Source organism: Melopsittacus undulatus, chromosome Z (genome assembly GCF_012275295.1).
Source record: "Melopsittacus undulatus isolate bMelUnd1 chromosome Z, bMelUnd1.mat.Z, whole genome shotgun sequence".
In the NCBI taxonomy this organism is placed as follows: Eukaryota; Metazoa; Chordata; class Aves; order Psittaciformes; family Psittaculidae; genus Melopsittacus; species Melopsittacus undulatus.
The window spans coordinates 46,795,251-46,905,003 of NC_047557.1; the positions used below are offsets into that span (position 1 = coordinate 46,795,251).

The 109,753-nt window shown below is 39.1% G+C and overlaps 2 protein-coding genes across 4 annotated transcripts; one reads left to right on the plus strand and one right to left on the minus strand.

Moving 5' to 3' along the window:
* The first annotated feature begins 24,751 nt into the window (after positions 1-24,751).
* On the plus strand, positions 24,752-34,622 carry S1PR3 (sphingosine-1-phosphate receptor 3). 3 transcript variants are annotated; one of them, XM_034073052.1, is made up of 2 exons: positions 24,752-25,146; positions 30,155-34,622. In XM_034073052.1, the coding sequence occupies exon 2, from the start codon at positions 30,316-30,318 to the stop codon at positions 31,471-31,473; it is 1,158 nt and encodes a 385-aa protein (XP_033928943.1). In that variant the 5' UTR covers positions 24,752-25,146; positions 30,155-30,315; the 3' UTR covers positions 31,474-34,622. The 3 variants fall into 3 exon arrangements, with proteins under 3 accessions (XP_033928943.1, XP_033928945.1, XP_030910186.1); XM_034073054.1 differs by having other exon boundaries at positions 24,752-25,129; XM_031054326.2 differs by having other exon boundaries at positions 24,758-24,867.
* A 7,206-nt stretch (positions 34,623-41,828) lies between these two features.
* SHC3 (SHC adaptor protein 3) lies at positions 41,829-95,044 on the minus strand. The gene is made up of 12 exons (XM_005154914.3): positions 94,505-95,044; positions 75,999-76,069; positions 64,132-64,195; positions 61,725-61,844; positions 58,578-58,631; positions 54,293-54,344; positions 50,378-50,504; positions 49,088-49,244; positions 47,984-48,080; positions 46,861-47,046; positions 44,341-44,636; positions 41,829-41,957 (listed from the first exon to the last, which is right to left on the minus strand). The coding sequence occupies exons 1-12, from the start codon at positions 95,042-95,044 to the stop codon at positions 41,829-41,831; spliced, it is 1,893 nt and encodes a 630-aa protein (XP_005154971.2).
* Between the last annotated feature and the right edge of the window lie 14,709 nt (positions 95,045-109,753).

Sequence of the window (109,753 nt, forward strand, 5' to 3'; positions counted from 1 at the left end):
GCAGCTGATTTGCCTGGGGCAGCCATAAAATAACTGGCATCCCAGCCATTTGTGGTTCAGAGTAATGGGGCTTTGGGTTTAGCCACTCCAGCCAAACCAGTCCTTTTCTAAATTTCCCATGTTTTTGTATTTAAACAAGGTCCAACTCTCCCAGGCTCCATGAGGAGCAGCAAACCCGGTGGTCCTCATTTTCTGTTTTCTTTTAAAAGCTGGGACATATTGCTGTATTTCTCCCCCTACCACCTATGCTTTCCCTGTACTTACTTTTCTGTCCTGGCCACCTCAGGTTTTAATTCCAGGGAAACTTCCTCTGCTAATACTCCCAGGAATAGAAGGCATTTGTAGCCGAACTGGTAGTAATATTGTGGTTGCATGCATGTTTGTAAAGTTTGTTTTGTATAGATTTAATCTGAGACGAAGTAACTGGATGGAAGTTTCTCTTACTTCAGGCTGCGTGCAGATGCTTTGTCTGAGGTCTTATATTTGCCAGCAAATCCCAGCTCCTATAACCTTCCATTCTGAATCAACACAATATTCACAAGTTTAATATTCAAATGAAAAAATAAATGTTTAATTACTTTTCATACTTTTAAAACATTTCAGACTCTGTAAATCTTCATGGGAGAAACAAAAAAAGCTTATGTGTGGCTAAAAGAGAAAAGAGCTTGTTCTCCCACCCCGCTCTTCTCTCCCACCAGCTGCCATAGAGGAGAGGACCTCTCCATCCACATCTGGCAGAGAGACATGATTGAAACAGCCAGACCCAAAGCTTGTTTATTTTACAGAAGCTGCTGAGCTGAGGTCAGGAGGCACTTCTAGCAAAGAAAAAGCAGGGAGGCACATTACAAAGCAGTGGGAAGCTTACAGCCACCATGGTCAGAAACCTGGGCCACCAGTGGATGCACAGGTGTCCCACACATCGAAGGCTCCCCTCTCCAAGGAAGAGCTCCTTGCCTTGAGGCCCACAAGCTAAAACCTAAAAGAAAAAAGAAACAAACAAACCCAAAATCCATTCAGGAGTCTTCAGAGGGCCAGAAAGAGAAAGAGGCTTAGTACTTGGGGAGGTGGAAGGGATGTGTGTGGAAGAGCTGAAACAGTTGGCCAAAAAGAGATGCTGCTAAAGCACCTGAACAGGCCAGACGAGAGGGGAGATCAGCTCCATGTGGGGCAGGGCGCTGCGGACTGGCCACCAGCACTCAGTGGGGTGCAGAGGCTGCTTCTCTGACTGCAGCCAGCCCAATGCCCCAAGAGCACAGGGGAGAGCAGGACTAGGAATAGTTACAGGTGTTCTTTGGTTGAGGAATAATCCAGTGTTGCTGTATTCACTCTTTCAGCTTCCTGTAAGTTTGGCCTCGTAATTTTTACGAAAATATTATCTGGCAAAGCAATTGAGTCTTCTTTGCAAATAGGAAAAATTAATAAACTAGGCAGCAAGAAGTTTAATTAACTTTTCCTTGAGAGACTTTCACTCACACCTTGAACTAGTCTTTTACCAGGGATCCTTTAAATCTGATCCCTGACCTTGGAAATGGTACAATCAAGTCATGACACAGGGTTATTGTATATCTCTGAAGATGCAGCTACTGTCCGTGAACTGTGAGCAGAGTTTCCAGCTGAGCACTGTTTGGTTAACATGTCCTCCATTTGTATACTTTGTGATGCAGCACTCTGGTACTTCAAGAAACTTTTCCCACAGCAGATGATAACACATTATCTTCTCCACCCCCCCATCTTTTTTGTGCCGATTTAAGTAAGGCTTCCATTGCCAGCATATAATACATGTTTAAGGGAGTTCTGCTGCTTTCCAATGTGCACAAGGAAGCTACCAACTTCTTGTTTGGACACAATCCACTCAGAGAACAATTTCCTCTCATATTTGATGTATTATGATGGTGCCTTCTATTGCTCCAGTTGCAAAGCTGTTTTAACCTTTCTTTACCTCTTTTGTGCAAATACCCTTTTCTATGCTTCCTAAGAAATGAGACTATTTAAATGGTATGGCATGCATCCATTAGAGAGTAAGATCATAGTCAATTTCAGACACATAACCCACTCAACTTTGCTCCTCCTTCTTATCTAGTATTCCCTGCATTTCTATAGATTTCTCTCTTTGTCCTTGAACCTCATCCTGCTCTTTTATAACAGTGTCAGTTCCTTTGACGTCAGTCTTACCATAAAATGGAGACCCATTTCATGTTACATAGTTTTCACTGGGAAAAAAAAGCCAATAACATGCATTTAAATACCTCTTAGTTTCTTTCTCCTCCTAGGTATGTGCTCATTACATACTTGTAGCAATATCTGGGCATTTATGTTAATTCTATAGGTGCAGAGAAAATTCTTTTAGATCTTTTTGGACTACCCCACAGCTGAGGAGCAATGCTTAACATAGTCCATTGTAACTGTGAGGTCTTGGCTTACAAGCTGTCCAAACTGCTTGCATTTGTCATTAACACTGAAGCCGATCTCTCAAAGTTCTACTTTTCTATAAAATGGAAAAAAGGCAGACAAAAACTGGTTCACCAGCCCTTCGAGCCAGAGGCTGGGCCTCTTTTTTCGCTAGTGCAGTGGCATGCTCAGTTTGCTTGTAGACCTTGGGCATCACTGCAATATAAACATTGAATAACAATAATAATACAATAGGAGAATAAAAACACAACCACATACAAGAAGTTCTTCTCTCCACAACAAAAGCAGTTAATATCCTTGAAACACTATGAGAAAGACATTTTCCCACTGATAGATTACACAGGAAATAAGAAAAATCATCAACATTTTGACATGATTGTCTAACTGAACTCTTTCTTTTTGTATCGGAATTTAATGATTATTAAAAACATTTCAGTTGGTTAGTGTACAACAGATGAAAGCAAAGACCTTGGTGACCAGCCCTCAGAGCAAACATTTGCAAATGTTAAGGCAACAAATGAGGTGTTACTTAAATGAAGGCACTCTAAAAGGTGTCTTTAAGCCACCCAACTTTCCAAACCCACAGAGTGAAGATTAGCTTGAATTAATTATAAACTTCTCCCTTACTTTTTTCTTCCTTGTGTTAGATTTCCAGGAAGACTAAGGTGTCTCACATCCATTCCCACTAACTCCAGATCCTTCTTTCCCCTGTGCACACTGGAAATCAGACACAATATGTAGATATACACTCAGACCATGAGACCTTGGCAGAGTAGATGGGAAGAACACGGTCTAATCGTAGAGCCATGGAAGCCCTTTGGCTTTGGCCACTCTTCCCTGTGTCCTGCTGTTGGTCAGAGTGCTCCTGGCTAACACTAGTTACCCTAAGAAACTGAGAAGCAGGCAGATGGCACAAGTCAATTTTTAAAACATGGGAATGAATCAATAATAGCATTATCACTTAGAAACCATCATTAACACAAACCCCATATGCAGTGAAAAACACTAAATATACTTACAACATCAAAATACAGACAAGTTACCAAAGCTTTAAAGGTTAGTAAAAAGAAATGAAAACACAATTATATCTGTACTTCAGTTCACCCCCAGGAGACTTGCCCCTCTGTCTCTCAAGGCATTTACCTGAATTTGGTGCTTTTTAAAATGCATATTCTTATTCCCCATGCCTTTAAAGAGAGAAATCATATACAGGGAGCCTTTAACAGTTATGCAAACTTCCCTGGTGCATTCCTTTTTAAATCTGTCCTTCCTACCCCCAAATGATTCCTACAAACATAATTCAGTCAAGGTTTTAAAGTTAACCTTTGCTTCTGGATAAATACCCTTCACATCTTTCCATCTGTGAGGTTTATTCAAATACCTTGGGCACAGCTGTGCAATGCCATATCAGAAGGCCAAACAAAGGCCTTTTGCTTCATGACAAAACTGATTCAAAGCAGTTCAGCTCTCAGGGCTCTGTCTCAAGAAAATTACTGCAGTAAAAATAACTCTGCTTTTCTTTTTACCTAAATTATTTACATAGCAGGGTTAACCTCCCAGCTACCCAAATGTGTGCACTGGCATGGCTGATAGGCCATGATGTGGAGGGAGGGAGCAGGAAAAAAACAGCAAGGAGGGGCAGCAGGAAGGAGCTGCCCAACCCAGCACTACAGCCTGCAGAAAAGCCCATGGACATGCGGCCACTGAATGCAAATCCTTGAAACATTGCTGCTCCCATAGGCCTCCTTACACTCCATGAACACAGCAAAAGGAGCAATATTTGCAAATCACCATTAGCTCTCAGATGAAAGGCCATGGCAGTGCACTGACACTCTCATCTAGTTCCTGCACATTCCCTCCTCCAGGCTATGAGGGCACTGGGACATTGCACTTTTCCCCAGCAGAGACCCCAGTGCCATGGATGTTGTGTGAGCTCAGTCCTGCAGTGAAACCTGTGTGTGGCCTCTCTGTTCACAGATTATGATGTGTTTACTTTTAGTCATAAAAAAATACTGACAATCAAGGCATGACATTGCTAGAAATAATTCTGGTTTAGGTATGGACTATCTTTGGCCAGTCATTTATCAGTTTAGAGTCCCACTCTTTCAGCAAAAAATTTTTTATTAAGAGAACAAGCGTACAGTCATAACTGAAGACAAAAAACAGCTCCCATGCAAGCACCAGAGCCAGATATGTCAACATCAGTAGAATTATAAGCTCCTATGTATGGGTCATAATGTATATTGATGGCCATGTGCAAATTACCTAGCCGAAAATATGATAATGAAAGCAAAGAGATGGATAGATATAAGGATGGTTGAAAGCCTGAGGCCAGCAGATTTAGGTGAGCTGTTACCCGATCCTTCTCATGCAGCAGGGTACTCACACACAGAAATGTTACAGGAAGTATTGTCTTGGCTTGGATGTGCACAGATTTTCACGGCTGACTTCACTGTCACCCGGTTACACCTTCAGTGAAGCAATGAAGCCAAAGAACTGCATTTTGAAAATAACCATAGTACAGTGTCGCAAACTGAAACCTCAGAAAACCTATCCAAAAAGGATGTGGTAAACATCTGTCAGACTGCATGCTTTTAAAAAAATACCCAGGGGAAGTACATTTCATTACTGACTATGCATATTTACCACAGGCTTAACCTTTTCATTGAATAATTGAGTATCCTTCATATTCTGAACCAGATGAATGGATTGGGAGAGCTGTTAGGGAGATTAGACTGCTTGTAAATAATCCTGTCATCCATCCATTCTGTTCTCCTCTCTAGAAAAAAAAAGGCCATCAGTGAAGGAAGATGACTCCAGAGGGACCAGTTTCAGAGCAATGGTTTATGTAGTCACAGTTGTTCAGGAGATGTTGAATCACTCAAGGAAAAAACTAGTTCATAATGACTGAGAGATATGCCCTACATTTATTTCAGAAGATTTCTGAGCAACCCATCAGTATTTTCTCTCTTGCAATGGGCCTCACACTGCATGTAAAGAAAAGAAAAAGCCACTGAAATTAGTAATTGAGTATTGCATGAATGCTATTAAGCATACCTACAAGAAAGGATTACAATTGTTTGAATTTCTACTGAACTTAGTATTAGCTGAAAACTTCATGTCAAAAAGCATTATTTTTTGACAAATGCAACATATTCATAACACACTTACATAAAATTATGTGTGTAAATACTGTCCAGCTTAACACTATTTTAACATCATTTGTCTTTGAAAACTGAATGAGGCCATATGCCAAGAAGACAGAGGTACAGACCAGGGCAGTTGGGCTCTTTCAACCCTACTTGGTCTGCAAGTAGCTTATTTTAAAAAATCTTTACTGCCAGCTGACATAGTCATCAGTGAGAGCCATCGCCCAGCACCCAAATTATACTTTCAACTTTGTATAATCTAAGTTATCAACACCCTGGAGAAACACATTTTGCATTTCTGAGGCTAAAGGAGCAAAGAAGTAGTATTATAACCCAGCTAATTTCTGGACAGCTAACTAAGTTACCTAAGATAGATGCATCATCACTTAAGATTGTCCCACTATGGTTGGTATTAGAAAGAAGCTCTACAGTGAGGCTTGTTGAATATCCTTGAGACTCGTATTTTTGGATGTGTGTGTATGTGTATTTGTGTCCCTCTAACTAAACGGCTGCCCTCCTAAACCAGACATCTCAGCTGAGTGCTTACAGTGGTGGGGGATAGATTTGGCTTTCCTGACACAACAGGGCTAAGAATGACATGTAGAGTAGTACTGGCTTTATATTTATATACCTGGTAGTTGCTAAGAGTCTACAGAAGGATGCAGACATAGTTAACAGATCTGCATTTATTTCTTCACAAGACTAGGACCAGTTTTTATAGCAGAGGAACTTTCACAGCCCTGATGTATGTTTGCAAATAACATGAGGTCAATGAGTGCAGAATTTGCCCAAATGACTGTAGATGTATTTAAGTAGCCAAAGCCTTTACGTCAGCTTTGCTTTTAGCAGACTGGAATGTGATGAAAGGTAAGCATAGTTTCTCCAGACAGGTATTCCAGACCAAACTTTTGGGCATTTCTCTGCCATCATGGTCAGAAGTACAAGATCTGATTCTTTCAGAAATCAGCAGTCAAAATCTGATCATTAGGTTGCATCTGCCTGTATTATTCCCCATAAGCATATAAAGAAAATAATACAAGATTGTTTGAGGAGAGTTGGAAGTGGCTGGAGGCAGTGCCAAGCTTGTTAGTCCCACTACTACAGACAGAAGTAGAAGCTAGGCTAGATATGGTAGAAAGCTTCAAAAACTTCTTGCCTTTGCAAGATACTGCTAGCATGCGGTAGATAACTCTGCTCCGTCAAGGGATATGGTACTTCCATATCAAGTCATTAGGAGCAGTTGTTATGCAATAGGACAGCTGCTATTTTATTACCTATACATTATAGTTTCATAAAATGCAACCCTCTTGTACTTTCTACAGAGTAAGTGGGAGGGTAATAGGTATCCCATAATATTAGTTTCATTCTTTTGTCTTTGGTTGTGTTTTTTTTTTTCCAAAGCAGTATGTCTCAAGCCTATCAAAGTCTCAAAAGCAGCATCACCATGCATGAACAAGTGGTTTATTTATATTGCGTGACAGAAATGCTTAAGCTCAGATGCACCTGAAACTGGAAGCAGTGTAACTGCATCACTGCTGCTCTCAACAATGAGCCTGATTTGCTTAGCAAAACTGATGCAGTTTTTCAGAACAAAGTAGTATCCATCCAATGCAGATCTACAAACTTACACTGATGTTAGAGCCAGTATTTGCATCACTCTTTTATATATGAGTATATCCTAAAGCCCAGAGTCATCCCATCTAGCTTCAGGCACCCAAAAGACGTATTTGTAAAGAGCATACTTGCCCTAGCGTCACTGTGTAGATGAAAAGAGACAGACACTTTCCATTATCATTTGCATATTTGGTGAATTCTGAGACACAAGTTCTTGGTTTGCTCAAGTGCTTTGAAAATACTGTTCTTTCTTTCCAGCTTCCCCAGTTTTCAATATAGACTCAAAATTAACAGAAAATTATAACTTCTTTTATCTGCTGTACTGCTCTCTCTTTATTTATTAATTTACAGTAGATTACATATATCAAAACAAAATAGCATGTGAAAGCTTTGGAGCATCCATGTATTCCACAGCACATCAAAACCAGAAAGCTTATTACATATGCATTTACTCTGTGGTGCTGCCCAGAAACCAGGTTCTATTTGAAAGATTTTGTTTCACTATTTTAATTTCTGGGACAACACCAACAACAAAAAAGCCAGCTGCAAACAGTTTTACATTTCTGAATCCCAAAGGCCAGTAAAAAAAAAATAGTCATATGTAGGAGGGAGGAACAGTGTGCTGGACACAGACTGTACTGACTGTTTTATGGTGAAGTAATTGATGTAACTTATTTAGAGAATGACTCCAGTGTCCATTGTTTGCACGGGTGCGTGACAGATAACAGGAGAAGAGGTAGCAACAGGGTTAATTTCAGAAGGTACTGGTACTGTGGGCTGCCTTGACTTGCACATCTTTGTGCTTGCAGGCATCTTGACAGGCTTCCATGACTTCAAAAGTCCACATGGCACTACATCAAAAGAGAGATCTTAACACTGAAAAGAGAAAATAAAAGAAAAAAGAAAATTTTGAATAAGAAGCTGCTGATGGGGACTTCTGCACAGTGTCTGTTAGTTGAGGGTCAGCACCATACTGCCCTTGGCCAGCATAGCATGAATATACAATGCAAATATCCTGGCAGTGGGATCTCCACACATTAAATGAGATAGGTGTGATCTGAGAATTCCATGGCCTTGTGCTACTGCAAAGGTGTCCCAGGGCTGGGAGGCTGTAGTTGCATGTGTAGCTGCTTTAGATCCCATTAATTGTGATTTTTCCCAGTGGAAATCCCAAAAGAGAAGGAAGGAAGCCTCCTGGGGGCTTCACTTATATGTGAGCCAGGTCAGCTTACAAAATTATGAAAGGAAATTCTTGTTGCCAGAACACTATGGAAGGAGCCATTGGGGTTTCCTGTTAAATATTTGTTTTCTAGTCATGAAGCACACTCCAGTCAGTATTTTTGTAATATCAGGCATCAGTAAGATTTTTCCCTATTCCTTTAACAATCTTACTGTCAACTCTGTCACTTGAAGACATTTTAAGAGTTACTCCAACCTGCCTGTGTCCATAGTTGGCTCTAGCACAAAGGGTGAGCCTGTAACGTCTGTGGCTCATTCTGAAATCAAATTCATTTAATATTTATTTCACTCACATTCCCAGGAATCAAGAGTCTCGGTTGTAATTGCATTCTGCCTGCAATTTATTAGTGGTTGGCATTTTACATTGCCTTTTTAATGCCTGAGTCCAGAGGAATTGTATTCTGCACAGTCACTCCAAGAGCAAAATACATTTCTTAAGAAAAATAACAGACCAAGAAAACTTGTATGTCAGAGAAACTCTAGGAAACCCATTGTACCTTCCTCTTGCAGCCCCGTGGCTGCTGATTCTTGCCTCTTTTTATGCTTTAAGCTGTTTAAAACTGACGATCAAACAACTCTTGATAATAAAAAAAAATCATATTTATTCTTCTTCAGATGAGGTTTCTTCCTGTGCTGCAGATCACAGTGATGAATGAAGCAGCATCATGGCATGCCCACACAGGCCTTCCTACTGTGTGTGCGCTAGCTCTACACAGAATAAAAAAGAGATTAGTACAAAGAAGAGACCTTGCAAGAGAGGAGTAACACAGATTTGCTTGGATGATTGCTTTTTGCCTATCACACCCTTTATGTAGGTTATGCTGTCAGATTTGATACCTGTTCGACTGTGTCTGAAAATGCCTCTGGCTCTCCCTGTGTAAGGAGAAGCTGGGCTGGCAGCTCCTTTGGAGCCAGGGTGCTCAGGGTGGCCAGGCAGAGTGCCTGGTTATTCCACCCCAAAAACCTCAGGGTTAGCCTTTAACACTTCCCTTCCACAATTCCATCAGGATACAATGGACCTAAGAGGTAAAAATCTTCCCTACTCCATGGCAGTGTGCAGCATTCCCTGCGCAGGCACTGCACCAGGCCAGCTATTGTGCTACACTAAATCTTAGTTATTTGCTGTAGCATTTCTTGTAACTGTCAAAAACACATTACATGCTTACCATTGATTGTGGCAAACTGATGTTGGTTGCTCAAAAGCTGCACTATGACAGTTAAGCTAAATCAGTTTTTTGCATCACATCCGAATGAAACTTCAGTCAACTTGTATATTAATACAGTGGCCATTTTAATTTATTTTTAAAATAGAATTAAAAAGGCTAAGCGGAACTGCCCTTGCTTTTATTTTGTACACATTAGGGACCCAGTCGTCATATAGGATATTAAAAAAGAATAAGAAAATATTTCACAGATAGAAATACTTTAGCACTTGTCAACTATTCAACACAGTTTACAGAATACTTTGAGCGAATGAGGTATCAGTTTGTAAAATATTCTCAGCTAGTTTTGCCCCAAGATTAACAATAAACTGGAACCACCCCTCATTCAGTGTAAACAAGCAGTAATTTAAACTTTAAAGTTAAGGCTTATTTGCACTTTGTTCTTTGGTCAGCCTGATTTATTCTGCATCAAAATGCATTTTGAGAACTATAGCAAGCAGCATTCAGTTATTTCTGAACAGCACAGCACCCTAGGCAGGAATGTACGTTCATCTTCCAAAAGCACATTTCTTTCTGCAGCTCCTTGGGTGGGAATTACTATCTCCTTTCTACCATCCAAGTGCCCAGCTAAAAGATTCATAAGCTGCAGAAATAAAACATAAGTCCACTACACCAGAATGAATCGAAGACTCTCAGTGCCACAGGTGTTTCTGAGCACAGATCTTCAACTTGCAGTCGCAAAAAGCAGTTCAGGCCTTTTAAAGTTCCTGGTATCATAGACTTTTAAGGATGTCCTACATAAACATTAGGACATCTCCTATGGCAATCAAACAGATTTTAAAATAGGGAGAGGCTATAACCTTTTCTGCATATAAACCGATATTTTTCATCAGAGAATAGCCATATGCTTTCAACAATAATCCAAATACTACTCAGTAATTCCCACTGTGAAAAACTGTTTAGGCTCTAATGTGAAAGGTTAGTCCTGATACACAGACAATATCAATGCATACACCTAGTCCCACAGCACCACAATATTGACTACACACACCAAATCACTTTGCAATGGATTGATTATAACCAGAGAGGGTAAATTTCCAGATGACAATTGCACTTTCCTTTCACATCAAGCAGGGATCCTGCGAGGATGTCCACTGGGGCAGTGCTGGAAGCTGATCTGCACATCACTGATAAAGTGGCCTTTCATATCCAGATATCCCCTTGCTTCGCTTACTGTGTCAGGTCTTCCGTTTCATCATGCCCCAGATGCCCCCTTTCTTTTCAGCCAAACACTGAAGCATTTCTGCAGAAAGTTCAGGCACCCCAGGACAGATGCAGGAGAATCTCCCTTTGGTTTCAAGCTCTTCTTCCATGTTACTCATATCACATTGGTCACGAAGGATCCTGTCAGGGTCCGTTTGCCTTTGTGCTGCTTTCTTAAGGATACAAAGGACTAATGAATCATAGAATGGTTTGTGTTGGAAAGATCCTTAAGATCATCAAGTTCCAACCCTCTGCCATGGCCAGGGACACCTTCCACTAGACCAGGTTGCTCAAAGCCTCTGTGATGAAGATCACTCCACAGACAGTGAAAAAGACGTGGAACACAAACCTTGAGGAAGAGGAGAACACAACAGTTAACAGGATATTCTATAGAAAAGGGAGGGAAAACTGCAACACTCTTCAAGAGACCTTTTCTACCAATAAATCCTACTGACTTTGGCTCTAGGAGACAGGCAATGTGCTCATGAAAACTCCTGTTGCTTTACTGCACACAGTCACACACACATCTCCCTCCAGCAATTCTGTCACAGTTCATCCATTAAAGCAGCCACTCTTGTCCAAGTCATCTACTCCCTATATATTTATAGCACATTTGTTATTAATTCACTCTTTTTGTGGGTGATCTATTGAGATACACTTCCTCCTGCATCCTGTGATTATTTGTGAGAACTATAAATACACAGCTGAGTGGGTCAGCACAGCCCCTCCCCCTCTCTGAAACAGATCTAATCTACCCAGATACTTTGGTCCTCATTTTCTGAACAAGGACCTTTCCACTGCTACAAGACACTTGCAGAGGATATTGCTGAGACTACAGTATCTGATGAAATAAACTTAGTGAGGTGCATTTCTCCAGCTCTCTTGGGGAACAGGGAGAGAAGAAACAGACACTTGTACAAGAAGTATAGGCAGATGCTTTCTTTGCAGCCTCACATGACCTACAGCCCAGCATCCATGGGGAAAGCTTCTCAACTCCATGATCTCTAACCAGTGGCCACATAGTTATACCTGGAATCATGCCACATTCAACAGCAACTTTAAAACACTGTCATTTCTTCTTCTGTGCTAGGGATTGTGCCTGATTCTTCACTCCTGTAACAGGAAGAATTCACATCAAAAGAACTATTTTAAGCCGCACCATTTTAAGCTGGCCATACATTAGGATGTTAACTGATAGGACAAGAACCAAAGTTCAACCGAAAACTCACTGAACAAGCCTATAAAAATATCAACCACCGTCAGCATGACCATTAGTCAGTGCAGGACAGCAAACACGGATCACAGAAAATAAAAATCACGAAGCTCCTCAAGGCTTACAGTGGTATGTGACTGCCTCATCTCATGCACCTCTGGTATCTGCTATTATAGTCCACCTTCTTATCATATGCACATCTTTGGAGGACTGCAGGAATATGACAAACTTCTGAAAACAAGAGGCACAAGGTCAACCAGGTTCAATTCCAAAACAAGCAGCATACTTTTTGCTTTCTCCTCTTTGAGTGGCTGTGGAAAAAAAAAACCCAAACAAAATAAATCATACAAATCCTTTCAAATACACAAATTTATGCAGAAATCCAGAGGAGAATCTGTCTGGAGCTTTAAAGAAAAATTGAAATTGTTCACATAAAAAACTTCTGCCTATAGAGATCTTCAGAAACTGCTCTTACATGACATACAAACTACCTTTTAGTAACACAACAGTCTGTGCTTTCAGACTCTTGTGAAGACTACCCACTGACTAAACACAGGGAATGGAAACTAAGAGAAGAATACAAAAAGTATGAGACACAGAAAGTCAATACTGTGGCTACTTTCATTGAGACTGCAAAATCAACACTTGCACAGATATGGCCACAGTCAAAATGACACAGACTTTGTTCCCAAAGTTCACCTATAAAATGTTGCATGAATACCCTATGAATTAAATTTATTAGGAGGAAATGGGCTTTCAGCAGTGTTTCTTCTTGCCCAGGGCCTTTGGAAATCTGCTATGTGTTGAAGAAAGGTGTCACAAAAAGTATCAGATCTTTATATCAGTCTTTCCTATACCTTTTCCTGCTCTTCAAAACTCATTCACTGACAAGGTTTAATTTTTTTTTATGTATAAATGGGTTTCAAAGAGTTAGGTGCAAAAGCCAGAGAGTACAGAACCCAGTAGACAAGAAAATGTGGATCAGTTTCAGGGTCTTCAGCCTGAAGTTTTGGCTAGCTCTAAATCACTTCACAGCAGGAATGCTTGGCCCATTATTTCTCGACCATAATCAAAAGAATACTTGAGAATAAGAATACTTCATTTTCTGTTTCTATAAATTGAGTGAGGAAATTAAGTGAAAAATGCACATTGATTTAAAAGTGCAAACCTGACAAAAAAACTGACTTCTTTCTTCAACAGATCTCCAAAGTCTGCAAGTAAAATGGAATGCTGCAAATTATTTTCCACCACAGACACTATCATGTGTTATTCCTTTGTCTTCCAGAACAAAGAGAACTGTGTTTGGAGGCAGCATGAAACAAGGAACTGTAAGAAAAGGAATGGATATAAACCAGCAAAGAATGGGTGACTGGCATAGACACAGCTATATCTCCCTCTTGTACCCAGTGTACACGAAAGCACTTGTGCACATACAGTTTCTACTAGAATTAACAGTGGCAGGGTACTTTAAATGAGACTAGAGTATAATTACTGAATTTACTGCCCTTTCTCTTTGTGTCCAGTACAAGTAGTCTGTCCTTTTGTAGCCCTAAAGTCTGTGTTGCTGTTCAACAAAATACCATGGCACAAATCTCCTGATATGCTTCCTACTATCAGCACAAAAATTTTGATATGCACACAACCTCAATGTCAGCTTCATGTGTTGACAGCCACTCATACTGGTCTTTGACTACTACTCCCTTGTGCTGCTCCACCTTCCAAAGCTCTTGAGAATACTGTAATATCAAAGCTCTTCATATTTTTGCAATGGCAGCTTATTCATTAACCATTGAAAATGAATACTAAAATATAAAGATCTGCAGAAAAGTGATACAGCAGGGAAAAAATGTAGATACTTGTAGAAGTATGCCTGGATTTCTCAAAAATAAATACCACAAACATACACAGCTCTCAAAATGAGATGCAAATAGCTTATTACATCTTTATCACATTATGTAAAATATTCTCTTAGGTGATTTTATTTAGTAGACTTTCCTTTGGAGGAATGGAGGAAAAGCCAGCATCAGTAAGATACACAAGCCTTTATACAACTCCAGGGAAAGTTGAATGAGCATCAAAGCAAACACAGAGAAATATGACATATTTTAAACTGAAACTCATGCTGAACTATGGATTCTGCTTTCTGGACAGCTCACCTGAGCTCCTGAGAATTTCAGCTGCTTGGGGTTGCGGTGTAAATGTGCAGCTGAGGTGCAAATGTGAGAGGGTTCCTCTGCCTCGGAGCTTACTCCCTTTTCTATGGCAGCAGGGTGGGTGGACAGGATATCTAAACTATGTGGAAATCTGGAATTTTGCAGAGCAGGAAGTCAAGGATGCTGAGACACACATTTGTATCTTTTACACCACTTTACACCACTGCATTACAGCAACTTATAATGCAATAGTAATGACAGTCCTGGTGCCAGTGAGGGTGTTTACCTCCCCTTCTCACAATCCCTCCTAGCGCAGGCACAGCTAACCCGTAAAACTGGAAGGATGCCACTGGTAACAATTCTGTGTCCACACGCTGTACATGGCCATCAGCAGAGATGCAAATGAAGGATTTGCTGTTCCAGAACCACAGAACTCTGTATTTAAGCTAAATAAGGCTTTGATTATGCCTTTCATTCCCAGGCTTCCCAATGGGTGGGGCATAAATAACACTATTCCAAAAGCATCCCAGAAAATAACGTGCCCTGGAGTCATACATTCCTACTTCCCTCTGGAGGTGGGAGAAATCATAATGAGTAGTGATTCTCCTCAGGTAATATATATCCACCACCTCACACATCAGCTGACCCATGGGCTACATCTAGTTCTGCATCCGTTTACCTTCAGCAGTTCCAGAGACCCAGGAGACAAGGTTTGATAGACACCACGACACTTACTGCAAGTTTTTCCCACTCCAGCAGACACCTGGGAACTTATAAGCTGCAGCACAAAAACTGACAAGATGCCAACTTCTGGTAACACTGATGCTTTAAATACTGCTGTCCCAGTGATTCTGAGACTTTCAAGACTAGCAGCGAACAGCTAAGAGAAATGAAAGGAATAGGCAGAAGGTGTGTAGAATTACAATTTTGGAAGAAGATATGTGTCAGAGGTTTCAAGACTAGAAGAAAGTAGTTATAGGAATATGTAGGAACACAGGAATAATTAATACAGGAAATTAAATAGAATAATAAAATTCAGCAGCTGGAGAACCTGAGTTTCTGAGAAAAGTAAAGCTTATGAAAAGCTGAAGTATAAGAGAGAAGAGAAAGAAAAAGCTGTGGATAAACAGGAGCCTTAAGAAATAGGAATAATACAAGGACCATTAGCATTAATTGAGATTTTTCTCTTGGCTAAAATAAAGGCCAATATTTCACCCTATTTCCATTAATCAGTGGACAGAAAATAAGGTGGCAAACAGACCTAACCACGGATTAGTGACAAAGAGCTCTGATAACAGAGCCCAGCCAGTAAACTTACTAAGTTCCTCATGGCAAAAATGATGGAAAACTCTTACAGCATACAGTGACTGCCAGAGTGAGTCAACTGACAGAGCAGGCCCAGAACATGCTTCATTTTAAAAAAAAGAAAGAAATAACTTAGGTGTATAGCATGCAATAAGAACATGACACTGAGTTATAGCCCCGAGAATGTGACAGACAGGACATCAAAGGTGGCGGGATGTCACTAAGAATATGCGCTGCTTACCATAGCTAGTCACCTAGGAGTGTCCCAGGCCAGAGTAGCAATAACACTGCGGGTATCTGACTGAGCCAGTGCGGGTGTTACCACACAGCACTACCTCACACTGCACAGACAGACCCAAGAGGAACAGTGATAAACACAGTCAAACCTTTAAAACAGATTACCATTATTCTATGTGCAGTATGGTATCATGTGGGTATGTGAAGGCACTTGGCAGCATCACTCACCTTCATTCCACCAGCAATCCCGCTCCTTCCAGTGACCCTGTCTGGGACAAGTGATTCTCAGTCTGGCCTGAAGGCCGTATCTGGTGACTATTTACACAGACCCTTACTGTGACACTTCAGCCACCGTGTTCCACGAAACAGCAACAAACGTGCCACCCATTAGCTCCTAAGAAGCTCTTAAAACCCAATTCACAGAAGGGGCACATCGTGTTTCTAGGGAACTTCTCGCTCCAGCAAGTAGTAACACTCTTTAAGAATGCTATGTGGCATGGGAGGAATTTATCTCCTGTATAAAGGGAAACAGATGTTGAAAGGAGCAGGACATGAGATCATTAAGGGGCTCCTACGAGGGGTCAAGGATTCTTTTCTGAACAGTGCTTGTTTTATACTTTTCTCAATAATAATGTTGAGTCATTATTATAAAGTCAATACATATGCTTGATTTTTAACACCCCTGAGTGTTCTCAACCCCTATTAGCCCTGGTAAGTCAGAATTTCTCAATGGCTTTGCAAATCAGATCCATTATCTCGTTTAAAAATGTTATTTCTTCTCCTCCCCTCTTCTAATTCTCTTTTCCTTCCTTATAATCATTATCAGCATCTAAATTACTCATAGCAGAGATAGCTGGCATTTCAGTGCCCTCAAAGACCTCACACTCAGCCTGTTTAGATGTAAGCCTAGGTACAGATTTTAGCCTAGCATATTACTAATACAAATAATGGCCTCTGAAGTGCTTTCCCCTGCAGCCATATCCCATGGCCACTGTGGAACAGGCAAACTGGGTTATGAGGGAACATGCACTTCCTAGGAGGTTCTGATCTTCCCAAGCAGGTCTTGGGGGGCTGTAGGCAAACTTAATACTGGCTGCCAGAAATTGCAGGTATGCTACAATGGTCTGCAGCAAACCCTAATAGCCTCTTTCTTTGCAGCCCACTGTTACCTGTACAGATAAGGTCTAGCCAAGGGGTCAATTATTTACTTGTGTTTTTAAAGGCATAGGTGTTAGGGTTCCACAGCTGAGCTCCAGATGTCCTGCTTTGAGTTTCTTTCTCAGCTCCTGACTTGCCTCAGCAGCAGCAACTTGTCCCAGATGGTGGTAGCCAGGATATAGTTGGACATATAGTCCCTACACATTGCTGGTGAGCCTCAAAACAGAACTTGGACTGCATTGTCCAGAACAAGCTTTGAGAGAACTTGGAGACAATCAGAGGGAACTGAATTAGCAGTAAGGTCACTTGTTAACTGAACAAACTTGATGTGGGACACAGCCAAGCTGGTTTAAAGCATGGCATACCACGGAACTCTGACTCACTTCATGGGCTCAGCAGAGGTGATTCAATGGCAGGGACCTGGGAGCACTAATTATAGCAGGGGCTCATCTTTAGCCCCATCTCTGGCTGCACCCATGGCCCTGCTCAGACCCATTGGTGAGGGCCTGGCAGCACGGGCTGGCCCCTCTCCAGGCTCCCAGACATTAAAGATGTTATCATCACAGACTGAGCATACCTGCTTGAACAGCTCTTGCAGCCCCTTGCAAAGGAGATAGCAGGATTAATTCTAAACCCACCCTAACCCATGGCAGTCTACAGCCCAGAGTACAACATGGTCAGTGACAGTTTAAAGCAACAGACCTAGCTGTAGACTATATTTATGGAGGAGGTGACCACTTCCAGCAGAATGGTTGATAAGAAAACAGGGCAGCAACACCTTCAGCTGAATTCAGCAGGACTAGAATGTTGGTGCCCCCATTATTATGACAGCTAAATACTGCACCTCAGGTGGCACAGCATTGCAAAAATATCATTATCATTGTATCAGTACAAAGGGGAAAACCTTCTTGTTTTCTGTTTCTTTTCTGTCCTAAGAGGCCCATTTTCAGTAAGATGTCCCAAGAACCCAGGCATTCCCAAATTAATTTTTTGCTTGCTCCAGGCCTTCAAGACAGTTGTATCCTTCCCTGATGCAAAGTAATGATGCTCCAGTGAACAAAGTTTGCCAAGGTACATAATGGCAGATGGCAGCCAGGGAACTAGCTCTGCGTTTTGTTTCAGTAGAAGGAAACTTTCTTGAACTGTGCTTCAAATGGACTGAATCACAGGGGGGGATACAATTGTCTCTTTAATTAAAACTTTCGCATTTGCTGCAAACATTTTTCACCATCAGAATCAGGTTCCTGACCGGGTCTCAGATGGAAAGAATTTTGTTTCCACTGACTAAAATTCTGGCAAAAATAATAAGTAAAACCTGCTGCTTCAAAATGGCACTTAATTACTCTGCTTTTCCGAAGTCATTAAAACAGTTTGAATGTGTTAATTCTGTATTCTGTGAATGTGCCATTTTCATTTGCAACTCTGCTACTTGAGCCAAGACCCTTGCCTGGCAGTGAAACTATCCATGTATGCATCTCCATCTTCATTGGATAACATCTGCCTAGCCTCTGCTTGCTTACATTTCTTGTTAATTAGATTCTGGTTCTTTACTGCACAATCTATTCAAATAAGTCACATTTATTTTAATTTTTAATCATACAGCAGCCCTTCACTAGTTTAGAAGGAGTTCAGTCAGATTACCTGCACTTTTAGTTATTTTTCTCTGCAAACAAAATAACCCCTACTGTTTGTCATCTTTGCCGAGCGTTGAGTTTTTCCATTCTTTCAGCCATCTCTATTGGTTTGCACAGGAAAAAATATGTCCCTCCGTAACCATATACTCATACTATAAGGCAGATAAAAAGGGGCAGCCTGCTCCAAAGGGCACATTTACATTCTCACTACATGCTGCTGCATTAGAGAGGCACGGCACTCCTCCAGGGATGGTGTGCATGCTACTATGCCCACGGATTTTGCAGAGAGCACCATGCCTCAGCCATGCTCTGACCACCTTTGGAAGGAGGGGCAAATGTCCATGGCCAGGCCAGGATCATGTGGAGGCATCCTGGGGAGCTGAAGCCCTGCAGGAGCTGTGTGTGGCATTTATGCAAGCTGCCCAGGTGACCCCAAGGGTCTCTTCCTGAGGCTCATTACACAGGAGGGGCCGACAGCTACTGGGGAAGGGTGGGAGTAATAAGCAGAAAAGAAGGCCAAGCCTTCAGACTGATGTGGGTCTTCATGTCTGGAGTGCTGAGCTGCAGGATGCAGATGGGGAAACCCAAGGAGCTGTTTCACTGAACTCATTTCCCCTTCTCCTTTCTTTGCATTTCACTTGTTACATTATGTCTGGCTGCAAGTTCTGTGATAACAACTATCTTTTAACATACACAATCTGCACAGCACTGCACATTGAGCTGAGTCTGTCTTAACATTAACCATTAATATCTGGCCATGCTTTGAGCATCTGCCCCATTATCCCTAGAGGAAGATGTCACTTGCAGAAGCAGAGTTCAGCTTAGCTAAGCACGTGATCCACGTAGTTAATATACAACACGCAGCTGAAATCTATCCTAGGGGCATATATTACATTTACATATGATATGTGCAAGACCATATCTCTCAAAAATGCCATTACACTTATAGAGAAAAACATAAATAAAAAAGGACATCCAAAGCTACAGCCTTCACACAAGCTTGTATTCAGCTTGTCAAAAGTCAAATTCTTTCCATTTTCACCATCCCAAATAATGATCTGAGGGAGCAGAAAGATGGAAATGTAAAAGGTGTATGTGTTCAATTACTGTTTCTATTGAACATTTCTAAGACAAACTCCAAAATTGTGTATTAGAGCAATGTCAACATTCTAAGCTTTGAATCAGAATATTATTTTCCAAAGATACCAAATTTAGATATATTAATTCGAATATGATATGAGATGCTGTGATTCAAACACATTGATAAAATATCAGAAATGTAGTGGTAATTGGATTTGCAAGAGCTTGGCCCCAGTTGTTCCTGTGGTGGATTTATAGATTTAGTGTGTCAGTTTTGCTGCTGTTAAAGAAAGAACACTTAAGACATATCTTTCAAGAATATACAGAAAGTTATAAGATTTCAGCAAATACATAGCCATAACATACAAGGGCATGAAGATGTGAAAAAAGCCATAATTTTTTAAGTTTGAAAAATCTTTTCTGCTTATACTTAATGGTATTGACTGACAGATGACTTATTTGATGTAGCAACCAAATGTATTTTGAACACTACAGATTACAGCTGAACAGCATTCTAAAGAAATTTTCTCTCTTTTTTGCTTTTTTAATTGTTTTAATATTGAAACAAAACATTAATTAACTTTTTTGTTTTTTAATCATTTCTAAGTTAAACAACATCACTTTCGTTTTGGTGTAAAACCAAGTTGGAGGCACAGAAGTGGGAACAGAAATGGTGTTACAAATAAAAATATATTGCAGCACTTCATCACTTTGACATAACAATGCATAATACATCTTGTTAATGTAAAAAAGATAACTCACCAGTAGTAGAAAAGTAGAGAGCTAAAATATTTTATAATATAATCAGCTAAATATCAGACTGTTTTGAATAGTAATTTTAAAATTACCCTGCTGCTGTTTACACACCAAGACAGGCAAAAATAAATGACTGATTTTCCAAATGAGAGCATTCCTTCAGGAGCTCCAGAAAGTAAATCAGTGACAGATTGGTAAAGCATTGGATGGAGGTCAATATGAAGAAATTATAACTAAGACATTAATAAGACATTGCATGAATGATTTTTTTAATGTTGATTGACAGAAATTCACAAAATTTTACCACGCCCTAAACATTTAATTTAAAAAAAAAAAGTCTTCAAGGACTTAATCGTAACTACTAAGTGAGAAGGATAATATTAATCTTGAAACATTATCTGTTTTGTCTGTACAGAAACCACAATATCTCATTTGATGTAACTTCAGATTTTATTGCATGTTTATATATTTTATCTATCTGTAAATAGAAATAACTTTAACCACATTTCTAACTTTTAAGTGTGTGCTGAAAAACCATTCCTATCAATGGCATCCGTCTTTCACTGCATTCATTGGACCAAACACCACACATGGAAAAAAAAGCTGGTTTTTAATCTATCATTCTCTATGTAATACCCATGATAGAAAATCAAACCCATGGACTGTTGTGGCATGCTGTGAAACCCATTCAGACAACTTCACTATGACATTTTCTGTTGTGTTGGCTGAGCCACCTCTTTCTGACTCTTTTTGTGCCACATCCAGACTGAATACGTGCAAAGTGGGCCATAGTCATGCTGTTATGTGTGCCATTGTTTGTGTCTTAGTCAAGACAATGCCTCTTTGCAACACAGAAGGAAAGAGCTCAGATGGTATTGGGTCTATGCCAGTTATGGAGCTGGAAGCACACAGGGCACCCTTGCCCACTTGGGTCCCCCAGCCCTTACACTCTACTCTGATTTCTCATTGTACTTAACAGCTGTTGACAGGCTCTTACTCCATGTGGTTTGTTTAACCACTTTCTCCCTTTCTCTCCTGCAGCAGTGTGTTCCACAATACAACAGTACATTGTCAGAAATTTGTTTCATTTTCTTTTAAACTATTCTGTCTTGGTTCCCTGTGGGTTTCCCTTTGCTCACACCATTGATTAGACCTAGCAAGCGTGTGTTTTCCCTGCAGGGTCTACTGTTACAACCATTCTACTGTCTTTAGTGCCTTTTTGTGTTTTACTGCATTCACAAGGACATGAAGCACCCAGAGGCACCTGTGGTACTCAAAGTGCAGAGCTCACGAAGGCCTTAACTGCATTTTCCGTTTCGTTCTTCATTCCTTTCTTGATAATTTCTAGCATTCAGTTTCCCTTTGGCAGTTAATGAATGTCAGATGTTTCTGAAGAGCCAGAAGGCCTCTCAAAAGACCTCTCTGTTCACAAAGACCTCTCTTCTGAGTGGTAGCACTGCGTGTTAATTTGTGCATGTATCATTAGAGTTGTTTTTCCTGTTTCACTTAGCAGAATGGAAATGAACACAGCGTTTTATCAACAGGTCACTGAGGACCTCCAGGTCTTGGCAACATCTTGTCTCAGTTTTAGTTTCACTGTCAAGTACCCCTCAAAAACATCAGAAAATGCTGCTCTCCCATTATTCATCCTGTTTGTCCACTCACTCAGGAATTTCCAGGGCAGAACAGACCCTTTACCACTGGGAAATGGAGCTGTTAACCTCCTGTTGCTATGAAAATTGATTCCTGGCCTTTACTTTATATCTCTTACTTGGTTATTAATCTTTTTTACCCCACAAAAAAAACAAAAAGAACAAAATAATAAAAACAAAACAAAACAAACTTCTTCCAAGAGCACTATAGCAAGGTCGAAAGGTCCTTGGAGCTGAGCATGGTATGTGTATCTCACAGGCTGTTGTGTGATGTTTGGAAATGAAATGTTGGGTTGCATCAGCTACTGCTGAGCAGACTGAGCTCCCCAAAGGTTTTTGCTGTCAGCTGCTTTGGCCTTAGATGCCAACCTTGGCAAGCTGCTGGCAGCCTCTGTGGAAGGACTCTTTGATCCTGGGTGGCTTCTCCAGCTTGCACAGCAGTGTCCTGTCACCTGCCTTCTCCAATGGCATGGGCAGCCACAACAACCAGAGGGGCTGAGGGGCAGCTGCAAGAAACCACTGCCCACTGACAAGCCAGAGACCCCTCCAGCACAGCCATGGCTACACTCTGTTTCCTATGGTGGAGAGGAGAGCTGGAGCACGAGATCCCTGCGCTGACTGGTAGGACTGCGCTGCTCGAGGAGCTTTGCAGATTAAGGACATTCAGACCCCACTGTGTCAGACATCACCATCAGAGGCCTCAGGCAGAGATAACATCTGGTCTGTACTGATACAGCACTTCCCATGCATTCTCCGCAGCAGAGGAAATTTCCCTATACTGTAGTGGGGCCTTGCTGCGGGCTGCTCCTATGGCCTGCTAGCAAGCCCAGCTGAGCAAGGCGAAACAAAACCATCACAGGCAGCAGGGCACAGCTTGTCCCCTCATCTATGACAGTGCATGCAGAATGACTATGTCTTTTGACTCCCCTCTGCAAGTACTTGATAGGTAGTAAAGGAAAAAAGAAACAAAACAAAAAAGCAAAGAAATAGGGAAAAGAACAACAAACAATAGCAGACCACAGAGGCAGGCCAGAAGTACTTACTGAAACATCTGCTTTGCAAGAACTGGGGCTTGATGGCATGTGGCAAGCAGCTGCCAGTTAGACTGCTTGGGTGGTTTGCAGGAAAACTGTTGGACAAGGCTTTTCTGTGCAACAGGAGAGCACCAAGTCCCAGTCCCAGGCTTCCCTTCACCAAAAAGTGGTGTGTGCTTTTATGCAGCATGGAAGAAGCTTTCCAGTTCTATTCCTTTCCACAGAAGAGAGCAGTACATGCCAAGGGAGGTCGGGAGGTAAGACCAGGACCGCCGCATGTGGCAGTGTAGTTCTGTCCATAGCTAAGTAAGGCCATATCAAAGAATCACAGAATTGTAGAATGGTTACGGTTGGAAGGGACCTTAAAGATCCTTTAGTTCCAACACCCTTTGCCATAAGCAAGGATATCCCCCACTAGACCAGGTTGGTCAAACCCCCATACAACTTGGCCTTGAACACTTCCTTGTATCCCTCAGCTCTGAAGCAATTTTACCAGCATTTTGCCCTGTGTAGTCCTTATTATTGAGGTCCTAAATCAGAAGATTTTTATTACTCCTCTACAGCAGATAAAAAGCAGTCACAGAAACACAGCATTTGCTCCACTACATCTGCTTAAACTTCTGGCTATAAAAAGCCTGGTTCTGCTTTCTTCCAGGACTTTTCCTCCCTATGGAGTAGCAGTGCAGGCGACCCAACAGCAGAGCCCCTGGCACGAGCCCCAGCATGACAATGCTCAGCTTCAGACAGGAGGCTCCCAAGAAAAACTGTCTGCAGCGAGACAACCAGGCAACCCTACACGCCTGCCTGCGCTTAGCAGTGCTGTAGTGTTCCTGTTTGCCAGCTCATCATATCCATTTCTGACAGAAAGCTTTGCTATACCCACAGGCATCTTACAAGTACATTTAAATTAGATGGTTGTAGGATCCAGATTTCAACTTGTGTTCCAAAGTGCTGCTTCTGTCATGGAAGCAATCTGCGTGCCTACTGCTATCCTTGAGTTGCTATTACTCAGTCAATAACTGTCAAGGGGTACCTTGCTAAACGTATACTGTCATTGGCAGCTCTGGGTCAAATCAGCCGTATTTTTCCTTGGAGTTTCTGCATGCTTCATCCACCTCAAGTTATCTGAAGATTAAATTATCAGACTCAGTGAAAGAGGGGGCAGATGCGGGTGCGGTAAACCTCATTCCAGCATGTTAACAGCTCGAGCTGAGTAAGGACTACCCATAATTTCCTCCCCCCCCCCCCCCCCCCCCCCCCCCCCCCCCCCCCGCATTTTTATGGACGTTACAAGTACTCGGCGGCGAGCTCTGCCGTCTCACATTTCACACCGCCCGCCCAGAACTCCTAGTGCTTCACCTGCGGCCGTGCCCCGACGGCAGCAGACTCCCCGCAAGGATTCTCCCTCGGTCTGGGGGCCGGCTCGCGGCTGGGCGGCGAAGGGCGTCGGCAGGGGTCAAGCGGGTCGGGCCGGGACGGGCAGGGAGAGGAGAGGACTGCTGGAGCTGGGAGCTAGCCCTGTCCGGGGACGACGGCGGCGCGGGAGCTGCGTGCTGCAGGCAGGACCCGAGAGCCGGCCGTGCGGACAGAGAGAGGCCCGGGGGGCGGGGGGGTGCACGAGCTGGCAGGGGCAGAGGGGCGGCTCAGGGCAGCAGAGGTGGGGCAGGGCCAGGGCGATCCCAGTCCCGCCCCTCCCGGCCCGGCCCGGCCCGACCCAGCTGAGCCCCGAGGGCCGAGCGGCGCCGTGCAGCCGGCGGTCGGGTGCGGTGGCCGCAGAGCCCTGGGAGGACTCGGCAGGGACGCAGCAGGTACTTCTACTCTCCGAGCAGCCCCTGCCGCGGCCGGCCTGCCCCCTTGTCTCCTCTCCCTGCGGTGCCTGCCAGCCCGGCAGCCCGCCCGACGGGGCCGTGCGCGCTGCCTCCCTCAGCGAGCGGCGAGCGAGGTGCTCCCGGCCCGCGTGGTGTGCGGCCGGCGCCGGACGTGCCAGGCGCCCGAGAGCGGACAAAGCCGCGGTTCCTTCGGGATATCACGTAGAGGCGCAGCGGCGGGCACGGAGCGACGGCGGGCCGGGTAGATATCCCAGGACTGTGAGTAAAGTTTCCCGTGTGTAGGACTGTTACGCCGCCGTCACGTCGGGGATGTTCTTGGGCCGCGTAGACGAGGTGTTTATCACCGCGGAAAGTTGAGGTTGCTGCGGTACTGCAAGTTTGCGAACGGAATGCTGGAGTTTGGCGTGTGTGTGTGTGTGTGCGTGTGTGGGGAGCGCTGGGTGAGGGGAAGAGGTAAAGGTACCTTCCTTTAAAGTGCAAGAGCTAAACCAGTCAGGAGCTCCATTGTGAGATCCGCCTGTGTGCCGCTGGGAATTCCAAAATACAAACCGTTGTCCAAAATACAGAAGCCAAGAAAAATAGCCATTTACTAAAGGCTTTTCTGAAGCTGTAGGCTGCCAGCACATCCACTTCAAAAATAAAAAATCTCTTTAAAGTTTATTTGAGTTGTCCAAAACATTGTTCTGCAGCAGATGTTTGTTGTCTAAATTTCATTGCATCTAGCACAGCTTAATTTCAGAGTGGAAACGTATATTGAACTGTGCTGCTGCTCTCAAAAAGCTTTTCTGTTCTTAAATTTAATGCTGCTAGGATGTGCGTGATTAATTATACGTTTAGTTTCCATGTGGAAAAGCTTTACAACTAAATAAAACATACAAAAATTGGCTTCAGATATGCAGATGTTGTCTTTCCCTTTGCTGTTTTTAAAATTTTCATTGGTAGCCAAGTGTAAGGCTGTGTGTGAAAGGAGAGGAAGAACTATGATGTGTGTGGTAGTGGTGAAGGCCATTCAGTCTCTTTGGTCAAGTCTGTTAATTGATATTTGCAAGGCAGTAAAATACGATTCCAGCCGAATTGCAGAGCATATTGAACACACAGATCTTTGTAGGCAAAAGTAGGTAGTGGAAAGTGAAGTCCTTGTGGTGTATTCTCACTTTCCTTTATTCTCTCACTCACTCTCACTTTATTCTCACCATCTTTCTCACTGCTCCTTTGCATTTTTTCAGCATGGAAATTTTGTAGGGGGACACAGCTATGAGCAGTTCTCCATGCTGCCCTTGCAGTTCTGCAGCAGAGCTGCAATCCGTGCAGAGCATGATGGACAGCTTGCTAGTTGTGCTTTATTCTCACTTGTTGCTTTGATTTCAGGATACCATGAAAATCGAGACAGCATGGCTCACTGTTTTGGAGATAGAAATTTCCTATTCTTCCAGCTATAAAGTACCCAGTGACTCATGAGATGGTAAAAGCCCTCAACTCCCCATGGGACTCTTACCAGAGTACTGCTGGGAGCAGAGAGTGGAGATGTACTGGGGATGGTTGCTGAAGGGCTTTGCCATCCCCATTATCACAAGTTCCCTGCTGCCTCCTGGCAGTAGAAATTACACATTCCCAGAGGAAAACTGCATGTTGACTCCAACTGTCTTACCCAGGGCATTATCTGTGGGGCGCTGGTGAGGGGTATGGCCCTGAATTTCTGCCTGTACCACCGTATGGTGGGGCTGGAGAGGGCAGTAGAGGTGTGCCTTGCTATGGGGAATATGAAGGGGACATGGCCGACTACACAGCATTGCCTGACACATATGTCGCAGGAATCATACAGACCATGGTAGACCGCAAGGATATGAGCCTTAGTGGAGAGCCCCTCCTCCATTCTGGAAGGGTGTTTAAGGCTACTAAGATCCCTAAAGGCTGTGAAAACTCCAGTGCATGGTAGTGGGCAGGAAGATTATCCTGGTGGGAATGTCTTGGTGCTTGCTGCTGGCCCCAGCTGTTCCCTCCATCCTTGGACCAGGGAGGACCAAAATCAGCCAAATAGCTGAAGGAGGTGACTGAATTGTCTTGACAATTGACTGTGGTTCTTGACATCATACCACTGCCTTTATTTGAGTAATTTAGCAGCTGCTGGTTTGGCCATCACATCTGTGAGAAAGTACAGCCAGATTGTCCCTATGCTGCAGATAGGTTTACCTTTGGGTGGAGCAATATGGATCTGCTGGCTTGCTTTATAATGAATAAAAATGATTTCCAGTGGTGTCGTAAAGAGCTCAAGGTATTGAGGTACCTAGCCAAGGCAGTGCTCCACACACAGCATGCCACAGATGGACTCTTCAGGTCCTTTTTGTGAATATTCCAAGCTGAGGGCCATACTTTGGAGATACTGGCTAGTCCTCTGTGAGAATGTGACAAAGATGTTTTGAGGAGTAAAACGTAGTGGTGTCAGGAAGCAATAATGAGGATGTTCCCAGCCTGGCTGCTGCTGTCTTTATTCTTGTAGTGTACAACAAACTATATTTTTTTCTAACTGTTAAAAAATGAGCATGCTTTCTGAGTTACTGTATGCAAAGCAGAAGGAAAACAAAAAAAAAATAGTGTGGCTGAAACTTATTACCAGCAAGATAAGTTGCTGCCAGGAGAGAATAAATTTTAATTTATTACATTATCTTTTAAGTGGCTTGTGCATGATACTTATTCCCTGAGCATCCTGGCAAATAATAATGTTACAATCTCCACTGCCTTGCCACTAGCCTGTCAGAGGCGAAGATTTACTTTCATGATACTAATTTTGCTCAAATAATTTTGAGACGAGAAGTAATTGCAAACAATGGAAGAGGCCTTGTATTTCTGCTGATTGAGTGCATAGTCTTTGCCTTCAGCCGGGGGAACTGGTATAGCACCATTATCTTTAGTGGAGTCATGAGAGTTTACAGCTGCTGAGTTGTGGCTGATACAGACTTTAGTCTGGCATATAGTTTTCTTCACAGAAAGAAATGTATTTGTCCTTTGGTAGACCAGTTATGATAACTCAGCTTGGGAAAGGCTTACAGGAACATTTATTTTGTTGCATGTGGTACTCTTGAATGATATGTCTATGATTGAATATAGTTCCAACAGGCAGCCATCAGCCACTCTGGTTAGTATTGCTAGTTGAACTATCATTAGCAAATACTTTCCTAGTCAAATGTAATTGTTTATTTTACAACTAAAAGTACTTGCAGTTGATATTAATACAGTGACATTTTGTTGTAAGCTAATACAATGAAAGACTGTGATAGTTTATGTGATAACAGTGTGCAGATTATAACTGAATCATAATTAGAACCTTAGCTGAGGTGAACTCATTTTATTGAAGAGCTTCACTGTTACTGTGCTTCAGAAGCGAGGTCCAAAACTCGAGGGCCCAGTTCTGCTCATGGGATATTAATGAAGTGATTGCTGACACTGAGGACACAAAGCAACAGCTGTGTTTTTCGGGGATAATACGTCTTTTCCAGTGGGTCTGTTCAGCAAAGTGGCTTGCACCTGAGAGCTAGAATGGGGAAATAATAATTACAATGATGATGAAAACTATAACAATGGGTAAATGGTAAGTTATTTTCTCAGAAAATAATTATAAAACATCCTGCATGCACTAAAAAATTCAAGTCAATTCACTGTAGGCTTTTTTCAGATTACTTCTTTTCTGATGGAGATAACCCAGGAAAAGGGAGGATAAGAAAACACAAGGATGAGTGTGGATCATCCTTTAAATCTCTTTACCTTCATCTGGGACATGGTTTGCTCCTCCCTTCTTCAAGAAGGCACTTAGAAATTCATCCCTCACTTTCAAGTGCCCAAAACAGAGTGCTGGAACAGAATATGGTTTTGTGATCTTAAGAAACCGGTATATAGAATTATAGTATCATAGAATAGTGTGGGTTGGAAGGGTCCTTAAAGATGGTCTAGTTCCAACCCCTGTGTTTGGGAAATGCTTGTGACCTGTAAGTAAATAAAAGGTAAGGTCAGGAGCTCTAGCCCCTAAAAAGTTCCCTAAACTTTCCGGCCAGTGGAAAGTGTTTTGCCATCTAGCACAACTTTTTATTTTCTAAACTTTCCCATTTAGAAAAAAAAAAATCTTTACAGATTTGGCTCACATTGAACCAGTTCTCACCTCATCCTGATCTTTATCCTAGTTTGGTTACCAGTCCGAAAAATTGACTGTCCATTCATCCTTAGTACGTACATTGGAGCATGAGCCACTGATTCTCAGTGGAGTATGCAGCAACTAAACTAACATTTCTGGTAAAACAGTGTGTTCTTTTGACATCATCTGATACTTTTACAAAGCTGTGCAGATCTCTTCTGGTGTTTATATATGGCAATGGAAAAAGACAACCAGGAGGATCTGCTGTGAAAATGCTACCTACCAAAATCTGTAGGAAAACACTTCAATCAATCTAAGTCATAGCTTAAAGAAGAGCAGAGGTAAATTGAGAAGGACAATTCGAGTTGTTATAAGTCTTTTTTGTTTAAAAAAATCCCCAACATTAAATGTATGACTTGTAGAGACATGCAAAGAAAAGAAAAAAAAAAACAACCAAAAACGTACAAGCAATACTTACAAAGGTGTGACTTGCTATGTTTATTTTAAAACGGGCAGCAGAAATCCAACTAATTTGAATAGGAAGTAGGATTGATTTTACGATGACTGGCCTTCAGAGGATCTACTTAGCCATAAATAGCATCATTTTGTACCATTAGCAGTGAGTAATTATTTTAGGCATTGGTATCATGCAGATTGGCATCAAGACTTGACACCAACTTTCTCAGCGTCTTTGATACCTTAAATCTGCATGGGGAACAAGGATAAGCTTAGAAAGCAGTGAGTTTGCCCTGTTGCTTTTGATAGCATCACATACAGTTAGGTCCTTTTGAGGAGTGAGCTGGTTGCTGTGCATGCCGGGGCTTGCTGTAACTGTTTGCTAATCCTTCTCACCACTCCTCTGCATTTTTTCAGCATGGAAATTTTGTAGGGGAAAACACCAGTGAGCAGTTCTCCACATTGCTCTCACATTTATGGAGCCAAGCTGCATCTGCGAAGAGCATGGCAGACAGCTTACCCACAGTTATCTTGATAAGCATGCAGCAATGCTAGACCTTGCTGCCCCATCATAGCCAGCACTCATTTTGTCTCTTGGGTGTATGTTGCAGCTCGAGCACCGCGTGGGCCAAGGGTGACATGGGAGGACAGTGAAATTTATGTTGCTTCTTTTGATTTTATTTTCAGAGCCTGGTTTGGGAGCTCCCAAATTAATATGCGAAGGTGGCTGGAGCTGGGGATCCACACCGCCTGCCCAGAGGAGTGCTTGGAGGAGCGTGGCTTGATCTCCCTCTTGTGGAAAGTTATCGAAACTAAGTTCTTGTGATACTAAAGAAAAGAAGTCCAGCATGGTCAAACAAATGATGGCAGCAGTTACGGAGCCAGCTGATGCTCTTGTCAGCCCTCAAGGAAATGAAGAGATGGACTCTCTGATTGTACTGCATTATAATTACACAGGAAAGCTTATTTTAAGGGAAAAGGCAACAGATAACATAGACCTGCCCACTGTTGCATTTCTGATCCTGTGTAGTTTCATAGTCCTGGAAAACTTGATGGTGTTGATTGCCATATGGAAAAACAATAAATTTCACAACCGCATGTACTTTTTTATAGGCAATCTAGCTCTCTGTGATCTTCTTGCTGGAGTTGTTTACAAAGTGAATATTCTTATGTCTGGGAAGAAAACTCTGAGCTTATCCTCCACAATCTGGTTCATTAGGGAAGGCAGCATGTTTGTTGCCCTGGGAGCCTCCACTTTCAGCCTTCTAGCAATAGCTATTGAACGCCATTTGACCATGATTAAAATGAGGCCTTACGACGCAAATAAGAAATACAGAGTGTTCCTTCTCATTGGTACCTGCTGGCTTATTTCAGTTTCCTTGGGTGCCTTACCCATCCTCGGCTGGAACTGTATAAACAACTTACCAGACTGCTCCACAATTTTGCCTCTCTACTCCAAGAAGTATGTTGTGTTCTGCATTAGTATCTTCATAGCCATTTTGGTTGCCATCGTCATCCTTTATGCCCGTATCTACATCCTGGTAAAGTCCAGCAGTCGTAATGTCACTAACCACAATAACTCAGAGCGGTCCATGGCACTCCTTAGGACTGTCGTGATCGTTGTCAGTGTTTTCATTGCCTGTTGGTCTCCACTGTTCATCCTGTTCCTCATCGATGTGGCCTGCAAAGTAAGGGAGTGCTCTGTCTTGTACAAAGCCAACTGGTTTATTGCTTTGGCAGTTATCAATTCTGCAATGAACCCCATCATCTACACTCTGGCCAGTAAGGAGATGCGTCGGGCTTTCTTTCGCCTTGTTTGTGGCTGCCTGGTGAAATCCAAGGTGTCCAGGTCTTTGCCTGTTCCGCCCACACCAGATCACAGTCGAAGTAAATCCAGCAGCAGTAATGCCCAGAAGCCAAAGGAGGATTTCCCACCGAAGAAAATTCCATCATGTATCGCTGAGAAGAATGAATTTTCATTTCACAATGGAAACATCTGTAAGTAAAGGACTCCTTGAGACAAGTACCTTTCTGTGGCTTTTAGATTTAAACTACAATTGTGGTTTAAGTACTTGTGCACTGAAGTCACAGGGGAAAACACTAACCGTTTATTTAACTTTGAGAACATATTTATCAATCGTTTGCTTTGGGTGTTCAGTCAGTAACACACCCAATGCAGAAAAACCCTTTCATTCTACCCAACAGCCAGGACAGAGTCCATGGACGTATGATGATACTGTGCATCATGATGGCATACCATGATAAAGGCTGCATTTGGCACAGCCTGATCTTGCAAGAGATCAACAAAACCTGTTAGAAACTTAGGCATTCACTAAACACGATGATTATTGGAAAATGATTACTGACTGGGAGAGAAGCTCATTACATATGTTGGTGATTATAATTCTTTATATGTATCTTGCTGTTAATTGCCTTATATGTACGTGGCATAAATAGCTGTATATTTGTACAATTTCTTACTAAAAAGTCATCATTTGGTAAAAGTTTACACTATGCTAAACATTGTATTGCAGTATACAGTGTAGAGTGACAGATTAGACAAATAGATGTGTTTCAATGGGGATATTTGAAATGAAGTAGTAGCTGTTAACTGACAGGAACTTTAACATGTCATATCACTGCAGTATTTTTGCTTTTTTTACTGTTGTTCAGATTTTTCATGTTTAGTGAAAGACGACATGACAGTTGTCACTGTGGCATTTCACAACTTATTTTAAACAGTAGTAAATAACCACGGAGAGAGGCTATATACATTCACTATTTAAAGTAGTTAAATATGACTATACATGTTTATCAAGTGTATGTACTGTTTCAATGCATATATTTTTACTTACTATTTACAATGTATTTATAAATGTATGGCAAACCTATGTAAACTTGCGTACATTGTGAATGCACTACCTGAGCTGAGATTCTCTAGTTCTGAAACAGACATATCATTTCAGAAAACAGTGAACCACAGCAGGTTCCTGTGGAGTTTCTTCTTTTCTCTCCGGGCACTACCACAGCATGGAAATGCATTAGAAATTCTCCTTGGAAAGGAGTTCAGACAGTGGGACAAGATCCCGTTTTCAGGCAGTGGGACCCTGTGCTTCTACTGTCTACAGGCACTTTCACAGATACAAGAATCAAGATGCGGTACAACAGGATCATGCTGAAGGGCATATCTCCCTTTATATCTGACCCTGCCTTGGATCTGGAACAACAGCCTGTTTGAAGACCTGGAGCCCCAGACTTGTTCTTTGGAGAGACTGTTCCAGAGAAACCTGTATGAATACAACTTTATGGTTCATCAGTGGCTTACCAGCCTCAGTACACAATGATGTTCAGCATCAGAGGGCTTCCCTGAGACCTAGAGCCATTTATACTTCACAAACATCTTGTTTCAAGTCCCCATGGAAGTGGCCCATGGTACTTTCATCAATCGTACTTTATGGCGGAGGCTTCGATGGATGTTGATGGGGAATTCTGAGACTGGTTCCATTGTCTTAGTAAGAATGTAAGCATCTAACTTTATTAGGCTCTTTCAAGGATTTGTGTTTAATGCCTCAAACCACACCTTGCCTTATGCACAATAAGAAGTAGTTGAGGCTTTTTAATACACAGCCTGCACAGCTTGGAAGAGCTCACCCTTGGATTTACTCTGGTCTTAATCATTTAAAGCAGCAGCATTAGTCTTTCCAAGTATGTACAATGTATAATGTATGTAGCAAAAGCCTTTCATTTTAAAGAATGAAATTAAATTTAGAGGTTTGCATTGTGATTATCTTTTACAAGTTAACAGTTTGCTTGTAAATGTTTTATGCTGTTAGGTGTAAGAACAAAGAAAAACTATTTGAAATAACTGTGAAAAAGAATATTAAATATGACATAATTTCTACTAAAAATGTCGAAAAGTGTTGCACTTACTTAAGAAGAAAAAGCTAAGCTAAGCGTGATATAACTGTATGAACTGCAGATACAGTCCTGGGTCAGCATCTCTGTAGCTTTGTGAAACAGAGCTGACATTTGCATTGTCGTGGCTTGCTTAGTGGTTTAGATCTTATAGTGCTATTTGGCTGTATTTTGAGCATCAAAAGTCTCCACTGAAGTTGTGTCTTTGAAAACTGCAGCTAAAATGTTTGTATACTTCTAAGTGTTAGTGCACAAGGTGGTGGCACATGGCAGCATTCCCTGCTATTGTAGAGCAGAAAGGCCTTAGCAATGCAACGGTTTGAGAAAACATTGCATCTGACCCCAAACCAACAAGGATGTTATGCAGTTCTCACTGCTTAGGTGAAAGAAAGAAGAACAACTCTTAACAGTCAAAGTCCAAAAACGTGCACATACAAGTTATTTTTAACATCTGGAGTCTAGCCTTAGCTATTGTCAGAGTTGATACAAGGTACAAGTAATGCAAGCAAACTCCACTGTTGGAGGCCATGTGATTGCATGCCAATGCAAAAACTTTTCACTCTGCTTTGATTTCCTTCTCTTATTTTGGAGCTGTGGGGATGTTTTGTTAGTTCACTACCCTGCTGTACTTGAAGCAGGCTCCTAGGATTCATAGGTTCACATATAACACTGGTAGTATAATTTACTGAGTATTTAGGACTAAAGAGACTGTTATGGATATATGTCACAGTGGGATGTACCCACTTAAGACTGTTAAGTAAAGCACAGCTTCTGGAACATTTCTGAGCAAAATTTTGAAGTAGGACCAAGTCAAGGGCTTAACAGCAGTGGACCATAAACAGTCAGGAGGATATCCTATCCTTGAAGCTGTAAAGGATGGAGAATAGCTTATTTCACCCTAAAATACTGGAAAATTCTTCAAAATACATTCTAGAATCCAAGCTTTTCATCATCTAGGCTGACTTGAGCATGCAGGAAACTGAATTATGTCTCCCTTTTGCAGCTGGTTTTATGCAGAGCAAAAGCTACAAAGGAGGTATTTTATTCATATTATTTCACGAATTGGAATATTTATTTATATTCTGGATTACAAAAGAAATGCAAATCAAAGCACTTAAGGAGAAAAAAAAAGTTTTCACAAGAGTCTTTCCAAGAGTCCTTTATTGCCAGCAGTCTTGCAGAGCATTTTCAACTCATTAGGTACCATAAACATTGAAAACTTTTAATTAAATCTTAAACCTTTAAACCGAAGTTGTGTGGCAGTTGTTTTTCAAAGAACTTTAAAGAAGGCTTAGGCCTTCTGAGGAAAACGTGCACTTTCACACTGGGTGTTGTGCCTCTGGGAATGCCATGCAGTTGAAGGTGGTAGGTTCTGTTTCCACTGTCCCTGGATCAGAGGAAAGCTTTGCCCTGCTTTCCTGGGAGTGGACTCAGTCTCAGGGCTCACCTGCTCCAAGTGCTGTCTGCTGCAGTAGCACGGCTCACAGCAGCTCCCTTGAGAAGCATTTTACAAAGAGAGGCTGTATTTGGGGTATCATGAGATGTACTGGCATCCACTCTGGGTAGTGCCACCAACACAACCAAGGGCACAGCTCAGACCCTTGACTTAGAGGGGAACTGTGAACCCCATGGCTGCCCTGTGCTGAGGGTATTGCCTTCTCATGGCAGGCAGGCACAGCAGCAGTGACCAGGGGTTTCTGCTTGGCCACCATTAGCTGGGAGGCTTGCAGCAAGCCTGAGGCCCATCCCTCCAGGATCCAGGGCACAGGAAGAGGGGGAATGAGCGAGCAGCTGTATGGTTCTGAGTTACCGGCTGGACTTTAAACCACAGCAGGCCTTCCATGGAGTGGCATGGAGACGCCATGCAGAGGCATGCAGAGGTGTGCTGGTGCCCATGCTGCCTTCAAACCTGCATTTATTCTTCCTGAGAGCAACATAACTTCTCAGGGCAACCCCAGGCTCGACTTTTCTTCAATCAGGTAAGAGGGAAGGGCTTTTACAAGGAGACTCACAGGTGGTGAAGTAAGGTGATTTTGGGGACATCAGTCCAGCTAAGTGCCCTTCTGATTTGGAGCCTCTCTCCCCTCCGCAATCCACTAAATACCTGCTTTTGCATGTAGCTTGTCCTTGCATTCATCCTCCACGGAGTGAGTTACCCTTGGCTACCCTCACCTGTTCAGTGTGCCAAGCATGAAACCTAACTTTTCAGGAGACAACATCATCTGGCCCAGAAGGAGGGCCTGTACAAGCTATTACTTTCATTGTGAAAATGGTCTCTGTTGGACTCAAGGAGGACAGTGTTGCCTTTGCCAAGGTAAGCAGAGCTCCTCTGGTGTAAAGTGTAACTGAGGTCAAACTCCTCATGCGCCATTTGGTCCTCAGACAACTTTTATCCCTGTTTCTACTGAGACAAGCAGTTCATTAACTTATAAATATTCAATATCCAGGTGAACTTTGTAGAATTTATTCTGCTACAAAATGAGCATTCCTTCGGGTAAATAAAAAAAAACCCAAAACACATAAACCCCCCAAAAACCCCAACAACAAACAAACCACACAAAAACAGAACAAAAGGGCATATGAGAAAAGACTGAAGCTCACTTTGCATGCATTTCAATCTGACAGTAGTGCTGATTATTTTATTACTTTGGTTAATCTTATACAAACTGAATAATCAGGAAACAGTTGTATAACACTTATATTCAAATTCTGTTGCTCAAGGACTTCCTTGGAGGCAAAATTTGCCTCTATAGCCAGAATACCACAATCAGCAGACAGGCAAGAACTTGAGATTCACAAAAGTGGCTGGGAATATAAACAATCACAATATTTCCACATACATTTTTTTTCTGCAATTCTCAGTTAAAAATGTTTCTAAAAGTAACAAATATTAATAAATAAAAAATGTACAGTCAAACTCCCTTTCACAGCAAAATAGCCATTTTTTTGTTTTGTTGTTGCTGCTCACACAATACAAAGAAAAACATTTACCTCAAAAGAAGAAACCTGGCTTCTTTTGAGGTTTAACTCTGCAGGACTTTACTGAGAAGCAATTACCACACCAATTCAGCCACAAAGGACACAAATATATATCAATTATGATCTTTACATTCTTCAGTTAATAAAATTTCACTTATTTGGCATGAGTATATGCCCAGGTGTGTTTGGTGGGTTTTGCCTCAAGGAAAAGTAAAGAAGGACTGCTGGAAAAACTTGTCATTTGGCCTATATGTTATTTTACCTTCACAACAGTTACATAAAATGTAGATCTGCATCTTAATCTCAAATCTGAGGCTACCTTCCTTTTCTGAGTCATCTGTGCTATCTCCTACGAAGTGGGGTAGCAGAATGAGTCACCCAGCTTTAGCTTTTTTCTTCTTTCCTTTGGTTTCCATGGCCTGTTCTGTTGTCAAAAAAAAAAAGATTTAAACACTGTTTATGTGGTACTTTTGCTAGAAATGTGCAGCTCTGAAATCTCAGCCCCCTTACTGAGGCAAAAAAAATGCCACACTTTTTCTTAGTGGAAGCCATAAAAGAAGCTTATGTTGGAGTATGCAGAAAAATAGATCAGGTCTTATCAACGTATGTGTCCCAAAAAGACATGTGCGATAGTCATTGCCTGAGTATTTTGCAGTTCCCATTAGTTGCTTACGTGCCTATTGGCTCATATTTCCAGGTTTCACATTTCTTATCCCTGGGGTTTCCTCTGCCAAGACAGCTTTCCACTGCCTATCCAAGCCTCTGGTTAACTGCAGGCAAATTTGTCCATGTTATCTTTTCCAAAGGCCTGCCCTCATCCCAGCTGCATCCAATGCAGATGTGAGCAAGGTCCACAGACACTGTGTGTGAGTTAGTAGAGTAAGTACAGCTGAGCACAAAGCTCTTACTGGGAATTTCTCCTTCTGACAGCTTTGAACAAGCATGGATGTGTGGAGAGTGCAACCCTAGGTTCAAGCAACAAGAGCATGCAAATCAATCTATTTTTGACATAGACTAAGGTAAACCTGAATTTGGATGTTATGCAGACATATTTTGAAAATGTTTGAAAGATAAAAAGGGAAGTGTGTCTGTTACTTCGGCTTAGACTTCATTTATGCAAATACGATTTACTTAATATAAATTCTTGGTTCTGCCACTCACTTCAGATAGACATTGGATGCTAAGAACAAAGGCTTGAAAACAGGATTTGTAACCTTTCGTTAGAACATTCACAAGTTCCAAATTTCCCCTTTAGAGCTGCAAATTTCCTGGAGGCTACAAAGCTGTAAGTTTTCAAATGGAGCATTTGCTACTTACAAATACTTAAATATGCATCAATTCTATTATGAATACATTGTAGCTGGCATCTGGCACTTGGTGTGCCTGCAGCAATCACACCGTGGTATGCATTTCTTTAAATTCTCCAAACCTTACTGTACAACATGATGCCTGGGGACCACAATAAGAAATGTGAGATATTATTCTACAGAGGATAAAAAGAATGAACCCAGGATACAGATAATCTAGTGCTGTCAGGTGACATTTGCCACAGTGTTAGTAAACATTTTCTTCTGGTGACAGTGTGCGTTTTGCACTCAAATCCTGGTCCCAGGACTACGTCCTTTGTTCAAGCTTTTACTGAACATGTGTGGCAGAGGTTTCTGACAGAACTAGTGTTACCTCCCACTGTGAACTCTGTAAGATGTGGGGGGAAGCTACTGTATAACCTTCTATCCTCACTGTGTACGCAAAGTCCTGGGCAGGGAGGCAAGCAGTAAGCCATGGAAATTTTATCACCTCTTATAATCTCCACCCAGGCATGGCCAATTTGAACATCCTTTTTTTGCTTTAGGGAAGGAAACCTGGGGAGCCCTCACTCTGAGCAAACACACACTGAAGTCAGAAGGTAATTCAGTTTTCAAATCACATTTTCTACCTTTGAGGTTTCTGTGCTTCTGAAGCATCTAAAGTAACTGAAAGTTTGAGAACACAACTGTACCTCAATATCCAGTCTACCACTACCAGCCATGCTGGACATTTTTATTATCCTAGTATTCATTCTAGACCTACAATAAAATGAATCAGAAGCATTTGGTTCACTCCTGAAAGTTCTTTGCTTGGAGGAATTGACTGTGTTTTCATTGCCCAGAATTCACATAGTTGCAACTAAGCTGGAATCAAAACTGATAATCAGATACTACTCAAAATCAATGTAGTCAGTATTGCAGGATATTTAGAGTTTCATTTCTGACTGCTCAGCTCTCTCTTGGGAAAAATCAAAGGATGCCATCATATTGTCTAAACACAAGTGATTTCTATTGCCTCTAGTAAATCTGTTCATTCAAGTAAAATCCCCCTTTTTAAAGTCACAGTACTGAATTATCACCAGCAAGTGTCCAGCCTTTTGGATTGCATAAAAAAGTAAAAACAAAAGGTTAAGGGGACTCAGAACCAAAGGTAAACATTAAAAGGCTCAAATTATTATGCTGTCAGCAGTCTGGTTTTCAGCCAGTTGCACAGCATTTGAGCCCATCTCATAACTTCTCTTAAATTGCTGTCTCTTAAATGCCTTTTCATAGAAATGAGCCCTGCCTCTCTAGCAGGTTCAATTAGCTGTTGTTGATCTCTAACAAAAACAGGTTTGGAACTGCTATCCAAATGTCTATGCAGTTTTTATATCATTTTCATATAGGGAAAAGCTAAACCTACCAGAGTAACAGTGACACAAAACAATGGCAGGATCCACAAAAGGACAATTGATTGGTCCACATGCCCCTTCTTCCTTGGCAGCTTTGAGGTCATTTGGTTCTCAGTGACTTAGAAAAGCCTCTGGATCACCACACCTGGCCAGACAGAATCTGCTGGACCATTGTGGCAGCAGGGGCATTGTTGCAGCCCAAAGGCACTACCATTACCTAGGGCCAAAGTTCATCCGATTAAGCTACGTGTAACATTTGCATCATCAATGTGCGTGGTGAGCTGGTCAAATTGGCTGTGCTGATAGAGCAGCTTAAAATAGCCACATTTTTCCTGGAGGCAGAGTTTGTGAAAGGTAGTCTGGGGAATTAAATATTTCTGTCAAGCTGTTTCACTTTGTGTCTCCTTGCCACCTGCTTTAATTTCCAAAACATGCAGCTAAGTGGCTGCTAAGTTATTAAAGATGGTAAAAAAATTTAGACTCTTATTTCTGTGTATATTTAGTGCCTTCATTCATACACCCATATCTTGTCACATTCTTCAGGCATACACTGACAGGGTATTTAGGAAACTAAAACTGACATAGGCAGCAGGTGGGATTTTTGAAGGCACCTAAGGGGGTTTGGCATCTGGTTCTTACTGAAGTGATATACAACACTGAAAGTAAAAAAAAGAGGCCTTCTCCTATAATTAGTTATATCACACTAAACACTTTCTAGGATGCGGCTATAGAGATGGGAGCATGATATGACAAATATTATACATGACAGAAATGGTGGCAACTGATATACTGAAGCTGGAATATGGTGAGACATGGGTGCTCTTAGATAAAGTTGTTTCAATGAATACTGCTTTGGGGGTATAAGATCTCATGTTCCTTTGCAATTTCCAACCTGGTAAAAGAACAACCCAAATGTAAGAATTCCACTAACCTCAGCACCATACTGATTTGGGTTGCAATGCAGCATTTAATTTCTTTCCTTTGCTCAGTTCCCACCCAGATCTAGAAACAACAACTAATTAGTATTCGCAACAAAATTAATCACAAGCATTTGGTTCACTAATATCATGGTTTGGCTTCTGAATGTCTTGAATAAAAAAGTGTATTTTTATTCACTGCTCATATGATTCGTCTTAGGTGCCTCAACCATTTTTGTTCTTGAGATCAAGCAAACCCAAACTTCCCAAGTTGCAACTTCACTATATTTCAAAACAGAAGGTATAGGCAAAGTATATCAGAATTTTAATAGATGATCCTACCTGAATGACTCCTTCAGTCAGTTCGCTTGTAGTCTGACAAATTTTTAAACTGAGCAGATTCTGAAAACCAAATCTAATTTTAAGTAGATTTAAGTATTGACTACTTCAAGGTAGGCAGGTGCTTAACCTTGACTTACCCTGCTGAGTCACAGCCTTTATGAATCAGGTCTGAAGATTTGATTTGAGATACTGGTGCTAGAGACAACCTTGGAACACTGAAGGCTAAATCCTTACTTTGGCACAAACTTTGCCTTTGTAGGAGCTATGTCTATTGAATTTGGCTTTTGATAAGCTTTGTAAATAGGGAAATAACTTCATGTAGTGTTTGCATTTGAAGAGTACAAATCTTTCTAAAAACCTTTCCCAGTACCAAAAGCCAAGGACATTTTTGCTAGAAATGCATCTTTAGTACATGTGTTTTTTCAACTTTGATATTTACAGAAAAGCAGTATATTTGCAATACCTATCACTTGTTGAAGGCCGAAGTGAAGGTTTTGGTAGGTAAATGCAAATGGCCACTGAGCCATGATAGTTTTCACTATTTATAAGAAGAAAAGATTTTTCAGTTATGTCTCTGAACAACCATGTACGTCTTGTACTAAACCTATTAAACGCAAGTTATTTGGACTTGCCTAATTGGTATGTAACACCTCATTGGACACTGGTAATCAAGGACACCTAGATCTTCACTATAAGCAGAGAACTATTTATAAATAGCCCTAGCACTTAAATTAATAAACTAAAGTTACTGAATATTGTTATATTATCATTAGAAAAATCAAATGCACACATTTTATACACAGAGAGATCACACAAAATCATTGTCAAAGCAAGATACAAATGTTTTGAGTAGCATCATATAAGAATTCAAACTTGACATCAGAAAGAGAAAATTATTTCAGTATCAGTGACACTGAATAATGCTTTTAAAAACCATTTTATGTTAAATTTCTGAGTTGGAATATTAATTGCTGAATTCAGACTCCTTCCATGGCTAACAAGCATAATCCACTTGTGATCCCCATAGTTGTGCTTCTTAGGTAAAAGCAGAAATAAGATTCCCAATACTCCTTTTCTTAAGAAATTGAGATTGATGAATTCCATTTTTATCTGAACAATTACAGTTGGAATTTTTCTTCTGGTAAAAACACATGGCGCAGAAGATAGTTCTATACCATCAACAGACTGACTTGAAAAATATAAATATATATTGTATTTATATATATAATGTGTATATATACACTATCAATATTCACATTAGAGAATCTGAACAATTTCATTTAGATTACTTTTTAAGAAAGCCTTCCGCTGTGACGTCATGTCTACATAAAGCATTGAGAATTTTCAAGTGTACCATCTGAAATGGGGCTTCTTAAACCTAAATAAAACATATTGATGAAATATATGTGAATATCCATAATTTTTTTAGTGTACATGGTTTTTTTTTCAGATCTGTAATTTCTACCTGTTATAGCTTACAAATTACAAAAACTAAAATAGTTATCTGGAGTCAGTACTTCCTCTCAGCAGGCTGCTGCAGGCAGAGCTCACTCCCAGAAGAAACTATTGGCAAATTATTCTCAAGATGGTGATTGATGAGATGACTTATGCTGTCAAAGACACGATCTTTTGTGCGAACCTTTAAAAAAAAAAGGGTGAAAGAAGATAAATTAAAGAGCAAAATACTTTTTCTCTTAACTTCACACTAAAATTGTCTAAGAATAAGATGTCACAATTTACCATGTTTTAGAGACTCATCCCTTTTCTACCAAAATCAATGGAAATTTGGCATTTCCAGAGTTTTTGTCTCTTACTCCCTCTATTTTCTCCAAACAGATATTTTGCATGCTACCTATGGGCCAGTCTACTTCTATTACTCTTTTTTAATAGATCTGCTTGAAAACTTTCTATTGAGATGGCTGTACACTGCCTCAAGCAAAAGCCTATAAGCACTGTTCTGAAGTGAGGCATGTAATCTATTTTCCTTGAACCTTTCTCAGAAACAGAGAACAACTTTTGTTAAAAATTTCCAAAGCCAGCTAATGTGGTGGTGTGCACCTCTCTTGAAATATTTCAGTCTTAATCATTAAATTCTAGCACAACTACCAGAAACATAGCAGAGGATGTCACAGGGTAAAAATACAAACAACAAATTCTGATGGCAAACGATGCTATCTGCTCAGTCTGGAGGTAGCTGAGTCACTGAAGAAAACCAGCAGGCTCTCCCAATTCTGCTTTGAAACATCACTTTCTGTAATTATTCTAAGCTTTCAAAATGAAAAGATGTCTTTAAAATAGTAGTAACTTTCCTTATCTGTATGCAGAATAGCACATTTTCAGGGCATTTAACTCAGCTGAGATTTTTCTCACAACAAGTGATATGCTCTGCCAGTCACCAGAGTTCAAGCCCTAATTCCAAATCCAGCAAAAATCCTACAGTCCTCCATTTAAAGCTTCCTTTACCTAAACTAGAGTTTGGGGTTTTGGTTTTGGTTTTTTTTTTTTTTTTTTTTTTTGTAAGCTGGATGATAGCAGAAGAAACTGGACAGTTAACCCTGCTCTGAAAACACACCCTGAAGAGCTGTAACATGTAGCTGGGAAATTTGTGTGTGAAATGAATTCTCAGGTAACTTTTGTGTGATTATGAATGATCATGCTGAGGCCACACAGAAGAGATGTAAGCCACTGGCACAATGCCCCGGCTGGCCACACACTGGCATTTTATTGATGACTCTCCACTCTCACAAGCTGTAAATAGGGCTGCTCAGGATCTGTGTCAGGATCCCACAAATCATATAGACAGTGCAGCTAATGTAAACACAGCTGTGGAAAAGCTGTGCCTCCTGAGCAAGGAGATTCAGAGCCATTTGGGCCATAAGGCCACATCACAAGTAGCCTGAGGGAGGGGATTAGGTACAGAGAACAAGCAGGTACCTACACAAGGAGGTCAGCAAATTAGTGCTGCTCTTAGAAGCAGTCTTCTGTCCTCTGCAGGAGGAAAATGTTCCGGGAGTCACCACAGTACTTCATGCAGTTAGCAAAGCAGAAGAGCTCCTGATAGGACAGAGCATCAGTGCTTTCCCTGGAGGAGCCTGTAACAGCTATTTGTGGGTTTATGTTGAAAGGAGAACTAGGAGACCCTGCTACCAGGGTCACCAAACTGCTGCAAAAGTTTAGCAAAGGAGGTGAAGGGCCAGTTCCCCAGGCTGATGTTCCAGTCAAGCCCAGGACTAGGTGGCTGGCACCTAAACAGTGCAAAACCATTCTTTGACTGGCCTCATATAGCAAAAGTAATTACAGCAAATACCACTGGCATTTCTCACCACAGCATTACAGACTCTGGAGGACCAGCATAATTCTGCCACGGGTTTCTCATCTGAAACTGATGCCAACAGACTAACTCCTCTGTGTGAGTTTCTCATTTACTTTGGCGCTTGTCATCTAAAGTTGCCCTTTAACAGAGGAAAAGGAGTTGCCTACCTTTGCTACCAGGAACCAAGAATTCTTTCAGATGAGACTAAGCCTCCCCAGAACAAGGACCAGGCAGACACAGAAAACTGGAGCTCCCTTGCCCTCTCCATCCTACTGCTGGAGGGTCCCTTTATCAGCCAAGGGTGTTCCTGTGCAGCTGGAGCAGGTTTACCCCAGTTCCCCAGTACAGTTTCCTGTACATAATCCCTGGGCTTATGCTGGCATGCAGGCCAAACTTGCACAGTCAATAGGAGCTTCCCAGCAGGAAGGTTAAAGAAGTGGCTAAGCTGCACATTTGACTAAGAGAGTACTGCAGTGGCCTAAACTTGACCTTGTTAGGGAATCAGGTCCCTAAGGTTCCCTGCAATGTGCAAAAATCATGCAGTGGGTCTTCTGCTAGGCACGAGGGAGAGAATTAGGGATGTGATGGCATATTAGAGATATGAGGCTGTAGTATGATCAGTTGTTAAAAAGCTGTAAATAAGATCAAACACGTTTAGAGAAAATATGTTGTCAGAAACCTCCTGTATTACTGAGGAGTCAGTGCTTACAGTTCCTTCTGGGTCCACCAAAAGAAGATGCTTGGCTTGTCCATTGTGCAGGCCTGTCAGCACATAGGAGCCAGGATTCGTGGTACTCTTCCTCACGAGGAAGTCTCCACATTTCTTTAATAGCTGTTCTGCTTCTTTCCTGCTCATCTCTCCTTGGTACCACGGCTCTGCACTCAGGTCTTCAGCTACAGTCCAGTCAGCTCGTCTGGATAAAAGAGGACTGGTGCATCCTGTGGAGGTGGATTTCCTCAATGCAGCCGCAGATGTTTGGTTCTTGAGGGCATCTTCAAACGGTTCTGGTTGTGAAAACGGAAACAATGACAAGATCATTCATAGATAAATCATGTTAAAAAATGGTGATATTCCAGATGTTCTTAACTAGATTTAATTTGTGTTATAGCCACACCCCTTAATTTTTATGAAAAAACTGAGGTAAGGTACACTGCTAAGCCTACTGATCAAAGGATTTTATTGAGATTGAGGAGTGTAATATGTTAAAAATGTATGTTATGCACAGAAATATGCTGGTAAAAATCAGAGCAAAACCTTGGCAGGAGGTTTTGATAGTTACTGTTTTTATTTTGGTAATGGCTATTGTCAACAGTTGCATTTATATGCCCCGGTACCAGGCAGAGCTCTTTTTTTGCCTTACCAGGTACATCAGACAGTTTCATTTCAAATAAATTGCACAATATGGTTACCCAATTTCATTATATCTGGTCTCTCTTGAAACAACATATTAATTTAAAAATAATCCATTACTGAGTCTCCAGCCCACGGGTATGTCTAGAATGAATCAACCAATCTTACCACTCAGCCTACCCCTAGTCTCCACCTATGAAGAGGACTTTGCAACTTACGCTAACACCTTTAATGTGGTTTACTTAGCTGAAATCAGCCTCGGGGAAACATCTTTTAAACCTCAGCTATATCCTGAACTCAGTGTTACTTTCTGTAGAGTGGAATAGAAAGATGTGTCATTACAGATCCAAACAATCTTACAGAAACTGTAAATAGGTCAGTTGGTGCTTCATTATATGCTGTACTTACTTATTGGAAGCTCCTTCCTCTTGCCAGATCTCCATCTGACCAACTACTGCATATTAAAAAGAGATGTTATTCTTTTCCCACTGATCTTAGGCAAGGACATCTGCAGAGCAATATGGTGGAACAATACACCAGATCTAAATAGTCTGCTCAGATGCAAGGTGTATGTAGCCATGTTTGTATGAGGCCACAGAGAGGTTAATTTAGCTCAGAGAAATAGGGTAAATACTGTGCTGTCACAGCTTATTGATACTTCAGCTGATTCTTATGAACAACTTATATATGTCTTCATTGCACTCTGCACTGAGCTAAATATGCTTATCTTGACAAACTACTAACTTAAGGCTAGGTGATACATTTTCTAATACTACTTTTCCTCAATGATCCAGTAGTTAGTAAAGGTTAATGAAGATTGGAAGACAAGAAAATGGTTTTCCCTATTCTTAGGAAAAGGATGTGTACAAAATGGAAGCAAGCATATGCAGGTTTTAAGGGCATAGCCTCTTAGAAATCAAGGTTAACATCTCTGATTTCAGACAGCAGAATTCTCTCATTTCAGATCTATATTTACAAACACATACTCTCTCAAGTTTCTTTCCTCACCCTTCCTTTCAATCCAGAATCTCCCCAGGCTGTGGAAATAGAGTCATACCTCAGCAAAAACATGCCAGGAAGACAGTTTTATGTACACTGAGATAACAGAAACGCAGATATGTTATTTTACAAATAACATATAGGCACCAACTGCTTTGTCTCACTGCCTCTTAATTAGGTGAACTGAATTGAAAATATCATGTGTCAACAACTGATTGGAGGTAGGAAGAGTAGAAAAACAAAGAAAATTTTCTGTGCATTATACTGCTTTCCCAGTATTTCCTTTTAAGTGTCTCCTCAAGGCTGAAAACAATGTGTACGGGTAGCACCAACATCAAATTATGACTGAAGCTTTAAAGCAGTTTTACAGCTATGGCTATGATTCTAATTTTGGAAAAGATTACTTCAAATTTGGTACAGATAGGTAGATCTGTATAGTATGCCTATCCAGAGCAAGGGATAACTGCCTTTTAATTTCCCTCTCAAAGTAAGGGGAAACTTGCACAAAGCTTTTGTAGTATGTATTAACTTCCTAGTAACATATTCACAGGACAGACTGATGCTAATTCTCCAGCCATGCACTCTTTCACTTTCTTGCATAACAAGCCTCCTGATTTTTCTTCTGAAGTAGTTGCCTGTGATGCTAAAGATAGCATAGACTGCAACTCAACTCAGATATAATTCAAACTAGCTTAAAATCTTCAGCCACCCTTATTTTCACTCAGTTCTATTTGAAACCACCTTGAACTCCAGAATTCATGGTAATTCTACCAGGAATACTAAAATTTGGAGGATTTTGTAATTATTTTTTTACAGAACTAATACATAAGTATATTGGGTCACTTGTTAGAAAAGGGAGTGAACAGGAAGCTAACTTACTCATGTCAAACAGATCCTTTCCTGGGCTGCTTGCTTTGGTATCATCTGCTGTTCCACTGAAGGTACTTTCAGCATCTGCATGAAGTGCCAGTAGAGCTTCTACATCTATATGCTGGGTGTTTACGTATGTTGGCATTTTTGCTGTTGAGGTTACTTGTGATTTCTCTTCCAGCATATCCAGAGATCCTATAAAGTTCAAGATTTTTCATTTTCTTTTTTGTATTTGACAGAACAGTGTTATAATGACTAACTAACATCACACCCCATTGCCACAGGTTTAAAACTTCCTGAAGAAATGTAAAGTCAATAACTGCAGTATCTAATAGAAATATTGATGAATGGATTCAGAACTATAACCATTTTCAATGTGGATATTCCACTGTATCCAGTTTCAATGAGGGTCTGGGGACACGTATTATTCAGGAGAAAGAAAATTTTTGTAAATATAGACTGTCAGTTTCAAAAATAATATTTGGCTGGGGAGCCATGAGAGGAGGAAATGGAGTAAAATCCTCAAATCTGTCCAGACTAACAGCAGATAACATATTCTGGCATTTGAAAAGTGTCCCCAGAAACACAGTAAAGCTGTCACACAAAGGTGGATAGGGTGAAATTTCATGTGTATATTTTGATGTGATTTGCTTAAAATTCATAGGCAACAACAAAAAGAACGTTAAGCATTATTTATTATTCATGGAGTAGAAATCATGCACAAACACATGCATTGCTCCATATTTAAAAAACCTGCTAACATTATGCTCTTCGTTTGGAAATTCCATCTTGCATACTGTAGTGGGTCAGATTTTCAGAACAGACCATACAGCCTGTCTTTAAATACACTGGAGTTTTAAGACACGGCAAGCTAGATGACTGAAGATTTGGGGCAACTCTATTTGTGAACTGCTGTGCGAAAGATGAGATTTTATGAAGGTATGCATTTAATAATTTATCCAGAAGTAATTACCAAATGCTTTTCTCTGCCATCATCATTAAAATTTTTTTAAAAAAGGAATGTATCTCAAACTGTAGTTCATTGACTTAAGACTTTGAGGCATCAGACTTCCACACGCTTTGTCCATCTGAGACCTGTTGCAGTATTACAGTGAAAACCAGTAAAACTCACCTTGCTTAACAGGCACATGATGCCAGTCTTCACCGAATTTGTCTCCTAAGTGACGATTCTGGTAATAGATTTGCTCTCCTCCCAGTCCTGCTGCAGACTAGAATGGACACATGTGCAAAGAAAATTTCAATTGCCTTTAAAATACTTAGATAAATTATGAAGGGCTCTAACAATTTCCTTGGCATGTATTCTGTGTACTCCCACTCTTCATTTCCAACTCATCATGGTGTCAGAATATATATAGCAAAAATGCATTTGTGTAGGAGTAAGATATTATGGTGACCTTCGTGTAAACTTCCCTGCTCCTTGTTTTTATTAACCCCTGCAATCTCAAATGATGCATTATCTCCTCCAATACATTTGTCTTTAAACAACAAGCCATGACAACTATGCCCTGGAAAAGCATTCCACAGAAACACACCTGGGACCAGAAGATGCCCCCAGCACTCTCCAAGCATGAGCTGAAAAACTCAGATCAGTACCAGGGGATGCATTCTGTTATTGAAGGAAGAATGTTGTCTACAGACAAGGCACTTCTGTATTTAAGCAGAGGTGTGCTGCATCTGAAAACTCCTCTTGGAGTTGGCTACATCAATACCACAGTCAAACTTTCAACAGCAATGGCAGAGATTGCTGTCAAAAGCAAAATCTAGAATCCAGAGACTCTTATCAAAAGCAAAACTTGTTGGCAGAGATAACCAAGCTGATCTCAGTGAAACGTGAGGTGGAAACCTACTGGTTACTGACCACTGCTGAGTTATTAACATAAGGAACCATTAGTAATGATTGTCCTAGATGTTTAAACTATTCTGCATCAAACCTTTCCCAGTTAGTGTGCATTATGTTATACTCTCTGGAGCATACAGATGTAGTGACTCTCAGTGGATTTCTCTTCCTTGAACCTGTGTAATCGTTTAACACCATGAGGAAATCATCTCCTTTTGTTTGTTCTGAACCTAATTTGTAGCTGCCTGTTCAAAAGGAAGGTAGCCACACATGAAGGACTATGAGCTATAAATGGTCCAGATGTAACCATCTTAAAATACACATTTTTAAAAAATTTGGGATCCATCAGCAGGAGGGCAGAGATGCAACTACACTGACCTGAGCTGTATCTGCAGCAGTGGGAAGTCTTGCTTTGAGCCTGGCATCAATGAAGCCGCCAGGGGGGGGCATTTTATTTGGGATGTTGTTGTAATAGGCATGTTGTTCTGTTGGCTCATTATCTTCCTCCATCCATGGCTCATCAAAACTCTGCATCCTGTAAGAAAGTGTTTTATTTTGCCCCTTGCTTGCAAGTCACTTACAGCTTGACACTTGCAGCATATTAAGACTGTCTGCCAGGGGATCACTGCTGCCTATTATTTTGACAAGTCAGCTACCATTACAAACCAGGAAGCCATGATGGATCATGCAGCAGGCTTTCTCTGCTTAGACAAACTCTAAAACCCCTTTACAATGGATTAAATTCTTCATACTGAGTAAAGGATGGTTTTTCTTAGCTTTAAAGACAACTACATTAACAAACAATTTCATTTAACCTTACAGTAGTATTTGTAATATTATTACTTGATTGATTGAATATGCTGAAGAACTTTGACTTTAATTATGGCTGCTCTATCGCCAATATAAATCTGGAAGAACTTCAGAAAGTTAAGAGGTAGGATTTGTGGTTTCAGTCTGCATTTAACAGTCATTTACACAAGTAAACTAAGAGTACAAAATGCTTGCAGATCAGGATAGTAGCATTTTATATTCACTATATACCCATTTTACTCTGATATAAGAGATTACACAGGGTACGAGCTTACTGAAACTTATACTAATATTAGCAAGCATATAATAATCCATATCAAAAACACAGCTCACCAAAGAAAAGAGAATGCTATATCCCAACCTTTTGGGCATATACCAGCAGACAGATTTTGTATACTCCAAAGAACAACACAGTCAAATCCTCTGTACAATAAATCACATTCCTAAAAACTTCATCCTGGTTAATATCAGAAATAGTGAGACATCACTAGTAGTTTTGGAAGCCCAGCAACTCTAGCTTACTTCATCTAAATTGATAGAGCTGCTATGACAGTAACAATGAGGAATGCCACAAATAACATCCATTCTTGGCCATCCAACTCTGCCTACTAACTACAACAGAAAACATATGATCATTTCAATAAGTTTACTATGAAACCCATATTTAGCCCATTCTCTTAAAATTACTGTGCTCCTTCCATATTCATTAGGCAAATGCTGCTTTGCTAATTCAGCAGAAATCTCTTTTTTAAGTGTTTAAATCCTGTCTGTCTCCAGCAACTGCATCCACAGCACATTTTATTAAGTAAATACAAAGCTAAAGAAGATCCTTTAGCAGTCTTCTGCAATCACACTCACCTATCATGGAAAGTAGGTATCTTAGAAGGGCATCTCAAGTATTGCTTAAACCGAAGCTCGAATGCTTGCCCTATGGTGCTGATGACATCCTGGGCCAGGCCATCAGAGCATTCCAGTATATGACAAGCTAAATGAAAAAAATTTGACACATGTGCATGCAAATAATTGTTTGTTATGGTGGGTTTCACTGACCTATGACAAAACACCTACATGTCAGGTATAGTTGCCCTATTCATGGTGTGAGCATTTCAATAAAACCCAGTAATGGTACAGTGGATTTCAGGCAATGCGGTCTTTTTGAAGGTTATGTAAAATCGCTCTGTTGTGCAACTGCAATACCAGAAATCAGTTCTATAAATTTTCACTTGATATTACCTAAATACTATAGATTATATAAGAATTCCAACAAAGATTTAAGTTGATATTATAAAAATATTAGTAGATAGTAACAACAAAAAAAGCTTTCCTTGCTTTTCTCAATTTTATTACCATTTCAGGTTTATGTCTAATCATGCCAAGTTTGCAAGCTGCTCACTTCCTCTGAGCTTCCAGAATTTCCCAAATGGCAAGCTGAGGGAGGAAAAATAACTAGGATACTTCCTAGTATTTTGTTTTATTTGATTCCAGTAATACAGAGCTTGGTACCTTTTCCTGTTTGTATGGAGATGCTCCCAGCAAACTGTAGAATCAGTGGGGAGCACAGAGCCAGGACCTCGATTAACTCCAGCACTCCCCAATGTGCCACCTCTCTGAACCCAGTGTGACAGAGGAAGTAAGGAGGGAGGCTGGCAACACAAGCTGTCTTCCTATAGGAGATGGAGAAACCTTTATCAACTGCCTGAGCAGCTAAATCCATCTCAGCTTTAAATCAGAGGGTGGTTTGGAAGTATCATCTTATGTGACAACATGAACAGGCAAACTCATACAAGATTTCACCTAATGTTGCAGGAATGGAGCTGGGTCTTGAATGCTGAAAGCTAACAGTCTAAATGATATTCAGAAAAACACAGGCACGTTCATTTTCCATAGTCAGTGCTGGAAAAGCATACAGTCTACCAGCTACAGCCTGAACTAAATTCGAAACTCTAGTTCTTTTCCAAGTCTTGCCACAGTACAGTTGGACCTTTTTTAGAGTTACTAATTTGTATCACCCCTAACGGCTTTAATAACCTGAATATAAATTCTTCAGCTAAAAATTGCATTTTAGTATACACTTTAAGTCCAGCTCAGTGGAATCAAATGCTTTGATTGACAAATAAGGGTTGGTCCTGACATTTTAGTGACATAATTTTAGTTGAAACAATACAGGGAGACTAAGGAAGTTTAGCAATGATTTCTCAGCTTGCTGGACAGACTTTTGAAGAAGCCAGAATAAAGGGCAAAAAAAACTACAATTATTCCAGTATGCAATGACCAGGGCATATATGCTCTCCCTCAGCAGCACCTCTCACAGCCTGAGATGGCACCAGTCACAGTGCTGCCCTGCTAAACAGAGCCGATGATACTTCCTTCTCACCTTATAGCACCTGCTGTGCTGAGCAGCATGCTGAGGCAATGCCTGATTCAAGGCAGTAATGCCCTTAACTGCATGCTGGAGGTGGATTCAACAGTCAAAAACAGGTCCTCTGTGCATTCAAAGACAGCATACCTGGCTAGCAGCAGGACATTTGCTGTTTACTCCTTCTGCTGGTGGCAGCGAGCAAGCAGCCCCCAAATAAAGTGCACCCTTACCTACAAGAACGTGGACCAAAAGTAGTTAAGCCAACCAAAGCTACAATTTCTGTATTCTATAACTAGAGTGTGGATTTAAAGAACTACATTGCTCATTGCTAAAACTCTCTGGAGCTGAAATGAAGCATGAGTCATTAAGTAGTTTTGGTGGGTGACATAATGAGTAACCTGTTTCCTTGGATACATGAATGGACTTTCAGCAGGTAAGAGATGTGCTTCTTGTAAAAGCATGAGAAAGTTTGGCTCACACAGAGATGATTTCTTGTGAATGTTACAGCAGAAGACAGACAGTCTCTAGCTTGCTAGATCCAGAATATAAAGCATGAAGAGAGCTTCATTCTTGGGAAGAATGAGTCTAATATGCCAGTGAGAGCAATCAGTGCTAGTGTCTGTAACAGCAGCAGTAACATTTTTCACTAGATAAAGAAGTAAATTTGGACTAATTTCTAAATTATTTGCAGGTAACACAAAGACTGACAGACTGACCAGTGATAGTGAAAGAGGGAAGGTGCAGCCTCTGTTATAGATTGCAGTCATTAATCCTAGATTACTCCAAATAATAACAGGCAGCATTTCCTGTTTCATTTTCAAACAATGCAGAAAAATGAAAGGAGGAACAGAAATTATCTGAAGGATGGAGGGCATGCACTGCAGCTGAAGATTGACAGAGTTTACCCTGTCAGACTTTTCCTAAGGAAAACTGAGAAATAGCTTGAACTAAATACCCTACAGGAAGACAACAGCAGGTGTTAGATGACTCCTCAATCTAGGATAGACTAGCTCAACAAGGAACAGTGACAGGAAGCTAAGGCTAAACACATCCAACTTAGATATAAGGGACATAGTCTATGAAACAGTTTATGTATAAAATCCCCTTACACAGGAACAGAAGACAGAGCACAGGGCTCCTCCAAACCCTAGAGTACACACATCTGGTCTGTGATACTGGTCCACTGTATTGCCACTGAGACCTTTCAGAACTACTGAATCAGTCTCCAGTTTGCCAGAAAGGTACTGCTAAAGCAGGTGGGGTGGGAAGGTCTGCACCATACAGCCTGCAGTTTGATGCCAGAGTCTTTCTAATTGGGGACACATGTTGGAGCATTACAAGCATGGCAAAGAACTGGACTATCACCATACCTCCCACTCACTGTGTTTTCTAGGTGTTTCACTGACATTCAGCATAGCAGTATATTTAGTGCAGGTATTATTTATGAGCTAACTCTCTCAAGTCTGGACATCTCTGCACACTGACACAACAGGTTGTTAAGATACTTAAAATCATTAAACGTGACAAAATACAGAACCTGTAGAATTAGTTGTGCCCATGGTAAGGTGGCAGCTCAGGGTCTGCAGAGTTCACATTTTGGAATGAAAGTGTCTGTATTCTGCAGAAATCCTGTTGGAAGTGCTTGAGTCCTTTTTTGGAGCTAGTCTTTCTTTTCTCTATGAATCTATGAATAATAAGTAGGTTCTCAAGTACATAATATACTTTGTATCTAACATTAAGACCTAGTCATGCTTTCTGCATTACAAGCAGGAATATTTTCTGTACCTATTATTTCAGACTGTGATTTGCACTTTCCATAATTTATTTTTAAGAATCTGAACTAGGTCTTTGAAGACAATCAATGAGAGTCTTGCTGTCCCTGACTGCTCACTCACAGAGCAACCCAATGTTAAATAAAACTTTACTGAGAACAAGGATTAGAGCCTCCAGCAAGCTGGCTTGAAAGCTCACTACCTGGTAAAGGATCTGATTCTGCCAGGAAGAATTAGGCATGTACCAAGAAGACCTAACAGATTCAGCTGCCTCATCAGGAGACTTAATCAGAGAACTGCTTAGTTCCTGTAGTGACTGGGTGTAGGTGAGAGTTAACTGTTGCCTAGAAGCTCATGCAGCCAAGTTAAGGCAAGCATTTAATTTAAGAGATGAAGAGAATCAAAGTGATATTTGGAGATGAACTACAGGCAAGACCTCTAGGCTCAAGGTTTGAGAACTGACTTGTGTGTGGCTGTTCCTTTGTGCTACATAACCTTTCCATTACTCTGTCAAAGAGAATTGTTTTATTGGTCTGCATTTATTCTTTTTTTCCTGGGGAAAAAAAAATCAACTGAATTATACCATGAATAATTCATATTTCTCAAAGGAAAAAAGGTGCCAAATAGATATTTCTAACTTACCTCTCCGATTAACAGGATCCTTAGCTACATATGCAACATAGTCAGTTGTATCCTGTCAAAAAATTAAGACAGCTACAATGAATGCAAAAAAACTTTGCACTGATCATAGCAAAAGATCACGGTCCAGAGTGTGCATATTGCTGTGGGTAGAGCCTCAAATGACATATTTTGCTCTGCAGCTGTATACTACTTAAATTCCACAAAAAAATCTTATGGGTTTGATACTAATCCCACCACTTTGTTTTCTCCAGAATGTGGTCTATTCCAGCAGAACTTGTGAGTATCTTCCAAAGCACTGGAAAGTGAATTAAAAAATTTGATAGGATTTGGATCAGGCCTCTTTTAGAAGGGAATAGAATTACAAGTCCTCATCTTCAAACTACTTAGAGATTCTGGTTCAGAACATGAATAATCAACTGGTTCTGAGGCAGAAAGAGTGGGAGTAACAGCCCTGTTCCTCAGAAACACTAAGCAATGCCATTTATTCATGTGTGACAAGCAGGTGTGTTTACTGACTACAATGCCATATGGCACAGGGGTGCTCAGCCGCAGCTTGGCTATGACAGGAAGTATCCCAGGACACCTTCCCCAGCCCATGTGCTGCTTCAGCCATCCCCGTTTCTGCATGCTGAGTGGATTTTCTGGCAAGACCAAGCCAACATCTTCTTTAGGGATATTTTGCTAGCTGTCCTGCCATCCTCATGTTCCTGTGCACAGGCGGTGCAGACTTTCACCATTGTGCAGATGAAATAGAAAGGCCAGCATTTCCAAGAAATGTGAGGTCTGCTGGCACCTCTGGAAAATGACATATATTCTTGATGTATCAGGAAGTTCTGCTTAGATATTTTCTGACACGCCTGGCTAGTCAGGTGTAGCTAAATCTAACAGGTATGCATAGGATACACAGCAGCTAGCTGCATAAATATACCCAAAGCAATTCCAGGTAACTGATCCAAGACCATTGACAACTATGTGAAGATCTAATGTCATAACAAACATCAATCTTCAGCTGAAAGACAGACCTCTTCACCTCAACTTTCTCTAGTGCAAGCACACACAACCACAACCCCATCCAAAACAATTAATTGTGCTGTGTGTCTATACAATTCTCTTTCAAAGGAGGCAGCAAGGGAAATGATGGACAACATTCATGGTTATGGTAACAGATGTGTAGCTATATCATTTAATGTGCTATTGGAAGGCACTCCGACACAGCAGTAATGAGCTTCGTCTGTAAAAAAAGCGGAGCATAGAAGAGTAGCTCTAGCATTTTGTCCAGTAATTCCTTATGACAGAGTGCCTGGGCAATGACTTGCATGGAAGTAATGATGCACATCAACAAGTAAGGGGATGAGAAAGGTGGTTATGTCTAAAGTAGCAAATAAAACAGAGCCAAGGTAAAGGCCTGAGACTTGTTCCACAGTTGTCCATAAAGTTTAATTGTTGCTACTCTCCCTTGACTGGCTGTGCTGGTTTCCCATGCCCTGCTCTGAAACATTCTGAAGAACCAGGTTGTGCTGGGCATCAATCTCTAGAGACCACTGGGAGGGAAGACAGTGAATGTGTGGATGCAAATTTCACTATACTATTCCATTTCAGGCCAGAAAACAGGCCTGGGATCATTTTATTTACTAGTATAGATACAGCTGATGGATATATTCATGACTGAGTAAATCATAGATCTATCTTATAAGCTAGTGTGAGTGTGAGAGACTAGAACCACCTACTCACTTCATCTAAAGATTCAAGCTATGACAAACCATTAACCACCTAACGTGGGCACATTTCATGGCAGCTAATTAGAAGATTCCCAGCAGAAGCCTAGACAGGGCTGGGCTGATACAACAAAGTGGTCCCTGACATTCAAGGACTGAATACAGGTATGAATGAGCTATAATTTACACCTCAAAGAAACTGTACTGCAGTGTTAAAATTGAAAGGCAGGGCTGAAACTGAAGAACTAGTGCCTTCAGGGTCCTCTGAGAGACCTGCCTTGTTAGACCTTTTGAGAGCTTTTTGAGACCTCTTGGAAATTTCAGCAGGAAATACAGATGTCTTGTCTGGCTGTCTGGAAACAGCCACATGAAATGACTATGGATGAAATTGTTTAGTGCATCATAACAAGGGGCTGAGAGAGCTAAAGCAGATCCCGAAGAGAACCTTGGAAGTCAAAATTATTCCATAGTAACGTGTAAAATGGATTTGGTGGATTTTTAAGCTCTCATGTACTGACACAGACAGAAGCTGTCTGACTCACTGCAAATGGGAATATTGCAAAAATATATATGATACTCAGGCTGTTCTCCAAGTCTGTGGGATACTTCTCCAGTGGATGTATTTTGAATGATTAAGGTAATTAACGCTTAGGGAGTGCGAGGAAAGTTGCAAAGCTAATTGCTGGTGCAAATGTGTGGCAGATACCCAGAGCAGAAAAGCAGCGAGGGGGAGAAGTGGGGACAGTCTCTCTTCTAAATAAACTAAACTTCAAAATGTGGAAGCATTCCCTGAAGAAACATGGGCACAGCTCTTGTTTCCTAGTTCAGTATGGCCCTTCTCCATTCATTTCAAATCTCCAAGGAGAGATTTAAATCTGAGGAAATAAGCTTATGAGCTGGATCCCACCTGTGTTTGGGAGATAGGGTTTGGTGGTGGCAGCCCTCCACCAAGTGGAAATCGTTAAAGGCTGATAAATGTTATGTCTGGATGACACTCAGCTGGGTTAATAAATGTCTGAACTAAATTCCATCCTTGCATCTTGTCCTCTCCTGTGTGCACATAGGATGAAGGAACCACCTCCTTTATGAAACAGCTTTCGATTTAAAGTTGTGCCAGATACCAGCCCAATGAGATAAGTCCGTAGAGTGTCATCAGATACTCATACCTACCCTTCTACACCCCCAGAAAGAGATCACCATGCACTGGTCTGATTAGGAACACAACTTTTCAATTTCAGTCTCTTGTAGACTCCCTTACACCATGTAATTTTATTTCTCTGGTAGTTCACTGACTCAGTAGGATGATTTTTATCTCTCTCAAACATTTGGAAGAGCTTGTTTACTCCAATTCCAATCTCTGCTGCTGCTCCTCTCCTCTTTCCTGGTAAATCTCTCTATCGGTGGGCAGTGTGCAATGGTGTTTCCAGGACTTAGCATTTGGGATGGCAGATGGGGAATGAAGAATCTTCTTACGGAGGCAGGGAACTGTGCTAATCACTCCTCTGCCCACTTCAGAAATTGTTCACTTACAGCATTCATTGCAATCTGTTGTGTTTCAAAGCTGCTTTTGGTGCATTTTGTGTTCCCCAAATTATTGTGATATCATGTCCTTTTATCTTCTGGAACTGAACTAACCTCAGCAGAGATATGCTGAGGCTCAAGTTTGCCCTTGAGTCTTTAGAGAACAGTGAAATGAAAAGAGAAAGTGTGAAAGATCTTCAACTTAACAGAGTCGAGCTGAGAGAAGTAACTCACAAAGCAAGCTAGAAATTGCCTTACCTGTAGTACATGACTGATAAATGACAGAAAATCATATGATGGAGGAAAAGGCAGACTCAATTCATACTCAATTAAACTAGGTTTAAAGGCTTTCAAACCTCTAAGGTATGAGGTGATCAATGTCCCTGTTTTATAATTCTCCCTGGTGTCAAATACCTTTTAAGCACATTTAATGTGCCTTTGGATGGACTGCTTATAAAAAAAGGCGAAAGCACAACAATCAGGTGTCTGCATTTTAAGTTAAATAAACCAAATTTGTAGGTGTATCTGAAAGCTTTGCAGAGCTAGAAAGAAAGAACTGAGATTTTCCTGGAAGCCTGTCTTTGAGCTGCATGAGTGTAGCAAATATACCTGAAGGCAGGATTTATCACAGTCCTCTCAATGCACACTTAGAGACATGAAGAAAAAAGAATTATATGCATGCATTGCTATAAACATAACTGCAGCACAGTCTATTACTGTAAAAACTACAAAATAAAAACCATGACATAAATGCACATAATAGCCATATGATGATACTATATTAATCTCAAAAACAAAGCCCTACTTTTCAGTTACTACACGAATGCTCACAACCTTTTGATACTTTTTGTTTCAGTCATTCAAAGAGGAGGATCTATGACTGCTTGTCAGTCATTTCCCTTGAAATGGCAACAATCAAGAAGAATTTATGAAAGAAACACAAGTTATTGTGGTTATAGTTTTCTTTCAATAAGCTATGAAATAAATTTTGCCACACAGTTCTTATAAAGCAATACATTTGTGTGGGAAAGCTTTAAAGAAATGCTTACCGGATCACCTCCAGATGCAAAGGAAATAGATTGCATATGGTGATTTGCTATGATCTGTATGGATCAAAAAGAATAAGTGTGAATCAGTAGGGTTTTTTACAGTTTACCTTCTTGATTTCTTTTTCATTTTGTATAGGGGTGAAAATCCAAAACCAAGGTCAAAATTCTCTGTTTCACCTACAAGGACTGCAAAGAGTAGCATGATTATAATATAAACAAACTTAAATATGACTGTATCTATTCTGGTGCTCTTTAAAACATAGCAGGACATGGCAAAACTGCTGAGTGTGCACAGAACTCCAGTAAATCATATAGATCTGTCATACAGTATCTTTGGAGAAATTTTAATCTGCTAAAGCTCGCTTTCTTTATTACAGAAAGTGATAAATGGAGCAAAGGGTCCTATTCATCAGAACACTTTTCTGCTGATGCAGCTCTGGTAAAATCAATGAAAACATGCAGTATCTACAGCACCTAAGGATTCAAAAATTGCTTCTGATACTTACTGTGTCATTTTACATTTCAAATACCAACAAGTTTCCAATATGCAAACAGAACATTGACTGTAGCTGCAATGTAGCATTGTAGACAAAATCTCAGGCATACTCCAGAGCATTTGAAATTCAATTTGCTTATGTGAAATTTGAACTAATATGATATTTCCCTGGGAAAAGACAAACTGTCATGAACCTCTAATACAAGAACAGTTCTGCTCCACTGCTATTCTGAGATTTAACTTACGAAATCTTTTAATAATGAAATCATGTAACAACCAAGAAAGAAAAGGTCATTGGAAAGAAAATTTCATTTGATCACTTGAGTTACAGAAACCATGCCAAGGAATTCATCTGGTATAGGACAATGCCCTTATTTAGTGCCTCAAAGCATGTAATTTGGATCTTAATTGCTCTCTTTGGAGAGGGTATCACATACTTTAGAAAACTGTTTTGGCAAAAAATGAGGCTAGAAAGATATTTTCTGGGCTGTTTTCCCCATCCTCCATCTGAAAGACCTGAACCAGCAATCATCTTCCTTGGAAAGATAAAAGCTTGACATGACTTTCTCTGGATCTTGCTGCTTCACTAACTCAGCAGGAGTTGACAACTATTTATAGTGCTTATATCATATAAAGAATGCTTCATTTTTCAGTACTCCTCCTTGTCCCACAGGAGCCTCTCAAGATGTGGTTAATGTTTTAAGTGTGCATTGGTGAACCATTGTTGCCTTACTTATCAGTGAGGATTTCCTTTTCTTTTTTTCCAGTAAAGAAGAAGTACTCCTAACAAAAGAGATGAACTACTGAAGATTTGTTATACATCTGTCATTATCACTGTCTCAAATTGTGTAAATAACCTGATCTTTTAGTTCAGCATCATAAACAACAAAAAGAATTTCAGATCCCATCAAAACTTTTTTTTCCAAATTTCAAGAAAACTGAAAAGTGCTTGAAACCATCAGTACAAGTCAAACACTTTTTTCTTTTTAATTCCCCAGCTAAATGTTTTAGATTAGTTTGAGATAGGGATATTCCCTCCCCCACACCAAAATGTTGAAACAATGCACAGCAAACTACAAATGCCTCGCATAGCTCAAAATTAAATAATTCAGTAATGTGTGCACATAGTTTAGAAACATTTCCATCTACCCAAATCTGCATTTTAAACAAATAAACAAAAAAAATTTTCCTCTCATCCCTGCTTAACATGTTGTCAGAACTGGTGTGTACACGTACATGCAATTTTTTTCCAGCTACCTCAAGGGCTAACAATAAATGCCTTGTCTTTTCTTTCCTTGTAGCTCCTCTGGGAAAAAGAGGCTGCTACGGAAGTTCTCAACCATGTTCCTGGCAGGTGCTGCTGGGACACTCTTATTTTCAAATCAAATGCTTAGCACAAACAAGACAAAAGGGACACCACAGCCAGGCTGGGGATATCTGAGAAACCAGACATTTCCCAGACCTGCAGCATCCAGACCAAGTTGATCTCAATAGGAATGATGTGAGAGAAAGATAAACAGTTTTGTCAATTCAGATAAAAGGGAAGGTATCTGAGGGAGGATTCTTCCCTATGATAAGTCAGTGTAACTCCATTTCAACCCTGACGTCAGCCAAAGACAAGGCTGCTTCAGGGTTTGGCACTTTTTAAATAGATCTAATTAACATCAAGTTCCTATTCTTCTGACCAGGGGCAACTGTCCTTACAAAATGCACTGCTGTGTATATTCCACAATAAGGCTCCAAACTACTGCAACCAGCCATAACACTGCTCCCACAGTTTCAGTACACACTACAGAAGATGATGATGATTTCTAAATAAGGATAAGAATGAAGACAAATCAATGGCAACATAATAATAAACGTAATAAAAAAGGAAAGCTTTTTAACAATGCGTGAATTCTTTCTGATTCTTTAACCTGAGGCTCTGAAGGGCAGCAGGATAGTATTTTTTCTTCCTCTCTCACTGTATCTGGGCAGAAAGTTGCATGCCTTAACAGAGTATGTGGCTCACAGCAAATAGCACTGCAGTGACTACGCATGTCTGTCTGCTTTCTCTCTATATATATACCCTGAGCAAGGATTCTTCTCATCTCATACATCATTCACAATCCACTGCAGTGATTCCCCGAAGTCTGTCTGTACCTTCAGCACAATGAAGAAGAAAAAGAAATGGGTTGCTTGAAAAAGGATGCCTTGTCTCTCTAAAAGACTGGCATTTCACTGCTGCAAAATCCCCGAGGCTGTATTTTTAGCAGCACCTCAGGAATAGGTTGCCTGTTAAGGCTCTAAATGTGAAGAACACAACAATATTGGGGATGCACATTCAGTCCTTTAGTCACTTACTCCAAATGTATCCCTTTTGAAATTGTAGTCGAGAAGAACTCCTAAGACCAGAAAATGTCATTTCATGTTGTAGGTTTTCTAACAGCAAAACTGAGCTACCCAAAACATGGCAAGAAAATAATTCATCAAAGCTGTATTGAATACTAGAACAAACAATGACTCCTAGTGTGCTTTATTTCCTGTTCTTATTCATTTTATTGACATCATTGAGGAATAATAACTTCAACCAACTGAGTATTTTCGTAGACAGCAAATAATTGTGCAATAGGCTGTTCATCAAAAGCCTTACAAATCAACATTACACTCACCTGTTTTGTGTCAGGAGTCATTAGGTTTAAACTGGTGGTGGAGATATTCAGCATTATGCTCATTCCTGCAAACTGAAGATTGCTCTTTCCCAGGATGCTAGAAAGGACTTTGCTTGCTGACTGTGAAGGGTGAAAAAAGGCACATTTTTGTACTCTGCTTATTTGGGATGATCTTAATTTTATGCAGGGTTAGCTGTAATCTTTAAGGTTTCTAAAAAGTTGCTGACTTTTCAAAGCTCATTTCACTGCACCAGCAAAAAATTTTCCTCTGGAGATAATTTTTTAATAATAATAATAATAGCAGCAGCTAGGCAGGCATTCATCCACTCTTGGCCTAACAAAATAGGGTTTTGTGAGACAGCAAAGTCTCACCTTCACCAAGGGACCAATTGAGCAGACTAAGATGAATGCCTTGAGTCAGTACCTTAAAATAGCAGGTTCTTATTCTGTAAAAAACACTTCAACTCCTGGAAAGAAATCTGTTGTTTGCTCTGCTCTAGTCCCTTCCTACATGGAAAGGGCAACTCCAGTTACACTGATAGAATGCTGCTGTATTTGTATTTGTCCCAGTCTGCCTGCAAGGCTGGAAAGATTTGTCCCCAGAAAGATGGACACACTTGTTCTTCTTCACTCCGTAAAGCTTACATATACTCAGTTTTAGCCTCTTTTCCTGCTGTTTATGTGGTTAAAAATATGCTACCTACACTGCTTCCATGTAACATTTGTGCTGCACTATTTTAACTTTGTCATGTTACAGTGCTAGTACTTCATTAACTTCTCTTTAAAACAAGATGGTTTGAATATTCTTGTTTCTCTTCTTTCCTTAAACCTTCCCAGCTCCTGCCTAAGGAGCATCTGCCCAGTGTGTGTGTAAAGTGTGAAAACTTGGCCTCAAGAAGTACATCTCAACCATATTCATAAGCCAGTAGCGGCAAACCCATGATGAATATAAAGACTGGCAAAGGATACCAGTCTCTACCATTCATGTGAAATTCTGTGGCTGGGCAATTTTTCTTCTCATCCAGTACACTTACTTCAAAAACACTATTTTTTTTCCAATAACTCATAAGCAACATTTCTTCTAAAACCAGTAATAGAGTCAGGTGTCTCACTAGGCACTTGGGACTCTGTTTAACTTACTTTTGCAATGATATTTTGTGTCATTTTGTTTTCCAAGAAAAAATATATTTTCCTCTTTACTGTCAGGTTTAAAATACAAAAGCCAAAGAACCTTGAAATACCAATGAAGTAAATTTGGTGATGGGAAAACCACAACCCTAATTTCTGAGGCAATTTCCAGTTACACTGTAGCATATGCCTTATTTTACCAGGGGAAGATTCTCCATTGCAAACAAGTGGTATTTCATCCCACCCCTTTCTGTTGGAATTCTGCCTAGTTAATGAAGAAGGTGTGGAAGCAGGCAGACCTTTCCTTCACCTTCCTGTTCTCCTCTTGCACCCAACACCACTGCAAGGGATACAACTAACTGCTATGCTCCTTCCCTTAGCATTTAATCCCAGCTTTGCTAGCTGGCCTCTGAAAGAGCAAGCAGTACAAGACTGTTGAGAGCTATCAATGCCAGAAATGAACTAAAGCTTCCTCCACTCCTTCTTGCAGAACTAGAATCATTTAGGTTAGAAAGGGCCTTTAAGATCAAGTCCAACCCTAAACCTAACACTGCCAAGGGATGGGGACTTACTTAACCACTTCCCTGGGCAGTCTGCTCCAGTGCTTGAAACCCCTTTTGGTGAAGGAATTTTCCCAAATATCATGAAGATTCTAGGTTGTATCACACAAATAGGAATAAAAGTATGGTAACAACCACATTAGGCCAATGCTCACCAGACCCACCATCAGTTCTGGACACTGAGCATCATCTATAGAAAGAGCATAGAAACCAGAGGATCATTTACATGTTCTCCCAATTTCCAGAGATCAGTGATTTGCAGACTCATTAAATGTCACCAGTAGAGCTATACTGCAAGAACAGATTTAATCACTTTCAAAGTTATGTATATTTTGACCTCTGCAAGAGCTTTCAGCACCTATTTTCACAATTTATTCATTCATTTTATGAAAAGGCATCACTTTTGTTTGTTTTAAGCCTTCCACATTCAATCTACAAGAGAAAGAAAAGGAGGTAAGGAGGAGGTTTCTACAGTAAGAACTTAAGGCAAGCCACAATCTTTTTCCTACATGTCCCCATACTTCTGGATGCCTATAAAAGCAGATTCCAATCAAAAGGGCAAGAGGCAACATACAGTGGGTGAAAACAACCAATATTTTAAATGATTAATGGTCTGGAATTCTCAAAACTGCTTTAAAGTCACCTGCCTGCTGTGCCTGGTCTCCTCTGTGTTGAACTAAGAAAATACAGTCAAGTGCACTGCCAGGAAAGAAAAATACCTTTCGTTTCTTGAACGCTCCTTTGGCACCAGGCATGGCTTCACAAACACGACTGATTGCTTCCCTGAAGAGACAGAAAAAAAGCTTTATGGCAAATGAATGTGTGGGTTTCTTCATTATACTTGAAATGAACTGGGAGAGAATAGCTTCAGACCATATTTCTGTTTACAAATGAGGATAGTTTAGCAGGTCAGTTACCTCTCTTCTCAAGGCTGAAACAGCTGCCACTCAAATTTAGAATACTTCAGTGTGAAGCAGAAGGCAGTAAATAGTGTAAGGAAGAGTATGAAGAGTATCTTGAGAGCTACAAACGATGATGTTTTCTCACACTATTACAGAGACTTCTTCTCATTGCAAATTAGAATATCCATCTAATTACCCCCTTCCAGGTCTCATTTTTGTACCTTATTAAGCCAGGAAGCTTATCTGCTCATAAGACCTGTCTTTAATCAACATTGCTTTAAATGTTTAGGGTATTTTTTTAATCTTTCTTGTAATGTAAGGGGTAGTAACTATTATTTTTGCCACTACTATACTATGCACTTTTCTAGTCTGAGCAAAACCACCTGTCTTGGGTTAATATAAGAACATTAAAATGTTCATGGTTGTTATTTACAATCCACACAATGTACAAAATTGTATTTGACATTTATTCAATACTGAGCAATTTATTTGTGGCCCTGATTGTATTTTGTGAGCAAAATTAATGCCATTAAGATTTTGCTTCAGTTTTCTAATATTGATTCATTCTTCCCATCAAACTTGGGAAGAAATGTATGTTGAAAATTAATTTAAATTCATGCCTTATCACAGGAGAGTAACTGTATACTACAAAAGCTCTTGAAATCATACTGCTGCAAACAAATGTTATAGACATTTTCAGTTTTTAACAACTTATTATCTGAACAGTCAGCCTGGTCAGTATTTAGAATTTCCTTCCATGCATGCAGAGACCTTCCTGTGACTGTTAGCTACAAAGCTGTAGCAGACCTCTCCTGTTGATACCGTAAGACAGAACAGCTGCACAGAGGTGCATAAAGGTAACTCCAAATCTTGTTTAGCTGTTTTAAATATGGATTGAGACTAACAGCATAGCATACTTAGACCTGAAAACATAGAAGTAACATTTATTTCATGCAAAAAATAAAAGTACAGAATGGGGGACAATGAATTACAGAATGGGGGACAATGAACTACAGGCTAAAGAACAATCAAAATAATCAAAACCTTGAAACATCACCTTGATAAAAACATAAATAATTTTAATTTTATGCCATGTGCAGGATATTTCAGCTAGGCATTAGGTGATTACACAAGACCAACAAGTGAGTCAGGACAAAAAATGTCATATACATATCAACATTCAACAGAAAATGGCTTAGCAAATGTCACAGATTTATCTGGTTGCAATCACTAATCACTATATAGTTATGCTTTTGGTTCTTTTACTTAAGGCCCAATCCAAAGCTTGAATCACCTGGAAGAACAGCATGAATATATTATTTTCGCTGGTGGGTGGCTGTGGGTGTGGGACACGCCTTGCAGCAGGTTTAAAGTCCTGTCATTCTGAAGAAGCATGAGATTTATAGCAAGAGAATAGTCAGAAAACCTTTCAGGCACACCGCCCTTTCTTCAGGACGAGAGAAGAGCGTATTCGTTCCTCTGTTCCTCTGCTTGTCTTTTTTCTTTTATTTTTCTTTTAACAATTACATCTGCTTATCTAACAAATGGTCTCTCACTACAAGCCCTGCCTTGCATATGTCCTCAGACCATCACAGCTACAACAGCACTCCATTGTAAAATTCAGGGCTTGTATTTAGTTTCCACATTTACCACAATGCTTTTTTTACTCCAAACCAGTGTGTTAGTTAAACTAGTTACAGAGCAAGTAAAAATCAGTAGGTTTAAAAGAGCAGCACTAATGCATCTTACAAATACAACCAGCATCAACATAGAGTGATAATCATGATATTAAAAAATAGGTTACTCCTGAAAATGTCATCATGAAATAGAAATATTATTATTCTTCACCAAAAATCCTTTTCTCTGACTCAGGAAAAGCAAACAGACATCATGTTATACAGAGGCATCCTCTCAGGTTGCTACTGAGCTAAAACTTGTGGTTTGCCATCTCCTTGTACCAAACCAAATTCTTTGGAGGCAATGGAGGCAATGGGGTGGGAAGTCCATGCCTGTGGCAGTCCCCAGAACTATTGCCGTCTTTCAGACCTATGACTCTTGCTTCACTGGGTGTGTCTGAGCTTCCCAGGCATTCTGGCCTCAAGTTGCTGACACGGAGGCATCATCAGCACACCTCTGTGCCTTCATCATCTCTGTTTTCCTCCAGTGGGTCGCATTAGCAGAATGAGACCTCTTTTTGCCTCCCACAAAAAGAATTTGTATTTCAGAGACATGAAATTTGCTTGAGGCATAAATTCATCTGCAACTTCCTTTCTCTTCCGATTTGCCTCCACCATCTTCTGTGTTTAGCAGCAACATGAATCAGATAGGAAGGAAAGGGAATTTTCAGGCCACAGCAGCTGAAAAAAACGTTCACAAGCTTGTTGCTTTTCTGGATCAGGACTTGGATTTGTAGTGGTTTTGCCACTAACTCTTCTGCCTCTCAGATCCTGATAAACAGACATGAAGCATGTCACTCATAGACTCATCTGACTCAAGGACATTGTTGATCAAAACTACCACTTAAGAGTTAGAGAGGAAATGCGCCAGCTGAAAAGGCTGAAGCCCAGGGCTGGGTTTTTTTAAGGCAACCTTGGTTACCATTTGTACATCCTGGCTTGCACTGTGGCGAAAGCACTGAAAAGCTGAAAAGCCAGCTAGGATGCATATACTCTCACTCAGTAAAAAAGTGCTGTAGATTTTCCAACTGCCTGTCTTCCTCTTCATAAAATATCTCAGATTTACTGAACTCAGTGTTCCCAAATTCTGCAGGATGACTGGAAGCAGGGGGAAGGACCTGAGAAAGGTGACAGCTTGTTGAAATACATGTCAGATGAGGCAGGACATCTGAGTTTGAATTTGACAATTCTTTTAATTTTTTGAAATTCTGTGAATACTAAAAGTACTCAAGCAGCTGCAGGGTTTAAATTAACAATGCTTATTGTGAAAATTATGAGAACTTAGAAAAGATATTCATAGAGCAATTCTGCCTAGGCAAGGTCAGAGCAGCCTGGTAGCAACTGTCTGTGTGCCTGCAACAAAAGGCAAAGTACTTTTCCCATGTGGGAGTTAAGGAGTCTTAAAAAAGTATCTCATGAAAAGAAGAAGGATGGATGAATATCTGTCACCACACTGATAGGCCACCACACTTTTTCCAAGGGAAGATTTGCAGATCATTCTGTTCAGAATATTATAAATCATTTGGGGAGGGAGGTCTTACATATGTAGACTGGTGATATGGAAAAGACATCCTAAAGGCTTCTTTCTAGCTTGCACAGTCAGGTAGCAAGAGGCAGATGTAAGCTGAAACAGATATTGCTGCTAGGTTGAGAATGCTGCACTTGACATGTGCATGCAAATGCTTGTCTAAGGAAGGCATAAGTAGAACTTCTGGCTGTACCAGCATGGCTAAACAGTTGCATAGAGTTTGGAAAAGTTGCATGTGACCACATTGGCTTCTTTATCAATGTGAAAGCTATTTGACATAAACACACATTACACCTTTCTAAGCCACATGCTGTTTCATTAGCTAGGCTCAGAAAATATACCAGTATAGAGTTGTCTTGTAAAATTAGCTACTGTGCTGTCTGCAATAGGGACCACAAGCTGAGTTGCAAATCTGTCCAAGAGTATTTTCTGCTTTGCAGATGGCCGTACTGTGGAGTCATTTTCTTGGCACAAAGCATGTTGTGTATTTTTAATATAATTTCAGCATGCAAATGTATCCAGTAAAAAATGGCCAATATACATTTTCTGAGGTTGACTTATTCTGCTTTAAAGTGACTTGACATCTTTCTGACACAGAAAAAAAAGATATTTTACACTGGTATTTTGTTCCATTCAAAAGGCTAATGCCCTGATATTTTTCATAACTTTAGTCATATTTTACTCTGTTATATAAAGTAGCCCACTCAGGAAGCTCAAATCTGTTCCTCTGTGAAACACCATTACATGAAAATACCCTCCTTTCTTGTGGTTTCAAATATATTTTTTGGCTGTGATGCTAGGTTTTGTTGTTGCTGGTTCTAATTAATAAGATTTAATTGATTAGAAGACAGAATAATGTCTCATATTTCAGGGAAATGACAGGCACACAAATTGCACAGATTTTCTCAAGGTATTTGGAAAAAGTATAGCCATCTCCAATAGTGAGATAGGAAACTGTGACTAGTTTTTATTCTGAAATGTTTTGTATGACAGGACTGAAAACCTACCAAATTTCTCTCGTTAGTATTTTCTACTATTCTACAGCTCTCAAGTTTATCTTTGCCACCTCCAAAGTGTAGGACTTCACAGGTTAAAAAACCAGACACCAAAAGATTGACTTTTTGAATGAAAGTATATGTCTACAAGAATTGTACAGAAGGCTTCTAGCTAATTTTTCACAGTAGTATATTCTTGTCATTTTTACAATAATTTATAAATCATTACCAAGTGTTGTGCCAGTATTTGCTGATGAGAAGCAAAGTCTATACAAAATATAAAAATAGTTTCTGAAAAAGAAAAAAAAATGGAGACCAAAAATGCATTTTTAGAAATCCATTTAATACTTGAAATATTCTTGTTCATTTGCAAAACAGGCAAAATTAGTGTCTTCTGTCTTGAATAGCCCAGGGGACATTCACAGGCTCTGAAGACTGAACCAGTATATTACCTTTTACAGAAGTTTAAACACCAACTGGCAAACCAACCATGTCTGGAATATATAAAGCTGTAGAGGTAGCTAAAGTAAACGAAACAGAGGTATGGATAGGAAGGGGAAGCTGTGTGGCACGGAATGTGCCTATTGCCAGGAATTCAGACTACTGTGCAGGCCATACCCTGGCAGGGGAGCCCCCGAGGAAGTGGTGCAAAGACCAAGCAATGATATTTGTCACACTAGCCTGACCAAAGTGAAGCCCATCCTGACAGCATGAGTGATGGAACGCCTGGCAGAAAAGGTTTGTAGAATAAGGCAACGCTGGCAGATATGGCACGCAAGCTGTTGTCATTCGTGCAGCAGAGAGACGAGTACTTTTCTTCCCTCAGCTCCTCATTTTGTTTCTTGAAATGGAGTTTCTTCACATGTAGAAAATCTACAAGCAGAAAATGAAATTAAGCTGGCCAGCTTCATTTTCGGTTTATTGAATAAACTACACAGAAAAAGGGTTGGCTTTGGCAACTGGAACAGAGTATACCACATGCTACTAGACATGTAATATGCAATCTATTCAATGGTTGTCATCCTTATGCTCCTGCACAAAAGAGGAAACCTCTTAAAATATTGATTGCAGCTTTTATAAACATAAAGTGGGGGTATAGAAAACTTTGGTGTTGAATGAATGCCTACAAAAGGTTTTTTTATGCACAAACCTTCACTTGTCAAGAACAAGGTCAGTCACACACAAAAGAAAAAGAAAATAAAAGTGTACTTGAAGGTTTGGATCTGTTAGGTAGCTCAATCCTTTAGCTTCTTGTGTGACCTTCAGACTTTTTTTCCATTCAGCCTTGTCTCTAGCTTTTTATCCTAGTAGTAGTGAATGAGACAGAGAGAGAAAAATAAACTTTCTTCTGTTGATAATGAGGGTCATAGTAACCTCAAAACTGGGTCCAGTCTCAGGTCATTTACTAGAATATCTTCTCTCTGAAAGAGTAGCCCATAGCAGGTATTTCAAAGGAAGGCATAGGAAGCCTTTGCAACAATAAAATGAAAAACCTTGGTCTAATGAAAACATTTTCTCTAATCCTTAATTAGCTTCATGTGCAAAGGAGGGCTTTGGAGACAGGTATCTTACAAAACTCCTTTTTATTAGAGAATTAAAATTCTACCACTGTCCTTTTGAATAACTCCATTTTGTAAATATACAAGCTGTATTTGCTGAAAAGGATCATCCAGTACTGGACCCTCTGATATGACTGGACATGTCATATAAAAGACATAAAACACTCAAACTTCCTATACTCTCATTTCTCTCTGTAATCAAGCTGCCAGGTGCTGCTGGCAGAAGAACTTGAAAGTGTCTCTGTTTCCAAGGTGCTAGGCAGTTGTTAACTTTGAATTGTGATTTGCATTTAAAAGATGTTAACTTCTGCTTCTGCAGTACCATGTGAACTCACCAGCTTTCTGAAAAAACAGAGTACAGCTATACCCATAGCTGCCTCCCTGACCATTTGGATTTCAACTCTCCACCTTCCCCATCCCCTACAAGGCTCTTTCTTTGCTTTCTCATGAAGGCAAGTGGAATGTGAGAGCTCAATTAATTACTCATTCAGGTTTTGCATTCTGTACATTAGTTGAACTAATCCAGATACTAGCTAACATTTTCCCCCCTAATACCGCATTGAAAATGAAAGGTTTCAATGCTAAGCACACAAAATCCTATTTATTCTAACCCATTTCTGTGCTAATGGCAGTTAAATTAGCAAATGGAAATTATTCTGTCAGTATCAGGCACTATAGCTGTCATTATCTCATTTAGAGGTGTACCACATGAATTATAAGGATGTCCCCATCCACTTCTGAGAGTCTTGCTTCCTAGTGAACTAAGCAGTAGCCAGTGCCTTATGCTTCCCAGAGCTTTGGTCCTGAAGTAACGGTGTACAAGGAAAGAGGATTCTTGCTCATACCCCTTCCAGCACACAACTGTGTATCCACACTGCAGTGCAGCTATGTATCTTCTGCCAACCCCCAAGCACCACCCCGCATCCAGAGTCCATGCAGCTGAAAGCAGGAGTGACCCATACTCACTTTCCAAGCAAGAGAGCATGTTAAGAAGACTGAATGAAGAATTCACTGCAGATAACACGCTACCTATCCACCCTCAAAAATCACATTCTTCCTTTTTTATGTCTTCCGTCCTTTTTTCAGAGATGCTTGCTGACAGTGAATCTCTGTAAAGAATAGAGATATGGTTGAATGAAACACTACGTGAACTGAACTTCATTCATAATGTTTAGCATTCGACTCAAACCCAGCTCTAAAATCTGCATTTCTGCCACCTCCCGTCCAGAAGCGTGGGATACTGGCATAAAAGTTCAGGCCTAAGATTTGGAGAAGAATTTCATTCAAGTTGTTCAGCTCAAAAGAGTTCATGGGGAGGACTGGGATCAGAGTTTGGATTCAGGCCCACTGATGATATGAAGTGTCTCAGTCCTCTGATTTACTTCTTATTAGCACAGCATGCAATATAATGTTTTGCTCAGCACAGGGAAGTGTGACCTTCTGAAACTGCATGCAGTAAACTGATTGCATTCAATTAAATAACAGCAAACATGCAGACTTGTAGTCAGACATTGCAGTATGACAAACAGTGCATGCAACATTATTCTAATTCAAACCAGTGCATAACTACTCATGAATACAACACAGCAGTGAAATCACATTACACTAGAAAAGATCTAATAACATACAAACATATTATTATATGAACTGAAAGCGCTGCATGTGTTGCAAAATAATTTTACCTGATTTTGTTTGTTTGTCTGTTTACACACAGCCTGAGTGCATAAAGAGCCTGGACACAAGCTTAAGAGTGGCCCCTTTCTGTGACGATGATGGTAGGTTTCAGATGAACTTAGGACCACTTGCCACTCGATGTTAATTCAGTAGTCATGCCTTCCAGTCCTCCTGCTCCTCCACTATGTTGAAAATGAAATGCTTCTGTTCTTCTTGCTGCCCAAGAAAGTCACCTTGGCTTCTCATGTGTTACAAGAATTATCCAATTATCACTGGATAACTAATGATGCAACATGTAGATTCAGCTGGCTTTTATTTATCATTATGCACAACTGCTTACCCTTGTGTGCACATCCATTTATTTGCTTAAGAATTCACATGACTTTACACTCATTACAGAAAAGAATTAATACAATACTGATTAATACTACTTTAATTCACCTATTTCTCCTGTAGTAAAAGAATCTTGAGACCTCAAATGCATAGTGATAAAGAGAAAAATCTGTTATAAATCATACATAGCTGTTAATTTTAACTCAGATCTGAAATTAGGACAACACTTTTTGTCAGGCACCACCAAAGTTGTTAAGACCCAGGGAAGAGTATGACAAGTGAAAGTGCTTGCTCATTGCTTTCAACTAAGATAAATGTTATAACATTTTAATTAAAAAAAAAAACCACAAAAAAAACCAAAACCAAACAAACAAAACCAAAACCAACCAACCACACAATCCCCCCCAAAACAAACAAACAAACAAACAAAATTACAGGCCAGGTACAGCCATATTAGATGGTACAGACTGATTTTTCACATGACTATGTCAAGGAAGAAAAGAGCACTGACCAAACTGTATACACTGGGGCTTCAATTTGGTTCCTGGAGTTGAAGTCACTGTTTTGTCAGACTAGTCCATGCATACACACTGGTGTATATGTGTGTATACACATATACGCATATGTATGTGCATATGTGTGTTTATGTGTATAAAGCATATACATACTAGTGTATATGCTTTCCTAATGTATTAATTCTAACAGCTGGGATTTTCAAAGTCATTCAAAATACCTGGACAAACTTTTCCCAGTTACTTCTTATTTAAAATGGGTGTCTAATTCACCAGATAAAAATTAGGCTCAGATTTCCAGTTAAGTAATTTCTAAATGTTGACCCAACAATGTAAGTGCTCTTTACAAGCACTAATTCATTAATCATGGAGTTGTCTGTTAGGCAGATAATGGCTTCTCCAAAATAATGCCCAAAGTCTACAGCAGAGCCAGAGTCTACATATCTCACCCTCCCATGACTGAGCCACAATTGTTTTTTCTTTTAGGAACTGGGGCTTCTCATCTTACTTTGGGTTTTTTTTCTTCCTCAGTGCTAGCAGAGACATAAAGTGACATATGCAATAACCAGAAAACATACAAAAGGGAAACGGAAGATTCCTAATTGCTGACTTCCTACATTTGAGGTCTGTAACATGGAGGAAAAGCTAAAGTAGAAAAGCAAGAGGGACAGGGATGTGATGCAGTACTAGAAAGGAAGTGCTTCGCACATGTCAAGCAGGATGCATGCTTATTAGGAAGAGATACATCCAGGCTTCCACACTAAAGCAGGTAACTTGGCTCATTTTTTCCCTTCTTTAATCACGCTTCATAAATACTGCATAATACAAGAAGTCATAATGGCACAAGACAGATCACTTTCTTCTGACCAGTTGTGCAAGGTCTTGGAAAAAGTAATAGAATAAATAAGTGTGACACATGCAGTAGGACCAATTTATAAAGTTACAGCTCAGAAAAGGACCAGAGACACCTTACTTCTGTTTCTCCAGTTACAGTAAAGAACACCAAGAAGAGTACACACCCTTATACACAGACAAGCTTCTACGGCAGCTATGGATCTAGGCTCCTCAGCTGGAGCAGTACCAGTTACCATTACTAGATCTACAGACCCAAGCCTCAGACACACTTCATCATGAGATGTCAGGTTACAAGGGCAGTTTTCTTACTGGTGGCAGCCTGCAGAGAAATCATCAATAGACATACCTAAGTATAAATGTATGACATAGGAGATAAAAATGTAACATTCAGATGCTTTTATTTTATTTTTAATCACAGGACCGCAGAGATCATTTGCTGCCAGATGTCCTCTTAGGGAACTGGTACCTGCAATTTCAGAACATTAGCCTTGTTAATTCAGTACATACCTTGAGGCCCAAGTTATGTTTCTTAATGCACATGAGCAAGTTAATCAGCAAGTGTGAATTTTAATAATTCCTTTATAATATTTTCTTAGTAAAGCCTAGGTTTATATGTGAAATGCTACATGACAAAACATGTGGGTACTCAAAACATAACATGGGCATTTCTAGAGCCAGGTACATTAATGAAATTTAGATTAAAATGCTAAATCCTGATTCAAAAGCCACCTAAAAACTCCTGCTTTTGTAAGAAGTTTTAGATGAGGAACTACACAATCAGAATTATGAGATGTTATTGTTTTATCATAAACAGAAAATTGTAAATGTAAATAACAACCAAAACAGGAAGACATGGCTTGAACAAATACCCTGTGCTCTAAGATGTGGTCAGAGGAAGATGAGCCAAGAAAATACCCACCATGTCATCAAATATGTTATAACTTCAACAGAGAAAGAGATAATTCCAAGTCTGTTTCACAGTAAAAGCCAAGAATAATCTTTATATTGAAAGAACTGTAAGACAAAGATACTTTGTGCAGATCACATTGCTTTAAATCAGCAAATACGCTTAAGTATTAATGGCATATTTGTGCCTTTAAGCCAGATAATAAAAAAGTGCAACACTATTCCAATGAAAACATGTAGTGGAACAGACTGTGCAGAAAATAAAGCAGAATTTAGTTCACCTTCAGGTATATAATACAAAACCAGTAACTATCATAACTATTTCATAAGCCAGTATCATTTAACTTCCAGCAGTAAACACAAATGTGCCAGCTCCATTGAAACTACAAGTCTTCTTAGACATGAAATCATTTTAAAAGGTCACTGCTGCAAATACCACAGAAACGTACATGATGAGTTTTACAAAAGTACAGTAGGGAAATGCCTCGATTGCCTACATTGCCTGAAAACCACAATTTTGTAATTTACCATTCCCTGTGCTTTTATGCCCCACATCAATGCGGTACCTTGACAAATTAATGGTTAACACTGTGCGAAGACTTACAGGGTCCAAGTTCAAAGCTGCTGTATGCAAGTGTAACTCAAAGTCAATGCATATAGACTGTATGATTGGCCTCCAAGCCTAAAAATTAGTAATTTTTTCTCATTTAACAAAAAAAATACTTAGCTCTCTATGGTATGACAAATGGTTTATGATAGACTACCAGCAACTTTAACATTCCGCAAAGAGGTGAAATTCAAGCAGGATATCCAGTTGTAACACTTTATATGTGTTCCTTTGGAAAGGATTACTTCATTATTTTGATGCTAAAATTTGAAAACATGGCCTCCAGTTGCTAGAAGACATCAGTGCTACGGTCCTCTGAAATCAATGAGTTCAGCTTTTCAAGTAAAAATGCCTGCAAAACACTATTACCTATAGTTCTCAGAAAACAGTCTTCTAGGAAAAAAAAAAAATGATTTATGGACACTTCTTAAGACAGTGCTGTACTTACATTCTGCTCCTAAAAAATACCATGACAGAATTGATATAAGAATTGAAATAAGAACCTAATACAAGCTTATTGTTTCTTACATATAGTCTGGTAAATACAACATTCTTTCACTTGTCTCTGGTACCATTGTGGTGATACATTTTCACCTAAATCTTTTGTACAGCCACTCTGTAATCAGACATAATTTTGTAAGAAATTAGTATAAAAACCTATAAACGTGGCTGCAAAGCAGCTCCCTAGACTAATTTTGACAAATGCACTGTAGATTTTAAGCCTATTCAAATTCTCACTGGCTTAAATGTCATGAAATTGGTACCCAGATAAGAGCATTATTCGGCATAATAAACAAGCAAAAATTTTCTAAAGCAGTTTCTGGCACATGAAATGACCTGGCACATGAATTAAATATCCTTAAAGCCGTGTTGGAGCTACATTAATACCAGGCAAGAGATTTACCTGTAAAGGCAAAATTAAAAAGTGGACTTACTGCATCCAAAAATTTACTGTGTGTTTTGCCACCTTCCTGGCCTTTCTACTTTGGAGACACAATTCAGAACTTATTTTAAGAAACATACTTGTACAGAACCTTACCTTGCAATCTGTGTTCTAGTACTGAAGTCAAGAGATCTCATTGAGCGTAAGACTTCTATACATCCCAAGTACTGTAAGGAAAAAGAGTTGGAAAACATGTTAAAATTATTCTTGAGTTCTAGAAGAAAATGCAGCTAATCATTCAAAGGCATTGTACAATTCTTGTTTTTACATTTGTTTTTTTATCCTATGTGTCGGGTAGGTTTTATGATATGCTCTTGTATGTCACAGATTTGTTCCATTAACATTTTATTTCATTTAAATCTCAAGTTTTATTCAACATCTTTTTAGCTTTAATCTAATCACTGTAACACACCTACTTCATGACATGTGATGTGCTTTTTAATTTTCCTCTCTCTTAATTGTTCCATTTTAGATACAAAGCTAATCAAAGTAAAAAATAATATAAAGGAAAAAGGAAGTGTGGTAAAGCAAATTCATCTCTCACTGGTTAGCAGGAAAATCTTATTTAAGAAGGAGAGAGCCTCATTAGAACAAAAAAGGCAAATTATAGTGGGGAAAGCTGGAAAGAGCACTAGCAATACAAGGCGGATTCCTTAACAACCAGCTCAGGGATAGATAGAATTTAAAATTTTCATTAATGGCACAAGCATAAAGATATAGGAAAATGTTAACAAAATATACTAATAGCCCATGCTGGGAGATGGTTTCAACAGGGTCATGCATGAGACAAATGGCATGAAGGTTAGCTACTATTAGGAAAAACCAGACCTATTGACTCAGATTTCTGCCTGCGTCTCTATGAAAAAGAGGGGGTGCCATTAGAAAATATGTTAAAATATAACAGTATCTGTCACAGGACTGAGAAAAACCTCAGGTGAATCTTCTAGACTTGCTTCCAAAAATGGCCATAATTTGCATATGCTGAATCCTATATGCAGCTAGAGCTCTTGTCAAATATTTGTATAGTGGCTTTATACAAACCACCTCATGACTGGCATATCCCATGGCAGTATTTTTGCATGTAGGTTAAGTGTTCAACCACACACCTGACTTTTGAAAGTCAGGGGAACAGGGATGAGTCTTTACATAACAAGCCTTATAATGCTATTCTAGTATTGTGGGTTTATATCAGCTTTCATATCAATTTTTATATCTATTCACAGCATAATGCAATCTATTTAGGTATGAATCTGATGTAGAAATTCAAGTGAGGCCACCATTTTTTTCTGGTTTTGAATCTCATTTGTTCTGAAAAAAACAATCTTTTAATTAGAGGATTACTACATCAGTAACTATAATACCTAGAATTTCAGCAATATATTTGCTATAGAAACATGTATGCCACAAACTTCTTACAAGCCAAGGGAGTATATAGTTTGCTTTCACATGTCCATTATTATTTAATTTATTGCTATCAAATGTTATGAAGTCATTACAACACTGAATGAAATAAACTAGAATATCAATTGACTTATATTAATTAAATTGTTCAAACTTGGATTTAAACAGCCCAGTTTCTGAGAAGGGTTGTTTCAAGATCCATTTCCTAGATTTTTTTAGAAATTTTCTGCAATATTATGTTTTTTTAAGAGCTTACAATATTCTCAGAAAATATCTTGTCTATAGAGACCCTGGCACATGGAGCATTCAATCTAAGGATCATACTCTCAAACTGTTTAGATCCTCTACAAGTGCAAAATTAAGTAACCCTTGTATTTTATTAAAAATAGATTCCTTTTTTACATACACTTCCGCCTGACTACTTAAAACATCCAGAACAACATTTTCATGCTCTGATATAGGAAGTCAAGCCATTAACTCTATTTTTAAGTATCTCAGAGGGCGATTCGATTTGCTTAGAGATTAAGTCCATTAAACATCAATTGAGGTAATCAGCTAAAGTCAGTTAACTTATACCAATATAGAGCAATGGAAGATGTTTTCCTGTACTCTTTTTGTATAATTTTGTTTTCATTTTAGGTTGCTTTTATAGATAAATTTTACTAAATATTTATTTCATATGAGGTACTTCTGTAATTAAAATATGCTCTAACTGGTATAACTATTCGAAGGCATCCCTGAGATTTTTTGTTATTGAAGTACTTGCTTTTCATTATTTCATCAGCCTGTTCATTTAGACCACTCAATACTAAAGTACTCTTGGACTGCACTTGTTCCTTCACTTATCTGTATTTGCCACAAGTCTTTTAAAGTAAAATAATTGTACAAGTTTGATAATCAGGTCCAACATTTTAGAAGCAAATTCTGGAAGGTAGATTAACAATTACATGCAGGCGTGCAAATAAATACACATACACATGTGGACACAAGTCACCATCAAAATAAACACACAAAATAATTAGACAAATACCCATAACATACTTAGAAGGCGTGCATTTAGACTTCTTTGAGTCTTACTACCTGATCTACATTAACAAAAGTAGAGACAAAACCAGACTGAAGGAAGGTCAGATGAAAAAATAATTACCCTGTACTTGTTTTATGTATAGCACAAAGACAGCTGAACACAACATAGTAAGGCTTGCCAGTATTCCTGACTGACCAAGGCAAAGATGGCAACTGATTTTCTGGGATAAAAGATGTGAACACTTAATCACCACAGTTTTCAAGTAACGAAATTACTGTAAAAACTGACATTCAAAAGGTCCAAAGGCCAACTACAGGGACATGTAACTCACCTACTGCTATGCTTCAATTACTCCCCAAGACCAACATTGCTCTCTAAAAATATCCATTTGAAGTACATCCTGACAAGGATCCACAGAAAGGAGACATACAACCAAGATAGCAAGTAAATAAATTATTCATTTATTTCAGCAAATAAATATCCTGAATTTAAAAAATGCTATCTTTTGCTTTAGGCATTTGATGAAACATTCAAAATATAGTTATAAAACAGTCTACTTCTAAAAAAGGTTCTCTTCACCCAGCACTTAATGTTTATTCTAGCCAATCAGATACTGTGCACTGTGATATTTATGAGCTCCCACCAGTATCCTCTCTCTCATTGCTAAGGAAACAAATATACCGAGATGCAGTCCACCTTGAAGTAGGAAGATTTGGAGCTACCAGTTCCAAGCTTTCTCAGATAACATTCAGCCTTTTATCTACCTTCTGATACTTGAATGAATTTCCAGCTTGTATACCTTCATTGAATGGTACCTCATCCAAAGGAAAAACATCTTTCATATGAATTAATACCTTCCCATTCAGAGGTTTTATTGTCGTATCTAATACTCTGCATGCTAAACAGCACCTTGCACGCAGATATGTAAATCTAAAAGCAGAGTGCCACATACTCCTGGGACCATACCTCTTTCACTGCACGAGGTTCCAGTATCTTTACAATTATTCCAGGTAAGAGACGGTCATATATATCCTGGGTTTCTGGTTTGTTCATAGGTGATTTTTCTCTATATATGCTAAAGTACTAAAGAAGACAGATTTCTCTATGACTCAGTTAGAAAATTCCTGTTTAACAACTGAAATCTTCTGCAGTACCCTATGTAAGAAAGGGTGTTGAGTTCCCGTAACATTTGTCAGAAACAGACAGTTCAATGTGAGCACTGAATGCATGCATTTCATGTGCTTGGAGCAAAAAGGGAAGTCACTGTCAGAGATGCCTTTTGCTCTATGAAATTGAACAACCTCGTTCAGTGCTTTCTAGCAAGCTCTTGAGAACAATCTTCCACTTTTTGACTCAGAAGCTAGTGGTAATAACAGCAATAAGTATTTTTTATAAAAACAGAGCAAGATGTTGCCCTATATAGCACTGCAACAGTCCAACCTATGTTTGACAAATGCTTGGACACTTAAAGGCTTGAAAAGCACATGCACATCTAATAGCAGACAAATGTCTGCCCTGAGAATGGGTAGCATGAAGATCTGCCAATTACCTACTCTAAAAAAAATAAGGACTCCTAATCTCTGAGTCTGAACTGCTGGAGTATCATTAGCTCACCAAAACTGCATGAGTATTCTTAGTAAATTAAGACTGGTTTTAATCTGTGTAACCAGATGACTATCATCAAATGTGAGTGGTTCACAACATTTCAGATTGTACCTACAAATACAGATCCTCATGCAAGTTATGTAAGAGATAACATGGTTATGTCAGCAAAAGACATGCCCTTGCATTGTTAGCCAAAAATTAGGCAGTGCCTGGAAATATCAATGTATCTGAAATCTGCACTAACATTGCATGGCTAGTGATAATAGCCTGGGGACTCAAAACTCAGATTCAGATTCCCAGGGTTCTGGGTAGTATATGTAGATGCAATTTTTGAAAATAGAAATCTCTGAAGCATATCATAAGATGCCCTATAATAAGCTAATCAATACAATGCAGGTTTCTCACCAACAGGTTTAGGCTGCTCTTGTCAAGTGCAAAAGTGAGCATCTTATTTTCCACATCTGTTCCTCATGTATCTCCAATCACTTTTTTGGGGGGGCGGATGAGTGTATTTGTCTGGTTTTGTGGGGGTTTTGTTTTGCTTTTTATTCTTGTTAGCCAAAGAGTTAGACCAGAATTAAAGTATACCATGAAAGTAAATGAGTAGTTTGTATGAATTGACTAGTGCTAGTTAATTCCAGTTGAGGACTTCCTTATTTAAAAATATTTTATTTCAAATTCTGATTATATTGCTTCTGTTGCAAGATGCATTTACTTATGCATCAAAATGACAGTTACTTTTAATTTCAGATATCACTACTTATAGCCAAAAGGGCTTGTAAAATGAGCACTGAGAGTTCCACAATGTTATGCAATACTTACAACTTACTTTCAAGTTTGCCATCTACCCTAAATTACACCCTAACAAGAAGGGCATAATACAAAAATAGTAACCGCCCAGGACTTGATTTCAAGAAAAGTTTGTCCATATGTAATGGTGGATCTAGTAATGTATTTTTAATACCCATATTGATGTATGAAAAGGAGAATTGAAAACAAACAAACAAAAAAGCAACCCAGGTAATAGCCAGAGACTGCAAGATTGATAATAGCAAACATCTTACAAAATGAGTTTTTTCCCTTTAGCAAATTAATATGAAACAGTAAACCTGTTTATTTTTATTTATTTATCCTTTTGCTATCATATTAGATTAATTTCTCACCTTAACTGAATTTTTCAATACTTGCTCTCTAAACTAAAATAGTAAGGAAAAAAAAAAAAAAGGAACAAGAAACTGTAACCACAAGGTGTATCCTTTAATAAAATAAACAAAGAAAAAGAAAAATAACAATAAAAGCCACAATATTTCCTATTTTTTTAGATTGTGCTTTAACTGAACATTTTTTACCTTGAATATCGTACTAATTTGACTGAGAAATGTATGACAAACTACTTAACTCAGCAAAGCAGCAGGAAAAGATCACAAAAAGAGAAGATAGATTATCACAACATACATTTGCTTTTTCATCAGGACACCATAATGTAATTATGTTTTCTATTAAACTACACAGCATCCTGTAGCAGTAAATGTATTAATTTTGTGAAGATACTGGAATCTTAGAGGTATTATAAATTAATGGAAACACTAAATGTTCATGTTGAGAGAAAAAGTGAGAAATGTACATTTTTTCTGAAATACTTCAGGCACATCTGGCAATAAAAAATCCTTGCTAATTCATAAAATAATCCTCTTATTGAGAATTTCTAGTCTGCTGGGTACTCCGTAGTATCTGTCTGCTAACAGAGAGGCAATGAGATGCCATTGACAAAAAGTTGTCTGAAGAAATACAGTAACAATACAGTCCTTGATTATTTAAGACAAACTAGGGACAGAGATATATCTAGAAGTTGAATTATATCCTTTCAGGTAGCCATAGCAAAATACCTTACCCTATGGTAAGCACATTCACAGAAGGCTGTAACAATACTGGCATGTGGCAGGAGGACCCTTCCTTCCACATCTTCAGGAGGAAACACAGCTGCTTGGCATTTTTGTAGACAAATCTTCTATCCTTATGCAGCCTACAAAAGGAGACATAAAGCCTCCACACCAATAGTTGTGCACCCTTCGAATTTGAATGCACATCCTTGTACCAGGCTGGCTCATTGGATTTGTGTGAGAGGCAAAGGAGGTCTGGAGGCATGGCTCCGCATCCAGGCAGCTGTGGGAATGCTGATTTTAATATGAAACAATGGCTTCTCATCCTGATAACAACACATGACCCAGACATAGAAAACTGACCTGCCTGAATTCTTCACTGAGATTCTCCCACTAACAAAACAAAATGAAAAGGAAAGAAGGAAAGAAGAAAGTACCAAATAACAGTGGGGACACATTGTATGTTACCTACAAACCCAGCAAGCTTCCTCAGGGGTTATTCTTTTAAGCATAGTTACCTTTAACTACAATTGTTTGCTAATAATACTTGGTCTTTAATAACAGCTTATATTGACTGGTATTTACACCATTCATGTAAGTTCACATAAAATTTTGTTTCCAATAGTAATGACATATGATGTGTTACAGCAGCTTGAAAAGCATAAATCCTCTCACCAGCTACCAGAAAGACTTTCAGACCTTTTCAAAACAAGTAAATGGTTCATTTAGTCAGGCTAAATGCCAAGGCAGCCTATGTTTTGCATTCACATTGAATAAAAAGATTGCTTTAGAGGGAGGGGTACTCTGAAGACATCTCTACGTACCAAAGGCTGAAACTGTCATGCATGTTCTGTAAGTAAAGTGGGCAAGAAGCAGGGGTTGAGCTGAGCAGTTATGAGGACTGAAGACTCTGGGAAGCTCCTAAGGCTGAATTTACTCTTTAAATCTTTCAGATATAGAGGTATTGCATTCATTCTGAAAAAGCATTTATAACGGGACTTTATACCTATGATGTTTGTCACTGACCTAAGGAGGTGACTCAGCTACCCTGCTGGGACATAGATCTTGATGCAAGCTTGGTAAATACTTTTGGACTCAACAGTCAGTTTGCCCACTGGAACACAGAAACAAGAAGCCAAACTACAACAAAAGTAGCAGTATAGCGAGGTACTTCTCTGTATCACTAAAGAGTCAGCATTTTCTGCAGACCTGCACTCTAATATATAATAAATCCTTTCCCTTTACGTTCCTTTTTTCCTTCCTTTTCCACAGAAGAAGCAGCTTTTGGCAAAAAATGGCTATCATCGACTGAGCAAATCGCATCATGGTGGGAACGCCTTACATGCACACAACCATTCAGATTTATGTCAGTGTACCCAGATATTTTAAGCAGAAATATGGAACAGAAGATTAGTTCTGTGACATTTCTAATGTAGGGTGAGTTATAATATTAGAAAAAGCTGTGGGCAGAAGCAAGACTGGATATTCAGAGAGATAAATTTATATGAGCAGTAGTCACAGAGCTTTAAGTCAGCTGCTAGAGATTTCAGTTTCTCTGGTAGTTTGGGATATAAATATTTGCTTTTAAATGCTCTGCTTAGCTATCAAGTAACATGAGTATTCTCCTAGCCATGCCACAGTCTCTGGCCATTTCCTCCCCATGGGGCAAGGTACATCTTCAGGACTACTTGAAGATGCAGATCTTAAAGGATACCTGATGACTGTGCTCTACTAGCATATGCTGAAGGACCTGCTCTGTAACTCAGCCCTGTGCTTCCCCAGTATCTGCACAAGGGCACACCTGCTTAGGGAAACAGCAAACCTGCATGAAAGAAACACCAGCAGCTTTGTTCTGAATGAGGAAAAGGCCCTATATTTAGACACTGTCAGAACCCAACAGCAAAAATGTGTCATAAACATATGCTGCTGTGAAAAACAGAAATGCATTCTTCTGTGCTTTCATACTTCTGCAGTTGGTAATTTTTATACCAGTAAGTAATCATTTATAGAGCTTACGGTGAATCAATGTTTCCCCTAAAGATTTTTTCTCATTAAAGACTGCATGTTCTAATCCAGACAGAAAACTCTAAGTAACGATTGACTGAATGGAAATGGAACGGAAAATCTAAAAACAAGTCTTCTTCAGGTTTCAACTACAAATAAGCTTTGACCCCTTGGCTGTAAATTTATCATCACAAATTGCTCCATGAGACAACTAAACCAACAGAGCTTCTGAACTAGTACAAACAATGATGGATAAGACTGCCAATTGCATTTCTCTCGGTAATAGGTGATTCGCTTCTTCAATAATGGGTGAGAGGAGAACACAGTTCTCTGAACAATACCTCCAATTTCAGCCAACAGCTAGTTCTTTCCTATTTCCTTGTACAATAACAGGCTTTGGTAATATAAAAATATTTCAAATGTCCCTATATAGGTGGACTTTAACAATTCTTAACTGGTGTCAGCCTACTCTTTCAACGAATTGCCTTCCTCTATTTCAACACAAGGCTCTGTTGTGCATGACTGTAATAACAAACGGATTGGGGAGGCAAACACATGTATTTTGTGCATGAGATCACTACCTCCTAGAAATTACTTCTATGATTTATATAATTTGACTTTCTAATAAACACATTATTTTTGGTATAATTCAATGGTACATTGGCAACTTACGATGTTTACAATGTATTGCTTCTCTATTTTATTCTTTAAACTGAATGCTTAGATTTTCAATAAGAGGAATTCTGCTACAATTATGCTATTAAAGTATTTTGTTAAGAAAGGTAACCTTCATAAGCTCTTGATTTAATTATCATAGTAGACTTTTAAAACATTTTCATAAGACGCTGCAGGGAAATAAGACTTTCTCCGTATATCTGAGCCTCGACATATTTTGATTCACTGCACCAAACAATGTTTGTTTAGTATCCAGAGTATAAAATAATAAAAAGAAAGGTCACGTTCTAAAATTTTCACTGCATGGTTGTGAGTCACTGCGTATTTGCTAGATATCTAGCTTTAATCACACAAATCCTTTTACAGTGGGCTTCCTGAAGATTTTCATAAAGGCTTTCAGTCATAACTAAAGTGAGACTGACTTCTAGAAGGATTCTGGAATATACTATAAACCAAAGTGCTTAGCATTGACTAATTTAAACTTAAAGGCTGTGAAACTTTTTTATCTATATAAATTCATCCTAAGCCTAACCCACTGCCAGTATAAAAATGGGTTTCTAAACAAAGGAAGGCAACTATATTGCTATGTTATACAAGCCTTTCTGGCACTGAGTGGCTTAAATGAGAAAAAAAAAATCAAGCTGCCTTAACATGACAAAAAAGGATTTTTATTTACATATGCCTACTTTAAATTTATATATATTAGGTATATGCATGCATGTATTTTTCATATACATACAGATCTTTAAATCATATACACTGACTTCAAGCATGTGCAAATATACAGTGCCACTGTTATTAAGAATGCTTATTAAGAATCCTTAATCCTAAAAAATGCTATTTTTTTACTATTTCTGAAATGCAATATATGAATATTTCTATTTTTAAGTTTCAGTGTTCAGCTGTGTATATAGATTAATAAACTGAGAAACACGAGCATATATAAAAAATACCAAGATTTGCCAACACTGAAAAAGCTGGAAATAGGTTATTTCCTTTTCTCCCACAGAGACCGGAAAACCTGTAAAGTCATTCTCCAGTAGCTAGGGATTCATTCATTTACAGAGGCTCATAAACAGCAGCCTTGGAGAAGATATGAGCACCTGTTGATTGCTTCCAAATCCTGATGATAAGGCACAGGGAAAGCACAGCACTTGCAAAAGAAAATTTGTGCTACCGATATCAGGACAGAAGGACAGAACAGCAGAAGATAGAACAATACTATGCAATACTTTCCATGTCTGTTAACATCTCTGAAGTATGATGAAGAGTTTACATAACTAAATATTACCAGTTGCTGGGAAAAAGCGGTATCTGAAGAAAAGCTGTGCAACAGTATGCAGTGTTTTCATCATATTTCAGAGTAAAGATTCTCTCTTGTATTTTTATTTGATTTTTCTAGAATGAACTGATTTTTTTCTACCTTTTCTAATTCAGAGGTGCATGCAGGAGTAGAAATCTTCACACAACATGAAAGTATGGAGCATCTTACCAGTAAGAAAACAATTAAAAAATTTATTTCATAAATCTCGATAACATTCATTCTATTTAAGTCTTCAATTCTTACAAGGTATTTATAGAGGGTTTACATTTTTTCCCTGTGAAAGCATTCAGGCAGCATCTCGTATGGTAAGGATTCAGAACCATTTGAAAAAAAAAAAATAAGGCAAAAGATTCAACTACAGGAAGGAGAATATATTTTATCTTACTTTGAAAAGCAATTTTTTGAAGTCAACTCCAAGGTCTCATTTTTTGCTAGTAAGGGGACAGATACTACTGAGAATCAATTTTTGCTTCTGACAATTTTCTAATCTCCATCTCAAATGGGGTTGGAAACAACACATCTTCAAAGAAAATACCTTTTTCTTATTTCTTACTTGTATGTGGATGAAATAAGATTGCCAACATTATGCTCAAAAATAGTCATGCAGTACAGATTCTAAATGGACTGGACTTTCACAATATTCCACCAAAATTCCGTATCAGGTAGTTTTGCCTGCACAGTATTTCTTACTTTCTTATTTTAAAGGTGTATGTGATTGCATGCAAAAAAATCAGAAATGCCAGAATCAGAAGTGCACACATTGAACAATAATTCATTCTGTTATTTTAAATGTAAACACATTCTTCATTATGCCTCAAATTTTTGTATGTGCCAAAAGTTTTCTTTTTAAAAAAGGATACATTTGTGGAAAAAAAAAATACCAAACCTTTAGTTTTGTATTTTGTGGGTTTAATTTTAAAAATATATAATAGTAGGTGAATGCAGTTATTGCAATATGATATTAACCAGTGTGAACCACTTAGAGTATGCACTGCAGTCTCACAGATGAATTGTTTCATTTTCAGTTGCATACTTTAATTCAGTGAATACTTCCCAGACTGTTTTCCTTGCTACCTTGAATATCAACTAAGATATATTTCCCTTTAAATCACTATACAGATTAGTTCTAGCAGCTTATGTTCTGTACTAGAATTCCTGTAACACAAACATGCAAAAGCTTCTACAGCCAAAACATTACACTTCAATAAGTGAAAATTATAATTTGACATTTAAAACCATAAATATGGACACTGTAAATATATCTAGTTACTGAAGAACTTATACTACCTCAGTCATTAAGTAGAACTGCTTGATGAGGACTATTATTAAACCACAGACCTAGAAGATGGAAAATCTAACAGATGCTTTTCCACTATGCCTAATACAAACATATATTAAGTATCTGAAAAGATATTAGGAGGTGTAATTTAGGAAGCACCTGTCACTCTTACAACTGAAAATCTAAAATATACATACATGAATATTGCATATACATACCTCTGGTGTTCATCACAAGAGTGCAGCAATTAAAACATACCTCTTTCCTGAATCTTTATCAATATTTAGCTTTATTATGCTTACTCTATAGTTACTTGTGTTCACAATAAGGGTGAAGCCCAACAGGTAACCTCCAGTGTGCAAGAACAGAGGAGTAAGGTGAAAGATGTCCCGTGTATGTATTTAAATAATGAAAAAGTCTCTACAAGTGCTTCTTGCAACATAAAGGCTACGAAGAATCCCAGCACAGCAGCTTATGGAGGCTGCGGCCCTAATGGCCCCAGCCAGTCTCACTTGAGACTGTTCCCCAGTATCCCTGCCCAAAAGCCCCAAGGTCAGTGTCAGCTCAGTATGGGACCACCCCCAGCTCTCAGCCTGTGCTCCTGCACCAAGCAGCTGCGCTTTACCAGCTCCTTTGCAGAGGTTAATATATTGCAAGAGGGCTCATATAATGTTTCTATTTACTTAGAGCTCTCTGTTTATTTTGTGACCTCCGAAAAGGTTCAAAATGATAGAAAGATACAAGTTCAGCATTGGTGTTTTAAATTTTCTCCTCCAGAGTGGGCTTGCTTCATGGGCGGGCTATTTATCCAATGTAACTATTGCTGTAACAAATGAATGGCTACAGTCTCAAACCCAGAGGTAATCTATACCACATATATAATAGTGCTTTAAGTAGTCACAATCTTGTTTCAGCTTGGCAAAACTGCTACACCTCACCCTACAGGCTGCACATCAGTCCTACTTCAGATGTTTCTCATATAATTTACTATCCATTCCTCTTTCTCCAAAATTTCTACTCTAATTTCTGCCATAAATGTGTTCAGTTTGCCAACTGAAAATATATTTTCTGATTTGCCTGTTCTGCCCACCCAGCTGGAGACCTTCTGTAGCATCAGACCTTCACTCTAGAAACTTTAGAGAGCAATTGGGTCTGGTGGAGGGACACTACACTTAGGTGTTGTGTGTCACCTCTGACAACAATTTCCTGGATATCCTCAAGCAATGACTTAAATCCTCTACATCTTTATTTCCTCTTCAGCGAAAATAGTGCTGATCAAGTTAAGACAGTATCTCAAGATAAAATATCTCTCTTCCAGTCTTGTCATTGTTTAAGGTATTTGGTCAACTTATGTCTATAATTTCAGAATTTGTTCTGAGATAATACAAAAGACAAAAGACTGTAGCAGTAAATATAATGTGGTGGTACTGTGGAAAAAAGGCCTAGGCAGTTTTTTCTGTTTACCTCACATCATTTTCTCTCTGTCCCCCTGTGCCCTATTTATGTTTACCTTTTATCTTTTTGCTTGCCACTCCTGTCTAATTCCAAAGGGTTGGGGTTTTTTTAATTTTTAAACTTTCACTGTGAGTTGGATTGTCTGAGTCAACCCTTCTAGAATGAAATCTTTCCAGACCCTATGAAAACTTATCTGAAAAATCTAGGGAAATAGCTATCACTTATTAAACAAACATTCTAGATTACCCTTACTGAATTTTGCCCAATCCCCTTCTGAAAACATATGATGACTGGAAACACTGCGCCAAATCCCATCATTATTCCCATCCCAACTCAAATGGACAGGCTCCGTCTCAGACCTGCCTGGAGCAGCCAAATGTAGATACATCACATTTTATCACAAAGATATAGAATCAAATGAAATATGCATATGGCAAGACTATGTAGAACTGCAGAGATGCAACACTGAACCCCTATTCTCTATAATTATGGAATTTGTTTCATTACTTACAGGAGTAAATCACCCTAAAAAAGTACCAGCAGCTGAGAAGGCCAGCTGTCTCTGAAACTACCTGAGGTCAGATCTGCATTTTTTCCTATTTCAAATAACATAAAAAAAAAAAAATTGGTACTTTGTGCAGTCACTTCAATGTTCTACTATAAAATGAAGCTAGGCTGCAGCACAAGTATAGCTAGTGTACTTGAGGAGACAATGGGTTATGTGGCAAGGGAACAAAGGAGTGTCCTGTCACGGGGACAAAAAACCCATGCCTTGTCTCCAGCACCAAAAGCAGGTACGAGTTTTCCCTGAAGATTTCAGTTCATTCCTGTGTTTTATGTTTGTAGTGGCAAATATTTACATTGGGAACATGGTTATTTGAAGACAAATAAAGAAACCAACAATCCAATTTCCAAGGAAAAAACAGAAGGAATTCTGGCTGAATGCAGGTTTAGCTCTTGAATTAATCTGTGGATTTTAAAATTGTAAATAACTAGCAGAACTATAATTTTTGCTTTACAGTTCTGACTTTAACTATTCGAATCAACATTAACAATGCCTAAATTGTGTCACTCATGAAATAAGCCTAGGTATGGAAATTATGCCAAAGCTTCTCGGGCATTTTGCAAATACGCCAAATATACTGCAGAATATGCATTCATATTGGGAGTTGAATCTTTCTGCACCAAAATTGTTACACACTCTACTTTCTATGAAAGGTGTGCAAATGTACAGTAATAGCACTTGATTCCTGTAATTAGAATAATATTTTAATTAAAGACTCCTGTATGATTTCTTCTTGTAGGATCTAATTTAGTTTCTGTGAGGAACACTCGTCTTGTTTCAGTAGGCTGCACAACAGATCCACCGTGTTTCAGATACATGGAGATCAAAAAATAGGTTTTTGACAGCAACAGGCATCAGTATTTTTCTTTCATAGTCCAAATAACAGAGAAAGAAAATGAAGACAGTGGTTGCAAAAGAATACAGCATACGAGGACAGACTAATTGCTAAAACGAACACTGCTTTTATCACTCCTCTCTCCCCTAGCCTGCATGCATGCAGCTGCAAAATCTATGGTGATAAAGCCAGTTTCATAAGTTTTGGAGCTCTGGCTAACACTGGGTACCTGTGCTGAGGATCACAGACTTTGAACTAAAGGATCAGTATTCAGTCCTATTATCACCATATGGCTGAAACACTCAGCTCACTTCTTAAAAATGTGAACATCATTACAAACAGGATGCTTTGCGACTGTGTTCCTTATTAGAATCACAGGCACAAAATCATACCGACTATGTTTTTACTCACACTGTGTCAAACTACCAGTGATTAACTATTAACACTACTGCAACTTGACTGATAGAAACAGATTTTAAAACTGATTAAAAAAGGAAAAAAAATCATCATTTTTTCTGTAACGAAGGAAAAGAAATTTATCATCAACCAAAAAGAGAAACTAGAAGGTCTTGTTGTAATGCAATTAAACAAACAAAAAAAAACAAACAAAAAATTAAACAAAACAGACCAAGTAGATTGTAAATTTGTCTTTATGTCTGTTTAGAGGACTAAGAAGGAAGAAAGAAACCCTCTTCTTTTTTTCTTACAGGCTATGCTGGACACCTTTCAAACAGGTGGGAAAAGAGTACTACCACAAAGACACAACCCATTTGTATCCTATTCATACTTTAAACCAGGAGCAAATCAATTCTGGTTAGAACAGAAAGAAAAAAAGAAAAATATTCTTCAGAACAACCCTGAAGCCTGCTTATGCTGCAGTTTTCACCATGTTAGTTCCATGTAAGGCTCTACTTCACAGCCTGGGTTACCCACTGAAGATAAAAGTAGTTTTATAAATTCCATGTCTACTTGCAGAGGTCTTCTAAAATCATGTCTGCCCTGCATATATGCTGAAGGGAATACTACAGTACATAATAAAAGGATACAAGAAGAGAATGCAACACAGCAATTCAATTCATCTTTAAGCACACACTTAACTTGCAGCATACAGAAGTAGCCTCAATTATTTCAATAAGCATTCCTGTAAAAAGTGTCCTGCAGAAATGTTTGCAGAACCGAAGCCTTTACTCAGTGATGTGTCTGAACAGCTTCACAAAAGATGTCCAGTTTCCTCATCAGACATAAATTGATGTTATCCCCTCCCAAGACATAAAAGTGTTAAAATGTTAAAGAAAGCATTGTAATTATTCTTATATTTTTAGATATTTTGCTATAATATTAATAATTTAACATGATTTTCATTGAATTATGCCATATACTTTTTCAGTGAACTGCTGAGAAACGGCATTTTAAGATCATCAGCACTTGCTACAAAACCCAACCACAAGTAACCTAAAGATAGACACACATTTGCCTCTTGATTGTTGATTGTGCCCTTAGTTAAACGTAACAAATCCCTAGATGCCTATGCCATAACACAATTAAACCCATCAGCAGGCATTTATCACTGGAAACAGACAAATTTCATTTAAACATGAAACTAATGTTACATTATAGCTATACATTTTTTTTATCATATATATGTTTTTCTGACAACATGAACATTTAGAATTACTCCCTATAGTAATCAGTCTCACTAAGGGGAAAACACTGAGCTCTCCAATGGCTTTCATCACAGCAAACTATTTCTTTTTTTTTTTTTTCATTAATCCGTAATTTGTTAAGCTTTTCAGCAGTCGTATTAAAAAAAGATCAGTACTTCACCACCTTATAGCTATGGTCATGATCTAATTTGTTACAACATTTGTCTGCTTGTTCATTTTTGTGAAATTTTTCCCATTAAAATAATACATAAAGATGTAACATGTAATCCATGGGGAGGAAAAAAAAATACAGAAGGTACCAGCATTTTTATGGCTGAAATAATTCCATTGCAGCAGACCACAGATTTCAGTTCTTGTTTACCACAATCCTACAGCCACTTTTTAAGCATTAATTACACTGCCCATTTTAAAAATGGGTAATATGTGAAAAAGTGGGGACAGCAGTAAAGTTACAGACTTGTCATACATTGCATACAGGAAATTCTGAATCTCTTACTTCAGAAGATTGCAGTGTTAGTTATCAGACTGCCCAGCAGTTGCAATTTACAGTCACATATACAATTTTCATGTTCTGAATGTGGATTAATAAGAAAATAGTAACTCAGTGCACATTTACACACAAAATTATAAAAGCTTTGCTGGTTAACAACAAATCTAATTTTTGTCTCATTTAACTAATGGCATATGGAATTTTCTGCAAGGCATATGGTACTAATTAAACATGGTACGAGTTCCCCAGATAGTCAATATAGCCATGAGAAACATTCAAGGAATGCTTCCCTTCAGTGTACATTATCTGTGTATTGATTTGATGGTCTGAATGCATAAAAGCCCTGGGAACTAACAATGTTTAATGATGTGGGAACTGCACTTCTATTCTTATCTATATGAATAATGCAGTTGCTGAGGAAAATTTTAAAATACTTAATGAACAGGCAAATTATGAACTAACCAGGACTGGTCTATTTTCATTCATTCACTCATTAACCTCTGATTTTGGTATTTACTTTTAACCTTTGTTTTTACATTTAGAGCACTGCTCTGTTAACTCTATATGCTAGAGACTATGTAGTTAAAGATACCACTCTATTTTTTTTATAGAAACAACACTCCATATATTTTAAGGACACTAACGACCACCTAAAATTTAAGTTGCACAGTGCTAATGATTTATTTTGAAGATTCTAATACACATAATGTGTACAAATACACTTTCATGTATTTGACAACAGCTACACTAATTAAAATATCTGTTCTACTATCAGTGTTAGATATGGGTTAATTATTAACTTTAAATGCAAGTCCACTTGTATATAGTTTCAATTCTCTTCTCAATTGAAGGATATCAGCTTCCTCTAGCATACAGAAGGTCAACCACTGAAAAAAATCAGAAAATTGATACTGTATTTGTTCTGCTTCATGATGACCACTTCAGGTAAAACAAACAGTAGCAGTGAATTCTCACAGTCATTATCTGCCTACTTATAATATCCTAAAGCATAATAAAAATCTAAATGGTAAAATGGCAAATGACCCCTTGTTAACCAGAATATTTCCATTCAAAAGAACTTCGAGGTCTCAACACTACTATATCTAGCATCAGTGGGTTATTTTCATCTAGACACTTCTCGAACAGCAACAGAGCAGCAGTTTGTGTTTTGAAAGGTAGCACTGACTCTTTTGTAGCTCTGGTAAATTTCAGAGTAGTAAAAGACTACAATTTCAATAGTGGTCTGAATTGGTCAACTTATTCAGCCTACCACCACTACTAACAGAAAGAAAAACTGCTTCCTAGTGCTTCAACTGTCAAGTGTGCACTCTGTTTTTGATAATGAAACTTCAGAAAAAACGGTGAGAGTTAATCAACAAGACTTTCACTCAGTTTTAAAGCATCTTGATTTAAAGTCACACTGTGACTTTTATACCCAAAATAATATGAGCTTAAAAATAGACCTGTAGGCTTATTAATAGGCTGCTACAATACAGTTTAACACTTAAGATTCAAACGCCACTTCATAAATAAAACATGGGGATGGAAGAACAAATTCTGGACAGTAATGTTATTTTTACACTTTCTGCACACAGTGCTGGAAGGTGTAACCACAGTCTTACCTGACTACAAAACCACTGCACATACCCTTCACTCAAAAGCTCTAATTTAACAGGTCGTTTCAAAATACTTTCAAAGCATATGGAAATACTACCCTGTAAACTTAGAATTCCTTTCTCTTGACACACTGCATCAAGGAACTGAAAAGAGCAGTAACATTTAAGGTGGTTGAATTCCCATTACGTAAAAGAAGCTGCTTTTTCCTGCTGTACCCAAAACAGTATTTCTATTTGTGGAACATGGTAAGAATTGTGCTCTGTGCCTTACTGCTCTAAGATTTCAAACACAATTTCACATTAAAAACAAACACATTCTTAGAGTATTTTCAAACTGAAATATCATGCAAGATTAACAGTTCTTCTCACATCAAGGAGTCTTTCTTTCCTCCTGTACATTGCACCAGACATATTGAAAGCCTATGTATCCAAGATACATACAGTAAACTAGGTAACACTGAAAACCTAAATTCACCAGAAGGAAAAAAAAAAAAAGGAAAAAAAAAATCCCAGAAAGTAAAAAACCCAGCTTTTAGCTTAGAAACAGTGTTCTTACACAGCTGTACCACATTATCTGACAAAAAACCTATTTGCAGGTTTGCTCTAATTTAATGAATTAACACAGTTTCTCAATCTGCCTTCCTGCATCTACATACCATGCATTATGCACAAAAAAAAAAAGAATATAAAATAGCAATCCTTTCAGCCTGTCTAGCCTGTCATCAAAGCCAGCAGAGAATTTTTCATTGATAAAAACAGAGAATGGAAGAAATCAGACCAACCTTCACAACGTACGTCACACCAGGTCCCAGGATCTTCTCACTCGAGTGCAGCCATCCCCGAGAGGGTTTACTGACAAAGCTGCTACTTTGATTCCAGTCTTCACCTCCCGGGTTCATTTCCTCTGACCGTGTTTTTTTCCCCATACTCATCTTGCTCACGTCCTGCTGAGAACACGAAGTGGCAGAGACAAGGTTACATGTGTTGTCTGAAGCCCCTGCTGCTGAGCCAGAAGCACTCGAGCTTCCCTGCAACTTGGAGACAGCAAGCTCCTTTACTGCAGAGGAGAGATTTTTGATACCCAAAAGGCTGCCTGTGCTAGAGAGTTTCAAGTGGGACACTTTATGGATAAGGGTGCACAGGGTGGTGGGTCCATCTTCATGGTCCTTGCGGAGAACATCTGTCGAGACCAGGTACGAAGGTGTTGCTGAAGTCGCAGAAACTGCTGAGACCTTGCTGTTCATGGACAAATTGTGAATAAGATCATCAACTGATGTCACCGAATCATTCCTGAAGCGGTTATACTTGGTACGTTGAAGCATGCCCTTTTATCTGGTTTCCTGCATATGTTCTGGCAAATCTGATGCCAACGCAGGAGATGCCTGTGCTAACATAGCAGGCGATTCATAACAACACGGACAGATATCAAGGTTGTGGGGTAAAAAAGAAAACAGTATAAGGAAGAGCAAAAAAAAAAAAGTATTTTTAAGAAATTTCTTATGGTTCCCCGTGAAGGTTGGGTGAAGTAACAGTTTTCTGTGACAGAGATCCCAGTCCTGCTTAGAGCTGCCAACTCGCTCACAGCAAAAGCATGACTCACACAAATGAGAAGGACCCTTTTCAACAAAAGGCTCAGTGAACACTGCAAATCACTTCCTGTAGAAAAAAAAAAAAAAAGGAAAAAAAAAAAGAAGAAAACCATCCACCCACTTACAGCACACTAGCACCAATCAATTCTCAAATTTCCTTTTCCTACCTTCTCAAACAGATATTTCTTTCCAACCTTTAATTCCTCATCACCACAACCACCCTTTTGGTACCAGAGGCAATTACCTTTAAAACTGAATTGACAGCCTTGATGAAACACCACACTGTTCTTCCACCTCACATATCTGTGAATCTATAAAGAAGTCACAATTAGATAGGAAAAATCTAAATAGTATTGACACATATATCTCCTCCTCCCTTCCAAAACACTGACACCTTAAAGGTTTTCAGAACAGGTGACAGAAGTAAATGATATACATGTTTTCTTCTACAAAAGCAGCCTAAGACAAATGCCTTTGTGTCACTGCTGTCTCTCACAGAAACTGTTACATCAAATTCTTGATAGAGAAAGAAATTCTTCTGCCCTGTTACTCCACAACAACCTTCTATTTTAATGCAGGAATTACATAAGTACTGATGTGTGAAGAAATGTATTTTTCTGATGTCCAACAAAAGGCTTAAGAGATGTTTTTTCTTTAACCACTGATATTCACTCAGAATAAAAACATTAAGAGGATCTCTAATTCACTGGAATGTTTGGTGCAATTCCGAAAAACTGAAAAAAACCTAAAAGAACAGTCAAAATTCCAGGTAGCAGCAAACTCACATCCTGTAATGAAACACAAAAAAATGCACCAGGTTTTATTAAGCATAAATGTCAGCCAAAAACATTTGATCTGAGAAGTAGGAAAACATGCAGAAAACAGGAATTTCATTTCTCTTACGTTTTTTTAAAAAAAAAACAAGATGTGTACAGCATTGTGATACACAATGTCCATCACAAGCCCCAGTATGGCTTTCCTATATAAACTGACCTTTGCAAAACATCATTTGCATGTAGGACAATACACTGTATTATAAACAAATTCAGACTACAGAATTTGCATAGTGCAAAGCTGCTTTTTAAACAAATCACTAATTGCAGCACAATTTAAAGGAAAAATCCCATGGAATTCCTTCCCTCTCCCATGACTAAAGGCTGCAGTATATAAAGTGCAAATACAGTGAAACAGCCAACTCAAATACAGGTATTTAATTAGTATATTCATGACATTAAATTAAGTCAGCACCTCTTATCCCAGCAGTGATGAGTAATGGCAATGTCCTAGTCAGTGCAAATGCAGGTTTCTAGTGATCTGCAGAACAGCCTTTCATCACCACACTGCGAACCTGCTACAGCATCCACATTCATTCCTCTCTTCATCCTCCTAGCATAGCAACAGCAAATATACACATCGCAGCCTATTTTTACGTGACTCTATTGCCCAGAAAAACCTACTGCTCCCAAATAGTTCTCTTCATTAGAAGTGGCTAGCAAAACTGCAAAATGTGAATGAGTTTCTGTGCGTGTGAATGAAAGGGCTGGCTAGCATCCCCACATTTCTGTGAATGAAGCAAGGCCTCTCAGACTCTGCCAGGCAATCCCTTGGGTGCTCACCAGCCCAGCCAATACCAGCCGGCTCTGATGACTCATTCAGCAAAGCCTTGCTAAATAGTGGAAGATCCCATTTCCAACACAGGCGGCACCGTTTTTGCAGCAACACTGGGAAATGCAGCTGGCGTCTGAGCAGATGAGGGAGGGTTGCAAAGCCCCCATGGAAGAGAGGGTGTTGCCAAAAAAAAATGCATGGGGTGTCCACAGGGGTGGCAGGTGAGGAAAACCTGGAAGCCAGATCTGGGTTTCTCCCCGATGTGTTCATTCAGCCGGTTCATTTACATCCAGGATGCGAACATGAATGCGCACATTTCATTTGATGTTCGATTCCTCTCACTGTGCACCAGCAGATTCACAGATTTGACAAGTTTGCCTTCTGAGACGCCTGCTAAAAAAAAAAAAAAAAAAAAAAAAAAAAAAGAAAAAAAAAATTGGGTTAAAAAAAAAAAGAATGTGTTTATTCTCCAAGGATCAGCTTCTGACACTGCTTCACTGGACACAGAAACACTACCAGGACATCCAAAGGGTGTTGAGCTCTCCTGGAAATCTGACATTAGATATTGCAAGGGAGTAGTAGCCACTGAATTACCTGGTGCTTGAAAACTGGTACTTATTTCAGTGTCTGGCTGCAAGCTGATCTCCTTTATAAATCCAGCCCTAAACTGGGAGAACTAAATGTTTTAAAACCTTGCCTTTTATAGCTCTTGAGACTAGAAAAGGTCAGTAATTTTGCCCTACAGGCAGCAGGTTCAAATCCAACTCCAGGAAATCATGAATAAAATTAGGAAACCTTGTAATAAGCATAAACTGCAATTAAAAATAGCACCTAGTTAATTCTAGCTATTGTCAAACACTATAATGCATCTGACATTTCCAACAACATGACTGTAACTTGCACACTGACTATACAATGCAAGCCTTAAACAAGATTGTTACTACTATTATCATAGCACAACTGAAAGCAAGACATTCAAGTCACCCTTTCTCTCTAATCTGTCTGCACCTATGCACCTATGCAGGGTCAGCTAGTAAAGTGGATCCAAGTTGAAAATAAGCCTTTTGGGTTTTTTCCTTTTTACAGTGATATGAGCCAGACACTGCTACCATGAGTAACAAATGGCCATGGAATAGTAAGCTCATTGTTGGCTCAATAATGTAATGGCAGGTAGAAATTCAATGCTGATACAGGCAAAATAATACATAATCCTAGCAATGCATACATTATGAGAGGGTGTACACTGCCTCTGATGAAGTACAGAACTTCTTATGAGCCACAGGTAATTTTGGTCCGTCTTTGACCATTCCCTCTTTATTGGATTTTTTTTTCTTCTCTGTTGTTTTTTCAAAGTTTCATTTTCTCACAGATCCTCCTCTCACCCTAATACAGTTCGTGTCTCATGTGACTGTTCTTCACCTTTCAAGTGCCTCTCAGGGGCTCATCCTGAACTGCCACATTTTTTTCTTTCTGTATTTATCTTAACTACCTCTGTAGCCCGTACTTCAGAAGCAAGTAAGTTTCATTAGCAGCAAAAGGAAGGGGAACAAGACCAGAGGGAGGAAAAGGGAGAAACTATATTTCTTTTTCCATTTTAGGATGAGATCTAAAAGGATTTAAATTGTTGTAGGTGCAAAGGTAGGAGACATTGCCCACACACAAGGTAAACTGCGTAAGACGGTGAAACCACCATAAAGAGGAAACAGGCAGTAAAACTGCTACATTACACAACCTGTAGTAAGAAACTCTCCTGAATGCAAAAAAGGTGACTTTTAGTGACCCACATTTAGAGAAATATTAAGCATATAATCAGAATGAGCAAAAGTGTCTAGTTCCAGGAACACACTCTCGTTAACCATGTACTCTATAAAAACAAGTGCTAGAAATTGTTAAACTTCTCCTGAAAGACTATTTGTGTTCTAACTTCAGTCTAGTGGCAGTAAATTGTTTGTGGACTAAACTGAATTTTAAAAAGAAATGAGCATAAGAAAGACAATGACTTTGGGAAAAAAATCCAAACTGGATTTGGGTTAGCTAAGTTATAATAAACAGTGAATATGTCAGACAAACTTAAATACAGATGCTGCTATTAATTCTAATGGCAGCATACAAAAAGTACCCATAGAGTCATCATAGTTGACATTCCTCTTTGCAATGAACCCTAAACATTTAATGTTACTATGATGCAGCATTAAGCCATCAGTAAATAGGATGATATTTCTCACACTGTAATATGATGGACGTGTTAATGCTCTGCTATAGTAAATCATCTTGCAGAATTTTTAATAACACAAATGGTCAATTCCTCACATAAAAAGACAGCATTTTTATAGCACAAGGGTATCTAATATCCTGTGGGGACATTTCTTGTCTTGATCAGTTAATTCAGAAGATAAAACACCAGCTTTCCTTGCACCAACTAGATATACACCAGAAATCTCTTATCCATGTATTAATCAGCCTAATTCAACTTTATTTATTTAAGAAAACCTCTGATGATGTAGTTACAGACAAACAAGATAAAATCAAAACAAGCTAAAAAGGATTATGATCTAACCTTCTCAAGAAGGTATGTAGCTATTTTAATTTAAAAAAAATATTTCTAAATTATTTTATCTCTTCTGTTTGTACATACTACATCATAGTCTGTCTTCCTCTGTGTCTCCAACGTACCTGCACACAGACTATGTCACATGTTCTTGTGATTTCATATGAGACTCATCACATAACTGGTAGAAAGATTGAAAGGCACTGAAGTTTCCATCAATGTAATGAAGAGGAGCCATGACCATGTATCTCTACTTCAAAACATTTTGCAGGAAAAAAAAAACAAAAAAACAACAAAAAACCACAAAAAAAAACCCAGAAAATGGGCTCACTCAGATTTTTTTCCATGCTGAATACTTGAGTCAGACCTTGGGTTACTGTCCTACACAGAAAATGCCCCAACACCAAAAATAAACCAACCACAGAATCATAGAATACTTAGGGTTGGAAGGGACCTTAAGATCATCTAGTTCCAACCCCCCTGCCATGGGCAGGGACACCTCACCCCAAACCATGCCACCCAAGGCTCTATCCAGCCTGGCCTTGAACACTGCCAGGGATGGAGCATTCATAACTTCCTTGGGCAACCCATTCCAGTGCCTCACCACCCTCACAGTAAAGAACTTCCTTATATCTAACCTGAACTTCCCCTGTTTAAGTTTCAACCCATTACCCCTTGTCCTATCACTACAGCCCCTAATGAAAAGTCCCTCACCAGCACCCTTGTAGGCCTCCTTCAAATACTGGAAGGCTGCTATGAGGTCTCCACGCAGCCTTCTCTTCTCCAGGCTGAACAGCCCCAACTTTGTCAGCCTGTCTTCATATGGGAGGTGCTCCAGTCCCCTCATCATCCTCGTGGCCCTCCTCTGGACTTGCTCCAGCAGTTCCATGTCTGAAGGACTGTAGGCAAAAGCTATGGCTCTCCCCTAACAAAAAAAAAAAAAACCAAAAACAAAACCAAAAAAACCCCACAACTCAAAACCAACCCCCAAACCCCAAACCTAATTTTTAACAACTTCTAGTTGGTTTACTTCAGAAACTGCTGTAAATTGCCCCCTTCTCCCTTTCATTCTCACCCCTTTTCTCTCTCCCAGAGTTTTGCAGTTTCCGTGGCAATCTTATTGCTAAGGGTGGGCTGTGACAGTAAATGGGAGCATTATCTGCGGCTCTGTAGGTTACTTCTCTGGAAAACTACATTGTTGGAATTATTACTGTTGAAAATCAGTGATCATTAATCATTAATGATCAACTTTCGACTTAAGTTACATCAGTGGAATGTAAAGTTGAAGTCTGAAATAAGCCTATAGATTTCCATGTGGATGCTTCACTTTTGAGCCAGAAGCTGACTCTAAACTAGGAGGATGTTAGTTTTTGTTAGCTGAAAATACTGAAACAATTCTATCTTAAGACACTTACCCTGTGAAATATGACATGAAATATCTGGAAGAAAATGAAACTTGTAACTCCTTCTGCTCTATTGGTGGTTCCTGGGGGCCTATTGTTAAAAGTCCAAGTATATAAAAGTTCAAATTAAAGGTGGATCTGAGATAACACCAGAATCTGAACATGACACTAAGCTTTTGCAACACAGGATCAGACTGAGGAGTGCATTAAAATCTACAAACCAGCACTAACTTTGTAACATGGGACCTGCTCTTAAGAAAACCCACATTTTACAGAAAATTTTTCCTTTCTCTAAGCCAGTCCCTGAAGTAAGAAAGAGAAATAGCAGCAGTGTAATAGGGCTTTGTTTCCCAAATACAGCCTAAAGCTCAGCCATGTCTGTGTGGCTGCCCATACCTGCCACAGGCCTTTGTGAGCACTCTTCTTTCTCCCTGTCTCAAGCTATCCACAACCCTCTGCACCAGAAGCCAAACTCCAGCCAGCGTATTACCCTAAACAGGGACTCTGCTTCTCAAACACCTTCCAGTCATGTTTTCCTCTCTGTCCACAAACTACCGCTTGGTTGACAAACTGTACTGTATCATGGATACTGTAACAAGAGGCCCATAACCTTCCCTCTGGTCCTATGATGCACTCATACTGATGGAAATGGCAGCTCTTCTGGGCATGTATGCATTAACATCCAAGGGTCTCCAAGTGTTTTTGTTTTGAGCAGTCTGAAAAGTTGGAGATTCGGAAGAGAAAGTAAATAGCAATCAGTTCACTGAGAAATTATACAAGAACTCTTTCTGCTGTCTCTCTCTGATGAGAACTCAGTCATTTATTTCTTCGTTAACCCCAATGCCTTTTTGGTTCTCATTCATGAGATGCATTTAATAATTCAGTTGTTCTCTTTTCTACTTCGTAGTAAGGTGCCTATTCTTGGTCTTGTGCTTTTTGGTAGGTTTTTTTTATTTGGTTGGTTTTTAATTCTGTTTATATCTTATCTTTTTATTCTGCTTATCTTATTTTCCTAAAAATGGTTTGTGACGTTGCTTTAAAAAAAAACTGTATGAATTTCTGAGCTTCTTATTTATTTCAATAGGAGGGAAATCTTATCACAACTTTTCCCAACCCAAACTGAACTCTGGCATTTTTAATTGTTTCTGAAGTTGTGTACAAGATTTCTTAGGTAACCTGATTAAAGTGCAGAAAAATACAAATAATATACCATTGGTTGCCAATCAAAAAGTATATTTATTTTTATGGACATTTAAATTGTTTTATTAATATTTTCTTTTTTAAGTAACAAAAAATTACGCATTGATTATACAGTCTACATACAAATATGTGTTTGCATGTATAGAAATGAGAGGATTTATAATCTATTATCTACCTTTATTAGGATGGCTAAATACTGGCAAGAAGAGCACCAATAGAAAGGATGATGTAGAGAAACGCACAATGCTCTTGCTTGTATCTTCTGGCATCAGGCAGGGCTAACTGTACCTTGTCTGAGCAGACAGCAGTAAATTAAAAATACTGAACTTTCCCAAATCCATGCGTTTCCCCTCCCCTAATTAAAAGGTTATAATCAAAATTGTAAGAACTGAAACCCAACAGGGAGCATAAATAGTCATCTCTGTCTTATGCCGCATATCAGTAGTACAAACTGCTGGCGTGAGTCACTGTACCTGTTTGCACTAATGTTGCTTGTTATCTGACCTGAAGTGATGGGTAACGTCTTTCTGGGTACAGTCATACAGAAGAGGCATCTGCAGACATGTATATATGCATGTGCACAGGCACTGGCAGACATTGATCCTAGCTCTCTGTTCCAGATGGGAGAAGAAAGAGACATTGAAGGTACCACACAGCCTGAAAAGGCCTGTTATGGAAGTAAAGCAGAAGGAAAGATCCTACTAAGTGGAACTTAAATAATTCTTAATACCTGACAGCAACAGTAATGTTGTATCTCCAGGTAGTTCAGTAAGTTTACATGACAGCCCATCTGCAAGACTATCTGTACACTGTCATTACAGTCAACATGTTAGCATTGTATAAATGTGGATTGTCTACTGTTATTATTCACTTTGACAGGGACAGGAAAGAGTACAGATCTATACTGTTATGAAATTATTATGTGCCACTGAATTAATCTGTTAAGCCTCTTCTCCAACAGTTATTACTGGCCACCATAAACTGCAATTATCCTTAAACTAATACTTAATTTTAACGTGACTAGCGGCACTTCAGCTCTCTAGGATTAACAAACCAATGCTGCAGCAGTGGTTTGTCCTGCTGAAGCCACTAAGCTACCCAAATGCAAGAAACTATACCAGCAAAACCATGATTTTGCACATAACATTGTGTAAATACTAAGAGTCTGCTTTTGCACAGCAATTGACCAACATATGCCTGGCCAGCATATCTAAACTGGCAGAAATCTGTTGTTTAGATACAAGTATTAGGATTGCCATGTGGCTATAAAAAAACCCTAAAACCTCAATAATGCCAAAATAAGACTACTGCACAAAATTCTGCATCAGAATAAATATACATCTGCCTCCTGTGCAGCAACTCTTAATATTTACATGAATGTTCACAGACCACCATGACAACAGTGAAATGAGAGAAAAAAATATATTAGTAGGTTTCCATATAGCCATGTGTGGGTAGATGACAATGTTCCTGGACTGACCCTTTTTTAATCTTGCCAGTAGCATTTTAATATTTTTGGACAAAAGTCTTTTATGAAAAAGCAGAATATTTTTTTTTAAAGAGCCCTATATGCAGGGAGAAAAAGCATAAATTATATTTAACTGCTCTACACTACATCTTTGTAACTCAAAACACGCAGACACTTTCATCCCATGTACACATACTGCCATTCCACACAATAAGCATTTAGTTACTCAAAACTAACACCTGCCCTCTGCTGTCCAAGCTGCAAAAGAAGTTGGAAGGAGCTTTTCCCTTCTACAAAGCACATTAACTCACTAGAGCATTCAGATTTATGGGCAACTAGATCACCAACCTGCTAATCACACCTAAAAGAAGGAGTAAGGAGAATGAAAAACTTGTATCTAACTCCCTGCAAGGCCATGTTACTGCAGTGAGAAGTGTGGGCCATCAGAATGTAAGACCACAACTTAATCCTGTTTAAGAAGGCAGCAATGTCTTGCTCACCTGTCTCATCTGTTCAGAAGCATATTGCACTCACCAGCAACCCTGCTTCAGTTGCTGCATCAGCTTCTCATGCTTTTGAAATGAAGCAGTCTATAAATGGTCACCTATAGGTAACCCATCTTCTTCAGCTTTGAGATGTTCCTTTGCAGCAGAAATGATGTTTCCATCACTTAAGGAAAAGGATGGATGCATGAGCAGTGTAGGGAAGATCATATGGTTCACTCTTTTGTAATTTTAGTTATGTCCACAAAATTGTCTTGTAGCTATAAAGCAGCAAACAGATCAAAAGGATGACTAAACAAAAACAAAAAAAAAACAACAAAGAAACCTTTAAAATCTAATGTTTTTAATAAACATGCTCAACGTATTATCAGGGATATTACCAGTATTGTAAAACTTCACAGATAACATCAAAGACATGGGCAATACAACCAACATGGTTAGGACCAGGAGTTGGTTTGCTGTCAGTATGTTGGAGTGGAAAGACTGCAGTATGCCACAGACAAGTGTTTACATTTAGTAGAAACAATGATTTGCTAATCTGAGTTTGGAGCTTCAGACCATATTCTCTGTTCTCTAAAATCTTGAGACTGTTGATATGCCCTTGATCTATCTCACAAAATATGCCAACCTACCTTTCACCAGTGCCTTTATGAAGACTGGGATAAACCTCTCAGAACTGCTTAAAAATATAACTTCACAGTACCTCAGCATATCATTGTACTTTGGTACACTTGTTTTTATTATGGTTATCTCAGCATCTCTCATACTAACACTCAGAAACTGAAAATCTGAGTTTGTCGATTTGCCAAGTTCCACATACTAAAGCAATTAGAACCAGTTCAGTTCACGTATCAAAGACCCACCTCACCATGACCACGATTACTATCATGAATTAGAATACAAAACTCAGGACTCCTCAGTATTTTGGCAGGTCTCCACAACTGGTCCAGCTGTTTAGTTGGACATTCATTTCAACAGTATTAAATATGACACCGTGGAATCTGCAGTTTACCAACATGCTTGAAATAAGCTTAACCCTAATATTCACAGTTAATAATACCTAGAACAAAAGGTAAAAAAGAGCCACTGTTAATACCTACTCTAATCTTTCACACAGAACAGGGAACATGTCTTCTGAGAATTAATTCTTCACCGGACCACTGTGTTACTTTCAAGGAAAACACCTAGTGTTTAATAGAAATTCAGAGGGACTGCCAAAATTGAGGGTAAATTGCTAATATAATCTAATTACCTCACCCAAATGTTTGTAAGCAAAAGCACAAACCAAAACCACCTCACATTACACTTTCAAGTCTGTTCTTACCATGGGGAGATGACATGTTTTTTTAGGTTCAAGGCTTAGAAGTGTTAGTAGCTACCAGCACTGGGCATACTCCTACATTATGCAGCCTAATGTTATAGACAGATTTGTCCCCACCTGCCATGATTCATGCAGTCCAATCAGATAATACAGTAACATTATCCAACAGAACAAGGGCACAATCTACAGGTAAAAGCATACCTGAGTTTCTGGATCCTGATTATGGACCCCATGAGTAACAATATTCTGCTGTACTTCTAATTTTGATGTAAAATTGTGGAAGCCCTCACTGAAAGAAGAATGAAAATAATTCCGAGGCTATGCAGGGCATTATTGCCAGGGAGAGCAGTGGGCAAGGGAGACAACATACTTAACAAAACCAAGCTCTGGCAATGTAGCCTAATTTTCGCCTTTCTAGCACTGGTGCCTAAAATGCAGCCACGTAACAAATATTTTTAATAAACAAAACGCTCACATGAAAAATAATTTTACTGTTTCTTTGATAATCTTCTTGCCCTCAGATCAAGTAGACAAAGTGTATATATATTTATATATACATACACACACATTTTCCCTCCCTTTCTTTTTATATGTAAACAAGACAAAGAAGCATTTTGTATCCAAGGCTCTTTTTCACCTGATGTATATTGATATGCTGACTCCTACTATGCACACAATTTTGCTGTAATTTGAACACTTTATAAATACCAAGTAACAAAATCAGCAGACATCTTACATAATTACTTTTTTTTTCTCTCATCACTATGCAATATTGTGTGATGGGAAACTATGCACATATTTCAACTTGCTAACTAATGCTGCTTTCTCCCTTACTTGACCATTCTCTCCTGAAACTGCGTTTTCACTGGAGAATGCCAATGTCAGTGTTTAAAGCATATCACACTCTTCAAAGACTACCTCTTGAAATTAGCAAAATATCGGACCAATTTTAATTTCATTAAAGACAGCAGTAGATTTAAAAATATGCAGTATTTAAGGATGTCAGGTTTCTGGTTAACAGGGAGTCATATACTTCAAAATCAGCATTTGATTCCATGAGACATTCAACTGTACTTGACATGGAGATTGGTTCTGGTATTTGTAGGGTTAACCGACTGAGTCGTGACTACTTGTAACTGTCAAATTCTCTCCAAGGATAAATAATTAAAGCTTCAGGAAGAATAAGCACACAGGAAGTGGTGGAGATTGGATGTACGTAGGTGTTGAGGACATTCATTTTTATCCAATCGCTGAATAAAAAGCACATTATTCATGCAATCTTGTTCATTCACTGCTACGTGACCTGCACCACAATAGAAGACTGCAGCATCCAGTGCTGAATTGAACTGCATTCAAGGCAACGATGAGAGGACTTGAACAGTATCAGCATACGAGAGCAAAATGCTACACTGTAGGTGTATATGCAGTCTTTAGCTAATGCTGTAGCTCTTATGACTAATGCTGCAATGACACAAAAAAACCTGTTTCTCGTAAAATTTCTTCCTTTTGGTGCAATAAAAATAGCAAGTATTAGCCTTAAAGTGAAATGATTTCACTTTCTCTTCAGCTTAGATCTCCCAAGTGTTGTTAATGATCACTCCCAGCTGGAAAAAAACCCAACTCATACCAAATAGAAGTATTCATTAACTGGCAAAGCAAAGCAAATGCAACACATTGTAGTATTTGGGGTATAAAAATCTTGAAAAGAAATACTGCAATAAAATGAACACTGAAAGGTGTAAAATCTATAGCAAAGCAATACTAGCTGTGAAGCAAAAAAAAAAAAAAAAAAAAAAAAACCCTGGGGATTTTTTCTGTTTGTTCCTGAGGTATTTTTAAAGCACAAGAACGGCTCCCTGCTCTGAAATAGATTCCTTTGCCTTCACATTCCTATTTCTGTCCCATATTTACTCGCAAATTCTATCTTTAGCTTGATACCTCATATGCCTATTAACTACTCTGTTAAGCATGATTGTTTGCTTGAGTATCTGTATAGCATATCCAAAAGGTTAAAACTCAAACAAGACTGTAGTGAAAAAATCAACCAATAACTGCTAAAAAGTCATGTATCTATAATCCCATATTAAGGTCCATGGTTACTGGAAAGCAAAGCACCTGCTGAAGTATTCATCTCATCTCCCACAACTACCTACTCACTCTGGCATTTTTAAATACCAGATCAGTTACATCATTCTTAGTAGCAGATGTTACAGCTTCATATCTTATATCCAAGCACAGGCACAACTGATGAGGATTTTAGCTTTCATTTATAATGAAAAATAATGATCCTGTAAAAAAGTCTTGAAAGCTGAAAAATCCCCTAATGACAAATTTGAGTGTTTTAAATGTTATCAGAATAAAAACTCATTTTACTTTGACATGAAAGACAGAAGTAATCCAAAAACACTGTCCACAGATTTAAAGCATATAGGCATGAGAAAAAAATAGTTTATCAAAAAAAACCAAAACACCAAACAAAAAAACCCAAAACCAAACCCAAACAACTGAAAAAGAACCTAAGGAGATTTTAAAACTACAAACCTTGTTACTAAATATGCTTCCTTGGAGAAGTAATGAAAAATGGTATCTGCAGAAAAAAATGGATTAAGGTCCTCACAGATTAAAAGAGAATTACATAGGGATTGTTGCAAAGAAGATGAAAACAGAAGGAAGGAAAAGAAAAATCAGACCAGAAATTTATCTGAAGAATAAATTAGTAAAAGACTCTGCAGAAATTTGTAAATATATTAATCTTAATATATATTAATATATTAATAGGACAAGTTTAATTTAGAAATAATTGGTAAACTGAAAAATACCAAAATCCTCAAAGAAAAGCAGGTTATTTTACCCCGGACAGGGCAACTAGGTCTCTTAACAGAGACTTGAAAATATTCTCAAAGACTATTCGGAGAAAAAAATTAAAAATAAAAATAAAAAAAATCCTAGTTAATATTTGTTCTTAAAAAGAAACTGTACCCTGCTTGCAAACTGCAACAAGACAGTAAACAATTTATCGGAAAAATTCATAAAACACAACAAAGTTATCTCACTGCTACATTAAAAAGAGTGTGAAAAAGCTCCCTTAGATGAGAATGGTCCTTTCAAAAATGCACTGCTATCAAATACAGAATTAGGAACCAGTATGAAAGTTTGGGTAACAGGTTGCTCTCCTCCACTTGCATTAAAGGTAAGGAGAGCACTGGAGAGAATCTGAAATTGAAAAATACTGAAAAATTCAAAAGGCAAAGTTTCTCCTTTGTGCTCTTCATTGGTCACCCTTTTCACTGAACTCCTAATATAAAAATCTATTGCTATAACGGGACAACATGAGATATAATTAATCTAAAGAATTGTCCTGTGTCCCAGTGATGTAGTACCAATGGTTACAAGTGTTGTAAAACATTTGCCTTGTATTTTAAAGGAAATTAATTAACATAGTGATAAATCATCTTAGAACAGTAAACTTTATTTATGTTGGGATCCAGGATTACCTAGCTCCTCGGTAAGGTCACATTTGTGTGATATTAACAACTGTGTGACATTACTGAGGAGAGAACAGTTTTCCTAATGTTAATAAGGAATATAGTATTAACGTCCCACTACTGTTTCAAAATTGCAAAATTATTAACTGGAATGGAAGAGTAACACAAGACTAATTCTCCATTTATCATCAGCAGGTCATAAAACACTAGTCATATCCATGATAGGTTCATTTCAGAGTTTAGCCCAGAAAGGGTTACTAACTTGAGAAAAAGGGCACTGCTGACAGTGCTGGAAGCCAGACTTGACTGCATGTTTCATGGAAAAGAGGATATTCTCTCAATGTTACTGGCATAGAAGAGAAAAAGAAAATAAAGACTTTCCATTTTTAAAAAGCTGGCTACAATCAGGTAGCTTTTTTAATTCATGATTAGTTGCATGTGTAAAAAACACTTCCTAGACAATAACAGGCTGACCAACAAAAGTCTTTTTAGAGCAACAAATTAAGGTGATGAATGAGATCTATTGCTTGCAAAGTTCAGATATGTCAATGAGAATTCAATGTGTCTAAAATAGTCACAGAAAGCCATCTCAAGTATAATTATTGCATCTCACCAAAAATGCAACATGGCCATAAACAACAGAACTGGTTTTATCCCAGCCATATATAGCACATGTCTCTAACAAGTTAATATACAGATTGCAGGTGGGAGTTTCCAGGTTCAAAGCTAGTTTTGTCATTGAGTGGCATGTCCATTACACCCATTTGCAACACACCTATTTTTAGGCACTTAGTGGAGAGGCTTAAGTTTGAAACCTAGTCATTCTAAGCTCTCACTACAGGCTATGGAAAGAGATAGCGACAGAGGGCTGATCAGATTCTACCACAGCTGAATTACATTTAGTGA

Excerpts from the sequence above, each read along its gene's own strand:
- SHC3 (XM_005154914.3), bottom strand. The coding sequence starts at position 95,044 with ATGCTTCAACGTACCAAGTATAACCGCTTCAGGAATGATTCGGTGACA. Across the intron at positions 61,845-64,131 it reads GAGCGTTCAAGAAACGAAAG|TCAGCAAGCAAAGTCCTTTC; the intron begins GTATTTTTCTTT and ends CACCCTTCACAG. Across the intron at positions 48,081-49,087 it reads CTGCTGCAGATACAGCTCAG|TCTGCAGCAGGACTGGGAGG; the intron begins GTCAGTGTAGTT and ends TGTCCATTCTAG.
- S1PR3 (XM_034073052.1), top strand. The coding sequence starts at position 30,316 with ATGGTCAAACAAATGATGGCAGCAGTTACGGAGCCAGCTGATGCTCTT.